Source organism: Neopsephotus bourkii, unplaced genomic scaffold (assembly GCF_033783945.1).
Source record: "Neopsephotus bourkii isolate Nb327-2 ecotype Australia unplaced genomic scaffold, CSIRO-AGI_Nbou_v1 NB_272, whole genome shotgun sequence".
Lineage (NCBI taxonomy): Eukaryota > Metazoa > Chordata > Aves > Psittaciformes > Psittacidae > Neopsephotus > Neopsephotus bourkii.
The window spans coordinates 10,171,234-10,311,839 of NW_026900781.1; the positions used below are offsets into that span (position 1 = coordinate 10,171,234).

Below are 140,606 nucleotides of genomic sequence, written 5' to 3' on the forward strand. Positions count from 1 at the left end.
ACAGCTGTTACACACAGATACATTATCTGGGGGGTTTGTTTGGGGTTTTGTTTGGTTTGCTGTTTTGTTTTTTCAAGTGAAAGCAAAACATGCAAACAAAACCATCAAATGAACATTCCTGAAATTTGCTTATGTTTAAAAGTAATAACTTTTGTTCATGTTTTCTGCTAGAATTTGCTCTACTCTGCCCGCAGCCTTGGTGAGGCAGGGCATCGTAGGAAGAAAAACATCGGTTTCTGGGAGACAAGCACTGATGCAGATAAAGACAGAAGACAGACTTGATCATCTGAAAAAGGGTTGCAAGTTCCTGAGTGAAGCTCTGGGAAGACAAGAGAGAGGTAATGTTATATTATTATGTATAGAAGATCAGAGTTGAAAGTATCTTGTGTGTGCTGGTTGAGGATGATGTCCTCACCAGAACAGTAGGGCATTTGCTGCTCTATAATGTCCCAGTGCATCTGAATATCCATTGACACTGCAAATGGCAAAAAAGTAATATTTAAAAAATATATAAATATTTTTAAAAAGGAAAAAATGAAGCCACCCTGTTGCAGAGCCCTACAATGCTCAGCTGGTGCTGAGCAGTGCTTGTAGCTACAACAGTGGTAGGCAAAATCTCTTTCACATCCAGCCATTGGCACACAGCACAGCAACCCATATATGTGAGCACCTGGTTGATCAGTTTGCTTGTGACAGTTCTTGGCACGCCCTCTCTTCTGGCTGTACAGCTTTACCGACGCTTGTGTTTTGTGGGATTTTTTATCTTTTCCCCCACAGGCTCTTGTCTGCCATGGGAAAACTTGGAACAGAGCAACACTGGTGCTGGCAACAACAGGAAACTGCATTTTGGATAACCCTTTACAGTGCAAGCTTTGCAGCTATTTAAGGGGTTTTCTGTGGGGATTGGGAGGAAGGGCTGTCCATCATCCAAAGTCCATTGCAAAGGGAAGTGTGCCCATGATTGCAAAGGTCTTTGACAAAGGCCAGGAGCATCTGAAGGCCACCTTTGAGAAATGGGCATGGGCTTAAGCTTTCCCACAGAGTGCAGTGCAGAAGCAGCTTGAAGAAGAAAGAGTGCTCCTTCACCGGTCATCCCAGTGCATCATTCATTAAATATAACGCCCTACAGGAAAACCAGGGCTTCGTGTTCTCTCTGCCCCCTCCTGCATCAGCCCTGACGTCAGTAGTTTCGAACCATGGAAGTTAAATTAAGGCCAGTGCAGCCTAATAGACAAGGAGAGCAAATGCTAAGAAGTCCAGGTAATGAGAAAATACCTGCCATCTGCAGCTGTCATAAGGATGAATTTACATCACTTCCCTCAAAATAAATAAGTTACAGCATGGGGAACATTACTTTCCTTGGATGCAGCGCCCCCCTACTGCCCAAAATGTTGGCCTCCCTGCCTTCTCTGTGATTGGTGGCTTCTGCAAAAGCCCCAGAGAGATGCGCAGGGCACTGGAGGCATCTGCAACCGCTGGCTGTTCAAGCGCAATGGCTGGAGTGGGATCTGTTCGGCTGCATCCGCTCGCTTCCTTCCTCGCTCTGATGGAAAGTTTTCCTCCCAGCTCTGACAGCACCGCAGCCACTTGGGGAAGCACATGACTTCCTCAGGAGCCAGCAATTCTTATTTGCGTTGCAGGCCTCCAGCAGGCATGGCACCGAGGCAATATTTATATCAGTTTTTGTAACATCGCCGCAGCAGCTGCAGTTTTGGGAACTGAAGTGCTGGCTGGAAGTGGAGATAATGGCACAAAGCACACCACACCATGCAGGAATCAGGGTGGAAGGGGGAGAAAAAGAAGGAAAGGGAGAAAATTGTCAGTCAGCCTCCTCCCCTAGAAAGCTCGTTGTGTTCCCATGTGCCAGGTGTGCCACTTGCCCTCCAGATGGTTGCCACAGGGCCCATCTGTGTAAGACTGAGTCAATAGAAATCGCAGCTCAGGATGACAGCGAAGGGACCAGATCTTTCCCTGCAGGGTGCTTGTGTTCCTGCGGGCACAGGGCAGGGGAAGGGGAGTCCCCTGGCTGGGTGTTTTTCTGTGCTACATGCCTAACAGCTCACTGGGGTGGTGGGGGAGAGCTCCAGCCCTTTGGCTATGAGACAGCACAGTGTAACCCTCCTGTGCGGATAGCAAGGCTGCCTCTAAAATCAGGGCAGCCCAGTGCCATTTCTTGGCAATCAGCCTTACCAGGCTCACTAGCTGGGCTGCAATGCCATGCTGGTGCATTCATGCTGCTTTCAGCTCCCCAGCTGGCATCTTTGCCCCATGATATGCAGGTGTCCCAGCTTATGTGAGCTACCTCGCTGTGGCTGGGCAATCCCCAGGGAGCTAGGATGAGGGGCCTGTGTTCCAGATGATTTACTTGTTGCGTCCCATTACAGGAATGTGATTTGATTCTCTCCACTTCTGCCTCCTGGCTTGATTTCGATGATGTTAATTCAGCAGACGTTTGAGGCTTCACTATTGCTACGGGCCTGGAAGTCATAGCTGGCTGAAAGACAGTGGAGACCTCTTCACTGTGTCTCCACTTCTTCATCTATCCTGCAGCTGAAGCAAGTAAGTGCCTATGGCAGGTCCCATGTGTGTAAGAGGAGCTCTCATGCTCTCAGTAGGTGCCTTGTACCTCTGCTGCCAAACAACAGTGGCTGGCAGGAGAGTGGTCCTGAATTCTTCCCTGTACGCTGCTTGTTCTCTGTGCCTTTCCATTGGCCTGTGGAATTATGTCTGACAGAGAAGGTAGCACACAGCCCCCAGTTATCTTAGAGCTTAGTGGAACTGAACAAAGTTGACATGGAACTAAAATGTTTCCACCAGGCTGCTCCAGACTCCAGTTATTATGTGATGCACATTTTATCGTGGGCAAGAGCTGAAGGTCATTTGCCTTAAACATAGCTGTTTAGTGCAAAAGACCTTCACTCTCCTGAACTACACAGGGTCTCAAGAAAAAGGCCCTCATTGCTGGGCCACCAGCAGGTGCTCCATGTCCATATGCCCCACAGTCCTCTGAAAGGACTGCCATGGGCACCAGGCAAGGGAACCATCGCTGTCATCTGCCTGGGAGCGCAATGAAAACCAGCACTTGAAGTTGGACTGCAGGCAGCCTGAGGTAGAGACACCATTAAAAACTGGTAATATGGTGAGCATGGCTCCTTGGGCTGTGTCCCTCAGAAACCCCCCTCCAGACTTCCAGTTTCTAAGCCCTTGTGCCATGAGCAGTTTTACTCTATCCTACTAAGAACTGAAACCTCGGTGCCCAAGCTGTTTCCTTAGCTCAAGGTGTTTCCTTAGCACAAGCACTCTGAAATGCTCCTGGTGAGCAGGGCTGGGGTAAGACAGGCAGGGAGAGGGAGGGAGTAAGCAAAGACGTGCCAGCAACGGTGGCAGATCCTCAGAGGTGGTACGAAGGGGAGGGCTTGGCAGCCCTTTCGGCACTGTCCTATTGCAACAGGAGGGAGGAGGATATACAGAGGTTACTTAAAACCCCCCAACTTTTTCAGGCTTTTATTGCACTTCAGAAATTCTGCAAGGGAGAAGGGAAAAAAAAAAAAAAAGGCTATCTGAAAAGAAGGTACCCCTGCTAACTAAAAAACTGCCTTTAGGAGCTTACTGCTGTTAAATAATTGCCACATTTTGAATTGCTGTTTTCAGGAGCTTTGGGAAGAAGCTGAGCTCTCATCCATGAATATTTTCTTAGAAGGATGGCATGGCTTTTTCATTGCTACATGCTTACACTGAAATAGATGTGAAAGCAGTTTTGACTAGCTCAAAGAGAAGTCTCTGATCAGCCTACATCTGAGAATTCCCTTAAGGTTGTTAGTGGGAGAGAAATAAGTGGATAAGTGCTTTTTTCTTCCTCCCTCTCCCCCTTTCTCCCCTCTCTCTCTTTTTTTCTTTCCCACTTTCCCATTTTCTCCCTCTCTCTCTCAGAAGTGGACTCTCTAGACACAGGAGTTAGCCCTTTAGATGTTGTGTGTTTGTGTGCATAGGGACAAAAATATAGTTCTTCAGTAATCATCCACAGACTGTTGTAGGCTGTAGTATTTAGGATGATTGCAGTAGAACTTTGCATGTCATTTTTATTAGGGGAGATAGTATGTGATGCACTTTCTGGAAATATAACTTGCTATTTTGGATTCAATAATGCTGTTTTGGAAGGTAGGAAAGTGAATGATTTTCCAGTTCTGTCTCCTAAAACTCCCTGGTGTTTTTAATGCCTTGCTTCTTGGCAAATACTTCTGTTAGGCTTCCCTCTCCTTCTTGTGCCCCTCTTCTTTTCTAACTCATGTATTATCACAAACACAAAATGCCTTCCAATCCTTAGAGAGCTGTGCTCCATCAGTACACTGATGTTTTCTGCCTCTCAGTTTTTGTTTATGTGAGTTTAAAAATGAGTGGCTCATTGATACCCCACACTGTTTCTGCTTTCTCCATCTTAGATGTGTCATGCTGGTTCATGTTTGCTTTTTCCTTGCACTCTTTCTTTCTTTCATGGTGTTACATTTTTTAATACAGGATGTCTGAAACAACGAGCACCAGTGAGGAAAACAAGAAGCCTCCCCTGAATGGGAGACGAGCCGTCCCATCAAACAACTCCAATGAGGAAGAAAATGAGGTCCCTGAGATAGAGGCTTTTGGATTGATACCTAGAGGATTTAATCCAAAAGGTATGGTGTACAATTAACCCATGAGTCTATTTTTACATCTTCCAAACTCACCTCTGCCCAGCTCTGTGAATTAAAACTAAACCACTTTTTTCCTTACGTGTCTTGATCTCAGATAGTTTTTATTGAGAAAACTAGCTAAAAACACCCTCCCCTCTTGATGGCCCCTCTGGTTTGTGTGACCTTAAACTGACTGTGAAACTACTGCAAAATGCTGGCTGGTGGGGAAAACTTGTGCTACATGTTCAGCTCTCCCATAAAAATGAATGTGAAACTGAAAGGAATCTCCATATTTTTAATTTTTCTCCTGTGAAAAGTGTTTCAACCATTTGGCTGGGGAGATGAAACAATATCATTGGAGGGGATGGGTAAATCAAACCACATTCTCAGCGACGATTCTTTGGAGTGAAGCTGAATAAACGTAGGGAAGATTAGGTTTAAAAGAAATCAGGGTAATCTCCTGAGGGAGTCACCAACCAAACAACGTTAATTTTTTGGCCTGTTTGAAATGAACAGCAGAACTTGTTGAACATGGCAACTCAGGTCAGCCAGATGTAATAATGCTTAATACTCTTATGGGACTTTTCATCCAGGGTTGAAAGAGTGCTTAATAAATGTAGACAAGCATTAATTACTGCATTTTACACACTGGGAAACAGGCATTTTTAAGTGACAAGTTGAAATTTCTATTGCAAAACATTATTTCTGTAATCCTAATCATGTGCCTTAACCACACATCCCCCCCATTTTAATACACACTCCTTTCTTTTAAAAGCATTTATTTTAAAAAATGCCTGAGCAAACCAACTGGCATGTTAAGACTGTAGAAATTTCACTTGAACCTTTTCAAACAACCCTGTAGCTCTGGGGCAAGTATGTGTGTTTAAATTGTCAAATGTAATGCAGTACAGGTCCTGACTAGACATCATTTCAAACGCAATATGTTCCCAGAAGCTGGGGATGTGTAAGTGTGGGATACCTTAGAAGGAATGCAGCCTGTAGCTAAAGCCCACCAGTACCAGAAGAAAGATTCCTATTGCTTTTTGATGTGCTTCACATGATATTTGAATGAAGTGCAGTGCTGGTGGGTGGGAGCCTCTTGCTTTTCAGAAATGCCATGGAAACTTAAGAATGTCAGGTCAAGTGAGTCGAGGCAGGAGCCTAACACCAGCTTAAGGTGATGCTGCTGGTGAGAATAACAGCCCTTGTCCAAAGCCAGGGTTTGCGTGGCCATAGGCTAAACCTGGCTATGGGACTGGTATGACTGACAAATAAATTTGTGTATGACAGCAAAGCTCTTTTTGTAGAGCTAGATCAGCTCTGCTGTGCAGTTCAGCTCTGTAACGCTTGCAGCAACAACATGAAATGGGTGATCTGAAGGGAAAGGACAGCAGCAGTGTTGCTGTTTCAGTGCACATCAGCAGTGATCTAAGCCTTTGATACCAGCTGATGTAAGTGTGGTCCCTGGACACACTCTTTTGGGCAGGATGCTTCAGTCACCTGTCAGACCATATTAAAGGTTTATAGCCTAATGGAGCTCAGGCTGAGACTTACATTCAGGAGCTGAGACTGCCCAGAGCACTCGCAGTGTGGTGCTTGGGGGATAAAGTAAGTGCAGGCAGAGCAGGAGCAACAGAGTATGACAGGGCTCTAGTGCCACAAGCACATCCTTGCGGAGAACTGCTTGTGCCACCTCCTTCCCCTTCTGCACATCTCTACATTTCTGCATTGTCCAATTTTTTTGTAGTGGTTCCCATATGTCATTGCCATTACACACTGAACAAAGCATGCAAATGTTTTTATCCCTGCTGCTGCAATTAAGGAGTTTCCTAGCCTTTGGAGTAGGACAGGACACCTGCAGTAAACATCCAAACATCACTGTTTTCACATGTGCCAGATTGTAGTCAACACAGAGCTATTCAGTGAGTGGAGGTGAAGGCACAGGCTGTCTGGAGAGGCTGTGGGTGTCACTTCCAGCGTGATCTGTAGCCTTCTCTCAGCTTTGCTGGCTGCAACAACCAGCCACCAACTGACCATCATAACAGGTTACATACCAAGCTCACTTCATTTAGATGCCTAAACTTAACTGAATCCTTCCCTTGATCTACTCAGTGTAGGTGTCTACAGCTGAGCTAGTCACCCTCGTTTCCCTTGACAGCCAACAGAGAGAAACAGGCATTTTTAGGGTGTGATTCATTTGACCTATTTTAGCTACTACTCCACGATGAGGTAAAACCTTGTGCTTGACTAGCTCTCTGCTGACACCCACTTCTACTCAGCTGAATCACAGCCGGAGCAAGCAGGGGATGCTGCCAGGGATCACTGCCTTCTCAGTCCGGTCAGTGGGCTGCCTGCTGCTGGAGCCCAACTTGCTTGCGGGAGGAGATACTCAGTGAGGAGGATGTGCAGCCCCTGAGTGCTTCTTCATCAAGAAGCCTGTATCTCCATGAGCACGCCTGTGCTGTGTCCTCCCCCTGGCTGTTCCTCACCAGCTCATCTCACTGCAATGTGTTATGAGTGGGCCTGGTGCTTACAGCCGCTTGGTGGGAGGACACAGCCCTGCGGCCCCACGGTCTGCAAGCTCCCCACGCACCCTCCTTTGCAAAGTTTGGCAACTCACCAAAGAATCGTGCTTCCCCTGTTAGCAGAGTGATGGGCACCTCCTTTGGAAACTCACGCTATTGGGTTTGTAATCCAGAACCCTTTCTCTCTGGACCTCCAAGAAAACATGATGTTTGAACACTATTCTTGATATTCAAACAAACGACTCAAACTTGTGGTCATTTGTTTTCATGCAAGCATAACATTGCAAAAGCTTTAAGGAAGTATCAGAGTGCTGCCTCCTGTGCAGCAAATCTGCTTGCACTAAACAGCAGACCAGGCTAAGGTAAACCATCATATGGACCTGCCTTCAAAGAGGGTCTTGATGATGATCCTCTGTGATGGACAGATGCCACATCTGTCCCTCACAAACAGATGAGCACAGGCTGGAGCCTTCATTTTGATTGCACCCTAGTGATGGTGCTAGCACATCACACTACCTGCAATTGCCATTAAAGTAACACAGGCTCGGTCACAGGTTATCTTCACCTGGCAATTTCAATATACATTCTAACACTGAGAGAAAGTGGAATATGCTGTCCACAGATGTGTGTGGTTGTGTTTTAACAGGAGCCATGTAAGTCCTGAGGTGAAATGCAGCAAATGATGAACTGAAGGCCCAGGGTGGCTCAGCTGTGCAGTTCCTTAAGGATTAATGTGAAGGAATGGCTAGGTCACTATTGCTTTTTATTTCAGAACATGAGATGAAAATACAGTAAACTCTCAAATTCATTCGTATGCTTCCTCAGAAGGAGGGAGAGGCTGAGCAAAACTTACTGATAGCTTCACCCCTCAGAGAGCCCCAAGACATGCAGCTTTTTCATGCAGTGCTGGGAGGTGTTGGGGCAGATGAGGGGAGAGCCTTTCCTTGCCCCTATTTTACTCACCTCCAGGAAATCCCCACCTCATGTAATTTGACTGTGGGCTTTGTGTGAGCGATCATCGATTTTTTGGAGGGAGAGAGGCCAAGCATGCCCCACTTCACAGAGGGGCAATGAGAATGACTTCTGAGCAAAATGTATCACACAAAAAATATCTCTGTAACTTCAGCCACTGCTAAAGCCAGCAAGGATCTACAAAAGTTACTCCAGAAGCCTGGTGAATTGAGCAGAGAATAACAATAACATTGCCTTGGGACTTTAAGCCTGGCTCAGGATTGATCAAGTATTCCAGCCTTTCCCCAGGTTAAGGTTAGCAGGATGGTTTGGGGTTCAGGTTTCCAGGACTTTTTCATGAAAGGATCTTTATCTTGCTGTGTCCTTGGGCATTTTCCTTTCCTTCTATTTCCCAAAGTGCAGGGAGAGGCAGCTGATGGTGACAATGCACAAGTGGGACCTGCTCCTGCTGCCCTTATTTTCCTCTCTCCTGTTATCTGTAACCCAGAGCCCAGGCTGGGTGGTTCGGTTGGAGCATGGGAAAGATCATGTTGGTGTCCAGGGGAGCTGCTGCCTGCAGGGCTCTGCTGATGTCTTGGATGCATCCCTGCAGAACGCCTGCTCCCCAGAAAGAGTTGCTTTGCTGCTTGTCCAGAGCTGGCAGCTATGCAGTGCTCCCTTGCCCTCAAGGAAAAAGAGTGTGCAAAGCTGTTTTCTGAGCTGCTGTGAAATGGGTTGTGTTCAGCCTTCAGTGACTTGAATATCCAATTCATTCTCTGAGCACATCGTTTCTGCTCACAGTGTGCTCAGTAACAGGCCAAATTAACCACCATCATGAGTACACACAGCTCCACCAGCTGCTGTAAATGTGCACCTTTTTTTGCCAGGCATGAGTTTGGCTCTGTTGCCATCAGTATAAGATGCAAACATTACACGGTTTCTAACTGTCAGCACCTGGAAAATGCAAGCTGAGAGCTGCAAATCAAGCTTTACTCTTCTGTCTCTCTCATGGTGGTGAGCAGTGATGGTCATCCTGGCATTGGTTTTGTGATTATCTGCCCAAGCATGTAGGCAAAAGAATGACGTCCGTTTTCATTTTCATATGGTTGCTTGTTGTGTGTGAAGACTCCCATTTTGGAGATTCCTGGTATGGTACAGTCATGTAGCTCATGGTGACTGCAAGTGCCTTTGGCTATCCCAGTGCCACCACTGGACATTAGCTGAGCAGACTGTCTTCCAGCAGTGGTAGGCTTTTGGACAACCCTAATTTGAACAGAGCGAAGATTTGCTCACGCATGTTACAGATACCTACTGCTGTTTGCCTATAACTCTATGCTGTAATTATATGCTGTAATGTTATATTTAGTTTTCATAAGAAGACACTAATAGCAGTGGAGGTGTACTAAGAAGCTGAGTCTAGACACATACAGTACACCAAAACCTTATTTAATACAGACAATCCAAGCTCTCAGCTGAATGAAAGTTCATTAACTGCCTCTGAGGCTCTTCAGCACTCGATAGTGGTAGTGCTTTGCAAACGTTAATATGTTTAAGTGCCACAAAACCCCTATGAATTTGCATTTTGCAAATGGAAGGCCACACGAAGTGAGACGTGAAGGCACAACTGTCAAGGCCCACAGATTGCTCTGGTAAACTTGTGAAAAGGAGGCCCAGACTTGCAGAAAGCTGATGCCAAAGGAATGTCCATCTTGAGGACATTCAGGTTTCCACCCACAGGAACCTGTTCATTCTTCAATTGCTTTCGTCATCCCCTAGAAGCCTTGCAACCTCTGTGAAAATGGCAGGTGGGCAAACAAGCGTCGGTCCCTAAGTCTCTTGCTCACCCAGGAAGATGTAAGTCCTAAATAGATCCAGTGTGCTCTGTCACACAGTGTTCCTTGATGAGCCAAGGCTTAGGAGGCAGAGGACAGGGCCTCTTAACAATGTTGATACCAATGTTGACACTCCAACATACCGACTCCTTCCTTCTCTGTTCATTTACGTGTCTCTGCAGATTACCTGCGTGTTGTGGACATTCATATGTTCAAGGAGCCCCACGAGATCAACAAGCAGCAGCACCACACTGACAAGTACTACAGCCCCAAGCTGATAGTGCGTCGGGGACAGATTTTCCAAATCCAGATTGACTTCAGCCGACCCTACAAGCCAGAGACAGACCAGTTCTGGCTGGAGTACTTGATAGGTAAGTGTCTGGCAAAGGCTGCGTTGTATCAGCAAAGTAGGGTTGAAGAGTCTCTCATAAACAGGAACACAGCAGTAATTAATGGCTGTCACAATTAATAAATCAAAAAAAAAAAAACAGGCTTAACTATAGGCAAGGAACCGCTTTTCTAGATAGGCTCTGAATCCTTACTCAAGAAAATCAGCAGAAATGCTTGCGAGAGAAGCAAGAACAGTGTTTGCAGCCTTCTGTTTAGCAAGAAACTGTACTTCATTGAGCTTTCAGACTTAGTCCGGTTGATGCTGTATGTCAATCCTGAAAGGTAGGTGGAACAGAAAACATATTTTATTAGTGTTAGGAAATGTACAAAGGAGGAGTCTGTTGTTTGAGGTGAGAGAGATGACTGTGTAAGAGTTGGGATAACAAAATGTTGAGCACACAAGGCAGGGAAATTACATGGAGTGGAAGAATAGGAAGCCCTGTGACTTTGCAGCGTGCGTTTGCAGCCAACTTGGTGACAAGGGAGAAAGTTCAGAGACTGTAGCTTTGGGCCAGAGACTTACTCAGGGCCACATCAGAGGCTTCCTTGATTTACTGCAAAAAGGGCAAGAAAGCTTTTTTCGTCTCACAGAGACATTTTTGACAGGACCTAATGTACCTGTTGGCTTATGAAGGTACTGGACTAGAGAAGGGGAAAAAAACAAGTGATGGGGTGGAGCTTCCAGCTGTGCTCCAAAGACAGCCACACCGAATGCCACTCCCTACATGACAGCTCTGGGAAAGCCCCAGCTACATCTAGAGTTATCTGGGAGTTTCTGTGTTAAGACATCAATGTTCTCCTTACAAAGTCTTAAAAGTAGGTTTGAATTGATGTTTTAATTTACTTTACTGAGAGATGCAGTTCCAAAATTTGTAACATTGATTTTTTTTCCCACTGCTGAATTATGATGATGTGGCCATTTATTAGATTTGTTGCCTTTTAAAGCTAGATGGGCGTTTATCTGTTAAACATATGTGCAGTGAAAAGGTTACTGTCTGCACATTTTATTTTCATGGATCTCTTATTTTGAATTTAAATTAGGGTTGGGAGGCATGTTATGACAGTCCAGTGAATGATTGGCTGAACAGCCACAAGTGCCTTTAAAACTTTAATATGCATAAATATCATTAGTTCTTTGGGGATTTAATTAAATTTAAGACTCTTCCCTTAATCTTTATATGTTTAAAACAAACAGCTGTATCAAGAAGAAGTGGAAAATGGGACATTTGTTTTTTATTGCATTGTGTGGAGCTTGCGTTTGTTTTACTCAGTTATTCTATATTGGAAGAAGAAATCTAACACTTGTTTTAACATTGCACAGTCCACTTAAAGAACTTATTCACTTATTTTCCTGTTGCTCTTTCCTAACATGTCTGTATGTAGTTTGTACCCTGAATCTCCAAATATGTATTAAAATCTCCTCATCCTCAGCCACAGTAGGAATGGGGTAAAACACAACCCAAGCCAGGGGAGACTGCAACAAACTCAGGTCTGAATGATTACTCTGGAGTCAGCTTTGAGCCTGTGGCTGATTTCCCCTTACCATTCTTCAGTGTTACTGTCCTTCCTGTGAAATGGGAATGGTAATGCTGGTGTCCCATGTGTGGTGGTTGGCAATCAGCTGAATGGAAGTGCTGCATATACAGGACACATGCACTACTATTGCCCTCCCCTGCTTTTCAAGCGTCTGCTTCTGTGAGCACCACTGCCCTCTTGCTGCGAAGAATTTAGCTCACAGACATTCAACTGGGAGATGTTCAAGCTCCTTTTCTAGGAACTGGTGAACTCTCAGTGCTTCATAAATGTTTTCTCTTCATGCACATGTGGTGAAAGCAATGTACATTTGTTCTCAGAGACTATCAACAGAAAGCAAAACAAAAAAATCCACAAAGGAGAACAAAATTATTTGGAGATGATCTACTTGACTCTTGCTATGTCTCCTTCTAGTGGACAGTCCAATATTTAATGGCCTGAAGAGGAGAAAGAGGGGACTTCTTATACTTAGGAAAGCGCACTGAGTGATCAAGGTTTCAGTGTTGGGCTGCCAAACCATTTATCATGGGGAGATGTGGCCATTTTCACCTAGGTTTTTTTCTGTTCATCTATCTGAAGAGCTGGTATGCATCTTTCATGATGCTAGCTGCCTGAGAGTCAAAGCCCAGTCCAAAAGCAGTTGCCCAGGCTGCCTCTGTAAGCAGAGGAGGGAGGCAGGTACCTCCAGGTGGCAGTTTAGCCTTGCTGTGTTAGCATGGGATGGTTGAACTGTCTTCTGGATATTTTTTTAGTTCCCCTCTTGACTCTCCCACACAGACAAGCCTCTGGATTTTAAGATCACCAAGACAGGGGAGGTGAATCCTACTCTTTGGTACTGTCAGGTAGAAGCATCATAGAATCATAGAATGGTTAGGGTTGGGAAGGACCTTAAGATCATCAACTTCCAACCCCCCTGCCATGGGCAGGGACACCTCACACTAAACCATCTCACCCAAGGCTCTGTCCAACCTGACCTTGAACACTGCCAGGGATGGAGCATTCACAGCTTCCCTGGGCAACCAATTCCAGTGCCTCAACACCCTCACAGGAAAGAATTTCTTCCTTATATCCAATCTAAACTTCCCCTGTTTAAGTTTTAACCCATTACCCCTTGTCCTGTCACTACAGTCCTTAATGAAGAGGCCCTCCCCAGCATCCCTATAGGCCCTCTTCAGATAATGGAAGGCTGCTATGAGGTCTCCATGCAGCCTTCTCCAGGCTGAACAGCCCCAACTTTCTCAGCCTATCTTCATATGGGGGTGCTCCAGTCCCCTGATCATCCTCGTGGCCCTCCTCTGGACTTGTTCCAACAGTTCCATGTCCTTTTTATGTTGAGGTCACCAGAACTGTACACAATACGCCAAGTGAGGTCTCACGAGAGCAGAGTAGAGGGGCAGGATCACCTCCTTCGACCTGCTGGTCATGCTTCCTTTGATGCAGCCCAGGATACGGTTGGCTTTCTGGGCTGCAAGATCACACTGAAGCTGGCTCATGTTCATTTTCTCATCGACCAGCACCCCCATGTCCTTCTCCACAGGGCTGCTCTGAATCTCTTCTCTGCCCAACCTGTAGCTGTGCCTGGGATTGCTCTGACCCAGGTGTAGGACCTTGCACTTGGCATGGTTAAACTTCATGAGGTTGGCATCAGCCCACCTCACAAGTGTGTCAAGGTCCCTCTGGATGGCATTCCTTTTCTCCAGCGCATTAACCGAACAAAGGCACTTGGTGGCTGACTCAGAAAACAGCCGTACAGCAGAGACACTTTGAGCTCAGAGAAGGTTTTTGCAGTGACATAAGGGGTATACCTCCCAGAAAAGTGCTGAGTTTGAGAGGTTAACATGATGGAATACACACAGAAATATTGGCACGTTGTTCTAAAATGACCTTTCCAAGGAGCTCTCTGTGTGCCTGAGCAGTGGATTTCAAACAGTGTAGTAGAACTGTAGAATAACCTACAGTTTTGGAGGGACCTTCAGGGGACTCATGTCCAAGTCCTTGTTCAAAGCAGGTCCAGGTTGCTCCAGGTGCTCCGGGTCTTGCCCTAAGGACAGGTTTTGAGTGTTTCCAGGGGTGAGGATGCTACCCCAAACAGAGCTGTAGACTATTTTGGATAGTGTGCTATTCTCATAAGGTACAGAGATACTTCTGGTGGGGATGGATGGCCTTAGCTCCTGGGAATTCAGTTAGAGCTGGGAAATCTCAACGTCTCTTTGCAGGGCAGTTCCTACGGTGAGGTCTGTTTATACAACAGCACCACGAAAAGCTGTTCAGAAATTATTAGTTCCCATCACTAGAAATTTCCCAGCACTGACGTTAATCCATCACAGAATTTTTATCTGTGAAAGACCAATTTTGCTCCTGAAAAATGTGACAATGGTAATGACTCGACCCTGTCTTTGTGCAGAACTATTCTATTTCATTTATGCCCTAAAATTTAGTTTTACTTCTCTCTTTTTGCTCCTATTTTTGCTTCTTTTGCATCATTAAAAAGATGATTAATGAAGCAAGTAAAGCAAGTAGAGACTGCTTAATCCTTCTAATTGATAATGAATCAAGGGTACCTGGGACAAATGCTTCTCTCATCATGCGGAACTAGGTCTAAGACACTCACAGAATAATCTTCAGTAACAATCTTTTTTAATCCATGGTCCATTTAAAGACCATTTACACAGAGCCTAGAATTCGCAGGCTAAATTGTATAAACAAATATATATACGTGTGTGTAAATATGTAAATATGTCACCTCAATCTCTTGAAAGCCACTTTTATTGATATTCTTCTGCGGTGGTTCCTTATGCCTAAAGCAGGTTTTGCTTTAACAGACTGTTTTCCATAGAGTCATTACCGGTGAAGCTGGCTGAAGTGCTAACATGTGAATTATTTTAATTCAGTTTTGCACATAATGCTTCATTAAATTAGGACCATACTTGTCTGCTAAAGTATGGAAAACAATAAATGTGCCAAAAAACCCACATGGAAAAATATCCATTTATAAAGAGTAATGGGATATTATTCCAGTTCTTGTGCTGGAGTGCAGCCGTGCATCAGTACCTGTGGTTTGGGAACTGTACCATCACCACATATTTCCTTTCTTGCAGCCCACTTCCTGGCTTTAATGAGAGGAAAGGTGAGCATCACCCCTTGGGAAATACTCATTTTATTGGCCTGGGGTTGAGATGAAAGAGCCAAAAAGAAGTGTAAATGCTGTGCTTACCATCCAATTCCCTACACTGGGAACAATTTCAGTTTGCTTGGAGTCCTGGGGACCCAGAGGAGCCAATGACCCCTTCACCCATCTTGATCTCTCCTGACTACTGCCTTTGTGGTCATGAGTATACTTTGTGCTGCTGTTAGCTTTCTCCTGTGTGGTGACTGGGGATCAGCCTGACTGAGCATGGCTCCCACATTTGGGTCAGTCAGTTTGGCAGGAGTGCTGCAAAGTTTCCACACTCACTGCTGCACTGGCAGTGATTTCTCTGAAAAGCAGATATATGATTAGATGGGCTTATATTGGCCTTCAATCTTGCTTTTAGTAGTAGTTTCCTGTACATGGCTGTAAATCCTGGAGTGGCTGATGAGTTTATATGGTGCATCCTTACTCTAATGATATATTTCCCCACGTCCTCATAAATTGTTGTCTATTTGTATTTTCCTTAAATGGCTTCATAAATCCATATATATTGGTCTAGTCCTAAACATTATTATGAATGTTTTATCCATTGTCACACTTCTGGAGCTGTCATAAATCCCAGTCCTCCAGGATACTATCACCTTTCTGCACATGTACATGCTTGGACACTCATGCACCCACGAATACGCACTTCTCAGGCTTCTACAAATCATTGGCTTTTGGCCTGAGATGAGAGCAGAGACTTACTGTTCCTTTTTCTACAGTCTTCCCAGGCCTCCTGCTCGACAGGAATAAACACATGAAAGCTGCTAAGAACACAAAGATGCTAGAGCTGATTCCATATGGCTTATTTAGGTGACACCAAATTCCCACTTATAGTCAGATGGGCATCCAAATACAACAAACAATAAGGTGTCCTATTCAAGACACCGATGCCAGAATCAATGGAGCTCCTCATACTGTTCTACAGTGTCTACAGCCTTTCCCTAATTTCACAGCAGTGCTGGCACATGGGTTATTATGGGAGGGTTGAGGTTTTGTTCCTTTTGTCAGGCAGTAAATCTGTCTTAGTGGAAAGTATTGCTGCCCCTGCTGTCACCTGTCCACCTCAGCAGCCCTGGAGCTGGGCAGCTGGTAGCTAATGGAGTAGCTGAGCCATGAGGCATTCCTCAGCACCTCAGATGGGATGTCAAGCTGAGTTCTGCCTCTGGGGCAAAATTGCTCATTGGAAAATTCTGGGTCTTGATATTTTGTTAGGAGCCTTCCTGGCATTATACAAGATCAACTGACTGGTGCTAGGGTCAAACTCTGTGGTACATAATACAACACTGAGAGTTTATTAAATCGCCCTCTAATCTAATTATTTATCACTGCTAAACTATTTACCATTTAGGCTTGGCACAATTTGAGGCTCTCTTTAACAAAGAACTGTAAAATTTGAACAAAGATACAGAAACACCTGATAATCTAAACAGGGTGTCCCATTTGGGAAGAGAAAGTGTAATTTCTTAGCAGTGAAACACATTTCTTACAGCTTGACTGCAGGCAGAGACCTGTTTGACAGCTCTTAGGTACAACAAACCTCCCCATTTTCTGAACAAATTCATCAGGGTATTTTTTCCTTCCCTCTGGAATTCTCAGCCAGACCCCAGAGGAGCAGAGAGGATGTTTTCCCTCAAAATATTCCATGAATGCAGTATTTCATGCAAAGAAATCTTTATCTTTATTATGTCCTCTTCTTGTACTGCTGCAGCAGCAGCAAGTGGCACATAAAATCTAGCTTTTTTTTAAATGGTTTTAATAGGCAAGGTGCGTGCATGACTCCAATGTGTGTTTTACAACTGTAAAATCCTATAAACATTCACTCCTGGAACTGAGTGGTCAAATGTTGAGGATTCCTAACTGGAGTCATAAGCAAAAAAATATTTCAAGACATTTGGGCTTCCTACATTTCCAAGTTTGTATGTAGCACTCTGAAGGCAATGGAACTTGAGGGTGGAGGAACACAGGTGTGATATTACAGCAATGGCTTGAAGACCCTAGTAGGCTCTTTTACAGAAATTTGTCTCTCCTTCTTGCTTGTTTTGTCTTTGTTTTACTTTTCCATGTTTTTTCTCTTCTCTCTTTCTTCCTTCTCTTACCCTCCTTTTTTATTGCTCCTTTTTCCTGTTTTGACATTTGTTGTTATTATTTACAGTGATTAATAAGGCATGGTCCCAGTATGCTAACACCCATTCTCAGGTTGCTTGCTACGAGTAAGGCTTATCTCTTGTTACACAGCTACTGTACTTGTGGCTTGCAGCTCAAATTTATTTATTAATCTTCACAATTGTTATACTTCCAGGGGTGGCATAGAAATAGATCCTTTACCCTTTGTATAAAAGAGTGTATCTAAGTAAACCAAATGAACCTATGAGAAAAATTGTTAGTCTTACTGTGTATAATGTCCCAAAGGGAGAGAGATTCCTCAGCTCCTTTAAGAAAACAGTCTTCTAAGGAGGGTTCCTAAAAAGACTATTGAGAAATAGCTTTGTTCACCTTCCTGTCTTCTGCAGTATCCTGCTTCCATCGGGGAGAAATGTCTCTAAACCTCACTGTATCTCTAATCTCAGTCCTACCAAATTTTCCCTCCTCCCTGTTGAAAGTAAAACACCTACACACTTGTGAGTAAATGGACCTATACAAGAGCACCCGTCGGTGCTTACACTGGCTAGCTAACAGCACAGCCCTAACACACACACACAGAGGGTATTGTATATGTCCAGTGGGGACCAAGGAAAAACCTAAACTAGGTGGATATATGGGCTTCCAGGTACTGGGCAGGGAAGGAGGATGATGAGTATCAACTGAGCAAGCCCTGGTCCCTGTTAGTCACTCGTAAAGAACAGCAGCAGAATTGAGGAGGAGCACTCGTGTTTTTTTGCTGAACTTGCTGTACTTACCTCTCCCTCTCCTTCTGTTGCTGTAAATCTCTGTGGTGTGGCAATTTAACCCAGAATTAAACACAGCTTGCCTCCATGCCTGACAGGCCCAGAGCTGACATGCTAAGGAGCTAAGGCATATATTAAAAATAACTCACTTTGCATGTGTGTGTGGCCACAGTTCTGTGTTTCAGATGGCTCATTCTTTTGCTGCTGCATAAATGGGCTTCTGCAAGCTTTAACAAACACTGCACTATGCTTTTTGCCCCTGTAAAGTGTGTGTGTGTGGCAGCATCCCGTACATGCCCACATCCATGCATGACTAATTCATGGTGTATTTTGCCATGTAGAACTTCACTCGGATTTGTTTGCTTTCAAGGCCTTGTGAGGCAACACTGAGGGAGACCTGAGCTCCTTTAATAATGACAGCAGCTGTATTAAAAGACAGCTCCTCTTTTCCTGGGTGCCTGGAAACCCCAGGAGTTGCTGAGCTGAGCTGCAACTGAACTGAGCAGGACTTTTAGCAGCCCAGCTTGGATAGCTACAGAAACCAAGGTGGGATAAAAAAGGATAAGAGAGAAGCATCAAAAGTTAACAGGCCTTTGCACTGTGCAGGAGTGGAAATAGATATGTTTGTGCCATTAAACTTCCCGTACAAGGGAGGTTTTTGTAAATACAGTGTCTTCTGGCAATAACAGCTCAGTATCTAGCATTGAAAAGCAGAGAGTGGGAGGCCCATAAAGAAAGAGGGTCACTGAATTTTCTCCTGTACCTTCCTGCCTTGAAGGCAGGGCAGGGCAGTCAGCAGTCCCCATTCAGTGCCTGATATCTTCTAATCTCCAAAGGGAGCCTCTAAAAAAATTCACTCTCTGCCTGGTGGTAACAGTGCAGCAACCTCCAGGCTTTCTGTGTTCTCAGGCTGGATTTTCCCATTTCCGTGTGCTGTTAGAGCAGACAGGAACATCCCAACAGCATGATGTCACATAGCAATTCTCTTTCACAGAGCAATTGGCTGGGAAATGTTCTCATCTGAGGGCCAGGGCCTCCTACACCCAAAGCACACGTGAACATCAGGCACTAAAGCAGCCACAAAGAACTGGCTGTGGAGTGTTTCAGGCTGCCAGCTCCTGGAGCAAATCAGAGTAGGAGAGATCCTGAGCCAACTGATGCTGCTGGCAGAAGCACCCTCCCATCAGCATAAAAAGGGTTTATCTTGTCTGCATGGCTCCTGGTCCTGACATGCACCCAAACATTCCTCCTGCCTCTCTATAGGTTGGGTTAGCACCAGAGACCCTGCAGAGAGTGCTCTGCCAGACATTTCCAAGCTCTTAGTAATAAGTCTTTGGATAACATTGAATATTCTTGCTTAGAAACTAACCCAGAGAATGAAATCACCACTGCATGCTATCCATTCTGAGGAAGGGCTGACATTACAGATATCCCAGCTATGAGCCAAAGTTGGACCTACTTCTCCACTGCAGCCAGAAACGTGTACTTAATATGTAGATAAAAGTCAAATGGAGTCGTAAGAGGACTTCCTTATGATGTTGATAAACATAGTACTGAACCTATGTAAGGATCCTTTTGCCAGCAGCCTTAGCATGTAATGCCAAAGTTACTCAGCTTTATAGCACTTTAGTATCAAGACAACAAATGTGTGTATATGATACAAGTGTGGCTGATGCTGTCAGGTGCCTAGATGTGTGATTTCGATTCAGCTCCACAAGCTCCTGTCAGAAGTAACAATTCCCTTGCTCTTCCATTTGCCATTCAGTTTTTGTTTCAGAAAATTAGGGAACCTGTCCTCTTTTCAAAGAAAACATTGGAAATTGCTCACTGTGCTCTTGAGGGCTCTGCCCATCTTTTCAGGCTTCCTTATGGGTTCAGGATTTATGAGAACATTAGGGAGCACCAAACCCTGCTCATCTGTCAGAAGCAAGCAATGTTCTCTTGTATTTACTGTTTATAACATCTGCAAATTATTCTGACTTCTTGGATATCCTTTGTCTGGCATCCCTGCTATATCTGCAGGGATGCAGGTAATACCCAGAGCACCTCCTTCTCACGAGTGAGCAAGACTGCAGTGGCCTCTCTCTTACGCTGTGTGGGGCATGCACAAGCTCTGGACTGAAAGGACCTTGCATACTCCTCAGCAGCAGCTACCTGTGCTCTCTTGTCGAGAAATAGATATATTAGGGTGTCTTGTGGCTTTGCATGCAACAGGGACCTTTGTCTGGAAGAGCAAATGGAGTTCTGCATGTTGAGGTTTCAGAAAACTGAGGCTTGGTACTTTGCCAAACCTGCTATGTGGTGTCAGTGACAGGGTTTCCATAAGAATGTTTTGCAAAGGCTTCATTGCCTCTTTCAGATCCTATCTTGTTCCTACAGACAGTTTTATTGGGGAGTGATTCTGCATCTTCCCCACGGGTACATGTGATGTACATGACATAGTGCTGCAAAGCCCCCGCCACAGCACCGCTCCTTCTGCCCCTGTAGGCTCCTACACAGACATGCAGCTTCCAGTGAAGATATCACTGCCTGTTCCTAACCATGTCAAAATAGACATCTCTGCCCCTTCCCACCATACTGAAGGAGATAAGGGAGGTATTCTTAAAAGTAGCACTTGTTAATGGTTTTCAAGCATGTCGGTTCAATTACTTGGTTTGCTCTGCTGCTTTGAGTGGACTGCTTTTTTAAGAAAACAATTATGTCAAAACTAGAAGGAAAGTATCAACTGTAGAGGCAAGCTGGGTCATACCCAGTTGCACTACAAAGAACAAGAATATGTTCAGCTCTTAGATCGGAATTGTTAGCAGCACAAGACTCTCATCTCTGCTACCTCTATAGGCTCTTCTCTCTAGGCTGCCTTTTCTTTGATGGCTTATATTTGAAGCATCCAGTGCTTTATCTTCTAGTGTTTTCTATTGATTTTGCTCCTATTCTACTCCTTTTTTTTCTGTAGTTCTTTGTCTTCTGTTGTATCCCTTGCTGATCTGAATGAGTTTCATGGGTTACAGCATCCCTGGCCAATAGAGCAAAGCAAGCTATTTATGTGAACTGAACATCTGTAAAAGGGAAATTCACATGCACTGAATAATCTCTCAGATGAAGCACAGTAGCCCCAGATTTCACAGATATTGTGGCAGCTCATAAGCTTCAGATTCAAAGCTGGAGTTGTCCTTTCCCAGAACGTATCAGTGTTCAGATTCGGAATTATCTTTAAATCAGTTGTATAAAAATAAGCAAGCAAGAATACCAACGCCTTTGTGAGTTTAATTTTGAAGTTCTTAAATAGTAGGAATGAAAAATATAGAAGTCTGTCTCTCTGCCATCGTTGTGTTTCATTACCCTATTTTTGAATGAGAGTCAGATTTTCAGCCGAAAATATGAAATGAAGAATAGATTTGAGAATGAGATAAGGAACTCAGCCTTCTCACAAGTGTCTTTTCTGTCTACACTGCTGGTTGGCTTCCAGATACAGTTTGGCTCTACCTCACGCTTAAACGGTGGAACCTCACACAACTTTGAATCCTGGCAGTGTACATATTCACATGTAGCCTGTCTGTCTAGATGTTTTTTATAGTTGGCAGAGTAAAATAGGCTTCTCTGGGGTGTGACTTGTCTTACTATGAGGTAGACTATCACGTGAAGTACTTTGGAGGTATGTCATACTTTGGGACACATTGCAGACAAAGTTTGACTATCCAGGCCAGATATCTTCATCTATACTACTGGTGTCCAGAGTTGGTTCCCTCTCTGTACATGAGAAATGGATGCTTGGGAGGGACTAGCATTGGGTATCTGTTGGTGGACTGACTTGGCTTTCCTCTAGCTATCTATGTGAACTTGTATGAAAGAGCACTTGGTCTCTGCTTCTTATCACAGTAATGCAGTGAGAACAAGGTTCGGCTCTGCTCAAGAGCCCCAGGGTTGATGTCTGTGCTTCAGTGGGCACTTGTGTGCTACTGAAGAGGGTGGTGGGTGCATCTAAACTGAGGACGGGTTCTTACCTAAGCTTACCAGCAGTGTAGCTGCACACCAAGGCAAGGAGCAAGCTGGAGTGCAACTTGCTGCAATAGGATAAACAGTGGTGAGTAAGGAAAGCCTGGGACAGCCCCTACTCATGCTGCCAGGACTACACTCCTGGCAGTGCCCGAGCCAGCAAGACTGAAGCTTGCTGGAGCAAGATGGGTGGGGGTGGCTGCATGAGCTACCTGCTGGGAGGTGTTGCATGTATTTGTGTGGCTGTACTGTGAAGTGACCAAGCACTGTGCAAAGTAATGAGGGAGGTGGGTGGTTTCCACCCACTAAAACTTGCCACCTCTGCTGAAAATAAGGCAGAGGGGCAGAGAGCTGCCAGGAAATTAAGAACCTCTTCACCTCTCTTTCCAGGTCGTTACCCACAGCAAAACAAAGGCACCTACATCCCGATCATAGTAGGTAATGTGCTGAAACCCGGTGAGTGGGGAGCCAAAATTACCCACAGAGAGAACAACTCCATTCGCCTCTCCATCATGTCTTCTGCCACCTGCATCGTTGGGAAGTTTCGCTTGTATGTTGCTGTCTGGACTCCCTTTGGCATCATTCGGACACAAAGAAACTCAGCAACCGACACTTACATCCTGTTCAATCCCTGGTGCCAGCGTAAGTACCTTATCAAAGTCAAAGGTTCACTCTTTCTGCTGCCATGCCCATGGGGTTTTGGGAGAGTGTGGTCCACTAAGGAGAGCTTAGTACCAAGGAGATTGGAGAAATGCCAGTTTGGGTCTGGAAGCTATATAGTAACTCTGCCAAGAGGGTTTGGTGTGGGACAGGATCTGTCAAATTACATCGCTGACCACCACATTTAGGATTGAACATATGCAGCCAAAAGCCTGCATGAATTCAACCTGCTGTGGCATCACTGGCGGTGGTGCCTTCCTGCCACTACATGACATTTGCCCTTTTAACATCCCCTTTACTGGTGAGTAATTAGTGGCAACTATGCCCTCTGTGAAGAACAAAACATTTGGCAAATTAGTCCTTTTTTATTACGCAGTGGGTTGAAGAAAAATTTGTATTTTTAAATCTGCACAGACCAGACCTTAGACTGACCGAATTGTATTTTACCCAATGAACTCCATGTGGCTTTAAGGAGAGGGCATGGAGGACCAGAGACTCGGCTCAGCTTTCTGACAGGCTGTAGCACTGTGTCTCAGCTTCTGACACTTGTAAGGCCCCAAGCCATACATATTACTGTATATTGAGGTCAGCAGCTAACTTTAATATTTTCCTGCCATCCTCCCTTCATCTTTAAATCTTTTAAAAGAGTATTTGCATCAAATAATCCCATACCAAACAAGGGTCATCCTACCTAGTGACAAGTAAGTTTAGCATTATTAATAGAGCCCATTATTCAGCTGCACTACTGTCAGTACATTGCATGATTTGTGCTGAATTCATTACTTGCCCTTAGTCCAAGGGAATATAAGCAATGATTAGCTTATGCATTATTTAAGAACATATATGTTAATGCTGTATAAAGCAGGGTCAGTCAAGTGGGAACAGAAGGGAAGGGCAGGGCCCAAGGCCCATGACACCATGAAACACTTCTGAAAGCAGTGCAGAGGTAGGTACCTTACAGCAGCATGCTAAGAGAGTTTGTTCTGCGAGAGGCAGGAGAGTGTGTAACAAAAAGAGAGGAAGCATTGCAAAGTTATGACCTACCATGAGCAGACAAAACTGAAGGTTTGTGAAGGCATTTCCAGTCTCTCACAGCTCCAGCTAGGGAAGTGTAATTCTCCACCCCAGGGCAGAGCATCCCTTGGTGTTAGTTCTGGGTGTCCTAACAGCCAGATTGTTAGCCAGCATGGTGACTCTGCAGTGGCACAGCTTCTACTTGTAAAGGGATAAACCCCAAAGAAAAAAGCTTCTTAAATTGCCTCATTACTAGCATCCAACAAGCTAGGGCCCCATGCAGCACAGAAAAAATGTGATGTGGGGGGCTTGGCTACCCCACTGTGGTGTGACTGGGACTACACAGGCTGATCAGAGGCACTAGTCAGGGGGTGTGAAGGGAAAAATTAGTCCCTTCTACACACCCTTTTTCCCACCAGCCCTGTGTGCTAACTGATCCGCTTCAGTTAGTGGCTGAGCACTATGCTCTCCTATGCCGTCCCTCCCTCCCTCCCTCCCACCAGAGCCAAATGGGGCCAAAAGTGAACAAGATTAAAACCATGGCATGAGCAACCCAGAAGGAGTAAGATATGCAGCAGTTTCCTCCACCAGCAGCAGCAATCCATTGCCCCAACCCAGGAGAGGCAACTCGATGTCACCCTTGGAGGACCACATTTTCATCACTTGCTTGCATATTCAGGTACCTTGATGGTTCCAGGTTCTGTCCCTTGTTGACTGTTACAAATTTAATTTGCTGCATGTTTCATTTGGATTTTTTCTCATTTTTTGCCCTTACTTTGACTCCTAGGTAGTTTGAGCTAATTGGCACCTGTATCTGCCTTTTCCCCTTCCCTTGTGTTAGAAAACCAGTGACTGCCTTTCCTTGCTTTATCCCCTGGCTGGAAAAGATTGTTCAGTGGAATGACAAAAGGGTATAAAAACTCAGGCAGCTAAAGTGCAGAGAAAACAATAGTCTGAAAATCTCTTAGACTTGTTTGCTGGGTTAATAGCTAAGCAGAAAAGTCTGAGTGAAAAGCCCCATTAAAAAGAGAGAAGGCTGATGCCAGGAATGAATGGGGATTGAGGATTGGGGATTGTTACAGCAAGCAGCAGAATATGGGCTCTGTCAGTGTCTAGCTGAGCTTTCCGACTCATCATTTTGGAGAAACATCGATGTGTCAGTATGAGCTTTTCTTTAAGACAGAGGCATTTGTGCCCTTTCTTATTGCTCCTTTTCTCACTGTAGTTCAGTGTTGACATAACTTCCCAGCCAGGGATGTGGGGGTTTTCCTGCTGTTTCAGAGCAAGTTTGAATACCAGTCAAGCTACAGAGTACTTCGCTTCCAAAATCATCAAATGCTTTCTTATATTTTAATCCCCTTAGCTACATTTAAGGCTGATCACCAAGAATACTTTAAAGATGCAGATGCAGGGCTTGATTCTGCCAAATGATGTGCACCAGCCCAAACGTGGGAATTCAGCAAGCTAATGGACTGAGATTTCACATACTCAGGTGGAATTTGTATTGCTTAGTGAGCAAAGTAAAGCCTGTGAGGAGAGGCAGCATCCTTTCTTCAGCCAGCTGACATATTTAGGAAAAATGGGTTTGCTTTTGGGCATGCAGAGCCCTCTTCAGTTCTGAAACACGATACAAATGGAAAGTAGTTAAGGATAACTTCCAGCAGTTTAACTTAACTCTTAGCAGTATCAGACCGCATGAAAGCAGAGAAAGGCTCCTTTGATCTGGATACTTGTAAGCTCTTTCCAAGGAGGCGCTAACTCCCAGCAACTTTCTGACAGGGAACGTTCAGTGCTTATCAGGACAAGACCTTGCATTGACTTGTGTGGCTCTCACCCTCCCACAGGTGGAAATTCATAGTGCATCTCAGCAAGCTACAGACTCTCAGAGCTGAGGTGTGCATTTCATTCACCCAAGCTTCCTGCAAAGTGCATTATATTTAAGCAATTGAGTATATTGCAACTTTATTGAGTCAGTTATACGTTTCTTCTGCTTAAATGTTCTAATACAGTTTGAGGATTAGTAACACGTGGTTAACCTTGGACCCTTCTTAAGTGTTACCAGTCATCCAAATTTGGCCCAAAAGCATTTTCTTGCACTTATAGCTAAATCCTAAATTTGGTCTCTTGTATCATAGATTCCCGGTGGGCAAAATGTGCACAGAACTTCCTCCTTCTGCTATATTAATACAGGCAAGCACTAGCAGCTGCAAGGCAGCAAACTGATCTTGGTCCTGGGGGTGGAGTAGGTTTTGTAGATAACCATATTTAGCTCTTGAAGCTTTGTGTTCACCGCAGTGCTGTCCTCTTCCAGTGAGGCCCACTCTTGTATGCCTGGATTCGCATTGGAGTGTGTTGAATGGAGGCTGGGTTCTCAGGGCAAGATTGCCATCTCCACCCATCTGTGGTGCTGCTGTGCTCGGTGGTCACTGTCTGCACTACAAGACAGAATTTCCAGCTCCAGGCAGTTGCTGTAGTGAGAATGGGGTCCCCCCACAGTGGCCAGAGTCCTCTCATGCTTATTCACTTTCCCAAATGGAAAGGGCTGTTCTGCATTCCTCAGCCTTGAGCCTGTGTTCAGTGGGATTCCTCGCCTGCAGTACTGCCTTTGCGTGAAGTGTATTTTCACCTTATCCATCTTCAAACAGAGAAGCATAGAGGCTAATTTGCTTCTTTGTAGCATTGCTAGTGTCTTAGTAATTTCCCAGGATGAAAGAAGTGGGTAAAAAAAAACCCTTAAACTGCTAGAGAAGAAGAACAAACAAACCGAGCCCATTTCCATGGAATTCTTCCGTTTGTCAGATGTGAGCCTCCACTTGCACAAAATAATTAGGAGTTGTACTATGTAAAGCACGCTTAGCATCAAAGTAGCCACAGATGCCTCGTATTTTCTTCTAAACAGTCTCAAGGGTAGTGAAAGCTGTCAAAAATCAAAGCAGCTGGCTTCTCTGGGAAACACAGAAGCACTTTCTGCTTTATCAAAAAACACAAATATTTTAAAATAATTGACAGAGAAGTTAATCAATTTTCATCTGATTTAGCAAAGATCAGGCAGTCTCAAAATAACATAAGCATCTCAGTTGATACCAACCAGATCAATATTGATATTTTTAATCCCTGAAAGAAAACAACAGCTGCCAAGAAGGCATATGCACACACTCCACTGAATGCAGAACTGTACAGAGGAAGGTGTGAGTTCTCTTTCTTTAAATGCATTCTCTGCGCCATTTGTGTGGATGTGCCTTAAGAAAATTCAAAGCTCACTGAGAGAATGCACATAATTGTTCAGTCAGCAAATCAGGCAGACCCAGCCTGATGAAATGGAGCCTAGATGATTTGTAACATCTGCAACATTTTTAGTGGGATGTTATGCAGAACTTGTGCACAGCTGGGAGCTAGCCCTTAAAAAAATACAGTTTCTTAAGTATTAGAGTCCTTGCTGGCATAAGTGACTGCAGCTTTTTGATTCACTGTCAAGTTTTAATGCTTTCTTTCACCTAATACCCTTTAAATATAATAAACCCATGACCTTCTACTTTGTCCTTGGGTAAAGGTTCACTAGGTCAGGGGTAATGACAAGCCTATATGGAAAATTCTTGATGTCCCAGCCCTTAGAAGCCTGGTGAATATCAACACTCCACCAAATGCAAAAGTGGGTCTCAGACATTCTCACCTTAGGGAAAACCCAACAAAACCTGATGCTTCTCTGTTTGCTTGGATTTGGAAGGGGTTGGCAGCAGTACAACAGCCCTGTCAAAAGCATAACAGGAAGCACTGATCTCCTCAAATGCAATAAAGGTGTCTTGTATCTAGCACCTGCTTCTGTATCATTTATTGCAGATTAATGTGGAGGTCATTATGTTACGTATATATTCATAATCCCTCCTGTATATATATCTTCAGAGAAAACAAAACTCCCAGCAGGATTAGGTGTTTAGACTGGCAAAATCTTTCATGTAGCCGAAGCCAGCGTAAGTTCTGCCATTGATTTTTTCAGAGGGCTCAGAGTTTACCTTTTTTTTTTCAGCCAAATTGCAGCTTTGTGGGCAAATGAAGAAGCTTGCGAGGGTGAGGTTCAAACAGAAGTACAAATCTGATTCACATTTCAGCAAAATACAACACATCAATAGGCCTTTAAAAGTTAAATGATTCTCTAGTAATTTGTAGTGGGATGCTGAAGAAATCTACAGTAGTGAGTGATAGCTTGCCTGTATCAAACTACCAGAGGTTATTGCTTCCCTTTAATTTCCTACCTGGTACCACATTACTGGTTTCCTCAAATTAATTAATTCTTAATTCCCATACTATTAATTGTTAAGCTGTATCTCTTAGTCTCAAAATACAACGATTGGTACAGTAACGAAATCCTCAACTATTCCAGCATCACAGAATCACAACCTGCTTCATACCTGTGAATGTCTGAATGTTTCATGTCATTTGGGGTTATTTATGAGTGCTAATAGTGTGTTATTTACTTCTGCAAGTCATGTTTGCAGGATGAGGGCCCATGCATATGTTCTTGACTCTTGATATGAGACCAATCTAGGATATACCCTTTGTATATGTTTTGGTAAAGATCTCTTCCAAGTACTTGCAGTTTTCATGTAGACACTTGAATTTCTCCCCATATTAGCTGGTCAGTCGAGCTACATGGGGGAGGGATACTCCAGTCAATAACTTACGTACAGAAAAAGTAATCAAGCCCTTCTGTTAATACATTATAAAAACTGTATTCCATTTTTTTTTAGCACACTACAGATTTTTCTTTAGATCTCTTGACTTGAGCTGTTTTCCATTAACATTAATAGGCTTGAAATTGTTCTTTGATCTGTTTGTGTGGATGCAGAATTGCGTCATGGTGCTCCAACTTTTAAATTAGTGGTACACAGTAATCATAACATTCCTGATAAGATGTGACATTTTAATCTTATTTTAAAGACCCGGAGAAAGCAGGCAGGAGTTGTCAGCATTTTTGCATTTTACATGCTTCCAAGTTGCGTATCATACTCCTGCCTAGGTCACTACCTCCTTATTCTTGTACTCTGTTGAAGCAAGTAATGCTTTGTTTGATGGAAGAGGGGTGCTTTTTGTCAAAGATGACTGTACTATATGCTAAGATGTTTTATTTGTCCTATATGAAAACTAAGCAACTGTATTAACATTTCTTTTCGGTGAACTGATGCAGAGGATGCCGTGTACCTGGATGATGAGAAGGAAAGGGAAGAATATGTCCTGAATGATGTTGGTATTGTTTTCCATGGAAACATCAACGACATAAGATTAAGAAGCTGGAGTTACGGTCAGGTGAGCTACTTAGACCTTCCCTGGCTGCTCCCAGTAGGACAGTAAGTGAGTTTAATTGTCTCCAGACTGTGGTCCTATCCGGTGGGCTCTGGAGTGCATTATTGGTCACTGCTTCAGAAAGGCAAGGGGCATAATTTAAAAACTGTATGAAGTGGGTGTATGCCTAATCCAGAAAAGCAGTATTATAAGAGCTAATATTTAAAGATCTTGGTTTAGGAGCATATTTCAGAGACTAAGAGACTGCCTGTTCAAAGTTATAATCATTAGGTGAGATTTCCACAATGCAGGAATATTTCTGCTGCTAAGTTATTCCTGCTTCAGGATCAAAATGATTTGGCAAAAGAGCAGAAAGATAGATTGATTGATTGATTATTGATTGATTTTTAGCAATAGGTTGTACTGCTTTTTGACCCTTAGCAGTTTGGCAGAAATAATTCTGGTCTTCTTGGGGGTCAGCTTGTTCATATGACAAACTGTGATTTAATTGCAGAGTTTTAAATTTCCTCACTACAATAACCAAGCAGGAAAACCTCTTCCTTTGCTGCCTGGACTTGACATCAGTCTCCAGTGACCTCTTACAGCCTAGGGAAACACTCCTTATCAGGCTGCTGTGCAGTATTGGTGTGCCTTCAATAACATCAGACTTACTGCTTCACTATTTTACCTCAATCTGTTTGAAAGTACTAACCAGCCTGAAAATCCCTACGGGATGAAAGAGTTAAGTTGTTGTATGAGAATGGCAAAAGGCATTAATGTGCAGAAGCAAAACAAGCAAAACTCACTCTAGCTGTCACTTGTATATGGTAAACTCTGCTCATCTCACCTCCTGGATTTTCACAGCAGCACAATGAAGAAAGTATTGAAGTATTTCCTTAATGCTTTGGTGACAAATCCATTCAGTTTTCATGGCACCTCCCTGGCACAGCCTTGCAGAAGGGTCCTTCTTGCTTTGCATTCTTTCCGTCAACTAAAGACAATCTCAGAGCTAGAAATAAGTGGATTGCCAGCGTGCTTGCCCTGGAGAGCTCTTTGAACTCACATCTCTCTTGTTTCCTTATTTAAGGGTACAATTTAATCTTTTCTTCCCGCAGCAGCACTGCCTTAGGGAGTTCCTGCCTTTGCACCATTTGTTTGGTTGGGTCAGTGCCGTTGTTTGTGGCGTCTGACTGTTATCCGGACTGAGATAAAAATAACCCTTAAATTAGGTGTTGATGGGGAGGAATTCCATAAGCTGATGGTGCCTCTGATATAAGAAATGGAAAGCTAGATCCTGAGGCCAAAGCTGGTGTGCATTTAAGTTGACCAAAAATGCCCCCTCCTGGCCCTTCCTTCCCCTTGCAAGTGCTTGTGCAGCCGTGGCGTGAATCAGACTGGAGATCTGATCTAGCTGAATAAGCATCTTCTTGATTTGTTTTGGGGTTTTTGTTTTGGTTTGGGTTTTTTGTTGTTGTGTTGTTTGTTTTTTCTTTCTTTTCCCTGGGTTATTTTTCGGGCTTGCTCTGTTCCTGGATTTGGGATTCACTCTATAACAGATGTAAGGGGAAAGGAGGGGAATGAGTGTCTGGAGGTGGAAAGTGCTGCTTAAACCAGCTGCTGGATTTATGTCCTGAGATGCTAAATTTACGGCCTATACTGGCTTGGCCTGAAGTGCTTATATTCTGAAAATGTGGCACCTTCCTGACACAAACACCAGCTTCCCTTGAGAAACTGCATTATTTATTTGGTTTTGCTAGGAGGTATTTCTCTCTGTGAGGTTAGGGCTGTTCCATAGCCCTCTGTCATGTACTTTCATTCCTATGTTGTCTGAAGTTGGAGGACCTGATTTCCACACTGTGCTGTGGTGCACTCTTAGCTGTCACTTGCCCATGTGAAAACTGTGGCAGATGCATCTAAGGGGGCCAAGCAAAGAGCTTTAATGGAATCAGTCATTTTGTATGGGTGTAACAGACATCCCAAACTGCAAAGCCATGCAGAAGTACAGTTCCCTCACTCTCAGTGAGATGGATGATGTGATATTCCTGATCTTACCCTGAAAACTTCCAAGCATTAAAACCAGGCATCTCCCTCATTTTCAGCAATCCTGGATGTTAAGAATAAGAGCATTACTGTGAGCAAGTAAAAATACCAGCAGAATGGCCTATATTATGGATATAGTACACAAGTACGCACTTTATGATATATAGCCCTTTATGATATATAGCCCTTTATGACAGTGTAGGTAAAAGCATAAGGCCACATACAGTCATGGAGAGGAAAGGTACTGGGTCATATACAAAATACAGATAGACTCGGGCATGGTATTCAATGTATTTAATGAGCAGCATCAACATGAGAGTAAGAAAGGCAAGAAATATGGACCAAGGAATAAAAACAACAAAGCAATTGAAACATGGCTCTAATGAATGAGGATGGAGGTGTTCCTTGTTACATGACTGTGATTCCTTTCTTCTAAGAAAGCATAGTCAGTCACTCAGAAAAGCCCACAGGGAATTCAGGGGAAATTTTGCTTTGGAAGAAATCTAGGCACATAGGAATTTTCTAGCTGTGAAATGTCAGAAACTGGGTGCTATATTGTTTATCTAATGTTGGGAGTTTGGGTGAGAAAAATAAAATTAGGCAGGTGGTCACAGAATTCTTGTTGCCATCATGAGTTGTCTCATGTCCACGTGTTGAGCTGCATTAGCTTTGCAGCCCACTGTGCAAATGTAATTCCATGACATGTGCATTTGGTCAGATCAGACCATAATCAGTAGGAGATCACATATGCCTGCAACTGACTGTGAGAAATACAGCCCTAACTCAACTAGTGCAAACTGCCCTTTTGACTTTGATTTCAATGGAATGTCGTCTATTAGAAACAGTTGAGCATGAAAGAGGATGCCCACTGAAGGCCAGCCCAACTAAACACATTGCTCTGTAATACAATGCATGTCCATGTGTAAACACAACCCCTTTGCCTATGTGCTCATGCCTTGTTTTTCATCTGCAGTCTCTCCCAGGTGTCTTTGACAAAGTTCCTTGGTCCTGAATTTGGTTTATTTCTATTTCAACTTGTGTTGAGCAGACAGTGCCTGCACCTGGCTCAAGTTCACTCACTTGTCCTGGCTACCTACTGCTGCTCTAGTTCCTCTGACATTTCAGAAGTGTTCAGCCCCACAAGTGCTCCCACTTCTCTCTAGACAACATTTTCAAGCCAAGAATGAGAGCAGGATTTAGTCTGATTTAATGTTTTCAGATCCCTGGATAGTGAAGAAGAGCGAAACTGGATTTAGAGTTAAGGCTACTCTGCATCCTACTGCAACAGTGTAAGGCAGCTAGACTTTACAGATGTTCCTATCTCTTCTGCTGTTAATCCAGTTATTTCACAAGCATTCATGTCATTTTGTAAATGCTACGGTGGAAGGCAACAGCCCTGATAGCAATTTCTTTTCTCTTTATTCTTTCTGTAAATGCTGACAAGATTGACAGTGTCTCATAAACTGTAGATGAGAAAGATTTAATTTGCAGGGTAAACTTCTTATTAATTTAACTGAGGTCTTAGGCACTGCTGATGACTTGAAGTGCAGAAAGCAGATTTTGATCCTAATGAAAGTGATAAATCATTGGGCCAGACCAGAAGAGAAGTGAACTCGAAGCAAGAAGGATTGCTGTGAGCATTCAGAGTTTACATTATCTGCTATGAGGATAATGGCAAGGAGCGTCTCCACAGCATCTCTCCACCCAAGATTATTTACATCACATAAGAAGACAGGACAGTCTACTGTGCAATTATACAGCTTCTCAGGGATGATACAATATTAGAAGTAGGTCCTTGGGAAACACTGATCTCTCTTTCCCTATTTGCCCAAACACCATTAGTACAGTTTTGCTCAGACTATAAGGTGTTACTCACTAGTGAACATCCACTCCAGAGAAAGTAATTCAGTGCATGTGTGGGTGATGATGAGAGAGGTGTGTTGCCTTTTTTGCTGAGAAGGTTCCATATGGAGGTGGTAACCTGAGCAATGAAAGCCAGGCAAGCTTGAGACAGAGGCACAAAAAGGGACTTTCCTTGTCCAGGAAATATCTGAGAGTGGTAAAACATTGTGGTGCCTCTGTTTTCTTGGTTTATGGTAGAACCCTGCTGCTGCCTGTGAAGTCACCCCCATCCTGTGCATCTTCTGTGCAGCATCAGCAGCAGTCTTGACTCTTTTGGGCTTCCTTTCCAGCACTTCAGCTATCTTCTCCCTTGCCTTTCCCAAGGCAGCCAAAGCAGCAGCTTGGTCTGGGCTTTTGCTCACTTTCTTCAGGAGGCAAACCTTAAGATCTCCCTTATCTGCCAAGGAACCCTAAGCCCATCTGGAGACATCTGCAAAATCAATGCAGCTCTAATTGCAACATGAGAGCAAATATCCTGTTAGAGGGAATCATATCTTTAAGGATGCAAGCATAGAACTTAAAACCTAGCACAGCAAGGGGACGCACTCTGTGGAGTTTCTGTCACTGTCTTGAATGCTAATACAAGGTTGTGTATCTAGGAGATACTTGTTTCATTAATGTGCATTTCCCTGTCTCCTACCATTTTCTAGGGGAGAGGTATTTTCCTTTGCTATGCAGTTTCCCCTCAGGAAAATGAAATACACTGCAGGGCAAGTTCTGTGACAAATGGTTTCTGGTCTATTTAGGCACCTCTGCCCTCAATTCATTCTTGTGCTTGTTCATGCTGGATCGAAGAAAATGTACCTTTTCATTCTATTTTTGAAGAAGACTACTTTAGGTTACTTGGGTTTTTTTATGTCTACATTTCATAGTCCAGGATTAATCTATATAATCAGTGTTTGGTCGTTAATTTTAAAGAGATTTAAAAATTAATTTAAAAATGTGTCTTTGAATTATCTTTGGCAAGCTACTTATTGTTCAGCTTCCCAGCATTGCATTGCCTGTATCTGAGAAGTCCTGAAATGAGCAGGTCTAGAATCTGTGAAGGACATGAAGTCCTTCATGAGCCGACCAGCTTCTTGTAGTTATTATTATAATATCTTCCTATTATATACTTGTTAGCACTTAAAATTTTATGTTCTGTCAGAAAGGCTGTGTTGTCATTTCAACCTTCTGGAAGCCGGACTGAGATTGAATTGAAAATTACACTCTCTTTTCCCTCACAGCCTCTCACCTTTTTTTCTGCCATACATGGGCGATTATTCTAGAAGAAAGCTTATATTTTTAACCACAGAACTTTGACTTGACTAAGCTGATGAGCTAGTATAACAACAGGAAAATATAACTTTGTCTTTGCTTTCCAGAATAAAAAGTGATTCAATTTCCCTGCTCTTTCCCTTTTTATTTTCTTTTATCTAGTTTGAAGAGAACATTCTGGATGCTTGCCTGTTCCTGATGGACAAGGCAGAACTAGAGCTCTCTGGGCGTGGAAACCCAATCAAAATCTGCCGTGTTGCTTCAGCAGTGGTATGTAATGGAAGCCTAATACGTGTCAGAAATTACTTGTAAATCACAGAATCATAGAATAGTTAGGGTTGGAAAAGACCTTAAGATCATTTAATTCCAAACCCCTTGCCACAGGCAGGGATGCTTCATAATAAGAATCAAAACCAGGCTGATTGAACTGGCTGGCCCTCATGCCCTGATGCACTTACTCCAACAGGTGCCAGATCAATTGTCCATTCTGACCTCTAGGGCCTGGCTTTTCATTTTACTCTACTAAAGGTGAAATACTTATGTTGGTTCATCTCATTTTCCTAATAATTGTACCTCATTGGCAGGAAAGCTACTTTTAGACATTGCACTCCAGGCATGATAACATTGACAATGTGCTCATTTTCCATTAGCTGAGATAATTGAGAAAACTCTGCCATTGACAGCAAGGAGTCATGCGTGGAATTTCAGATGGGGAGCTGAGATACTTTATGTGGACTCTATCACTAACCTCCATTAGTAACCAGGTCTTAAGACACTGCAACGATTACTGTATCTGATTTTTGAGCCCCAAATGGCTTAGTTAAGCTGAGAACTTTTATGTGTGCTACCTTGACCCCAGATGAAAACACTGTGAGTTGTCCTCTTAAACATGGGGTACACTAAACTTACAACACTTGGAATGGAAGTACCTAAAATAACCATAAACAAAGAGTAAGGAGAAGACTTTCCATATCTCCACTTCTTCCAGCTACTAGGCACCAGGAGTCATGTGGGTGCAAGAGCAGCCCCATCCCTTATGTTCAAGGTGGAAGACTCATCCTGCATGTGGAAGGAAGAGGCTGAGTTCTTGACTCTGCCTTCTAGAGGTCTAAACTGAGGACTTCCTCTGCCCATACTACTCTAATTATCAAGCCAGTGTCATTAGGTGTTCTCCCAAGGCAGCCACTAAACACCCACAGCTGTATGTGTGTCCACAAAACATGGCTGCCATCCTGGCTGAGATAGTGTTTTAACCCACTTGTTACAGCATGTGCCAGGCTTTAACAGAATGAGCTCTTTGTGTTAGATGACATTGAAATGGGATCTCCAGCCTTTCAGTGCCACATGCTGAATCTTGCATAGCAACATGTGAAACAGAATAGCTTCAGCAAGAAGTATTGCAAACACCCCCACTTCTCTTTCTCTTTTAACCTTTTGGTTAGCTCTTTCACCTCAGACATTAGAAATATGGCTTCAGACCTGCAGATAGAAGTAAGAATTTAATGTGGTTCCCTCATTCCTGGGCTAGTAGGTGTAAAGAGTCCCTCGTGCAGGGACCATGGAATCCCTAAGGGCAGAATAGCACAGAATATGTGAAGCCAAAGAAGGCTTCAATATTACTTAGGTTTTGAGCCACTCAAACATTTTAGGGAGGCAGAGTGTTCACCATTGGAAATACAGGATTCAATTCACCATTGGAAATACAGGATTCAATGGACTGCAGGTCTAATCTGTAGGATTAGGCCATAGCTGGGTGGGATTTTTGGCCACCCGGAATCTGGACCTCGGTAGGAAGTGGCCAAGAGGTGTTGAAGTCCCACCTGTTGTCCTTGCCCTCACTCTTGGTCAAGTAGAAATGTGCTGGTGCTGAGCTCATCTGAGGAGGTGCCCCCACACTGGAATCCTTCTGAGGCATTCTGACACTACAGAGTGGGTAGAGTCACCTCCTTCTTCCTCTCTTTACAGCCAGAGGAGAGCTGAAGATCAGTGCGCTGCCCTGCCCTTCAAGTGTCTCTTTTCTTGGCATGTTTCCCACAACAGTGAGATGGTCACCACCCCTTAATCCTTGGGTTATGACTCCAAATACTTATCTTTATTCAGTTCTAGGGTTCACAGGAAGTCGATTTTCTAATTATAAAACAGTAGTTAATCCAGCCAAAAGCTTTAAATGAGAATTGTGATTTATTTGGCTGGTGTGTAGCTGTTCCACATTAGCATAATTAAAAGGTACAGAGCGAATGAGATTTTTGCACAGCCTCAACTGGTTTAGTTCAGATTGCAGCTAGGAGATATATTGCTCGTTAATGCCTATCAGTATAGCCATTAGTCAGCAAAACTCTTTGCTCTGTATAATCTTACCAGGGGGAAACTTACACAGCAAATTCCTTCTTGTTTTCATATGTGCTGGACCAAATAAATTAGTTTCTGCTCTAAAAATAACCGTGGACTGATTCTCCTCTTGATCTGCTGTAAATCAGGAGTGATTTTATTAAAATCTCTGGGTTTATGTGGACAGAAAAACAGACAATGTTAGGAAAGCTTCCAGCTTAATATTTCTGAGGCTTGCTTATCCGTGTATAACTGATCATGTTTATTAAAAATGCATAGCTGTAAGCATGTTTAATGTTAATAAAACTTACTAAACCGGCAACACGAATACTCAGTGTGGTTGTTTAATTTCACCATTTTTTTAAGTGTCTGACCTTCTTTCAAAGTTGTTCAGTGATGGAGAATCCATGGCCCTTAGCAAGATTGCTTTATTCATCTCATACCTTCATAATTAAACATTTCTACCTTACTTTGAGCCTAAAATTGGCTATATTCAATCTCTCCCATTCTATCATTGTCTGTTGGGTTAAAGAGTTCTTTTATATTCAGTCTCTGACATCCTTAATGGTTGTTTCCTTTGTCCTTAGATCAACTCCAGGGATGATAACGGTGTGATTGCCGGCTCCTGGGACAATACATACACTTATGGTGTCGCACCTTCAGCCTGGACAGGAAGTGTGGATATTCTCTTGGAGTACTACAGTTCTAAGCAACCTGTGCGGTATGGCCAGTGCTGGGTCTTTGCTGGTGTCTTCAATACATGTAGGTATCAGTGAGAAAAACACACTGTTACGTGATTCTTGCATAACTGAGAGAGCTTTTTGGTTAAATTAACTAAAATACTTCCTGGCTCTGTGATGTTCAGGAGTCAATAGCAGAGATACTTAAAAAATATATGGCTAAAATAGATGGTTTTAAATAAACCTTTGGCATCTCCTTCAGTTTGGCTGCTCTTCCACACAAATCTGTTAACTATTGGTTCTGTAAAATGTGTTCAGTGACTCACAAGGGTAAGTTTGGGAGAGAAAGTTAGTTAGGAAATCTGAGGTGAACAGGGGGCTATTTATCTAGATCTGCAACATGAAAATATTACCCAATAAGGGATATAGTGTTTATGCTTCAAAATGGCCAAACATCACCTACTGATGATTGTTCCCAGCAAAACTCACATGCACTGTAGCAGCACCTGTCTACTGGCCACTGTTAACTTTTTCTATGGAGTTTGTGAGCCAGAACAATATGGAAAATGTTGGCCTGGTTTATGAATTGTCTAGCACTACAAGATCAAGTCTAACCACACTTGCTCAAACTAGAGTTCCAATGTTGGAGCAAAAGAGGTGTTGCAGGTTGTAATACCCAGTAGGGAAAGCAGTGTTGGATTGGTCCCATTTTTTACTGTCTAGCACTTTCTAACAGCATAATCTGCTAATACACTTGAACACCCTGAAAGCATATTAGCAGTCAAGAAAAACTCTGAGAGTGTAAAAAATGTGTGTTATACAGATAATAGGAACCAGACTTTGAAAGCAGTGTTTATGTCAAGTGCCAGTGTAGATCCAGTCAAGCAGTTCCTATGCTTACAGTGCTGGCCCACAGCTGAACAGATATTTAAAGTGTCTTTCTTATGCCCAGCTGATCTTTCTTATAAGCACCATCAACACATGCATTTAATTATCAACCTGGAAGGGACCAGATCAGCTTAGGACCAAGGGAAAACAATGTGTATTTCTGCAGGATTGGAGCCTACTTTACATTGAGTACTTTTCAGACACAACTGAAGGTCTAAGATTTGGTCCTTATATTTAAGCTGTGAAAAGGAAATTACAGAAAAACTCTCTGTGAACCCTTTCCCCTTTTCATCTCCCTCAATACTGTCACATTGCTGTCTCAAGGAATGACATTATACTTCTCTTTATATTATACTTCTATCAAAAGTGAAGGATATTAATCACTCACCTTCTGCAGCAAACATGGAAATAGAATAATTAATGACAAGTTACAAGACTGGTTCTTCACCCTCAGGCAACCCTGGACATCTCTGGATTTTCACTTTATCTTTGCTTGCTTGTTTCATTTTGCATATAATTTTCCTGCAGTTTGGATAATTGAATTTCATAGCTCATTTTGGTTACCTGAGGTAGTGCAAGAGCTATTCAAAACATCAAGGACTTCAGAAACAAAGCTGTCTTCTGTCCATCTAGCCTTCTGCTAGCACATGCTTCTCACAGCTGCTGTAGGGGATGTAGTTTCAGGTTTCTGTGTTTCTCGTAGAGTCATAGAATGGTTTGGGTTGGAAGGCGCCTTAAATATCATCTAGTTCCAACTCCCCTGCCATGGGCAGGGACACCTCACACTAAAACAGGTTGCTCAAACCCCCATCCAACCTGACCTTGAGCACTGCCAGGGATGGGGTAGTCACAGCTTCTCTGGGCAACCTGTGCCAGTGCCTCATCACCCTCATAGTGAAGAACTTCTTCCTTATATATGATCTAAACCTACCCTCTTTCAGTTTAAAGCCAATCCCTCTTGTCCTATCCCTACATGTCCTTGCAAAAAGTTCCTCTCCAGCTTTCTTATAGGCCCCCTTTAGGTACTGGAAGTCTGCTTTAAGGTCTCTACAGAGCCTTCTTTTCTCCAGGCTGAACAACCCCAACTCTCTCTGCATGTCTTCATAGGAAAGGTTGAGTTTGTCACCAACCAGTACCCCCAAGTCTTTCTCCTCAGGGTTGCTCTCAATCCATCCTCCATGCATCCTGTATTTGTGCTTGGGATTGTCTCAACCCAGGTGCAGGAACTTGCAATTGGCCTTGTTGAACTTCATTCAGTTGGCATTGGACCACCTCTCCAGCCTGCCAAGGTCCCTCTGGTTAGCATCCCTTCCCCACAGTGAGTTGGCCTGCCCACACAGCTTGGTGTCATTGCCAAACTTGCTGAAGGACACACTCAATCCCACTGCCCATGCCACTGACAATGTTAAACAGTGCCAGTTCCAGTACTGATCCCTGAGGAACACCATTTGTCAACAGGTCTCCACTTGGACACCAAGCTGTTGACTCCAACTCATTGCGACCATCCAGCCAATTTCACTAAGTTATCCATCTGTCAGTCCATGTCTCTTCAGTTTAGAGACAAGGACGTCATGTGGGACAGTGTCAAATGCTTTGCATATGTCCAGGTTCTCTTTCATATATCTGGAGAGGCTCCTGTTTTGATTAGGGGAGGTGCTGACAGGTGCTCCATCCTTTGGCACATGAAATGGTTCATTTTTTTCCAGATGCAGTGGGATAATGAGCAATCATCATCCAAAGAATCTGAGAGTTGTCTATTTCCTTCACTACCTGAGATTGCACAGTCTGTACATGATGCTTCTGAGCTTCTGCACAATGCAATGGGTTTGTGGCTCTTGCAAATATTTCTTATGCATACAGTTCCTTGCAATGGCTTTCACAGGCCTCTTTTGCTCTCTGCCCATTGCCTCATCAGGATTTTTCTAGATCACAGACATACACATGCACCAGTTCTCCTTCCTTCTGCACTGGCCCTGAATCACCACTACAGAGTATTTTGCCTGCAGGTCACTGTGAAACTGGAGCAATGCAGCAGAAACCTGGAGCCTACTGTGTTAAATGGAGGGACATATTTATGTGGGGAAAAACTAGATTCAGTTTGCTGACTAAGTTGGTCAAGTCAGAGAGATGGCACTTTGGACTGCTGCAATGATTGCTGAAATATAAAGTCTGTTGAGCATTATAAAATGAAAATGTTGTGGAGTGGTTGATCTGATAGGTAGCTATCGACGTGTCCAGCTGCTGACCGCTGCATAGAGAGGACAGTAAAGGTCCAAACAGCCATGTCCAACTCACAGGGCTGATTTGAGCTGATTTTGAGTCTTCCCTAGCTGCCAACATTTTATCATTGTGACCAGTCCAGCTTTCCAAGGTTACAATATTGTACACTCTGGATAGTCATCCATTAAAAATGCTAAAACATTCTGAAAAATGGTCATTAATCTTGAAATTGTCAGACAAATTATTTTCAATGAGCCCTGATGGCTTGTGTGCTGCAAGCCTGGGAGGGCACTTGAATTAAGTTTAATCAATAGGTACATATGGTATTGGATGCACCTAGGTAATTTGTCATCCAGGAACTTGAATGAATGTGTAGCGTTACACTTTATTGAGAGTCACAGTAGTGACACTAATGAATATACAAAACCCAGCAGTAGGAGCAAGGGCTGTTCAACTCTGCAGTATCAGAACTATTTTTAAATAGGATTTTCAGTAAAAATATTATCCTGTTCAAAAAAAGCCCCAAAACCCTCCTCTCTGTTTTATGCAGAACTATGTTGGCTCCTAAACTGGAAAACAAGAACTTTTTTTGGCAGAGAGACAAAATATTTCATCTGGATAAGCTGAGATGTTGTGTCATCCTGCAGCCTCAGTCCCCTGTGGGGCCATGCTCCATGCCTGTTTATCAGCCAGGGTGCACCACAAACACAGATGCCTAATGATGCAGTACTGCACTTCAGACATAGCCATAGCATTTCCATGTTTCCCAAATTTACCACTTGTCAAATGGGTGGAATTGTCACCAGTGCTGCACTGTGATGCTCTGAGATTCAGGAGGGGGGTTCTTTTTTGATCCTCCTTTTAAGATCATTTATGAGAAGGGACTATTGACTCCAAAATACTGTTACTTGGCAATCAATAGAATCTATTTTGTTCAAACTAACTCTGCCATTTCACTTGCAAATACTGCATATTTGTCCCTTATTAGAAATAATTTTCTGCTTTATTCTTTGTGTTCTCCAGACCCCTTCTGACAGCAGATGTGAAACTGGAAAACTCTAAACTAACCAAAATTATATGCTTTCTATTAGTTTTCTCTTTAGTGCAGTTTCATGATTCTTCTGGGTTACTGTTACTAGGAGACATAATACATTTTCCATTTCTTAAAAGCTCAAAATTATTTTTCTTTGTATCACATTTGGTCACACAGTTGTTCCATTGCACCTAGATCTGCCCTGGAAAGCTGAAGTGTAGTCACTATGCAAGACTGTTCTAAAACTACTGATAATCAGCTGCTTAGGTTATAAGCATTGCATCATTACGTATCTTGAATGCTCACAATTTTGGGACCAAATAAAATATTTAACATATTCTATATGAAGACAGATAGCAAGAAATATTTGGGTTGATCTGGTAAAGTTTTCCCATTTTATTATTGTTTTTAATAGTTTCTCTCCTCTCATCCTGTCATCCATGAGCACAATCTTCATATTGTCCTTCTCATCACACTTCTCTCTTTGCCACAGTTCTGAGGTGCCTGGGGATACCTGCAAGACTCATTACCAACTATAGTTCTGCCCACGATAACAATGCCAATTTACAGTTGGACTTCTTTCTGGATGAAGAAGGGAAACTGGACACCAAACTGACAAAAGACTCTGTCTGGTGAGTTCTCCTGACAAATGCCTTCAATGTGTCAACTGTATAAGCTGTAAAAATCATGACAGCAATGCCTGTGGTTGGTTTATTTCTCTGTGCGTTAAATAACATAGCTAGCTTCTGTAAAACGGAATGAAGGGATTAAGTAGACTAATACGAAGTGCTTGTCATGTAAAGATGAACTCTAGGGGATCCCACTACTAATGTTACCATACAGTTCACTTTTAAGCACACAGAAGAGCTGGAATGGGTTTGTGCTCCTTAGGGCCAGGCCATTTCTAACAATTGAAAGGAGTAGGATGCGCACTTCCATGGGTCTGGAGCAGGGTTGTAGTGATACCACAGTATCTGTGGGAAAATGCCCTTCTAGTTCCGCTTCTGCCCAGCTCCTGTATTTGTAGACTAGTTTTACACAGTGTACGTGCAGTCGCTCCTGCAAATAGGTACTTCCCAAAATAAATACAGTTCAGCTGAAAAAGAAACAAGCCAAAGTATCATACAAGTTACTGAAATGCTACTGCCAGATTTATAAAAAGAAAAATCTCTAGGGACAATAAATGGAGTCTATGTATTTATTTTTTTTTTTGGAGAAGACAGTCCTCTAACTTGCTCCTCAAATTCTTGCTGTCTCCTGTCTGACAGGAAAAGTGTAGCATATATTGATTACATGCTCTGTTCCATAGAAATTATGTGTGGGCTATTGGGCCTCAACCCTCTCCTCCTCAGAGTGCAGCAGTGAATGTGACCTCTATATTGCTATGTTCAGGAGATATTTGTTGTATTCAGTACTCATATAGCTGCTTTTTGTCAATGATGTCTTCGACTTATCAGCATAACTACTCATCAGCATGTTTCATTAATAACTTACTATCTGGAAGTCTTTATATTAAAATTGTAACCCATTCTGTGGTGGTGAAAATGACTCAGCCTGATGCTGTAACCTCTTTTATGTGATTTCCATAATCCATTACCAAAAGGGACTCTAAGGAAAATGGTTAGGTTTATTCACATCTGAAGCTCGTATCACAGCATCACAGAATAGTTGATACTGGAAGGTATCCCTGGAAGTCATGTTACTCCCCTGCTCAAAGCCAGGTCAGCTAAAGCTGGTTGCTCAGAGCTGTGTCCAGATGGGTTTTGAATATCTCAAAGGATGGACACTCCACAGCCTTTCTGGGAAACTTGTACTGGTGCTCAACCATTCTCACAGTAAAAAAGCATTTCCCGATGTTCAAACAGAATTTTCTGTCTTTCAGTTTGTGCCCATTGCTTATTGTCCTGTAAATGGGTGCCACTGAGAAGAGCCTGGCTCTGTCTTCTCCCTCCCCAACTTCCTAACCAAGCATTTAAACACATGGATAAAATCCTGTTCAGCCTTCCCATCTGCAGGCTGAACAGTCCCTGCTTTCTTAGCATCTCCTTGTGTACAGTCTCTGGTGTATCATCTACTCCTTCCAGTTTTCTATGTAGCAGACTTGTTAAGGGTGTAGTAAGTCTCACATCCAGGTCATTAATAGAGAAGTTAAACAGCATTAGACCCAGTATTGACTCCTGAGATACACAACTAGTGACTAGGTTCCAGCTAAGTTAACACCATTGATCACAACCCTCTGATCCCAGCAGTTCAGCCAGTGTTCAATATGCCTTACTATTCACTTAGTCAGTCTATAATTCAATGGTTTGTCTATGAGGACACTGTGGGAGATGGTGCTGAAGTCAAAAGAGAAACCAACCCCCATGCCTTGTCTCCCCTTGTCCTCTCAGTCATTCATTTCATCAAGAAAGGCTATCAGGCTGGTCAGGCACAGCTGGTCCCTTGTAAATTCATGCTGACTACTGCCAATCACCTTGCCCTTAATATGTTTGGAAATGTTTCACAGAGGAAATTGCTCTATAACCTTCCCAGGGATCAAGGTGAGGCTACTAAGTCTGTATTTTCCTGGACACTCTTTCTTCTCTTTCTTGAAGAAAGGAGTGATACTTGCTTTCTTCCAGTCCCCAGGAAACTGCCCCAGTCACCATAACCTTTCATAGATAGATATGAGCAGTCTTACAACGGCATTGGCCGGCTACCTCAGCACTTTTGGGACTATCTCATTGGACCTCTGTGTGTCCAAGTTTGCATAAGATGGCTCTAACTTGTTCCTCTGCTACAGGTGTTAATTTTTGATTTGGGGTTTGGCTTTCCTAAACCTGTCCCTCCATGCTCAGACAGTGTCCCTATATTCCTGCTGGTCACCTGTTGCTAGCTCCACCTCTTGTACACTCTTTCTTAATGTTTGAGTTTAATTGGGACCACCTTGTTCACCATGCAAGCTTTGTGCCACTTTTGTTTGATTTACTGCACATAGGAATGGACTATTCTTAAGCTTGGAGGAGGTGATCCTGGAAAAATAACTAGCTGTCCGGGACCCATCTTCTATCCAGAAGTGCCTCCCATGGGATTTCCAAGCAGGACCTTAAACAGGCCAAAGCCTACTGTCTTGAAGCCCAGGGTTGTAATGCCTTGTTTCCTTTTGTTAGGATCCTTGGGGATTCCCAGCTTGCTAAGCTGCATCTGATCTATGTGACAGCAGGACCTCAGAACCTCTCACGGTGCTGGTCCTTCTATGGGTCACAGAGCTGTAAAGGAGCAGTCACTCTTCAGAAACCTCTCTGCCTATAAATGATGTGAAACAAGACCCAGTGACTGGCATCTCACTGCTCAGCCCATATACACTCAGAAATGGACTATTGCCACGCTTCAGACATTTCACTATCTATCTCATCCCTTCTTTCCTTCTAACTTGATCTATGAAACATCTCTCACTCACTTTTGACATTTCCTTTTACTTCCATACCTCTTCTTTTACCAGCTGTTTTCCAAGACTTCTTAATTCAATCTGGTTTTTTTTTCCATTCTTTTGGGACAGGGGCAGATCATCCAAAATCATCCTTGCTCCACTGAAATCTATATGCAACTTCACACTAACATTTTCATCTCCCATCCTGCATTTGCTTTTACTTGGCTTGATTACTTTTTGAAATGCCTTGTTCATCCTTTTATCCTTCTGGTGCGTTTATTAGTACATGGTGCACATAACCCTTTGGGCATGACTTAATATATTAGACACCTCTTTTCATTTCTCCTCTGTGTCCTTTCTCTTCATTACTCTGTAACACTCCATGATAGCCTATATGCTAACTTTAAATGGCTTGTGTCTTAACCTTGATTTTATTTTTAATGTGTCTTTTATTTCTTTTCTGTTATTTTTTTAAGAGGACAAGCTCAAGGTGTTTATAATGATTTTTTAAATGTATTTCTCACTTTTATTTATAATCTCCTGAAAACTGGAAGCAGAGCTCTTTTTCTTTATTATATATCATTTTGATTGCCTTGTATTGCTTGAGCTGATCTGTCTTCAGGTTTTAAATACTCTCAGACTTCAGGGATACTTGGAGCCAGGATTTTTAGTCCAATCAATCTCTGAACGTGGGGCTCCCTCTGAATGTTATCTGACATTTATTTATTTTTATTAAAGATCATCTTTTCCCTCAGGATAGGAAACAACGACAGCAACAAAACATAATACAAAATTACACAGACTTTGTTATTTTTATAACAAAGAGTTATTTTTATAAAGCTCTCCGGATTTGAGCCCATCAGTACTGCCTCTTACTTTGTTCTCCTTGTCTTTCCTAATGATGATATAAAGACACTTAAAGAATATTTCTCTTGGATGGAAATCAAGTCTCACTCCTACTGTGAGGCCCAAGAAGACCAACATCAGTACCTCAGCAGAAACATACTCGAAGTCACCCAGCTCCATGGGGGTCCATCTATGTCCAGGCCTGTGGAGAAAGCCCTTCTGAGACCTCTGCTCTCCCATTCACCTTCAGTTCACTTTTCTCTGATTTCTCAATAATGTTATCAGTGCCTCTCTCAACCCCAATGCTTGAGTTTATTAGCTAATGAAAGGGCAGCAGCTGTTTCCAGCATGTGCTTGTCTCATAAGCAATACTAAGAACCCTTCTTAAAACTGTCTTCCAGGCATAAAACCCACCTGGTCATCTTTTATTAATTTCCCCATCTCTTTGTTTAGTCTATTCGTAACTATCTCTGTAAATATTTAATGGCCACCATATTGATCTGTGTAGCCATTCTTGTTTTCTTTAATGTCTCAGGCTTGCTGTAGAATACAAGAACTACAGAAGCAGTTTAACAAATTATAGCTGCAGAGCCAGCTCCTCAGCTGTGCTCACTTTTACCAGAGAAAAGTTTCTGCTACATTCTGGAGAGGGAAATGTTCCCTTCATCCTCCTTTCCTTAATACTCATGTGGTTTAGAAGCAACATCTCTCTGTCTGCATTCAGTACCCTTACATGTATTTGTTATTTGCATAAGAGCAGACCTAAAGAAATTGCTGTGCTCTTGTGCCCAGCGCTACATCAGTAGAAACCAGTAAGAAATGTTCTGTCCCTTAGGATGAATATAGAAAAATATAGAAAAAAAAAAAAAAAGAAGCATTACCTAATTACAGTATTTAAGCAGAGCTGCCATTTTCCACACTGTTATCCCCCCCTTGGTTTTATTGTCCTTCCCTCCTGCCTGCTCTTCAGGTTCTTCTTTCACAGAACACAAAGCCAGTAACACATCTGACTTTGAATCAAAGTGAACCAGTGAAGGATTCAGGCAGGGATTGTCTCTCTCACATGCTGGCATAACAGTTTTCAAAACCCCACCTACCACAAAGTGTGTCCCCATTCTCTGTTAGACCTCAGCAAAGCGCTGTGAGCATGATTCAGCATTGACTACTCCCAGCAGCATCAAAAATTCTCTGAGTGCGTCATTTTCCTTGAATAATTTCTTTTTCTGTAGTGCTGCTTCATTAACTCTCCTAAATGACAAGTTTTACTCTGATCCAAGCTTTCATTTCCACTTTGAAATGTCTTGTTAGACAAGCCTCAGATCCTTCCGACTCCGCTCCATGGCTGGTTTTTACCTATTATTAATGAAATGGTCGGAGTTTAACAATCCCAATTTTGGTTGCTAATATCATTGCATGTTTTAGGGGCTGTATCAGCAGCTATACAGATGTAATTTTATTCATATTTGCTGTGGGATATGTATAATTTGCAAGCAAAATTGCCCCTTTCTCTACTCCCTCCTTTTCATTTTTTGCAGTAGTGGCATTCAAGCACTGTTTTGTCTGTACTGCAAGACCCTCTTCTTAGTTTTACTTTTCTTCTTGTTTATGCTCTGACTTGAGCACCAGTAGCACTGCAGGAAGTCACAAGATCTTTTTTTCTACTCCTCTTTGAAACATTCTGGGCAGACTGATGGTGCTGTAGTGGATTTTTGGGGTCTTTAGCTTTTCTTTTCCTAAGCATGTTACCAAGTGAGGGCATTTCAACCCTGAGTGCCAAGATTAATGACTCTCAGAAATTTACCTTCCAGCATACTGTTCTGGGTCCTAAAGACAAAACTTGGCTCACAGAGATTGTGTGTTTTTGGAAAGCTGTATGATCTAGGAGATCTGACCTCCCTCATTGGCATGACATGCTGGAAAAACCTGATAAGGAATCCACAATGAGGACAGTCTTGTAAAGCCTTATCTTTTTCTCAGCCAAGATGGAAACCAGTTAAGCATGTTTGTCTTGAGCCATAAAAACAAATCTATACACTGTACGTTATGGATCTGATCCTGAAATCTCTTCAGAAGAGGCACCAAAGCTTCAGAATGGTTAGGAGGAAATTCAAAGCTTGCTTTTGCAGGCAGACTGAAGTGGAGGTGTCTGGTTGGAAAGAGATGGTAGTTTGTGGAGATCTTCATATACTCCAACAATCTCCAGGCACTGCAAAGTTTTCTGAGACATTAGTATTCAGAACACGTTAGAAGAATCAAAAGGCTTCTTCAACTTGCAGTAAAGAAACTACAGTGAAAGATTGTGGCCTTCAGGTTTTAACAGTCAAGTACCTAACTCTTTAACCTAAAAACTTGTTCTCTAAAAAGAGTCAGATTTTTCATCCCTAAATCAGCAAAGGTCATTACTGAAGCAGTGGCAGGACATACATAGACAGTTTTGGTTTGGTCTGTATGCTTTTTTCCAAGAATTTAATCTTCCGGTCCCATCTCTTGTCTAAGGAACTATCATTGCTGGAATGAAGCTTGGATGACCAGACCTGATCTTCCTGTTGGTTTTGGAGGATGGCAGGTTGTTGATGGGACACCCCAAGAAACCAGTGATGGTAATACTGCTTGAATTTCTCTTTAGCTGTCTTTCCAAAATTTGAGCTCTTTGTGGCAAACAATAAGCTGATGATAGCTGAACTGGTGGCACCATATCACCAGTGACAACTTCTTGCACCAGACAACCACATTCACCTGTACTCACGACCTTCTGATCTGATCTCTAAAATATTAGATTTGTTTCTATTATAACGTGGCTCATGATGCATATGCACAAAATCCTTCATGAGAAAGGCCCTGTTTGCTATAGAAGACATGTAGTTCTGTTGCCAAAGATGCCTTCTAAAATTTTAGAGAACCAGTACAAGAGACGGATCAAATTAATTCTCCTTCATTTTATGTCTGCAGTCCTTACTAAGCCTCCTGAGCAGGCAGGAGAGAAAAAGTGAAAAGCCACTGTTACTTCTTCTTAGTCCTTAATTTTCCAGTTCTTTAAAGACATTCTTAGCAAAATTGCACTGAGACCTTTCTCATTCTGTGGTATAACTGAGCCCTCCCAAAATTATCTGCTTAAATCAAAACCAGTTGTATCTGCATTTCAAGCACTTGAGACTTACCATGAACTTTACAGTGCCATTAAGGTATGGAACCATTGGGTCATTTCAGACTTGAGTCTGCGTTGTTTAGAGGGCTGGTAAAATAAACAAAACTTTTCACTCCTTGGTCAGCAGTTCCTGTAAACTATTAAAAGAGTTTACCAAGCCACAAGAATTCTTTTTCTTTGAGAAAATGTAACATTTTGACATGTTTTTAATTGATCTCTCACTTTATCTCTCTTCTCCCTGTAGGTATGTACAGGTGTGGCCCAGCCTCAGTTCAAGCCATTAAACATGGTCACGTTTGCTTCCAATTTGATGCTCCTTTTGTCTATGCTGAGGTACAGATTTGAAAATTTTCACTACATTGAGAGCTATTAGTGGGACCATAGGTGAGACAGCAGATAGGGCTCCACTGCAATATATATTTGAGAAGTTACTTCATGTATACTCCACGTCAAAGAAAAAATTCATCATTATATTTTGACATGCAGGCCAGCAGGTGTGGTACAGCTCTAATGAATGACAGAGATTTCTCTAATCTCTGCTCACCAATGTAATAAGCAGGAAAAGCTACTCTGGCTCTAATGAAACTTCAGGCTGTGGTCATTTATATTTCCCAGATTCCAGCTATGCTGGCAAATGAGTCACTAACTCTAGCTGCTCATCTTCATCCCTTGTTAGCCATCACCTCCTTCTCAGGCTTGCCAGCAAAGCTGCTTATGTTAAAGCTTCCTTGTTTTTTTCAGTCAAAATGGAGGCAACGATTTTAAAGAAGTCTGCTCACAACATTCTTTTTTGCTGCAATAGGTCAAGGAGAGCTCACATGGGTTGTTTGACTGACAGATTGGAGAGGGAAATATCTCCATAAGGAGCAAGATGGCCTGATCTGGAGTTTTAACCTCTTGCACCACCAGAGCTGGTGTTCTCAGAATTGTAGCAGTTGCAGAGCAAGTCTTTCTCTAATTGAATTGTATAGGTTAGGACAGAAAAGAATAAGATACTTTATCTATGAAGCATTCCCCTCTCTGCGGTCTCATGTAATCATGCTCCTCAAGCACAAAGGGTATCTCTGTACCCTACTCAAGTTTATACTGTCAGTTATTCTGGAGCTATGACTAGTAAAATGAATCGAGTCATTATTATAGCACCTAGTCATTACTATTATTATAAACCCAGGACAAGCGTATGACTAATTTTAAACATGGGACTTCAATACAAGTATTTAGTGGGACTTAAGTGAATGTGTCGTTATCTTGAGGGGATATAGACTGGCTTCCCTTCCTCTCTCTACTTCCACGTATCTCTGTCCTTTGTCATTTAATTTTATAGGTGAATAGTGATATTGTTTTCTCAAGAAGGGAGAAAAATGGAATCCAAGTGGTAGAAAAAATTGATACAACCCATGTTGGGCAGTTGATTGTGACTAAGGAAGTCGGGGGTGATGGAATGATGGAGATTACTGAGGAGTACAAGTTCCAAGAAGGTAACCTGAAATGGTGTGGGACCATACCAATGCAGATTTATCTCAATCACATCCTGGATGGTGTATTTACAAACCTCTGGCACTGAGGGAGCTTCATATAAAGCTCCCAAGGTGCCCTTGCAGCTCTTTATTTGTAGCTTCATCCCATAAACACTGCAGATGCCTTGAGAAAGCACAAACGTTGCTACTCAGAAATGCTTTGGACTGAGTAAGCTGTACTGAAAACAAAGGGTAGTCATGGAATAACTCAAAGCATTCAAAACAGTTCAAGGCTTTCTTTACAGCTGTTTAGACATTTCTTACTCAGGCCAGATGTTCGCACAGAGTAAATCAGTGTAGCCCCATTAATATCAGTTAAGCTACATCACTTTATTTGACATGGCTTGAATCTTTAACACAGCTCACTTGGAAGCTGTGAAGTTCTCCTATTATTAACTTTACCACAGGAAGGTTCACTGTCCTCATCCATTCATTTCAGCTACCACAAACTATGGAAGATGCACCCATGTGATAGGTAATTGGGCTAATGCAGTACCCCTGCTTCTTTCCTAAATTCGATTTTCATTCATTTCTAGGCTCAGAGGAGGAGAGACTGGCTCTTGAGACTGCTGTGATGTATGGCGTTAAAAAGCAAAGTACTCAAGATGCATATCAGCCACAAACAGATGTTGACATGGACTTCCAAGTGCAAAAGGCAGTCCTTGGCAGTGACTTTAAAGTCACTATAACTTTCAGGAACAGAAGTCGCAACTACTACACTGCTACTGCCTACCTTTCAGGCAACATAGTGTTTTATACAGGAGTCGCAAAAAGTGAATTCAAGAAACACTCTTTCAGTGCAAAACTGGAACCCTCTTCATGTAAGGCTTGCATAGATGTTTTCAAACCTTTGTTTTCTGTGATATTGCTAGCTTTGTTTCTCTGTGTCACTACCTGTCACCCATGGGTAGAGGGAATTCTAGTAGCTAGAGGAAGGATACTCTATTGGGCGTCAGGAAGCTCCACTCTCAGCTCTGGCCCTGCTACAAGTGTCATTTAAAGCTGAGTCTGTTTTCTTCAAGCTGTTGCTCCTTGCATAATGCTTTCTTACACCAAGATGCATGTTTGGGAGCTGTTGTTTTTTCTTGCTTAGTACAAAAGAAAACAAAGTTGTTCAGATATTAAGCTTCAAAGGATTGCTTTTCATACATTTAATCTTCTAGCAGTACCACAGCACGTGAAAGAAAAGTTCTGTTTTTTCAGGGTGTCATCTACAGGGAAAAAAGGTGAATACCTTGTCTTACTTGGTAGAAACTGACAAGTTCTGAGTGGACTATGGAGGACTGGGTGGTTCAGGATTTTGTATTTACAGTGATCTAAAAAGTTTCTGTGTAACTAGAATGTGCCACTATGAAGCAGGGGCATTTGTCAGTTGGGCAGGCACCCCAAAGGTGAGTTATTATTTTATAGATGTAGCATTTGCTTTTTCTAGTGCCCTCTGGATTGTGACAAGAAGAACCTGCCTCACTCTTGTCATGAGAAAAGCAGTTCCTAGCAGCCTAACTCACACTGCTGAGGGCAGAATTTTGCATTGCACGAAGTAATGAAGAAGGATGTTGTCCGTTTTTATTTTGGGCATAACTGAACTATTTCATGGCAGCCATGGCAGCCCCATTCAGAAAACAGTAAGCAATTGTTGAGAACCTGCTGTACCCCAAAGCGCTATGGAGCAGACTGGCTGTAGATCCCTGGCTTCTCCAGCAACAAGTGACTGCCAATCACTTGCTGTCCTGACAGGCCTCTTGATCTTGGGTCAGTGTCTCCAGCTCAGCAAAAGGGATGAGAATGTGCCCTTATGGAGGTTAAGTCATAGGGTCCTCCACTTGAGTTCCCTACTGAGAGAGTCAGGAGCAATGGTTTTGCCTTCCTGATGCTGTTACTGGTCAAAAGCAATCTCTAGTGAGCACAATGGGAATGGCAGGACTTTGGATGGCCAAAGGATGGGGCTCTTGATCTGGGCCTGGTGCTGGATCACAGCAACTCTGAGCTTTCTCATCCATCTTGTCTGTCTCATCCCAGCACAAGTGATACTGTGAGCCCTCTCTTCTCAAAGAGAACAAATTTTATATCAGTGACAAGCCCCCATGGAACCACAGTTCCCACCATGCCATGAAAAAAATCCTCTGCTTTCTTCCTCCCTTTGAACGTCATTTAAAACTGCATGTCTTTATCTGGAGCTGATTAATCTCCATAAAGCAGGACTCCACTTAGAGGGATCTATAGGTGAAGGTTAATAAAAATTCTACCTCTGCTCTATAACAAAGCCCTGACAACTGCCTGATGGTTCTTTCTAACTCCTTGTCTCATTTGTGGGGGGTCTGGAAAGGGGCATTGGGTTGTTCCAGCACAGCCTATCAATCAAAACACAGTGTGGGGTTTTATAGTGTCTTGCGTCAGTTACTAAGTATTAGATCTGAAACACTGCAAAACTTTTGGACACTTGGTTAGGTACAGTAAAAAAAAATCAATTTCAAATGCTCAAGTCTAAATTCTGTGCCTCTTCTTTGATGGGGGAAAATTCAGTCATCTTTGTAAGAAATGTGCAAATAACTGCTACACTTTTGGCTGTGAATTGTGCTTGGTTCCAAGACTGAATGTCTGCTATTGCATCAAAGGTCTGTGTAAGGTATTATTACCTAAAACACAGCTTCTGCAGGGCTTTGAGACTCATCTAGCTCCTCAATGCAAGAAATTAAATGAATAGATGTTTAAGCATCACTGAACCTCATAATCCATTTTTTCTAGGTTAAGTAAACAGTGTGTAAAAAGCTCGTTGAAACCAATGCTGCAAACTCTGTGAATACAGGTTAAGAGGGAGGTACCTGAGAGACTAGGACATGGATTTTATTGTATGTGTATCAAAATATGTCCCTATCACTGCTTCAGACCAAGGAGGCATGTTTTAAGGCATTACCACCATTCAAGGTGGAAATCAGCTTGTATCTGAGCTACTGTTATCAACTTGTGGAGCATTTTTTGTCCTGCAACAGGACAAAAAACCTTCACAAGTTGCGGCATCTCTGAAGGTGATATATAAAACTTGATCATGAATTCTTTCACCTTTGCTTTGGAAAGGAGTGCTATCAGAGTGTTTGAGCAAACAGGCAGTGTGAAGGGAGGCGGCATGATCATTTGCAACTGTGTGAGAGTACTCTGTCAGAGGTGTGATGGAAGGATACCTATTGAGGCACTGAAGCAGAATTTGCAGGCTTCATTCATGGTGGATAGTGTATATGTATATCTGGAGGTAACAAAAATTACAATACAGTAAACACATGTCAGAGGCATTCTTCCAGCCCATGCTGCTGAGAGAACGAAGCAGAGCAAGTTTTCAAACAGGAAGTAAAAGCATGATTTTCAGAATAATGATTAAAGGAATTGTGTGGGTTGAAAACATCTTTGAGGATCTGAATAGCTTAAACCTTCCAGTGCCTTCAAAGGTGCTCCCACATCCACTTGGCTATATTTAGTTTTCTCTGTTTTTTTGTAAAGGCTGTAAGGCAGCTCAGTGTTGTGTCTCCCTTGGCTTTCCCAGGTGCAGTAAATGATAGTGGCATCTTACTAGCAGAGGCAGTGCTTAGGAAATAGAAGCCCATTTTTCTTTTTTTCTTTTTTTCCTCTGGTGATTAAACAGCAAAGTTCATCTTTCCTTTCACTGTAAATTTCTCTTCTATTGTGAATCATTTATTTATTTGCTTATTTTACACAAACAATAAATACTTGCCCAATTTATAATTTACAGTTTAAAGCATTGTGAGAAACTCTTCTATAAGAGGCACAGAGTGAAAGGGAGGGAGAGAGGGAGGAGGGGTGAGCACATCAAGTAAATTTAAGGCTGGCCTGGTAAATCCAGGTCAGGTGATCACCAAGGGAATAGCTTTGAAACCAATCCAAGGAACTAGTTTTGATGTGAGTGGATCAAAAGAGTGAAAAGGGCTGAATGTCATTTACCCAACTGAGTTGAATTATCTCAGTGTGTACTGTGTATGTCACAAATACGATACATATAATGGATAACAGTAATAATTATAGTTAACAGATGAGTAATCTTGATATGTTTACTAGAGTTATAATGAATGTTTACAAAGGTAAGAGGACCAGATCTGTATGTTCTGCATGGTTACTTAGTGAGCAGGTCTGCTTCTCTGCGTCACATTCTCACACCATTGTTAGCCTGGGAATTGCAGGTCAATATGGTTGAAATTAATGATTCCCTGCATCTCAACCATCGAGCCTAGGGGGATGTGTTCCTTTCAATAATTATTGTCAGGGAACATGTGAAAGCTCTCTGGAGGGCATGATGGTGACAGGAGGACCTTCTTGCTAAATTCTGGGGGCAAGTCCAGTGTAGGACAAAGGCAGATATCCAGATATGTCCTGCAGAGCAGGTTGTCTCCCAAGTAGCCTGCATGGGCTCACATCCCATAGTGTAAGCCCCAGCGGCTGCTCTTGAGGCATCCCTGGTGGCATCTCTGCCAGGAAGAGAGGCAGAGAAAGCACATGAATAAAGTGGAAGAGGAAATATTTGCAGGTGTGACACTCAAAAGCTGGTTTTGACCTTCATGCCCAGTAGCTACTTATTGCCAGTCTTGGTTCTCACTTATTTTGTGGGAGTGCCTAGAAACCTTATTCTGTGGCCTGGGCCCATGTTGACCAGCACTGAGCAGAGATTGTGCACAAACACAGCTTTGACCCAGGGACCTAGGGACCCCTTTGGAAAGAGGGCAAGATAAGAAGGGGAGTGGTGAGGTGAAGAAATGGAGACAGTTTGGGAAAAAAAAAAATCAAACCCATGGAACACAAAAAAATTTGGCCGTGGAACACTTTTTTCCAAGGCACTTGTGTTAACTGGGACTGGCTATGATGGGAGGAGCAATCGGTCATTAGATTACTTCAGTACCTCTTTTTCTTTTGTGTTTCTCCTCTCAGCTAGTGCTTTTGATGTTGTGATCAAAGCAAGTGAGTACATGAGTGACCTGCTGGACCAAGCCTCCTTTCATTTCTTTGTGACGGCACAAATCAACGAAACAGGGAAGATTCTGGCCATGCAGAAGGCAACAGTCCTGGAAGTTCCTGCCCTGCGGATCAAGGTAGCTCAAGGCTGTGGTGAAGGGGATGGATCACTATGCTGCATGCAGGCTGTTCTGTACAAGGCTGTCTCATTGACTGTACATCTCTAATCGAGGGAAGTATGCGTATGTGCACGTTAGACCTTCAGTCTAACATGGACCTTATAAAGCAGTGGCTGGCTAGAGTGTATGAGGGTGTATAGATATGTTATATATTGTACTGGGTATCCCTACATTAAAGTCTGAGGCTGGCAGCATCACTGGTAGTAGACAGCTAAAGTGATCTTAGTGGAGGAAGGAGGGGAAAAGATCTGAAAAAGCTGGAGAAACTCAAAGGCTAAGAGAGATTACTCACTCCAGTCACTCAAGTCTTTGACGACTTCAGAAGTCTTATATTTAAAGCAGCACAGCACAGAGGCCTCCTGCTGAAGAATGAAGCTAGTGAGGTGAATTTTCTTGGAAAGCTCCTGCAAGTGTTGTGGAAAGTTTCTCTAAACTTGGACAGGCAGCATTGATTTTAGACAATGCTTTCAGGATTTCAGTGCTTTGCTACCATGCTGTGAATGTACTACCAGTGGAGTTCCCTCAAAGTTCAAGCATCTCTGCATGCAGCATGGTGCCTATGAAAATGTAGAAGTGTAATACTTATGATAGGACAAAGACCCTATGTTGTATGGCAAAGGCAGGGCTGAGATTTAGAGTTCTCAGTCATAACTGAGCATCCAAATAAATTGCCTCATTCTCAAAAGCACTGAGCCTTTGTCTATTCTGAATGACTCTATTTGGATCTGCTTTTTTTCCTAATACTCAAAAAACAAAATAATCAGAACACCTGTTCAGGAAGCTTTATATAAACATGAATGCAGCTTCCTAAAATTCAGGACCTTGAAAGAAATCTGTTTATAGACTTTTTTTCTCCTGTTCATTATTTGAATCAATGTTCAGGTTTCATATAATAATTTGTGTAGTAACCACAGCCTGCTGCAGAAAAAGTCAGGGTGTTTTTTTTAAATGTAGATCAAAACTGCAGTGAATCATAGAATCATCAAAAAACAGTTTGTGTCAGAAGGGATCTTAAAGTGAAGTTTACAAAAAACCCCACTCCATTTTGTGGTCTACAGACATGCCATAATGCTCTGATGTGACTTCTTTGTATTTGCAATAAAAGTCTTTTGGTTTACTGAGCATTCTAGAGGGGAGGTAAACAAGACAGATAAACTCTACTTCAAATACCTGTTTTCAGTAAACGAATTTTAAAAGTAGAAAGTTCTTCCAATTCAAGACTTAAACAGGACATCTCATACAGCATCTCCAATTTCAGCTTCAAAATTGTTTATCTCCTCTGCTGTTATAAAGAAAGGATCTTTAGTATATAGGATAGGTTGTTGTCCAATAACTATGCTTTCTAGTAAAACTGAGTTTGTGTCTTCAGTTCTTTGTGATGTGCGAAAGTATGCTGAAATTTTAATAGTTGGATCTTTGAAGTGTGTGTGCATACACATATGTATATACCTATATATTACTATTTATATAGGAAGCTTCACTTTATTGTTGTTGAAATCTGAGGAAGCTTATCCTGCTAGTTTTCTTGTCAGATTTCTTCAGTGAATGTGACTGACAGACTGGAGTTCTTAATTTGAGAGTAAAAAAGTAGTATGAAAAACTTATTTCTCCTCAGCTTCAGATCTTTCTCTATTGGTCGAAGATGGTTGTCAGAGTTAACAGTTCAGGGAATTATATCATATTCTAATTTAGCTTGAGACCAGGTTACAAAAATACACTCAGCAAATACATATCATGGTCTCAGTTGCATCTGTGGATGTTCAGGATGAAAATCTAACTGTGATCTTATCTGGACAATTGAAATATGAGGACATAAGACCTCTGACCGAATTAGACCTTCTGAAAATGTCACTGATGTCTTTGCAAATGCAGGTGGCTAAATGCTGTTGAGAGCTCAGCTGTGAGTAGTTCATCCTTAGCTCCAGTCAATATATTGGTATTCGGTGCAGTGATCCCTTAGACCAGAGTCTTTCCAGCCTTTTTGCAACTGTCATACCCCTCAAAAATTTGCAGTAGGGCTGCAGACCCCAACAGAGCAGTTTAAATTTATTGACAAGATACTTCTCAATGCCCTTTAAAGTACTTCATGGGCCAGCTGGGTTCTGCCAACAATAAGTTGAAAACCCTTGCCTGAGCCTTTTCTATTCTGTGAGAAATGTTGTGTTTCTAGGGAGAAAACAAAACAAAATTCCCATGCATGTAGTCTGTGATTAAAAACGTGGTCTTTTGGAGGTATTTTCCAGGCAACTGTACTACCTGTGCTGATCTGAAGGGACAGACAGATCCCTTCAGCTGTGTACAGTACACATGTATACATATGGAAGTCAATGTGATCACTGCTTATTAGTCCCTGAGCTTGATATTTTACAGTGCAAAATGTGTTGGGGTTTTGTTATGTAAGGGGTTTGGAGGACAATTGGCTCTCAGGTCTATGTAGAGCGCACAAACAGGGTTAGAAACATTTCAGAGCACAAGAGGCAGTTGGGGAAGACGGGCACGACACTTTTCGGAGCTGCAAGCAATGTGAGCCCATGTTTCTAACTTAGGGTAATAATTCCTGCCCTTCTCTTCTGGAGCTCATGTCCTGAGCAGAGCATGCACTTCAGTGCTGGTGAGGAACCTGGGGAGGGAAGCAGACTCTGGGGGGGAGGCTTCCTCAGCTGGACATGCCCTCAGTTGGACACTCAGCTCCAGGACTGTGCACGTAGACTTCTGTTTCTTCCTATGGAAATGAGGGCCTGCCCCCTGACCTACCATGTGTCTTGAGGGAAGATTGCAATGTGTAGAAATATCTGCAGTGGTACCTATGGGCCCATCCATCTTACTAGGCTTTCCCTGCCTCATGCTTTTGTGCTGTGTGCTTCATTCTCCTTCCTCCTCTTCCTTGACAGTTCTGTGCATTTAATTCTACAGATTTCACCATGGGACATTTAATTATTATTATCTTTTGGAGCATTGTCCTTTCTGTGTTTTGCAGACCCAAGGTGAGCTGGTAGCTGGTAAAGTAATGTCTGTGACTGTGGAATTCACTAATCCTCTGAAACAAACCCTGGAGAATGTCACTCTTCGCCTCGAGGGACCTGGCGTGCTGAGAACGATGAAAAAGGAGTTCAGGTAGGAAAGAAAGCACAACTAGCTGGGAGTTCATCTCCTACTTGCTCACAGGAGGAAGCTCACAAGAGGCACTTAACTAATGCTGCGCTGAGTAATTCAATTCAGACACTCTCTCCTTACTTCAAAATTCAATACACAGGGGAGCTGTAGGTCTCAACAGTCAGAAGTCAGGCTGTCCAGAGAGACCGTGCAGAGAGACTGAGAGCATTTCACCTGTTCAGCACCAGCGTTGGAGAAAGGGCTAGTGGTTGTAGGTAGTTGTTAATGCAGCCTGAGTTTACTTTTTCACTGTATTATGTTATTTTTAGCACTTGACAATAGCACCTATGAGCTTCTATCATGGAAAGAAAGACAGATTTATTCTACTCATGAAGTGTTTACTGCCACTCACTCAGAATGTGCAAATCAAGTCTTGTGCTGTCTTTCAAAAGGGCTTTTCTCCACTCATGTTAATCATGATTATACAAGACATTCAGATACCTCAGATGATCTTTGCAAGCTTATGTCAAGACACGAGACATGTCTCCGATGCAGCAGAACCCACAGGGACGGCTGCAGCGTGTGTGATAACACAGCTCCCCCCTGCCCCTGATAGCATCACTGCACAGGGCTGCCCTGGCACAGAGGTGTGCTCTCAACACAGGGTAATCCCAAGTCTGATGAAAAGGAAAGCCACCTTCATTATACTGTGTTGCACCTCATGCTGACACAGTGGTACACATACTCTGCACACGTTGTTTCCTAGACCCTCCTCCCATTTGAGTTCAGCGTTATGAGTCCAGTGTTAAAAGCTCAGCATTACCCAGTTCCAGGATAACTGGAAATTTTGCAGCCATTGCTTAGTCCTGGGCAGCCAAAGCAATACCATCTATCATTACCTGAGCTGAGGGTCCCTGGGTGTGTGCAGAAGGAGTTTGAAAAATTGCCTGTGTTTCAGCAGCTGCATAAATTGTCAGCATTATCTGCAGCCAGTAGGGGAGGTCTGAGTTTGACTGCACCTGGGCCAGGGATAAAAAAGATCAAAACCAGTCTCCAGAGTAGAGCTGGGTAGAAAAATGACTGTGAAAGGGCATCATACTGTGCTTGCTTTGTGCACAAGGCATGTCATAGACGCGGCTGAACATGACTCAGCACAGTCCACATGAGTTACACAAGTTGCAGCAGTAGCCCTCACTGCTGCCTAGCTGTGCCAGCCTCTCCCGCTGTTCTGCATCCTTCTCAAACCAAAAGCTGCCATGGGCTGCTCTCACCTTGAAAGATGCAGAAGTTGCCAGGTGTATCAGGAGATAGGGCATAAAAAGGACTGACAGAAAGATGTCATCTTCTTTCAAGTCAACATGTTTCCCCTTTTCAGTAGTGCCCTTGTCATCACTTAAAATGGAAATGGATCAGCTTAGTCATTTTAAGATTTAACTTATCTGAGATGAATGAAGGTGCAGGTTATACGCACAAAGGACAGAGCAGCAGGCAGTTGTAGTTTATTTAAATAATAATCAGAATTTGCCTCCATGCATTCAGAATGATGAATGGTTCCAGTGTGGTGATGACTCAGCATATTACTCAGAACCATTCATCACTGAATCCTCTCCCAGGAAAATCATATTAGGGTGACCTTACTCCATTTGCAAAGAGAATTAAACCTAGACTAGTCTTTCACCACTCTTCCACTGCTTCCCTGTCCATCAGGGACTGTCACATATGGGATGTGGCTTCTGCAGTTCTTTGTGGGGATGAGACTTTTGACCTCTCTGTATTTTTAAGTTAGCTTTTCTGTATCACTTGGGTGACTCCACAAAACAGGTATGTGGGATCCAGCTGATACAACATTATTCTGGCAATGTAGTGGCTTGGGGAATTCCGTCTTGACCATTCATAAAAAACAATACATATATATATATACACATAAATATATATATACGTATATATATATAAAATGATATTTAGCTGTTGGCCTCAGACAGATGAGGGGCATGACTTAGGGAAAAGCCTTTGGCAACAGCAGTTCCTACATGGATCATAGTATTTGTATGACAAATGAGAACTAACCAGTGATGAATAGTTTTAAATGAATTTTAGCCAAGCATGCTTTCACACTAGCAGGTAAATCATTTCGGGTGTTTCTACATGTGAAAGCTCAGCTAGTCTTAGCATTTGTAGAGAAAAGCAAGTTGGTTTAGGAGTAGTACAGTAAAGAAACAGGAAAAGGTGTGTTTGGTTTCCCAGGGGAGATGTTGTCTTCCTGGACACACACACTTTTATATAAATATTTATATACACATATAGGCAGATATAATAGCACTAAAAATCAGAGATGGTAGTGCTACCCTGTCTCACTAGGGCACTGTGAAAATGTGGTCTGGAAGCTTCATCCAGAGAGTGCCTCCCAAGTGCTCAAGAAAGTAGAGTGAAACTTGCTGCACAGCAGATTTGTGTAATATCTTTTTCACTTTCCATACAGATAGTCCCTTGCAGATCATTCCCATAAACTCTTACTTTAAAAACGTATTTAACCTTGTGCAGCAATTAAAGTCATTGCTTTGTCATGCTACCATTTTAGTGGGCATTTGGTGGAGCAAGCAGGCCAGCTGAGGGAAACAGAATATCTCTTATTAAGAACAAAGGCAAAAAGAGGGAAAACACTTGCTGGAAGCAGTCTGCACATAATCGCATAAAAAAAATATGATCTTCCTCTGCTTTCTCTTATCTAAAACTGGGTACATGCCCCAGGTTACCTATGACTGTATATGCAAAATGCAATGCAGTGCCATGTGGACGTACTTAAGCTAACCTCTAAGGAACTAGAATACCTCTCATTTTAGAAGGCACAGACATGCACTGAAAAAAATATTCAGGTTAGGTAGCTCATTTAGAGCTAATTAAAGCTTCTTGCCTTATGGCAACTGTGCTAAGCCTGGGCTGTCATTGTTGTCCTGGTCCTGTCACAGGACATGGAACCTGAGAGCCAAATCCTACCAGATGAGAATTTGAAAGTGTGACTGAAGTTTAGGCTTACTTTATTCTGACTTTAATCAGTTCTTTGTGGAATACCATAGCTATGTGAGTTGAAGGCAGTGGCTGAATTCATAATCTTCTTAACACTGAAGAAAGCAACATTTATTTTTATAAATAGCTGCCTGCCATGCTACCTTCCCTGTTGGTTCCTTTGGAGCAGCGGCATCCTGACATCCCCCAAACATAATCAATCAGTATCAGCCTTTAAAATCTGCACACAGAACATAGTGAAAGCACTGAGAAAACACAGAAACCCAATACTTAAGGCTGTCTGTGCACACCTTAGTTGTAGCACAAATGGAAAATCAAGAGGAGTGCAGAATATGGGTGCTTTATAGTATGAGTTATTAAGAGTCATACATAATGTAAAAGGGTAACTGCAAACAGCAGGACTCTCACAAACACTTTGACCTGTTTGTGTGGACGTGAAGTCATCTGAAGTGGCCAGTGAGATCTGCTGATCTTACAATTATGGGCCAGTGAGATCTGCTGACCTTACAATTATGGGAGGGTGTTTGAAGGTAGGGGCTGGCAGAGGAGCTCATCAGTGCTGCACTGAGTTTGCACAGGAATGTCATGGACACTTCATAACAAGGACTTATTTAGCTATTTAAAGAATCACTCACAGGCTATAACAGGTAAAATGGAATTATAAAGTAGAAAAAAATGTGTTAGCTGTAAAGATCATTTTAAAAGTGATTGTGAGAGGAAGTAAGAGGAGGCAGAAGAAAATGGATTCATTTTGGAAATTTAAAATTATCCTGGAGGAAAGGCTAGAAAAGACTTTGACAGAGTCAGTTCTGAGAGGAATAGAAGATGGAGGGGATAATTTATAGGACATTTATGGGAATGAATGAAACATAAAAAATTGAGACATGTTATACTGCCCACCTTCAGTTTCTCCAGTGGGCCAGGCTGAGAGCACTGGCTGGCTGATCACAATATTGTTACTTTCCTCTTCTTCTACAGGCAAATCCCACCAAACTCTACCTTGATCTGGGAAGTAAAAACCGTCCCAAGACAACCAGGTTTACGAAAGCTGATTGCAAGCCTGGATTCTAATGCTTTGAGGCATGTGTATGGTGAGCTGAACATCCAGGTTCAGAAACCATGAACAAGGATGCTGCCTTCATCTCTCATTTAGCTATATTTCAAAATATCATGGTGGGGGGAGGGAAGGGGAAGAGGTGGAAATTTGCTTATTGTTATTTTTTTTTGGTCATCCTTGTGCTGACCAAAAATTTCATAAAGAAACCTAACTTGGTAAGACTGGGGAGAGCATGAAAAAGCACCTGAATGATTTAAAATTAGATACATGTAATTAAAGGCAATTCTAGGCCATATTATTCCTATAGTTCACTTGTATTTATGGTCTTTTGCATTAGCGCTTCAAGGGAATCTAAAAAGCTCCATTCACCAAAGTAGTCTGAACTTTAGTTTTAATTAAGGCCTGATATTTCACTGAAAAAGAACCCAGAGTTATAAATTTTTAGATTGAATTACACAACCCTATGGTAGATCATTCAGGCTGCAATAAAAACAGGTATTTCTAGCTAAAGGGACTGCTTTATCTTACTACGTTATAATTTTCCAGTTCATGGAGACCTCACTTGCTGGAAGCATCTCTCAGGATATGTTAGCTCCAGAATATTCCCAGCTCCTTGTTTCCTCTTGCTGCTTCCCTCTGCCTTTCTCCTAGTCTTTCATGTGTGCAAACACCCACACATACTCACTTATGTATTTCATGCCCTCACCCCACCCCCTATGCTGTTGATATGCTGTTCCTCTCTTTTGCTTGATGAAAATCCAGAGTTTTTCATGCTCCTGCTCAGAGGTCTTCACACCAAACTTGCATTTCCTGATCACGTCTCTTGTATATGATGTATTATTTCTTCGTGCTTTCCTGCCTTTTCTTCTTCCCTGAACCCATCCTGGAGCCCCATTTCCCACATGCGTGTGTGTTGCTCAAAGCAGTCCAGGCTCTGCCAGCTGTTAAATGGGGTGAAGGAGAGAGTAGTGATGGGGGCAGCCTGAGGGTCTTCTCCTACCAGCCCCACAAGACTAGCAAATATCCTGGACTGGAGCTGGGGGTGAGTTTAGGTGAAACACTTGGGGATGAGTTTAAATTAAACCATGCCTGAAAGTTTCTGGAAATCACTGCTACTGCAGAATGAAGTGCTGTTATATGAGCAACCTCAGGAATACCCAGGGGCAGAAGCTTAGCTGAAAGAGGAATAAAGATGTATCCTGAGTCAGAAACTTCACAAGCTGGATCTATTTTATGTCTTTCTTGTAGCATATTCCTCTGTGAGGTGCAGTAGGGCCTCCCAAGGCATTGCTCCTCCACTGACGACCTTCTGGTTTCCATTAGTCTTCCATGCAGGGTACCACTCCATCCTAAGCCATGTACCCCATTGTGCTAGGTCAGCAGGGGTATGTGTGTGTGTTCATTTCTCATCTCCCATGAAATCCTTGAGATCTCTTCCCATGAGACAAAGATGAACATGCCACAAGCTGTGGCAACTCTTCTCCACCGGACAGTGTATAAGAGTATGTCCTGTACTAGCAGCACAGGTGAGGTAACTGAGCTTCCAAAGTAGTTAAAAGGAGCCTCATGTTCATTAAATGGTGGGGCTTTATTGTACTGTGGTTGGCTGTGTCATTTTGTGGTCTCATTAGTAAGAAAGCAAGGGAGATGAGTTGCCGCCTTCTCCTCTTCTTGCCACACATGGCCTAGTGCAAAACCTGTGATCAGCTGTTAAAAATAAGCAAGTCCTGGGAGGATAGAAATGCAGGCTGCTTTTTTGATAAAGAATGTGGAATAAAGCAAAGATTCATACCACCTGATATGCTCAGTGAGTACCCATGGCTCCAGGAACACCAGACCTTTAGGCGCTTTCACTTAAGGCATCTGCACACACTCATTTTGTACGGCTTATGTGACTACCTTAGAAACTGCAGTGTCAAAGTCTCCATATAAGTCCTCTGGGGCTCAAGGAACTGAATAGTGTGTTGTAAATGCAAGGTGACAATCTCTTTTAAGTAATTAAGCAGTCCTACCAGAGTCTACATCTTCTTAATAAAATTATCTTCTTGTTTTGCTCTTACATATAAGCCTGCTTTCCATTCCAGACTTTTTATAACTACAGTGTAATAAGATTTTAAAATAAAGCATGTGTGCACTTGTGTGTTATGTTCTGTATTTTGATCACTTCTTCTACGTAGTAGCACTATAGGCACCACTTGCTGCATCTCAATTGTGAAAGTTAAAAAATTCATTTCTAAGCCATGCTAATGGAGGTGCCTTTTTTTTTCCTTTTTGGTTCTAAGGAGAAACGTAAAAAAAATTACAGGCTCACTTAAACTATTTGCCTTTGGTTTTCTTTCTGTTTGAACAACTGACTGCCTAATGCATTGGAGAAGGTGACAATTTCCAGGAGCACATCACAGTGCCAGCACAGCGAATCCCCAGATTCCCTTGGAAATTGCTTTAACATGTGAGAGCCCATTAAGTGGCCAGTGTGCTCCTAATGAAACCTTATCTACTACATCCCACTTTTAAAGTGTGCTTCTCTCAGCCAAATATTTCAAGGAATTTTACTAACAGTTGTTACGCTGAATAATGTCCACCAGGAGACAGGAAGTACTTTTATTGATAGTTTATAGAGAGGTATATTGCAGCAAAGAGAAGTGATGACTAGGAGCAGAGGCCAGGGATCACAACAACCCTTGGCATTCACAGCCTGCTTGCTATGTACAGAGTTGCTCACAAAAAAACTAAAGACAAAACAAGGATGGCCTCTAGGGTTTCAGTCACTCATCACCCTGTGCCTGGGCTGTCCCATTAACCATGGGTGAAACCTGACTGAAGAAGCAGTAAGTACTGTGTTAGCGCTGTAGGTACACACAGGAAATAATCAACCAATAATAAGGTCAGATTGACAACCGCAGATCTAGAAGATCTCTGAACCTGAAAATAACTGGACTTCAAACTCTTCAGCCAAGGGTCTCTTTTGGGTGGTGTGAGCTTGTGTCCTCAACCCAATCATCACATCTCAGAGATGGAATGGGGAGGAAGAAGTCCAAAACCAAACCTGTACCTCCACAAATCCCACTGTCCAGCAGCTCAGAGAAGCCAAGTACAAACCAAAGTCTGTGCACTCCTGAAAGCACACTTCAGTTGTTACCAGCTTGTTACATACAAAATAAAGAGCAGGCTGCTTCAATTCTCATAAATTTGTCACTTTCAAAATCTTGTTATGATCAAAAGGAAACACACCTTACATGCAGACCTAGAAAGAATGTATTGCTAGTCTTGTTAAAAATAATGTAATCAAATAATTACTATTAGCTGAGATAATTAGGATTAAATTATATTCTTGTATTTTCATTACAATGACACTAACACTTATAGTCCAAATTATATCAGGTTAACTTGATACACATAAATTTTCTAGCATATTCCTCTTTCTCTTCTTCTATATGCAACATTACACTGCGCCTCCGATACCTTCAATCTGGGACAGAGGCATGTGTAACAACATCTGTCATCAGTGTCCCAGGTCCTCCACCAAGCAGAATCTGACAGTGGGAGAGTTTCTCTTCCTCTTTGCACAACTGAAAATTTCTTCTTTCTCTCTTTCATATCTCCCTATGATCCACCAGAGGTAATTTTTACAGCCATACTAATACACTCCACATCTTGCTCTTCCTCCATTGGTTCATAACTCTACAGTAGATCCAAATTTGCAATGCAATGCATTTTATATGTATTGGATACTCATATGTTTGTTCTCCTTTGTTACATTAAGATTTGTCTTACAACTGCTAAGGTTGTACCCTTTGATGACCAGTAATTAACTGCTGGTGAGCTGTCTGTAGCTTGAGGCCTCCAACATCATCCTGCACCTGTGCTGCCAGGGTCCCCTGTTATCCCATGCTAGTAAACCTTTACATTACATTTTACTTTGGGGTCATGAAAAGTTCATTTTACACAGAATAACTACCTGCTATTACTGTCTACTAGTTACAAAAAGTATATATAACAACAAACATTTAATTATGTACTTAAATAAAGCAAAGAAAAGGTTAAAACAAAGTCAGTAGGAGATATCAGGTCATTAGATAATTGCTCTTGCAGCTAAACAAAGCAGGGTGAAATCATAAGTCCTGAGGCCTCTGTTGCTAGATTATCAGCAAGCTGTGACCTTTCACAAGCAGCATCTTATTTGTGGGAAAAAATCAGAGAATGTGACTGAGCATTGACTTTTCTAGTGACTGGTACTACCGGTGATAATTGGTTTAAACGGAAACTAATCAATAAATACTCTGACAAACGGGTGACACCCCTGCCCCCCCCTTCCCCCCTTTTCTCTCCTGCTGGGGACTTATATACTGCCTTTCCACAGATTATTGCTTCCATGTTCATCCTTACCTTTTCTGAGGAGGAAGTAGAAGCTGCTGGTGGTAGCTTCTGAACCTGAGTGACAGTGCAATGGAGGATATCCAGATCAGAGGGGGTGGGAAAAGGGTCTGAGCTTCTTCAAGCTATAACTGATAGCCCCATTATGACAGAGGAGATTCAGAAGTACACTGTAAGTGTTGATGGAAGGAGAGGGATTGTCGTGTATATTGGTGCTTGCATGACAGCTGGTAGTGAGTAAAAATGTAATATGTGCATTAATGTACAATGGACCAGCAACTGTAATGGAAGACAGTGCCTGAGAGAAGCCAAGAGGTTTTGGTGTGCAGGTGAGAGGGATTTACTTAGTGCTTAAAGGCACAGTTTAAAAAGCTGAGTTGAATAATGAGGAAAATGATGCAAAGAGAAGATTCCTGGTGGGGTGATGTGAGGGAAAAGAAAACTGTAAGAGAGGAAGGCCAGAGGACCATGTTGCCTGATGCAGGGAATCAACAGGAGAGACTGTCAGTGGTGGCAGAAGGAAGACCTTGTGACTATCACTGGAGCTGGATGTGGACTGGTAGCACAGGGATTCACCTTCTCCACAGGCAGGTTAGTAAGCCTGTGCTGAGGACCACGGCAAGGCTCAGAAGCAGCCTTTCTCTGCAAGGCTGGCAGATCATGGGGAGGGGAAAGTCAGAAAGTGGGTTGGGTGATGAAAACCTGGGCACTGCAAGGCAGTCAGCAGTTGCAAATCGACTGCGTGGCTGAGTGTGCACTACAAGGGGATTCAGGCTGAGCTCAGCATTTTCCTTAAGTCACCTGCAGCCCAACCAAAACATGGTTGTGTTTATCTGGCCTTTGCAGTATTGCTCTGCGAATAAAAGGGCCCCCTCATAACTCCTTGCTCAATTCCTGCTCAGGTTTTGACTAACACAGTGGTCGGTCATGCTAGGACCTGATGTATGCTGGGACCTGCACCATTAGGTCAAAGCCAGAGCAACTTATAGGCAGGGTGTGATGGACAGGAATGGGCAGAGGTCATTTTAAGCTGTTATCACCTGCAGCTTGCTGTCTCCTGCAGCCATAATTCCTGTGTATTGATTGTGTAACAGTTTCTTCAGAACCCACTTACTTCTGGAAATGTTGCTGATCAAACGTCCAAGCTGGAGGCTTACCCAAAAATCTTTTGAAGTGAATCCAACAGCAGCCTTTGCTGAGACTTTGTGAATGCAGGTGTGACAGAGGGGATACCCACAAGGTGATGGAGAAAAGAATGAGCACTCACTGTGGATTAGATTAGGTAACTGTTTTACTCACTGCTGCATGAGTTATGTATTAGAGAACTTGAGTTAGAAACATTAAGTGGTGCATCGGTGTATTTGCATGTTAAGAGTAGCCTGTACAAAGGGGATTTAGACCTTGTTTGATGCGTTTGTTTTCTTTCATAGTGTGTTCATAAAATAAAGTTCATAAAATTTACAGAGTACATTGTCCTATAAATCCAAGTGACTTGAATGCATGAAGCCACCCTTGATTGTGAGAAATAGGAAACATCTCATCTAGCAAAACCTGTAGTAGCAATGAGTAGCACTGCAGATGCAGGTATTTTGCTTATGCTACAGGAATCTCCTTATTGGGCACACCTGCAATGCAGTCTCTCTGGTAGCTTTGGTGGCTTTTTCTTTTGTGAGCTTTTGTAGCTTTATTAGCTTTTGGCGTCTATGACACACTTGGGCAAGGAGTTCCCCAGGTGTGCTACTAACAGATATGAAGAAACATTTGGACATCATTTTCCTACTGGCCTCCTTTGACACTATGCATCTCTCTGGTACTGGAATAATCAGGGAAAACTTCCCTCTCCAACATGTGCCCTATAATTTCATAGACTTCTGTACTGTATTTCCCCCAAATCACATTTGTCTTTTTCAGTCCTACCTCAGTCACTTTGTACATAGAAACTGTTCCACAGTTGTCATCAGTCTCATTTCTCTCCTCTGAACTTCTCCCATTAGTATGTCACTTTAAGCACCATTTAAATCTCATGGAGCTGTTTTAAGTGTCTGTATTCTGAAAGGATACTGCAAATGAGAGAATGGCCTACCTGAGTAGGGAGAACATGGGTCTCTTGGACTCTAGATTCATCAGGTTAAACCTGGACACAGCTGTGGCTCAAATGGAGCCAAAATCTGCCTTGGTTACAAGCTTTATACAATTGAAGATGAACATATTTTATTCCTGTACATGTGTTGTTTCTTGAAATCCTCACTCTATCATACAACCACCAGTGTGACTGCCTTTGAAAAGACCATGGACACATGTCTCCTTTTAACCAAATGCAATTCCATCATTAGTGATGTACACTGGCTCCAAATCCCATTTGCAGATGTAAAAGTTTGCCCTGTTGTTTGCTTTAAAGTTTGTTAGGTTTGATGTCCTCTACAAAGGAAACAACTTGAGCTAATTTAGGGACTGTTATAAAGATGGTGTTCCAAAGCCTCTGCTACCTAAACAGTTTAGTTCATTGGAAGTCATTTTCCTGCACTAAGAAGCTTGCAAAGGGCCATTACAAACCCCACTGCAACATGCTAGTGAATTATTTTCTGCTTTTCAGCTGGTTAAGTAAAGTAGCCACAGTTTTTACATTATAAAGCAATACTTTGTGTTCCAATCAGCTAGCTCCGGAAAAGCTTATCACTACTAAAGCCTATTCCAAAAGCTCTGTTTGCCTCATCAGTGTTACTGGTGCCCAGGAGAAAAATACCTTTGTGTTCAGAGGCACTTAGCATTGGGGAAATGTCATAATCAAACTGCAAATTAGCTAACATCCAACTGTGTTTACAACTGAAGGTGTGAGGTTAGGTAAATGGGAAAAGCCACCATTTTGAGGGGGAAGTGCAGGGGTAGGGAATATAAGAAAGCAAAATAAACATTGTCTTACTGCTATCTTTCTAGTGAAGCTGTGTAACATCAGCATGCTTTCAAGAAGACCAGTTGTAAGGTCTTTATGCCAGATACCATTATCAATAGCTTGAGTATTTCAGTGTGTTAGAGCAGTGCAAATTTGTTCTATCACATCTTCTGTATTGAACACAGAATGGGTATTACATGGCCTCTAAACAAAAACTGCCAAGAGAGGCCACGCTGGGTTTTAGATCAAGTGCAGCACTACGCAATTAATCAGAAGCACACAACAGTTCCTACAGTATAGCATCTCAGTAGACCAATCTGGATTGAAAATAGCATCTCAGTAGACCAATCTGGATTGAAAAGCAAGTGAGGTTTATTTTTTCTTCTTTTGTCTACATGAATGTCTTTTCTTGACAACAATATTTTTACATAGCTCTTCTTTAGCTACTTTTCATTCTTCAAAGCACCATGTGTTTGGGAACTCCTGTAACAGACTGTATAATTTCTGCTTCTGTTTAGTTTTCTGGATTTTCTACTTCTGATCTGGTTTTGCCAGTGATGGCAGCCCAACTTGTACCTGAACAATGTACTCAGTGGTTTGATTTGCTGATTGATCAGATCCTGAACAATTATGCAACTATGAAAAGCTACATTTAACGGTATTTGAAGAAAGAACAAGCTAAGATTTCATAGAAAGAAGTGAGTAGGGGGAGGGAAAGTGTTGAATTTCACTTATCTGCTTTGGTGGAACTGCTCTCTGCAATGTTGCTCACATCTGTACATCTCCTACTGTCCCAAAGGGCCTGAGTCTAGGAACACTCAACAGGAGCACAGTGTTTTTCTAACCTGGACTGCAAGCCTTGGGAACAGTGTTCTCCCCGAACATACACACAGCAACCAGAGCAGTTGTGGCCAAGATGGGAAGGTGACACATATCCTTGCAGTGCCAGAGGAGGGATAAGTACAAGGTGTCCCAAAAACCTTCTGTCCTCTCCACTGCCTCAGAGGTACTTCACATGAGCTTAGTACCTGAACTGAAAGGCCTTGAAAAAGGTAATACTTGAAGAGACCTTCAGCCACTACAATTTGTTCAGCCTGTATGTCTCTTTTGCATAAAACTTTTTCCTGGAAGAGAGGCACTTAGGAACAAACTGCGGAGTAAAATAACACTGCTGGCAGGCCACATGCTGCCCATTCAGCTGCAGGCTAAAACTGCAGGTTTTCCAAGATTTTAGCAGCTGTGTTAACCCTCATTCTGTCTGGTTTGTGCACAGTGAGAAGCTCTGACCTGGCAGGTCCACGTATGTAAAGATAGTCTGGGTACTAGGTACTCACCTTAACTTACTCTTGCTGCATCTATGTAGAAGATGTTAACCGATCACAAAGTCATGTGCTACAGGAATGAATGATGGATGCTAAGTCAGTCCCTTTGCAGGGCAATGATCATTGTTGTATAAACCAATTACACAGTTTTTTCCACAGGAATAGTCCCTCCCTTGGTGGATGGATGGTGCAGGAAGGAGGCTTGTGAAGTAAGCACAACCCCCTGTCTGCTGGATCCCAGTCTCATCTCCTGCAGAAGTGGGGGAAAACATGGTGGATAAGGGAGAGGATTGGCAGAAGAACAAGATGAGGGCCATGGTTGTTTAAGCTGTGCATGCCCTCACTGGCACTGCACTCTTCTGGCAGTGGGCTGGTAGGTCCATCTGGGATGAGTGATTAGATGTTTGCAGCTCTGGATGATGGATAACAGGCAAAGGGCTCCTGCAGGCAGAGGTAGAGTGTTCATTGCTGTGGGAGAAGTTAATGAGGGTCACATGCTGAATCCATAAAATGCAGCAGGAAGTCTTACTCCTCTCAAAAATCAGATGTTAACTGAGCTTTCCCAATTTTTTGAGGCAAATTTTGGCTTCTTACTACTCTGTGCATTACAGGGCTTATTGGGAAAATGCAGTCATGGAGTACAAAAGAAAGGCTACGAAAAAGAGTAACTCTGCTTGGAGTAGGTTGCCTGTACTAGCAGTTTAAGAGTGGGAGTACCTCCTGCTGCTTTCGGTTAGCAGTGGCTGAAACTGCAACAGCTAACTTCACAAAGACTTCATTGTCCAGTTCTAATAATCTTTTACTTTAATGACTCATTACAGCAATTGAAGTTACGTATCAGGACAGTTGAATGTTTTAGTCTTCCAGGAGGATCAGAGCTTTCAGGCAAATCCCAGCCTGGTGTGTTTCCTTAGGGAAAGTCACCACCAAGGCTCCTGGACTTGCATGGTCTAGATGTGCATGCGTAACATAGTCCAGAGGCTGTCAGCCCTTCAGTTCCTGAGCCTACTACCTCAGTGTGATGGAGCTGAAGCCTGGACTTAAAGGTTGATGTGGCTGGGAGGTAGCTGAGATTAGTTTGGCAAGTGTCTGTAGCAGTAGAGATCAGAAATCCTTTCCTCTCCCCTTTCTTGGCCATGAAGATTCATCACACTGATCGGTGAGGGGGGAAAGAGAGATTTGACTTTGTGCTTCTGCCTCTGTCCCTTGAAAATTAAATAAGAAACATGTGAAACACCAAATAATTGAAAGAAAACAGTGGGTTTCCTCTTTTATTTCTTGTGCTGCATGAATTTTGAGGCATATTGCTGTCTGGCTGGGTTGAAGTAGATCCATTTACTATTGCAATCCACCCTAATAAACGACAATGAAGTCATGAAGTCAGCTTCAGAAGCAGCATTAGTGCACACCAGAAAAGATGAACAATGACAGAAAGAATAGTTGGTAAATCTTCTTCTTCAGAAGCCTGAGTGTTGCTTCCCTTGTTGTCAGATATTTTAGGGGATTTAAAAAAAAAAAATACAAGAAAATCAAAGGAAATAATGGGAATAAAATCAGAGAACCTGAACAGGAACCATAGCTCCATATGATAGGAAAAAACTGAACCCACTGCTGAAGCTAGAGAAAGAGGGAAACGTTTGGCAATGAGTCAATCACCTGCAGATGCTCTGCAGATGATTTTGGGATATTCCTGTGAAAGCCAGTTCTCTGTTTTTATGTCCTGGTTTTACAGGTAGGAAGGGATCACACTGCTTGCAAGCATTGCCTGAAGTCAAGGACCAGTGCTGAGCCACAGACTCCAGAAAGTGATGCCCAGAACAACCACTGCTGTTTTTTACAGCAACTTCACACTTGTAGGGAAACAATAAATGGGGAGAAACAATAAGAATAAACAAACTTTCAAAGCATGGCTAATTCTCTCTTGGTTTTGAATGAAAAACTGTACAATGGTCAGAAAGTTGATATTTTTTCCAAAGTTTTGTATGGGCTGTGGATTTTAAAAAGTCTCACAAACACAGTATCACAGCACTAGATTATTATAAATCCTCTATGTAATGTAGAAGTAGGTAGAGGAGTTAAAGTATCCTGTGTGTAACATCTCCAGCAACAAATGGCCCAGATGGTTGCTTTTGCTAAGGGTTGATTTGCAGGGAAAGTACAGAGCTGTTTTTTAAAGCTACTGAGTAAAAGTGCTTAGCTCCCACTGACTTCAATGAAGGTACATGGCCCCTATCTCTGCCAGCTTTTAAAAGAATCAATATTAATTATGGGGTTTTGTGTTGTAAAGACAGGTAAATGTAACACTAAATGTAGCTGTTGTGTCAGAGTTGGACTAGCTTACATCATTTCTTGGTTTGGCTTTGTGATCTTTATTGACTAAGAAGTAGTATATGATTTAAACAGAGAGAGAACTACTTTTAATTAGCCCATGTTTGATGCTTGTATCCTGAGTCTTTGATAAATTTGATACTGGTGCAAACACCAAATTTGACACTGCTGAGTCATCTTTGACTCAGAAATTTCTCTTGAGAAGTACATCAATTGAGCATTGCCATGTGACAAGCACAGTGGAACAACATCTCCACACTCCAGCCAGGTTTTCTTTTTTCATCAGTGACCAAACTTCTTCCTACTGTGTCAGCCTTGGAAACACTTTTCACCTGTTTCATCTCCCAATGCATTTGTAATCTTAAGTGTCTCACTACACTGAAGGCTGGTCCAGGGTGGTTCAGAGTGGTATCAAGCAACACAGTGATACAATTTTTTGGCACCCTAGTAGAACATTCAGTGATGTTTTGATGCCTTTCATTCAAAATTAGCCAGAATTGCATCTCTGTAAAAGTTTGTTTCATTCTGCTGCTATAGCAGTGATAGTTTTCTACTGCCTTTGAGTCAGTCACTTCAGATGATACTGAGTCTAAAGCACTACCAGTTGTTTTCACTTTCCCTTGACCCACTGATTTTTGAAATATTAACACATATACAGGCTGTTGACATGGAAATGAATCAACTTCATTGTAAAGTACTTTATATATCCTGTAGCTTGAATGTTAGCCTGGTCCCCTGGAGGTTTGACAGGAAGATTTGTAATACCTTTGAGCTCTAAGCTTGGTTCTGTTTGAATCAGTAGCCTTGAGAACATTATTGAGTTCCCCAGCAACTGAAATCAGGCAGGGAGAAGTGAGAGCAAGGGCACCCGAAGCCCAAGGGTCAGTGTTTCTCACTTGCCATCTCCATTGCCAAAACTGTTTACCTTCATTCATTTTATCTTAGGCAGTCCTTCAAGTCACTGTTTGGACATTATCTACCAAAATGCCCTCAAGGTCTCCACACAGCACACATTACACACACACACCTACATGTTCCTCTTCAGGAACCTCCAAAGCACTCAGATGTCCAGTGATGTTGATCCCTGGCCCTTTAGGATGTCTCAAGTTGGTAAGAAAGCACCTTACATATTTTTATGTCACTTCAGGTAAAGGGATATTCAAGAGCTACTGCTAAGAAATGATCTAATTTAACACATGGCAATAATCAGGCTAACTGTTCATAGAAGCAATACCAGGACCTGACAAGTTACTGCAGGGTTAAATTTATTCTGTTAACTCCAGCTCATACCACGGTCTGTGCTGATCATTCTTCCACTTTCCCTGCAGTGCAGTTGTCACAGAGGTCCCTGTCCAATATCTCCATGCAGCCCCAGGGGTGTGCTTAAATACCCCTTGCATAAGAATTATCATGTGGGATGGAGTCCTTTGGGTTTGATGCTCATTTGCTGGATTCCCTGTGCTAGTAAATGTAGTATGCAGAATGCTTGCCTGTGTTTTAAAGACCTGTTTACCTCAGAAAAACAACTTCTTTTAGAAAACAATTCTCCTTCAGCTTCTCCCCTAAGCCAGACAATTCACTCATGTCCTGAGTTATATATATCTATTTTCTTCATGCTTTTCTAATAATGGCAATGGTATTTTTCTGGGAAAAGCTCCTTGTTTATTAACCATTCCTCTTCTCCTGCAGCTTATTTCCTCATTGGGATCATAATTCTCTTCAATATCATCATCGATTTCTTATGGAAACCCTAATAAAACTTAGTTTTTTATCGATAGTGATCTGTAATTGTAAGATGTCAGGGGTTTTGAAAGTTTCTAGAGTTTTTTGCAAGTTCAAACTGAGATGCTGTGGGAAAGCTTGTTTTTTCAGAGAATGCTCCTCTGCCCCTATAAAGAAGTTTTGCTGCTCTGAAGTGGTTCAGGTTGGATACCCAAACTGAAGAAACCCAACCCCAAGAAAATGGGTGTCTGCTACCAGGTAACTACCACTAACTGGCCTATGGTCCTGAGTGTGGAGTCTTGTGCCCAACTCAGTATACTGGAAATACCCACAGTAATCTCTACCAAGGCTGTGTTCACTCTACTTCTGGTACAGTTGCTGCATGGGTCTTTGTCAGGCCACCACACACACAGATACACCTTCTCATCCTCCCATATAAAGCCTTTAACACTTAACTTTCAGTTGGTGAACCTGCTAGCAAGGTTCTCAAGCAGATGGCAAGTCTCTCACATAAAAAGAATTTCTATTTCTAGACCCATTTTGTAGAACACAAGAGCTCTGTAAGAGCTGCTTGTGGCCTTGCAATGAAATCACAGAACTGTGTTGAGCAGCCAGGTGCTCAGACCCCCAAGCACCTTCCTCTTGCTTCAAGGCCAGGATGAGATCTGCATTCTTGCCAAGCGCCCTGCTGCTCTTTCAGCTGCTGTTAGCTGGCCATCTCAGGAGCACAGGGCTTTGGACAAGCCAATGGTCATGTCTTAAAAAACTGAGTGGCCACAGCATGAGATGTCTTTTCAGGCTGTGTCTGACCTTCAGCCCTGGGTTTCTTACCCCTGCATTAGACTACAGACATACAGCATAAAGGAATGAAGAGTGACCAGGAAGTACAACTGAGTATGCATTGTCTGAAGTGCTCAGATTTTCAGGCTTTTTGTTTGTTTTACTTTGGCTCTCTGTCACACTTAGAGGGTCTTCTTGTCAGGAGCAGAAGAGTCCTTCCCTCTTGGAAATGGAAAGGCTGTGGGCACTGCACAGCACAGGAACAGCTTCATGCTGTCTCCATTGTCTGCAAAGTCATTTTGTGTGTGGAGCTGAACAGGTAATGGTCAACTTTGACAGCCAGGCTGGAAACCAGTGAGAGAAAGTCCTTGGTCCAAGGTGTCACTGAGACCCTCAAAAAGAAAGGTGGATGTCCTTAGCCTCTCTGTACAGCCTTAGTGAGGTGAGAGAAAGGGAAATGCCACACCAGACCTGGGAGAGACTGTTCTACAGACCAACTGGGACATCTTCCATTCTTCAGGTAGAGAACACAGCAGTGCAGATCCGGAAAGGAGGGTGGATTTAGAGTTGCAGGCGCCAGAAGCTGCTGAGAGAGCCAAGAACTGAGCAGTTGAAGATCGCCTGGGTAGGCAAAACACACACTGTTGATTACTTTGGCCGCCACAGGTGAATGGGTCTCCTGGTTTGATAATCTAAGCATGGGAACTTTCCCATGTGTGCCAAGCAGCACACCTATATCGCAGTGGTTTTGAAGCAGGTGTCTTGTGGGAGTGGATCCTTCACAAACAAGTTTTTCCTAGGCTGTTTTAATAAATCAGGAAAGAAAGCATATTCTGACCAGCAATTCCTTGTTATTATTTCAGCTAACTGCAAACTCTGCTACTATTTTGGCTCAGCCACCTGCTCACAAAGCTTAGTTTGTTGCTAAGTGTCAAAATACCCTAAATCAGAACTGGTGTCTCAGCTAGCAACCAAGCAGCAGTAACACTAATGAGTCTGCAACATGATTTACATACAGGATCCCAGCGCTTGCTACTATAAGGAGAACAACTCTAAAGACTACTGGGTCTGCATGAGCATAGATATAAAAATCGATCACAATTATGGTCACTTTAAAAAAAAACACCACCACATATTCAGGGGAGTTAGAACATGTTAGCATTATGTATCCCTTCCTGAATTACTGAGACATTATATTCATGCTACGTAGGAAGTCCTAACTCAAGTCAGTATTTTTCAATCATATTGCAGAAATATTTTAGACTTTGTGGGCTTTTTGTTTTCCTGTTCTTGACTAGAAATGAGTATTTGGATACAGGACACAGCAAAAATACAGGTAATTTTGCATTATTTGACTCTAGAATTGCTATGATCAGCAGATCAGAATTAGGCTATCAGGGTGTTTGGATTATGGCGGAGTTCTACTTTGCTCCCACTTGGCTTGCTCTGCTCGGCTCTGGATGTGCTCTAGTCGACAATGACTTCTTGTGAAGCTCATTAGCGTTGCTGGAAAATGTTCATGTGTGCAAGGGGATGAGGCTCCAAACATCCAAATACTCATCAGCAGTGACTCAGAGACTAGAAGACATTAACTCATATTAGCACAAACCGTGAGGCTGATGCTCCCAAATGCGATTTGAAACCTGGGGTGGCTGGGGGAATTAATTACATAAACTAGTCACAGTGGGCCAGCACCACTGAGAGTTGAATAGTAGGACTCGCAGGGTGCATGGGACATCCATAGACTCTCACCTGGATTTCCTTTCATTGGTGACGCTTGATAACATGCACAGGAAACCCCAGCATTCAGATTTGACCTTCACTACTTGAAAGCATAGAGGGAGAAGTAGGGAGGGACAGGGGAAGGATAATGATCTCTTCCTGTTTATTTTCCTTTTTAAGCCAACAGGCTTGACCCAGCAGGCTGCCAAACAGTACAGGCCTGCTTGTCCTCTCCTCTCTCTGCCCCAGCGGGAACCATCAATACCTCAAACTGTGCTGTGCTGGGAGCCCTGTCTGGCAAGACAGCTGCTCAGCATCTGGGAAGTTGCAGGCATTCACTACTAATGGGCCTGATCCAGAGGAGCTGTAAGAGCTGGTGGAAACTGGAAGGATCAGGGCAGAAGGGGCAGAGGGTTTCAGTCTTTGAAGGAGGGGTAACACATCAAAGCAAGGGAGAGTAATTTGCAACACCCAGAATCAGCTTGCTGACACTCTAGCAGAGGGGAAACTACATCTCATAGGGATACTTCATGCTTTGGGTGTGAAACTACATCTGGTTCTGATACAAAGCAAAGCATGAGAGCATTTGATGATGTCTACATATGAAGCAATCACACTCATGTCAACAGGGTGAAAACATATTCATCACGGCAGGTGTATATTGAAAACTTGACATCTCCAACAATGACTGCTATTTGCCTGCTGCGAAGGGAAGGGAAGGACAAGGCATCTTTTGGGGTTGAAAAGCAATTTCAAGACCTGGAAACAGTGTGACTTTCATCTGAGAAAGGCGTTTGTGGAGGTTCTCCCAGTCTGAGATCATTCCCCATGAAAGTATGAAAATAAGGCCAACACATTGTTTAAATCCATTAAAGGTGGTGGAAGTAAGGCACACATTAATATTGTACTTACCCTCTACACAGGCAAAGACGGATGCATAACCAGGCAAATTAAAGCCTAGATTCAGTTTCTTTTCAAGTTTAGGCAAGCAGAAACCCCAAAACAATTAAACAAAAAACACAAACAAATCATAAAACTGAGAAGGAGGAAAAGAAGGAAGGAGGAGAGAAATCCATAGTCACTCTTAGGAAAAATGCATAGAGAGCTTCTTGAAACTGTACTGATCAACATAAGGAGATACTCAAGAACAAATCCTGCTCCTGATGAAGTCAACTTCACTGCTGCTTTGTACTTCAATGATGCCCCAATTTCATGTGTTCTGTTGCAAATGAAGTGCATGAAAATTCAGTGTATAAAGCCTACCACAAAAGAATGGACCAAAAGTATAGAGGGCCTATTCTTCATCCTGTTTTAAAACTGAGCACTGCACTACAGCAACACAGATAAGTACACTTTTGGCATGGTGCTCAAAAGATAGCTTCAGCTATATCCATCAATGAAAGAAAGAATATTAACAATGCCAACTGTCTTACCCGTAAAGAGCATTACTGTAAGAACAGGAAGCTAAATAAGATACATCTGCTAGCTCCTTTCTCCAGCACCACAGTACAATGGTATTTAAAACAGCTATAATTGGGTATAGTGCAGTTTGAAAAAGTCCTGAAAGGGCATAATTACAATAAGCAATGCAATAATGTGGGATGAGACCTCGTATTATAACTAGACCTGAATCTTGGTTAAAAATATTTTCTCTCTAAAGCCGAGCCCTAAAATCCAGGTTATTTTGCTTTCTGAAGCTACAGCTGATAATCATGTGTAGCGGCAGTTCCTGCATCACTGCTCCATTTCAGATGTTGAAGTTTGGATCCCTGTCAGACTTCTGCTCCGTATGCAGCCTCACTTGTTCAGGTGAGGAACTGGAGACAGTGAATGGACTAACTCAACAGAGCACTGTTTGTTCATAACAAAGTCATCTGTACAACCCACATCCATTAAATAGAGTTTGTAACACTGGGCAGAAAAGCAAATGCCTAAAATTTTTGTGAGCTGAGATATTGGTTCTTGAGACATGAATGGAAAGAGAACCAGAAATGAGCTTGTGATGATGAGTCATCATTTTAAAGGGTTCCAGGTAAGTACTTCTTTTCAGCCTTTCTAGTTCTATTACCAGCGCAACAGTTTGTCTTGCTATATCTGTGAAAATTTGCAGGGCTCGATCCTTGCCTGGCAAATGCCAGCAGAGTGCCCCAAGCCATCATTCCCTGTTTCACTGTTTTAAACATACAGGAGACCCTCCCTGTTGCTCTCAGTGAGGCCCTGGTCCAGCCACGATGGTCAGCCATAGCAGGTCACAAGTCACCTGCACAAGACAGTCTTCAAGCTATGAGGGAACAAGGGAGGTTAGGCATTCACTAGTACAAAGCTTAAATGATCACACCAGCATCGAGACCACAGGATTGCCTTTAATGAAAGAATACTTCACCACTTAGTCAAGTGATGTTTAATTCTACTGGCTGGGCATGCCATACGCCCTATTCAAGTGGTGGCTGAAGGCACCCATTAATCAGCTACTGAAATACTGGAGAGCATGTAGACATCATGGCCCATGAGGGGTCCATCTTAAGAAGGGAGTTCTACACCAAAGCGTGGGGTGGTCTTGCAACACTCCTCTCATGGCACAAACTTGTAGCAAAGCAAGGAATGTTTCAACAAAGTTCCAAGAGAGCAAATTACAGGTACAGCTACCTAGATTTCCAGAATATCTGTATTAAGAACTATACAGAAATTCATGCAACCATCTAATCAGCTACCCACCACTGATGGAGCCTATAGGAAGGAGACAAATTGCACAGTTTCCTACTTATCCTTATACTAGAGTATCTATGAGAACAGGACCAATCTTACATTCGGAAGTATTGCTGGGAGAGAGATGGATGTCCCAGTCAGTCCACAGTAAGAACTTTTCCAAAGGTGAGGTGATGTGCGACCTTGGAGCAATGAGCCTGCCAACAAGAAAGCTGCAGATAACATTTCTTTTGTGGCCTGCAACTGCCCAAGGGACATCCTACACACAAGAAGTGCAGAGAAATCTCTCACCCCTTCCCTCATCCTGGTATCCATGCAGGCCTTCATAACAAACAAGTTTAATTATTTTAAAGTTCTGTGATAATTCAAGGGAAAGATTTTGTTATGTCCTTTGCACGAGGCCCAGAACACTGTATTCACTGTATTTATGCACAAAACATCGTGCATATCTTTGTGAATGTCCAGCTATGTCCAGTTCATCAAACCACCCATTGAAAAACATCATCTATGTGCTGGGCACCAACAATATTGTGTAGAATGAAGGCCAGTTCTCTACGTGTCACTGGACCCTGGCACAATCAAGGGAACCTAAGGCACTATACAGCTGTCAGGCTGTGGCTGACAAGAGATGATGCTATTTGAGTTAAGCTGTGAAGACTCTAGACTCTGCTACAATTAGCACCTGTCTCCAGATAATGTACAAAAGATTGTAGAAAGTAGAAAAGCACATTAACAAGGGCTGCAGAGACAATCTGGGAGGCACATGAGGCAAGAATATATTCTGCTATACTGGTGTTAGACTAATCCCTCACCACGCTCAGCTTTAACCAAGACCAAAGTTCAGCTGTGACCTGTTTTTACTAGCTTGAGGTAGAAGGTCAAATGACATTTGATTACTTTTGGATGATTCAAACAGATTCTGTCCCTCTTGACACACCTTTATGTGACAGGGAAACACATCCAGGTCATGGTAAACTGTCATGTGTGTTCCCCAGGATGTATACCATGGATTCTTTTTTGAAGGAACGTGAGGAACAGGAGGGCAGCTTGTAGCTACTTTTCTTGCTTCAGACAATGAAGAGTCTGAAAGAGAATTAGTTTTTGGTTTTTGTCATAGAGAAAGGATTTCACTGAGGGAAGCTGGTGAATGCAACCACAATGCGGGGGCAGGGAGAGGAGGGTCTGCCGTGTGAAAAGAGAGGGCAGAGAGGGAAAACTATTAGAAAGAATGGAGTTGGGAGTGATGGAAAGAAAGAGAAGCATCTCAGGTATAAGCAGTAGCTGTTTCTAGTCATGGTGTAGAGTGATATAGAAGGTTATGGAGAGAGAGGACTCTGATGGTGCATGCACAGATAGCAGCATGTGCTTCTTGTCCCTTGTGGAAATCATATTCATGAAGAGCAAGGGGCTTCTGGTTTCCTGCTGCTTGGGTTGTCAGGCTCCCTGCTACCTTGGCACAGGTTGGGTGAAGGACCTGCATGGCGACAGGAGTACTACTTGTCTCCTCCAAGCTAGAGACAAGCCCACCATCAAGGTAGGCAGCACTGAGATATACCACAGGTCCTCCTCAGCAGGTGCATCTTGTGATGTGCAGAGTGGATTCACGTGGGGCACCACATGCAAAGCAGTGTCAGTAGGCAGCCTTGTGTAGAGTAGTGCTTAGATGGTTATGTTGACCCCTGTAGTTACTTACTTCACTCTTCTCTGCCTGCTAATAGCCATGCGTTAGCTGTCATCCTCTATTGAGACATCAGGTTCCTGGGGTTGGGACCACCTTCATGAGCTGTGTTTTGTTCCAAATCCAGCACTGCCTGGTTGTGGTCCTTAACATCTTGCTGGGAGACAAATGGAGTTGTAGGGCTCCAACACTGAACAGTAACTCAGCACAGACTTAGGGGCAGTAGGAGGGGGAAATATTTGAAAATACCTATGTCTCAGTCATCCCTTCTTCCTAAGGTTCTGTTTTCACCCTAGCTCCCTAATAAAAACATTAATCCAAAAATAATATGATAAAGAAACCTTCCACAATGACATGAGAAACCACCTTTGCTTAAAAGCTGAAAGATGTCATCAGCTTGTGGAGCCTTTCAACAGATCAGCTCTGAGGCTGAAGTTTATCAACAGGGCTGACAAGGTTGTGCTGGTCTGTCTGTGCCAGCAGCAAATCACAAGGTTCCTAATTCAGAGTCTCTTATTAACAGCAGTCCCTGTTCCTTGTTTTTATTTGTAGGACTGATTGAGGGCACTGTAAATCTGTAAGTGAGCAGTCCAAGGACTTCAGTTAGAGTCTGGGGGTCAGTCTCAGAGGAAAACAGCTTTATAAGTATGTGCGCTGCCTGTAATTCCCTTGGTTTACTGAGATGGAACCTCTGATAAAAAGAGCATGCAACCTAATACACAAGAGAAGTAGGTTGCCCATGAGTTACAGGAATTCTTATGATCTCTTGCCTCTAGAAAGTGGTACTTTGGAAATATACAACTGTCACGCAGACCTCATCAGATCAAAGGCGGTTTGCCTAAAAAAAAAATCAACCAAACAAACGAGAAACAAATAAAAAAGCCCACAAAGAAAAAAAAAAAGAAAAAAGAAAAATTGCTTTATTTATTGAATTCTGATGCTTTGTACCGGATGACTCATTGTCACACTTCTTTTCCCTCTTCTTGCTGAACTAGAATCGTGTAACCGGTTGCTTTCATACATTGTGCCTTGTTGATAAGATGAAAGGACAAATTCTAAACTTTAAGATTTTTCATATCAGAAATCAGAAACATTAAATTTTCCTCTCTGGTCAGCTAGCTGGCATTTAGAGCTGAGGAGTGCTATTTAGTATTAGTGGCTGAGGACCTGAAATGTAAGTATTTATACAGAGTCCTTTGCACTGGTATTGGGACCCTCAGTGTGGGGGACTCAAGGTTGTCTGAAGTCACCAGCTCTGTTGGATTTTAGCCAAGGACATTTGCATAAATATCTTCCTTGGGTATGACATTAAAAAAAATCATACAAATTACAGTTTTATCCATTGTTTCCCAGAGTCTGATCTAACTTTTTAGGAAGCTGGCAAGTGTATTCTTTGATTTTAATGAGAATTAGATAGAGACTCAGAATACCATGAACCAGCTATTCATTTAGCATGAAGTCAACAAAGCACAACTGGCTTCAATAAAGATGTGCCAGTATACAGCATGTGAGGAGCTGGCAACATACTGTTCTTTAACAACTAAAAAGTACACTGACTTTACAAGCACCGGTTGATGTCAGGATTTTGGTGTCATAACGTTTGGGTTTGAGCCATACGTGGCAACAGGTGTAGTGCATAATGAAAACCAAGTGAATATTTATTCTTAATAAGTAGCTCCACCTCTGTTATTCTTTCATGTTGAGTGTTAAAATCCTAAATGTTTGCATATGAGACATTTGTGTGTATACTAACCTGAAGGGAGCATAATCTATCACAGACCTTCTAGTAGAGCATATCCCCAAGACCTTAGACCTCAAACAGTAGTCAAGTGTATTTGACAGATTATAAAAGCTAGGCAGACAAAAAGACCAAGCCCTTAGTTACCTGCCCTAGAGAATTTCTAGATCCTGTTAGGTTGTTTTCATAGAATCATAGAACAGTTAGGGTTGGAAAAGACCTTAAGATCATCAAGTTCCAACCCCCTGACACTGACAGGGACACCTCACTCTAAATCATATCACCCAAGGCTTTGTCCAATCTGGCCTTGAACACTGCCAGGGATGGAGCATTCACAACTTCCTTGGGCAACCTATTCCAGTGCCTCACCACCCTCACACTAAAGAACTTCCTCCTCATATCCCATCTAAACTTCCCCTGTTTAAGTTTGAGCCCATCACCCCTTGTCCTATTGCTACAGTCTCTAATGAGTCCCTCCCCAGCATCCCTATAGGCCTCCTTCAGATACTGGAAGGCTGCTATGAGGTCTCCATGCAGCCTTCTCTTCTCCAGGCAGGTTCTATTCTGTTTTTCACCAAATGAGAAAAATGTCCACTGGTTGCCCACCCCCCCTCCCAAAAAAAAAAAAGAAAAGAAAAAGTGGTAAATGCTCCATTCCTGGCAGTGTTCAAGGACAGGTTGGACAAAGCCTTGGGCAACATGGTCTAGCGGGATGTGTCCCTGCCCATGGCAGGGGGGTTGGAACTTGATGATCTTAAAGTCCTTTCCAACCCTAACTATTCCCTGATTCTATGCGGAAGGCTGAATTTGTGTAAAAACAAGATGGAAGATTGAGACAAGAACACTCCTTTGTTACATATAACTGTTTTCCTTATCAGAAAAAAAAAAGAAGTAATCTGTTAAATTAGTTATTTTAATTATACAGACCCATTATTGTAGCTTTTGATCTTATTAAATGATGGCAACAGTGCTTATCAGGTAAAATTCACCTAAGAAGTGTCAATACAGGTAGCCATTTGGGCTCAAAGGGGTGGCTCCAGTTAGCACACACAGGATTTTATGTAGACAGAATTCACATAAAGAAAATTGATCTTTAACCAACCATGAGGACCACAGAAAGAAATTACCACAGTCCTTGAGGGAACAGAAGTGCAGTCATGCCCATGGGAAGAGAACTAGACTTCATTTCTCTATGAGGCTGAATTTCACCAAGATTCAGTAATTAAACTGCTTTTTTTAACAGTCAGGATATTTGCAGCCAAATGAATATTTCTTCCTGCTTAATTGATAGGAAGGCACATTTGCTTTCTGTATTCACCAGGGTGAAATTACAACCACATCACAGTGTTGTCTACTTAGAGGCCAAAGACTGTGGAGATGAATCTGAGCGCCTGTTAGAAGCCACAAACCAAACCCCACCACCTCCACTTGTGTTGAACCTTAGTGCCTGTTCCTCCAACACCACCATTAGCTGCAGGAATCCCTACTTGACACTAGCTATTCTTGTCAGCCGAAGGGAAATTTTGGGTTAGAAATAATCAGCTCCTTCAAGGGTATGTGTTTGGCAGGCATCTTATCTGTATCAAGTTACACTGGTGTAAATTGAAGGAAACATTTGCCTTATGCTCCAAGCCAGTTTGAGCCCAGTTACTAGGGCCTGGGCAAGGTGTCACAGTGAATGGACCACTGACACAGAACAGCTGTGTGTCACAGGGGGACATCTGAGATTGCTTGGAGTTCACCCAGAATTCACAGCATTCTCCAGGTGATCCAAAGGCAATACCTGTGATGCTCCTTTCCTCCAGACCTTAGGAATTAAAAATAGAGCAGGGCATCTGCACTGGGCTCTGCCCCACCACCACCAAACCTCTGGTTTGTTGCCTGTTGGCTTCTTCATTGGCTGCAATGCTGAACACTGCCTAAGAATGTCTGGCATCCCCAGCTGCCCCCTGAAGCACCCCGAGCTCCCAGTGCAGAGCAGAGCCACTGTTTCAAACTTGCTTGCACCATACGACAGGCCTGGTCATCCCATCGCTGACTGCAAAGCACATACAACAAGCCTTAAGGGGAGAAGGGAGGAGGGGTGAAACAGTCTGGGAAAAGGGGTTAATCTGTGGCAAGAGAAAGGAAAAGGAAGGGAAGGGGTAAGAAAGGACATGAGCCAGTTGTTACAGCATTTCAGTGGATGGGTAAGGAGGAGAATAACTGTATCTGGGTAGAATTACATTTGCTTTAAATTAAGACTTGCAAACTAAAGTGAAGAAAATAATTGGGGAAAACAAGGTGCAGTTGCAAAGCAGGAGGCAAAGCAGGAATGATAATGAGGAACAGGATTTTCCTTTCTCACACAAAAGAAATGCCAGGGCAATGAGGGAAGAAGATGCTAGGTTTTTGGCAGCTTGAGTGAAAGGTAACATTAGGAAAGTCATGAGGGGACAAGACTTGCCACTTTTTATGGTTTTATAGTCCCTATAATGGCCTTTTTTATCAGATGACAAGATCATCTGAACTGGAGAAAAGAGTAAAAATGGATGTCTTGCTGCTTGTGCGTGGAGGACAACAGGGCAGCAGCCAAGCAGAGGAACTCTGATAGGTCCCATCTGAAAATAGAAACACTGGTGTGAAAAGAAATGCCAAATGCTCTCCCACAGCTTATGTACAAGCAAAATTACTCCTCACTTTCACAAGACCCCTTGAAATTTTGGAAGGTAGGAAAATTATTTTCTGTAAGATTAACAAGAAAGCTAGCTCCCAAATGGGAATCTTCATGGAAACAGACTTTAGACAGCTGCTTAAGAGAATGTTTCCTTCAAAACTTTAATTTATTGTAAGGTTATATGAAGGAATTTTAAGTTTTGTTATTCCTTCAGAAATGCCCTGAGCTGTGTGCGGGAACTTGCAGCTCCCCTAGGTCTTCCTGCTGCACGTTCACACCTAATAAAGCAGTGATTGACAGATGTTATGATGAAAAGTTTGGTTTGTAGCCCCTGAGGGAACAGGCAATTGGGTATTAACCAAGCTGCAGTTGCAAAGCACCACCATGACACCTACTGGACCCGTGGCTGGAATAGCCACCAATTGGTCTCATCGATGAGAGGTGAAGCAGCTAACTTGTGGCCGCAGATTCAGACTCTGATGTTTTTGTGTTGGTCCAGCTGCATGAGCTTCCACATAGACTCAAGGCAGTGTCATTTACAGAGGTAGCGATTACCTTTGCATGAAAGATGTCCAAAGCTTTTTTGTGGCAAAGCTTATATCGGAAAGTTTGCCATAGTGCTGCCTATGTGCCCCTTCTGGGTTGCTCATGAGATTGCTGTGTTCAAGAGAAAACTCACTAATCTCCCTATAGCCATAAACTACAAGGGAGGTGGCTGAAACCTCAGCTTTGGGAAATACTAACTTATTGGACACAAACTGGATGAATCCTCAGGTCACGGAGGACTGACATTACCTGCAGGCATCAAGGTTATCTGGAGAAAAGAAGAGCTTTATCACTGAATAAGGGATGCTGCAGAGGAATTGCTCATTTTGTAATGCTCCACCTTTGGTTTTAGTGTGGGCCTTAGTGTATGCCCCTGTCTACCATGCCTCAGTGGAGCTCTCTGTGTGTGGGTATATGTTTATGAAGAAGCCAGTTCAAAGTGATGAAAGTTAATTTCAGTCTGACACGTGACACTTAAACAAAAATAATCAGTGGAGTCAAAATGCACCCGTGTAAAGTGAATGTTTAAAGACACCACACAGTCAGACAATACCTGCCTGGGCTTGCCAATGTCAGGGCTTGCCTCGAGTCAGAAACTCTGAATGTATGGATTGATTACACTGATGCGATGAAACTGCACCACTTCTGGAGGAGCATTATTTACTTCAAGGTCACTGGAAGGTACAGTTTGGCCTTCTCCAAGCAAACTCACCACCTTAGCTGCATCTTCCAGCAGTCGTCAAGACATGGCTACATCAGGTTGGTAGCACCACCTGCAGCAGCCGCTAGAATATGGTGCAATGATTCCTGCAGCCACTGTCTGTCTCCCTCCTATGTCATTTTCAGTCACTGCCTTATTTCTCTTCTTTTATATATGTCTTCTTGTGTTCATTAGCTAATAACCAGCTAAGACAAAGTCATCTTTTATCATGTGTGATCTAAAAAAACATCCTAAAAGTAATACCTGAAACAGTGAAACATAGTAGCCTGTCAGATCCCAGAGCAGCAGTGATGAATCTGTGTTTTTCCAGACAAGTTGATAGGAAACAAACCCAGCAGTGCTGGAGACAGTATCCTTCATGTTGGGACTTACTCTGTTTATCTCACTTTGCATGTGGTTCGCATGATGTCTCTTTAAAAGAGCAATCAGAATGATGAACTACTTCCATAGGTCAGGAAGGATTTCCAATTCTTTTTTTCTTCAAAGCAGGACAGTGCAAGGACACCCCCAAAATCATCAGCAATATAAAAAAAAATATTAAAGTTTTCCTTCTAATTGGTAAGGGAGCAGGAAAAAAATGTATTGCTACGATAAAAATTACTGCCTTATATTTCAAGTGCTTTAACCACTTGCTCCTCCCTTCTTGTGTCTTCAGTAAGAAGCTGAAAAGGTATATAATGGTTTATAATGCTATAAAACCTTGAATCAAAGTTGATTGTTTAATCTTGTAGCAGTAAACCCAAGCTTTTACCTGAGATGTAAACCTGATTCCTTCTTTAGCCTAGGACACTCCTTTATTGTCAATACAAAAGTGCATCAAAAGGCAAATTTTAGCCTGGAGTAGCTCTTCTTTTATGATCTTCCCTGCAAATATTACTTTTCTATCCCCCAAGGCCATAGAGATATCCTGAAGAAATTAGAGACAAAGAGCAATTCTCAACTCAAGGGATTAAAACAGCTTGTTGGAAACCCAGGATCAAGGGAGAGCATTTCCTTCCTAACTCTCTGAGCTCCTGGTGGGCTCAGCTCTGGGGCTGGAATGAGCTACTACCCAAGTCCTTAATCACAGCTCCTGAGAGGTGGTGTATGTGTTGTCTGCTGCACTGTATAATGGTATAGCTCCCAGTTACAAAAGTCCAGACTAGTTTTCTCCTAAGTTTATCAGACTAATTTAGATTGTGCTAGTTTAGATCTCACTTTAAAAAAGAATACACCCCCTGTGTGCCATGACTTTACACAATTTTCTTCCCTTTAAGAAAAAACAGTATGCTAACAATTCAGCTGGTGCAAATTTCCCTTAGCATCTGAAACATACAGAATGTATTTCAAAATAAATTCTCTACTTCTGCCTAATTTTCCCCAGACCTGAAGAATAACGAACAGTTTTATATCCCCCACCAGCTCTGTGACTCCTCAGTGGAATTCTCTCCAGCTTTCCAAGTTCAGTCACTTTCTCAGGATGCAATTTCAAGCTAATAAGACTAATGGTGCCCAGCAGTCCTCTACAGTCAAGGACCTGGAACAGGATACACAGGAGAGGTGTTTGGTTTAGGTTTGTTGGAGGGTGTTTTTTTTGCCTCTTGTGGGAAGTGTCATCAGAAATTTCCTAAATTGGTGGAACTGTTTCTGGGGGCTGTTACACTGCTGTCTTCCAAATCTGTGCATCTACAGTATCTCCAGCCTTATACACTCCACTGAATTCATTACATTAATTGTTTGACCTTTCCTGTAATGAAGGGAATGTTTTGCTGCTTTCACTGCTGTCCTTTCTGTGTGACACTTACAGATCTATGGCAGGAAAACAGATCCTGTTGGAAAAGCTATTAGGGGAGCTTTTAATCAAATGGAGATTAGGATTGAGAGACATCCCACATGGATCCATGTGATGGTAGCAGATGCCTTGTCCTGATCCACATGTGAAAGGACATGAGTGACCCCTGATAGATAGGAGCTGCTGCCATTAGGAAGCGTAATACAGTGAGTGAAGCTGAAGATGGTTCCTTAAAACCTATAGGTGTTTAAAAAATCAGTAACTCATAAATACAGTCACAGTTTTCAACCTTACTAATGTAAAAAATATTGGTATGATTGATGTGAGTTTGGAATCTCTTGGCCTGAAAGTCACACTGGGTTTGTGAGAAAACTTGAAGCTCATTCTTAGAAACAGATGGCTTTAAATAACCAGGAACATCACCCAAAATACAGACTGCACTGTGGCCTGTGAAAAGCAACATGGTGTGGCTGTCAATGTTTTATAAAGAGCATTTTGATTAAGTGCCTGTCTGAACAGAAGCGGTAAGAGAACAGGAAGACAAAAGGAAGAAAATATCATATATTGGAAGAGAAGCACAGGAAAGAAAGGGTCATAAGTAAGTGAAAAAACATTACTCTAAGGTAATTTAAAAAAAAAAAAGTAAATTTTAAAGTAGAGGAAAAGTAAATACTCTAAAGTAAAAAAAAAGTGGTGGGCGAGGGCAACACATTATGACATAGAGCAGAAAAACAGAAGCATTATTTTCTGATGGGGGATTCTTACTGTTCAAAGGAAAACCGGGTGTATTCCCACAGTAGATATCTGTTGGATCACACGAGATAAACAGCCAGCTCCATCAACCATTCTTCTAAGAGGCTGAAATCTGGGGTGAAGCAGGCAACAGAAAGGGCCAGGGGTGATATTCAGCAATATCTGTTTTTTAAAGCCAAAGAGCAGCAAGGGCAAGAAATGCAAGGTTAAATGTAGGCCAGCTGCAGAGCCAGAGGAGTCCCCAGTGAGCAGAGTGCGGGTTAGGGTTTGAGAAATCTGATAGCACGTCAGATTTATCTTCCACTTCACTGTGCTGTGTTTTAGTCGCACCAATGTGAAATACAGCTCTTTCCTAGCTACCACAGTAAGCAGTGAGAAATAATTTAGCACTCTGGTGATAGTGGTGTGGTTTGCTGTGTATCAGTTGGTGGTGAGTTATCATGCAAGTGACAAACCTATAAAAAACTCTCTTTTTCCAAGATCCCGAAACAAAAATAAATAAATAAATGCAACCCCAGAAAACAGTCTGAAATAATCCTTGGTAGCCTTTGAAAGCTGCTGGTTAGAAAATAGCTGAACACCAAGAAGGAAAGAACAGCTAGTTTTCCATTTCATCTGGGACTTTTCTGCTTGGATAGCACCTGCAAACCTCCTACCACTTATAGCTCTTGATCTTGAATATACTTGTAATGGCAGACCTGGTTCACACCAGAGCTGTTAGGAGTGTGGTAACCTGGGCAGGCACTGAAATGAAACATGCCATAAGGTAATGCTGGTACTAATAGTGCCAAGCCATCTCCAGCCCATGCCTGCGTCAAAAGCAATCAATAACATCCCTAACTAAATTGTTTAGATAATATAAATAATAAATGAAGTGTTTTATTTATTATATAGATTGCATACTTAAATTTGTGAGCTAGGAACTCAGGCATGCACATGAATTCAATGGTCTAACATGTCCCAGAAGCACCAAAAAACAGCTTATGTTCTTCAAAAGTTTGAGGGGACAGAGAATTTCCTTAGTCATCCACAGAGAGGAGAAAAAGACATTTCCTCTGTGGTCACTTCATGTGGGGGGGGGGGGGCTGGCTGCATCTGACACAGGACAATCGAATGCTAAGTCCTTAACCAGGCACATACCACAAAGGCCCCCAAGCATCAGTGGCCATCTATGCCACCACATCTAGCAACAGCAGCCATACAAGCACATCTGGCAATTTGTTTAGCAATAAACTACAGAAAGCAGTAAGAGAAAGAAATAAATATGGATATTCTAGGTGGTTTTAAACCGCTTGCTCAACTTTCCCAAATTTGCCTAAGGTTTTCTTTTCATTCATAAAATTCTAGCATAGACAGAATAGGGTTTCCCACTCTATTTTGCTTGTAAAGCCACAGCAACCTAGCAGGCAGGTAGACTTTTTGTTTATACAAGAGCACCAGTTGTTGCTGACATGCAGGAGATTAAAAGCAGAAGAATGTGTTAAAGCTATTACTCTGTGGTTGTTAAAATATGTATAGGAGAATATTTTTTCAGGAAAGAAAGCTAAATAATCACATTAAAGGCTTCCACACCTTGAGTTTTGAAATAGGATGCTTTAAAATAAAATTAAAATAATAATAATAAAAAAAAAACCCTAAGTCTGAAAATCCTGTACCAACAGGAAACCCTAGAAGTTTTCAGGCTCATATCTCTAAAATGCCTTGTCAGATTAACCTCAGACTTTGCATACAAAAATATCCTCCTCAGGCTAGAAAAAAGGTATTGAAAAATTGCAAGAAGAAAGCAGCTTTCCACAGAAAGCCAGAAAAATGAGGCTTAGCATGTATAAAGCCAGGCATTCTTTATGGTGGAATCACTGGAGGATTCTTAATACATGAAATATTTTTGGTTTTAAGCTCTATACCTTATAGTCTCACTGCATTGTATTTATAGACTATCAGGCTGCCAGACTTCCTATTGTTTCTCCTGACACTTTTATTCTGTTTCAAGACCTTCTTGTGAAGAATGGCAGAATCCCAAACCAATACAGATGCAGTAGGTGAACAGCTGTCTCATTTTTGAGATGCACAGTGCAGCTCTATCCTCTAATGTGCTCAGTGCTGACTGATGCAAGGCATCCATTCCCCTAGGTGTTTGCATCCAACCTCTCAGCAGCTTCGTTGCTGAGGGACAAGGACATCAGCTGTGGGCCTGAAGGTCTTGCTGGCAAAAGGTACACCAAGTCACAACTGCTGCCATGGGATGTGGCAAATGGTTCTGCTTTGGTTTACACAGAATGAATCCCAGTCCCACTCAATTCTTGTTTGTTTGTGAGTACTGCCCTGGTGCTTCTGGTCTTGGCTGAATTCTCCAGCCTACTGAGCTGATTAAAGGCTTCACTTTATCAGAGGTACAGAAATACCGCCTGTTCCCTTCCATTGTCAAAGCAGCTTCTTGTTACTCTGGTGCAGGTTTGGCCAAGGTGACATCCATGGCCTTCCCTGCCGAGCTCAAAGATGAGTTTGTGAAGTGTGGGCAGTTCCCAGGAGAGGTGTGTCAAAGCTTTGCCCAAGCAGGTCACAGGCATGCTAACCCTAAATACTGCCATTTCCTTGAGGGTTTTTTCTTAGGGTACCCAGCTCAGCCCCTGCTTTCATTAACAGCAATTCTTGGATGCATTTTTCCCCATTAGACAGAGTGCTTGGACACCAGTAACCTGGTTATATGTATCATATTGCAACACAGCACACTGCTTTAATTCTTGTACAACGTTCAGCGCTTTCATGAGCTGAATTGATTCTAGAAAAGTCTAATCCTGCTCTTACAGAAGTCAGTGACAGGACTTCCATGAAACCCGATACATGCTCACTATCCATTTAATCGCTCCTCAGAAAGCAATGAAAATATCAAGTGGCAGGAGGCAGGAGAGGGAAGCGCTTTGCGCTGACTCTGCAGCCCCAGCATTAAAGCTGATCACAGCCCCAGAATGTTGTTTTGGCAGCCAGGATCAACAGCATAGTGGGGATGCAGTGGCTCCCCTGCCCTGAGGACCCCTGGCAACTCTCTGGGAGGGGTCATTCTTCCCACACCACCAGGGATTTCAGGAAGCCAGGAGGTCAGCTTTGCAGTACCCTCACTCCAAGACACAGCTCACAGCACACGCGCATCCAGCTTAGCATGTAGTAAGAAGTCACCACCAGTCACCGCTGAGCTACACGGGCCAACTCCATTCATCCTCCCCTCTCCTTTCCAACATAAGATCTAATTAATCTTGCGTCCAGTACCAGTCACCAGGGATACATATTTGTTAAGGGTAGAAGCTGATCTGGCTGTGATATATGCACTGCTCTCCCTAGTGCCATGCACCTGAATTTCCCTTAGCCATCCTTCCCTCCCCTGCTCAGCTAGGCAACATCAGCAGATGAAGAAATCCCGTCAAGAACAAAACAAGCTGTGCAGTGCAGGGAATCCAATTATGATACTGGAGCTGGGATCTGGGCACTGCCTAAGACTGCTAGCATGAATTTGCTAGAGAATTTCCCAGATACCTTTGTAATTTATTCTTTGACATTTTGGAGGAAGTAGGGGGAGAGACATTGGAAAAATATGCATGCTCCTTATACAGTTCTAAGTAAAAGTAAGCCCGGGTATGTTCACTGTTTAACAGGTTATATAGGAAATTGCTAGCTGCTCAAACATGTAATTATGTGTTAACATGCCAGCCAAAAAATAACAATGCCTCAATAATTAGAGAATGGAATGCTTTTCTTTCTTGTTTCCCTGCAGTCCGGTTGGAGTTTATGTACGTTTGTCCAAGTTTAAATAAATAAATACACACATACATACATAAATTGACCTTTTAGAAGCCCTTCAGAAGCTTGACAATTATGCCATTCTAATTCTTTCAACAATTAGATAAACCTGAGGACAATGCTATTTTCTGGCCAGAGGAGTATAAAGTGGGCTACAGTTTCTCACACAGCCTGCTTCCCTGTGCTCCTGAAACTCATGCTGCACAGGCAATGCTTTTCTCCAATGACAGTTCAAAGCCTAGAGAGCTTTGCTTTTTACACTGTATAAAAATAAATACATTGCTAATTATAGGACAAAAATAAAAAATCTCCATTCTATTGTGCTGTGCAATTCTGCTACTTGGCATGGCAGAGGGTTCAGTGCACTGTTGCTGTGAGCAATGGGGAGGGCTGAAAAGGAAAAATCAATGCCATTTCTTGTTCAATTAAGTTCATTGTGATTCAGAACCACCTCCTCACACTGCAGAGCCTGCAAGAGATCAGTGCTGCAATCACTACCTTTTAGCAGCTTGCTTTCTCCATCTGGACCTGCACAAGCCACTCACCGGCAGGGCATCACACTTTGCTTTGAGAAAAAGAAAGAGCAGGATTAAAAAAACCCCAGCATCCTTACAGGACCCTCTGAAATACATTGGCATAAATCATATCAGTTCAGGTGGGCATCTCATGGAGTGGAAGAGAGGGCATTTTTCTCAATGGGTCATTTTACTTACATATCAGAACTACTGCTGTCTTTTTGCCCTTCAGTAAAAAGTTCGCTCTCCTTGCTGCCTCACCGAGAAATATCTGCAATACATATCCTGCTGCTTGGTCTCACTGAGGCTAAGCAGTGCCACAGCCTGACTCAAAGTCTTTTGGAAGTCAATAGGAAGATGCTGGCAGACTCTGCTGGACTACAGATCAGATCAGACACCCATATTCCCAGGAATCAGGGATTAGCAGTCACAGCTATCAGGAGGTCATGACAAAGGGTTTTTAGGGTCCCTCCCACTCCCTTGCCCACTTTAACTGTTCTTTAGCAATTGTAGAGTAAATAAATGAACACATACATAAATAAATAAATTTATGTGTGGTTTTCAGTAGAATAAGGTAATATGGAGAGTTTCTGACCCTGAGGATCAGCCTGCTAAGGATGCCAAAGTCTACCATGTGCACGGTGCCCCCTCAGTGCCAGCACCAGCACCCCACAAGCCTGCTCAGCACCTCCCAAAATGAGCCCAGGATGCTTGTTGCCATGTCTCACTCTAGTGACAGGACAGACAAACTACAGCAGCCTGCCACTTTCCAGTCTGCCTTTAATGGCTGCTGCCTGCTCCCTGGGTGGAGGGGGCTTGTCCAAGGCACTTGGAGTTCAGCCCCAAATTACTAGGGAGTAGCACAGCAAGTAGTTCATTACAAAACCCAAAGGCAAGAGTGATCAGGGGTGTCACACACAAAGAACAACATGAGAAAGAGATGTAACTCCAAACTCCTTAGTGTTACTAGGCAAAGGCCTTTAATGCCCACAAAGGTAGTTTTAGATCCCAGATGTGTGTTAGCTAATGACAGTGGATAAGTGATACATGAAATATCTTAGTCCGCAGCTATCCACATCACTTTCCAGCTTCTATATTGCACTGCTAGATCATGCTGAGGAGCAAGACAAGTCCTCAAGGAGGCTGCCAGCTGTTTAGTTGCTCCGTGCACCTATGAACATGCTGTGGAACTGCTCTTGACTTTTCCAGCCACAATCACCTGCATGGCAGCTGACACACAACAGTGATATTTGAGTTAATTATGTCAATTGCGGCACACACAAATATGGCCCAAATGTGGGTTCTGAAAAAATATGAGGTTTAATGAATATATATTCTGCTCAGGTTGTGCCTTCATGAAACCAGTTCCCAGTTCACAACAAGAAGAAGTTTTCTACTTGATTCATGGACTTATCTCTGACCTTTCCCGGTTTGCATTGTCATAAATACGTTCCTAAAGCTAATAGTGTAAAAGGAGCGGTGTGAGGAAGTTTCATGTCCTCAGCATGTCTGCTGATTGCAGATGCATGTACAGATCCATCCTACTTTTCCTTGTTACAGAGCCCTTTTCACCTTTGTATACACCATTCCTCCCAGATTTCAACCTTCTTAGGAAAGTGAGGTCTCCCTTGAAGTCTTGCAATGAATGTGTGACTGGCAGAACATCTGTGCTGGCAATGTTCTCATCAGCTCACAACTAATTAACACATCATTTTCCTGCTCCCTAAATCCCAAAGTTTCCCTGAAACTTTCATTTTCGTAAGAACTGACGAGGAAAAATTTGAAATGTAGGAGCACTATCTACCCATGCAGATAGCTGGAAATTTGATGTGGCTGGCTCTTTAAGTATGTATTCAAGTTTTTTTTCTAGAACAAATCATATTGACTGCTATAAAGAAAACTCAGAGTGGTATTACAGTTATTGAAGTCCTACTGTAACTGAAGGTTAATAGCTGCTGTGGTGGTAGATACTCTATAAATCAATGGCAGAAACACGTGAATTGGAATATCACCCCACTGAGGAATGTCCCATCTCACTGTTGTCAATAAAAGTTGCGGTGTGAGATCCATGGAGGCAGGAAACGTTCACGTGCCAGCAACTTTTAAGAGTATTTATTGATACAAACAGAGGGTAAAGGTTTTGTGCAGCCAGTTTGTGTTTTGGCAATGGTGTTTTTACTCCAGACTCAGAGCTTGGTTCTGAGCCAAGATCCAGAACTTAGTTACTAGCAATTGCAACCAGAGAAAGTAAAATTGTCTTAATAATATGGGAGCAAATTCAAGGTTATTCTCATACATTCAGGATGACTGGTATCTGGACCAAGGTGTCTATTAAGGGTGTCAGCTCTGGCATGGTATGTAAAGCTCACCACAAACCTTTTCATTCCTTATGTGGTGTAGATTTCACCATAATGAAGTAATCACCAGAACAACCTCCCCAGGATGTGGTGGAATCTTCAGCACTGGAGGTTTTCAAGATACAGCTGCACGGGGTGCTAGATGATTTCATCTAGGTTCCCTTTTCCACAAATGGTTGGATCGGATGATCTCTGGAAGTCTCTTCCAGCCTGGGCTGTTCTATGGTTCTGTGTTCTATGACAATAATATTCATGCATGCCAGGAAATCCACCAATATCAGCATTTTCACAGCAGTTATACAGGTGTATATACTACCCTCTAGCCTGTAATGAGAAGTGTCCAGACTGGCTTTAGTTTTGTGTTTCTTGAAGGAAAATTTCAGTGGTGAAGATGCTAATGGTTGATACTGCTTTCTTCTGAAAATGCTTTACTGAAACCATCCTACTCTTTGAAACATCCACAGGCACCTTAAGCAAATCATGTGTTGCAAACATAATTGTAGTGGGTGTGAACTCCATCTGGCTAGAGCACTGCAGGCTTGAATGCCTCCCCTCAGTTTGCCGGGGCTCAGCCGCAATGCCAGTGCCACAATCCCATATAAAGGGGTCATGCTAATAAGATGCAGTATTTTGAGTGCACACACAGGCACTTTCCTAAAAATGTATCTCTGAGGAATGCAAACACTAATGTTTCTGTAATAAATAGTGCTTTCCTTACCAGATTGGCTGGCACAAGCTGATCATGGTCAAGTGACATCTTGTTTTTTTAAGACTGCTTTTTAAAAGAGAAAATGACTGAATAATGAACATAGAGGCTGAGCTTTTCAAATGAACCTAGTGAAGTCTGGCATTCTGGTTTTCCCCTTTGAAAACCCCTGAGGCTGAGGCTGAAGATTGCATTATTCTAATCACTTTACAAGTTTATATCAGGTCATCATTTTCTGTTTCAAATAGGTTACAAATACCTTATCTAGCATTTTCCATTTTTCAAAGCTTCAGTATTGAGCAATCACATCCCCTTTACATCCACTGAGTCATGTACTTTTTTTCTGTCCCAGTTTTATCTTTGGAACCACAGCAACAGTTTATGTTTTCGTAAATATATTTTCACAGACATTGAATGTCAATGATTTTCATGGTGCACAAGTACTATTTTAGTACTAATTTTTAGGCAGATGCAGGACAACTTTTAGTCTCGGGTGCATAACTTTATTTTTTTCTGCTTAGCTAAAGTCAGACACATCGAGCCAGTAATGAAGCCAGATGTCTCATGAACAAGGGCACCCAAAAAAGCTTTAGAAACCTGACCATTATCAGAAGACATTTCTTTAATCCTACTTGTCACATTTTCAGTGTGTTCTCATCATTTTTTGCTAAAATAAAATCTTGGAGGATCACACTGTGAGCAGCTATTCATTTATCAGGTAGGTTTGATAATTGCATGTATTTTTGTGGCTGGACACCTTCCTCTAGGGAAAGTAACAGCACAGGGCTGAGAGCCACAGCACAAGCAAGGACAGCCACCTCTGCATGGCAGGAAAGCTGTCAGTCTGTCCCTGCTTCTCAGGGGACCTGCGAGATGGGAGGATACAGAGACTCAAGCCACGGGCTCCTATTTCATCTTAGCTTCACTAGGGCCAGATCTCAGGCTGATCGTGAAGGAGAGTAAAAGCAAACCATCACCTTCTGGTAGAGGCAATGTTAGTGCAGGATGAGCTAAGAGGGAATGCATTTCTCACACACCCATAGGAGGGACTTTTAGATACCACCATGGTCACTGGACCTTCAGTCTCTGACTGATATCACCAAAGATTTACTTTTTATCCCTATTACTAGCCCATAAATGTGAACTGAGGAGAGCCACGTTATGAACTGCCTGAAGAGATATTTTGCATTAAAAATAGGAAAAAAAAAAAAAGAAAAAGAAAGAGGATGAAAGGAAACAGAAACACAGAGATACAACCAGCTTTGCCAGAGAAAGCAGTTATCTCTGCTGCCTTGAGCCAGCTGCCTCTTTTGAGGTTCAGCCATGACAGTCAGCTGAGAGCTCAATGAGAAGCGCATTCACTAAATGCGGTGGGTCCCCTTGTGGTAGATGATTTAGATGGAGCTGAGCTCGCTTGAAATCAGCTGCCCGGCACGCTGCTCTCCGCACGGCAGTGACAGTGCAGGGCTGCTCACCCAAATACTCCCCCAGGCACTCCGGCTCACGGTGCAGCCCACGCTGCGCTCGCCGCTCTTTCTGGCAGAGCTGTATCTGGCCAGCAGTCGTGGGCTCTGCCCGTCTGATTCCGCCACAGCAGCGATCACAAGGGATGACACTGCCACCAACCAACACCAACAAGCAGAGCATTAGGCTGCTGGCAGGATGGAGCCCTGTTTCTTAACAATAAGGGCAAAATCGTGCTGATGAGCTAGTTGTCCTGACAGGGACTGAGCAAGACACACACAGATGTCTCTTAGAGACAGGCTGATATTCAAGCACCCTCTAATACCATGGGGTGGAGGGAAGGGGATAAAAAGGATAGTTTGATAAACAACTATCCCCACTCCATCCTCCCCCCCATCTCCCAACAGAGCTGAGAGTGCTGCTATTTGAGATGGGCTGAAACGGCTGGCTTTGGTCCAGAATCTATAGCGCAACGGGCCCCTTCCTGAGGCAGGGAAGGTGGTAAGGCAGGAGCCAGGTTTGAATTTCAGACAGAGCTGGACTGCCCCAACAGTCAAGAACATTTAGAGGAATTTGGCCAAGACCTTTTTGCCCCTGTAATTGATGCCTCTAGCTGTTAGATCTTCTGTTGTTGTTGTTTGGCCAGAAATCCCTCAGAAATGCCTGTTCTTCTAAGATTTGTATCCAGATTTGCCAGAGGCCCTAGCCATTTCAGCACTGATGGGTATACCAAAAGCCAGATATTAAACTCTTCCTGATTGTGCATTGGAAACTGCCTTGAAGTTCATTCCAAAGCAGATTTACATAGTGTAATGTCAAAATCATGTTCAATGCAAACCTGCTGGAGCCAGCCCAACCTTTAACCTGCAGCTATAGCTTGTCTGCCCTCAGGAAAAAAGGAGCAGACAAAAACGTAGCAGATACGAATGTACAAATAAACCAGTACTGTTATCAATAGGGCAGAGGAGTGAAACAAGTTCCTCCTGTTGCAGCCCCCACAACCTGATGCACCTGTGAGGGTATCTTGTCCTTCTTAACAGCAAATGCAGCCACAAGTGACCGGGCTGCCAAGAGCTGGTAAGTTCAGTGTTTATATCGACTACCTCAGCCTACACTTCTTTCATCCTCTTACCTTTTTATGCTGATAATGCACTGACTGTGAGATATAAAAGATCTTCTGGGCTATCTAACCTAACCCTCCCAGGGAAAATGACAGGGCTCCACATTTTGATATCCACTTCAGTCTCTCTGTTGCATTACAAAAGCACCCATTACCACAGCAGCAAAGAGGAGAGTAAAACTGTTTTACCTTAGCTCCAGCTGAGGAGCCAAACCTTTCATGCCTTTGAAAGAGATTATGATGCGCAGTCCAAAGCTTAGCCTTCGCCACCTTGCTGCCACCAATGTCTTCAGGAGTGTGTAAAAGACTACTCTGGGTTGCAGCTTCATGGCTGAGTGAATGGAAGGGCAATCTGCCAGGGGACACAGCACCCACTGACTGTGCTTTGAACTGCCTTCACTACCATGTGTCCATACGCTGAGCTGGCTCTGGCAGCTGGCTGAAAATGAACCAACCTCTTTCATTTTTTTTAATTCCTCAGGTTAGTTTTCAGCCAGCTCTGGCCTCTTAATTTGTCTCACCATCCATAGTGGAGGTTTATAAATAGGAAGGAAAGGTGGAGCAAAAAGGAATAGTGGGAAGGTGCAGAGGAGACAGGCCAGTTTTTTAGATCTGCAAGCCCCAACTGCTGACACAGTTACCCAGTCTTATACCTGCTTTCCAATTGAAGAAACAGAGGTTGAGGTTTCATTATGGCTTTAAGAGGATGGGCATACAGGCTGCCTCTGTTCACATTAAGTAGACCTAAAGAGGCACTATCTTGTGAATGAAGCTCTCAGCAAGGAAGCTTTTCATCTTGCCTTCCAGTTCCCTTACTTGCAGTTGCATCCCTGGTGGACTTCAGGCAGTTGCTGCACATGGGGATCATGGGGACTCAGCCTATCAGCTGCTGTCCCCCTGTCACTGAGGTCCAAGGACTGTCATGGGTAGTTTGTAAAAGAGAGGCACCAACCAATAGCCCAGCTGGCCCAGGGCTTGGCAGCACTGCCAGCACAGCAGGATTGCAGAGGGGGGCACCTGGGGTCAGGAGGAGAGAAGGTCAACAGTAGTTCTCACTACAACTAGTCTCCCTGTGGCTCCTGGAGGTGCTAGATGGCTGGTGAAGGTCAGGGGTGAGATGGAAGGACTATTACTTTGCCGTGCAAGAGCACAGGGGAAGGCTGTAGGTTGGGGTTTTTGTCTGGTTGCTTTGCACTGAGAGAAGCCCATGTAGGCACCTATAGATTCCTCTCACGATGCTGGAAGGAATGGCCCTGAGGGAGAGCGTCCTGGGAGAATGTCAGGCTGCAGATACACCCCAGACCGAGCCCTGTCTGGGCCAGGGCTCCGTATAGCCTCGACAGGCACCATCCCCTCCATGCAGCCCTGTATCTCATTCCCAGAGGATGGGGTGCGGTGGCCCTCAGCCGCAGGTATCCTGCGGTCCCACCGAGTCCCCCCAGGGCTACCCCACTCGAGACCGCTTTCCTCACGCCACCCTCTGCAGTCCTGCAGCCAGGCTGCTGTCACCGGGATTGAGCACAGGCTGTAGGACCGGGAGAGACTTGCTCCCCCCCTTCTCCGCTCCCCCCAACCTCATCCTGGGGGATGACGTCATGGTGGGGGAGGGGCGGGCAGGGGGAGGGGACCCCCGCACCACTCTTTCCCTCCTCCCCGCTCCGCAGCGCGGGGGCCGGGCTGGCCCCAGCCCCGACGGGGCGGCCCGGGGGCGGCGGGGATGGAAGGGGGGTTTCTGCCGTGCTATCCCCACCTCCGGGGGGGCGGCTCCTCCGCCTGCGTGTCTGTGCGCGTGTGTTTGTGTGCGTGTGTGTCCCCATCCCTTCCCGCATCCCTCCCGCCCCGAGGGGACGGTCCCGGCTGCCCCCCCCTCCTTGCCGCCACACAGGGCAGGAGGAGCCCGGGGATGGGGGAGGAGAGGGGGGGGGAAGTTTCTCATCGATTAGTGGGGCGGGGGAACATGGGGAGAGCGGATAAATCCAGCCCGCGATGCCTATAAATGGCGTTTCTCTTCCAAGATGCACAATTTATAATAATAATTAAAAAAAAAAAAAAAAAGGAAAAAAGGGGGAAAAAGCCCCGGTCCGTGTCGTCCCCCCACGTCAGGGCCGGTGGTGGGCGTGAGGCTGTACTTCCTCCGCCCCCTCCTAATGGAGCGAACCATTCCCAGCTAGTCCTCCTCGCCCTCTCCCTCTGCCTCCCTCTTTCTCTCCTTCTCCTCTCGTCTCCCCCCCCCCCCACCCCCCCCTCCTCTTGTCTGCAAAGTCCTCCGCTGCTCGGAACTTGTTGGCAATGCCTATTTTTCAGCTTTCCCCCACGTTCTCCAAAGTAACTATTTAAAGATCTGCAGCCGCAAATGGTTTTACTAAATGTAGGATGGGACTTAAGTTGAACGGCAGATATATTTCTCTGATCCTTGCTGTGCAGATAGGTAAGTGGACTGCCAGATTCGGTACCAAGTTGTGTGCACCGGAGCCCGGCTCATGCATGCAGAAGCGGAATGTCGGAATAACCTGCGCTGACGGCCGCGTTTCGGGGCGGCGGAGGGACCCCCGCTCCTCTCCCGCTGCCTCTGCCTCCTTCCCAGTGGCAGCTTCGCGGTTCTTCACGGTGGCAAGGCAGGGGGGTTGGCAAGAAAAGGGAGCCGATTTCTTATTCCTCTTAAATCACTTTTATTGTTCGTTTTCTTAAATCAGTGCATGCTCACTCATACTTCGCTTTTTTTCCCTCCTCTTATTCTTTCCCTTTTTTTCCCCTCCTCTGCGTCCCCACGAACGGTTGCATTTGTATCTGCTTTTCGGATATCCCCTGCATTCCTTTCCACCGACAATTTGGGGACTCCAGTGCTAAGAAACCCCCCTCCCCTCCCCGCTCCCCGAGGGACAGGGAAATACGAACCTGCACAAAATGGCTTGCGAGAGATCTACCTGGAAAGTTTTTTTGCAGAAAATCAGGGGGACAAGCGAAGAGCTCCCTTTGGGAACTTGGAGGCTTTCCCATTTGCAGAGCAGCCTAAAAATAAACAAAACCCGTCACTAACTTAAAGAAATAAAAATCTACCTGAATGGGAGATGAAACAAATAAAAATTACTTAAAAATCTCCAAGTCCCACCGCCCCATCGTTAATTTTGTGGTCGGAGAACTGCTGTCAAAAAACGAGAGCGTAAAAAAAAAATTCTGTATATGCTAAGTTGCTTAAAATAGAACAGGTTTCCCTCCACACCGGTATGTGTTTTTGTGTGCTCGTTGCTGGTTTTGTTTAATATCTTTGGGGTTTCGCTCGTTGGTTTTGTTGGTTTGATCCCAGGTTCATTTTATTCCACTTTTTTTTTTTTTTTTGGCTGAATTTATTTATTCTTTTTAGTTGCAAATATTAAACAGTCTCCAAGTTAATGACCACTTTGGTCCGGTACAGGCAAATGTGAAATATTATTTATTAAACATATATATTCCCGAGCATGATCCAAAATTGGGCTTCAAGCAAAGGGCGATTAAAAGTGCGTCTTTTATTATCCAGATTGTCAAGTGTGAAGAGACCTTTGAAAACATTTGCCTGCAAAGGAATCCTGCTACAATTAAAAAAATAAATAAATTCTCGGCATTGCTATTTAGAGATCCTTTTGCTCGGTCACCCTCCTCTCCAGACAGTCTCTGCAGCATTCTGGGGGTACCAAAATAGAGAAAAGGGAAAAAGTAGGGGGAATAAAGAAGGGAGGAAGGAAGGAGGAAAAATGCCTTGAACATTTCATCATCGAGAAAAAAAAAATAAAAAAGAAATATTGAGATGAAATGTTGACCTCTGGAAAATGTGGGAAATACGATGCAACCCCCTCCATTCGTATTACCATTCCATTTTAAATGAGGCTGAGCTCACAAGGCCATTTTCTATACTGTCAGAGAAAGAATGGGGAAGGCATTATTTGGATATTATCCCTAATTTCAGTCCTTGCATTTATTTTTGTTTGTTTGTGCGTTTGGAGGAGGAGGATTTTCTCTCATTTGCGTTTATTTGGTTCAACCGAGGGAGGGTTTTGTTCACGGTGACATTTCAAAAGGTAGCTAGAGTGTCTGGGAATCGCCGTCCCCGGGCTGGCGGGAGCATGAGCAGTCATTTGGAAAGTTACCCCCAAATATTGCTGCACACCGCGGAGATGGTGGCGATGCGGGGGTTTGCGGTGCCCTGAGAGGGGATGGCTTTGAAGCTTGTGGAGGGCTCCTTTCTTCTCTGTTCCTCCTTCTGTATTTCGGGTAACCTTCTCCGCCCCCGAAATCAAGTTTGTGGTTGTCGGTGTGGGGTTTGCAAAGGGCAGCTTGCCTTTGCCCCGTCCTCGGCAGCGGCTGAAATGGATGTTCTGCTCGTTCCCAACATGTCTATGCATTGGGGCTTAAAAAGAAAATATTGTTTATTTACGTGCTTATGTATTTATTTGGGCAGAGGGACTTGGAACTGTCCGATATCCCTGACATTGTGTGGGGTGATGGGGGGGAGCAACGACCGGGTCCCGGCGGCGGGCGCTCAGGGACAGGTGCAATGGACCCAGCGCAGCCAAAGGGCAGGCGGACTGAGAAGAAGGGGAGTGGGTTTCGGGATGAGGCAAGGTCCCTTACGGATGGCTCCCGCGTTCCTGCTGCATTGCAAATTGCTGCACACTCCTGTCTTTGAAGGAGAGGGGCGGGGAAAAGTGGGGGCCACGGCAGAGCACAAGCGACCTAGTTCAAGAGAGATCCCGCTGCCGTTTTAACAGCGCAGGACCTGTGCTAGATTTGTCCCGCTGCCGTTTAACAGCTCGACTCAGCCTGTGCTAGATTTGTCTTTTACGTGTTTAATGGGTTTTTTTTTTTTTGGTACTGGTGTGGTTTGGGGCGGCTTTGGGCCGGAGTACCCCTTGCGGGGGGAGCGGCGCAGGCACGCATGGTCAGGCCGCCACGAGGGGAGGGATGCTTGGAGCCTCGCTGCTCCCGAACCCTACCCCCTACCCTGTTCAGGGTCCGACCCGGGGCAGGGCTCCACTTTGGCCCCGTATTTCCAGCACAGCCCGTCACGTTTTGGGAGAAATCCGAGGCTAATTTTCCTCCCCTTTCCCGCTGCAGCTGCCGGCGTCGGGTGGCGCGGGTTTTATAGGGCATGGTTTTACCCTCGGGATGGTCCTCGGTTCTTCTCTATTTGTTTGCCTGGCTGTTTTTTTTTTCTCCCATAGCCAATGTCTGTAGCCTGTAGGGATTTGATGTGACGGCTAGTGCCGGTGTGTGTGTGTGTGTAGAGGGGAGTGGCCACCAAGTCATGTTAGCCATGAATCAAACGGCAAGAGAGAGATCTGGGTTGAAAGAGTCGCTTTTGGAGTCAGCCATTTAGCTTGTAACTAGTGCCCGTTCAGGAAATACACTCGTACCATGCCACAGCCATGCCCCTGGGACACAGGCCGAGAGGGGACCTCAACCCCAACAACAGGGGGCTCCTCCGAGAGGAGGGGTGGGGAGGATCCCCCTTTACCTTTGCTGGCCGCAGTGCCATCGCGGCTGCACCGCCCAGCTTCGAGCCCAGGTTTTGGGGACACCACGGAGTCCCCAAGCCCCGTCCGTCCCATCCCCCGTGGGCCTGGCCCGGCAGCCGATGGCACCCGTGAGGAGTCATCATTTCCCGCACGCCGTCATTTTCCTGCCCCGTTTGCAGGAGGTTGGTTGTTCTTGGGGTTGCTACTACTGGGTTTACCCGAACACCGTTTACTGGCTAGATCCCGAAGGATGCCCGAGGCAGCAGGTTTGAAGGAGGAGGGTTCACCCCTGCCCCTTCACTCCCCGCTGCCCCTGGGAGGGGCACCCAGCTCAGTGCCTATCTTTGGGGTCGCTTCTTTTCCTGTCTTTATGGCAGCTCTTTCTAGTGATTTTGTTTCCATTATTGTTGTTATAATTTTTCTATTCCCTCTGTGTCTTGAGCGGTATTTCCCAAGCTGCCTGGGCGAAAACGAGCCGTGTGCGTGCGTGTGCGTGCGTCGGCGTTTGTGCGGAGAAAAGCGGCTGCTGCTTCGAGGCGCAATTTTCTAACAAAGGAGCAAGTCAGGGGAGAAGCAGGAAGAGCATCTTCCCCTATCCTCCCCTCTGCCTCGCCCCTAAAACGGGGAGGGGATGGAGGGGGGAGGGGTGGAAGAAACCCAAAATTTAAAAAGAAAGATAAGGGGGGGAGTGGGGAAGAAAAAAGGAAATAAAATAATAAAAAGACTGAATTCCACCTCGCGGGCACTGCCCGCCCACCCCCGCCCCTGTGCTAAAAGCCCCTGTCTCATGTCCTCGAATGCCCGCCCGATGGCCACCCTGACTTGGTCCTGAGGGGCTGGGGGGAGAAGGGCGGTCGGCGGGGTGGGGGCCAGGGGGGGCGGGAGCCGACGTCGTTGCTGACCTGTGCCCCTGCCCCCCCCAGCGTACCTGGTACAGGCGGTGAGAGCGGCGGGGCGGTGCGATGCGGTCTTTAGGGGCTTCTCGGACTGTTTGCTGCGGCTGGGCGATAACATGGCCAACTACCCGCAGGACCTGGACGACAAGAGAAATCTCCAAACGATCTGCGCGTAGGTCTTTCCTCTCTCCTTCGGGGCCGCGGGGGGAGAACGGGACGAGGGGTTCACTCGGGGCTGGCAAGTGGGGCAAAGCTGGATGGTGGCGGTGGGAAGGGAGGCCACAAAAATAACTCGGGGTTTGGCGCTTTTAGGGTTGGATTCTCTGCTTTGGGGTCCTTCCAAGTGCACTGCCATGAGGACAGGCCGGGCTTGGGGAAATGGTGCTGTCTGGAGGGAGTTTTTACAATGCCTTGTTTTAGGGTTTTTTTCCCTTTGTGAGCCTGTGCTGGGTTCGTTGTTTGGGGTTTTCTTCTCCTTTACTATTTTATTTTACTTTTATTTTATTCCCCCCCTCCTTAGTTCCCCGCTTGTATTTTCCCCCTCCTCTTGCTGACATTAACTGTATGGGGGCTATGGTCCCTTCCCTTTTTGCTGCCTTTGGGCCCTAAGCTCACTGGCATGCTCCGGTGCTCAGGACAGAGGCAGGCCCGGGAAAGGCATCATTCTCTGTTGTTGGGGAGGCCATTCCTCGCTAAAAGACATGTTATTAAAACGAAAAGAGACGAACCACAGTATTAATAGCCCAGTGGCAGAGGAGCTGCCGTCCCAACAGCAGCTCTCTTTAACCGCTTTGCGCTTCCGGGGAAAGCCCATTCTAACCCAGTTCTGTCCCGCTCCTGCCACAGAGGGGAGGAGAAGGAAAAGGAATGATAAAGGGGAATAGTAATACTTACTAATAAAAAGGAAAACAATAAGGGGGGGGGGGGAGAAGGGAGAAAAAAGCTAGACTTGCAAAATCGGCTCCTGCTCCTCTCCTTCCCAATTTCCCTTCGAAGCTGAAGAAACTGGGGCAGTTGGGTGAGACCTAAATTTGGGATACTCTTCCCCAGAGCTCAGGTTAGCGGATCTTACCCTGGAAGGGGAAACCTGGGGAAACTGCCAGGGGCCTGCAGCCTCCAGCTCCGGCCTTGCCTGCTCGATTCAGGGTCCAGCGTCCCGAGCAGGGAGTCAAAAATGGGCCTTTTCCATACGTAAAGGCGGAAAAATAAAATCAAAAAGGCTGCACTGGGTTATTCTTCTGTCTCCCCGCTGCTGTTTTCCGGCACAAACTCCCCACCGAAAAGAAAAACCAAAAATAAAAAATGCCAAAAAAAAACCACAAACACAAAACCCAACCAAAACCCCTAAGCAGACAAAAACAAACAAACAAAAAAAAAAAAAAAAAAAAAAGAGAATCAAATTTAGGAACGAGATACGGTCGTTAGACATAAATATGTTTGGAATAGTTTTTTTTTTATTATTTTGTTTCACGAAAATCAAAAAAGCAGACAAGAAAAGGAAAAGTGAGGTGAGACAAAAGGGGGAGTGAGAAAAAGAAGAAAAAGAATAATAAAAACGAAAGGAAAGGAAGAAAAGAGAGAAAAGGGGAAAATATAAAAGAGAAAAAGAAAAAAAAAGAAAAAGAAATAAAGAAGAAAAGGAGAAAAGGAGAAAAAAAAAAGGTAGAAGAGGCTCTGTAACCCTCTTCCTACCTAGAGATTTCTGAGTCAGGCACCTACTAAGGCCAGCACCGCTCTGTAAATGCTGGATTGTGGTTTACCTTTTATTGTGCATGAGAGGCAAATACTCAGGGGCAGTAGCACCCTAATATGATGTCCTTTAGCCCTGGAGTGCCGGACCAGGGGTCGCCTTGACCAGTAAAAGACCAAGCCCCTTTTCCCGACCACCTCCCACCACCCGCTTGCCTTCCCCCTGTTCCGGGGTATGTATTGAAGGAAGATGGGGAAAGATTTAATTTTCCTTTGGGAGATGCAATTACAGCAGAAATACTGCAGGAGAGGCACACTCTCAGACTCTGGCTTCTCAGTATCTCATTATTTATTACAAATGTAGCAAACATTGGGAGTCTACAACCAGCTTAGAGTGCTCATAAATTAGCGACTGTAGGACTACTTAAAAAAAAAAAGAGAGAGAGCAGGAGAGAGAAGAAGAAAATCAAGATCTAAATTTGCAGGCGCCTGCCTTAAGGCAAGGGAAAAATAGGAGGCAGAGAGTAGATTCGGGGTAGATTCGATAACCCAGACGTGGAGTGGAAAGGTGTTCCTGCCCTCCTAACCCCCACCCCCCCCCAAGAGGTGGGGCAGTGGGACGGGTCCTGCCCCGGCGGCAACTGCCAGTCCAGTCCACGTGAAAAAGGGAATTAAAAGAAAAAAGAAAAATACGTGTAGGAAGAGCTGGAAATTATCTTGGTGAAGGGGAAACCCTTCGCTGCCTTTAGACCCTTGGCCATGGATCAGGAGTCCCTCCCGCGGGCCGGTGTGGGACGGCGAGGAGGGACCCTTCTGGACCAGAAGGGGAAGATGCTCGTTGCTTTTCCTTTTCCTCTTCTCCTCCTCCTCCTGCCTATCCGTTCAGTCAGAGCCCCCTCCCGTCCCTGGGCATCCTTCCCAAGGGCTTCTAAGGGCACACTGGGACTCTCCAGGATACCCCTTCCCTCCTTGGGAAAAGAGATGCCTTTCCTACCCCCATCTGCTCGCTCCCATCGGTGACGAAAAACCCTCGGTACGAGCCTATGGGCTCCTGGGCTGGCGTCTGACATCTGAGGGTGCATCCCCCGCCCCAGTCAGGCAAAGATCCCCTCCAGAAGAGACCTAGCAAAGCAGCTCATGCACGCACACACACACACCCCCAGTCCGGGCTGGTGCCGAAGGCGGGGTTGGAGAGAGGGGACCCCTGAAAAAGCAGCCAGGGGCGGGGGGCCGGTGCCCAGCGCAAGGCATGCGCTCGGGGAGGACGGTGGGGCAGCCCCGGGGAGGTGGAACAGGGGCCGAGGTTCCCTCTTAGAAACCGGTGTCTCAGCAGGGAGAGGGGGAGCAGGGGCCGGGTTTTAGGGCGGGGGAGGCGGCGGCTCCTCCCCCCCGGGCGCCAGCCCCCCTTTCAGGCATGTCCCCGCTGTAGCATGTGGGTAGAAGGATGTGGAGGGACGGCGGGCCCGAGGGGGTGCGGGAAGGTGGTTGCGGGAAGGTGGTTACGTGCCTGTTTTGATGCCGGCTGCTCTCCCCAACTGCAGGTACTGGGATGATTTCCACGCGTGCACCCTCACAGCGCTCACGGATTGCCAGGAAGGAGCGACAGACCTCTGGGAGAAATTGAGACGGGAATCCAAAAACCTCGATTTCCAAGGCAGCTTATTTGAACTGTGCGGAGGAGGCAGCGGCGCGGCCCGGTCCCTGCTTCCGCCGCCCTTGCCCCTGCTCTTGGCGGCCCTGGGGGCCGCGCTAGTGACCTGGCTGCCTTTCTAAGGGGGGCGAGCACACTCACACCCACACCCCCCCGTGCTGGATCTATAGAGGAAGTGTCCATCCCTTGCTTTGGGGACGTTGTGCTTTTCTGTGGTTGATGCTGGTGATGGTGGTGGTGGTGGCTGATGGTGGTGAAACACCCGTGTAGGACTGTGGAAGCGTTCTCCCTTTATTTTTTTCCTTTTGTGTTTTATTTGCCAAATGTTACCAAACAGGCAGCGGCGCGCAGCCCGAATCGGACCTCAGCTTTACTATCGCTTCGAATCAAAAAAATAGAAAAAATAATATTAATAATAACAATAATAATAATAATAATAAACAACCAAACTCGAGCCCTCGTTGTGCAAAAGCAATCTCAGGAACGGCTCTGGGCCACCTAACGCTAAGGCGCTAAGGCTGTAAATCGGCCGGGCTATACCTCCCGGCCAGCCACGGTCCCCCTGAAAGCACGGCAGGGTGCGGGGCGAGAGCGAAACCGCAGCCAAACACAAAAATGGCACTGGCGATGAGTCCAAGGGAGATGTCCACGTGTGAAGCATATGGTGAATAATTCACAATCTCTCATCTTTCCTCCACAGTCGCTTGTTTTCTTGGTCATTCCACTGAAAAAAAAAAAAAAAAAGAAATAAAAAAAAAAAAAAGAGAGCATTTTTCCTCAAGGAGAAAAGAGCGAGCGAGAGGGAGAGAGAGAGGGGGGGAAGGAAACGAACAGTCAAGGAAGGAGGGGAAAAGCGACAGAAAGAGAGGTATCTAAATGCCCGGAGGAGTGAAGGAATGCTGCTAACAGATCTCTGAGAGTTTACCTTTACTTGCTTTTCGAAGGCATCTTTCCGAATTCACTGCCTTTATTTTTTTCCTCCTCTTTGTTTTAGATGTTACACATATCAGTAAAATACCTGAATATCCAACCGTAGAGATCACAAAAAGGGGGCTTAAATGTAAACATAAAGGCAAAAAAAAAACAAAAACAAGCAACAGCAAAATGATTTTGAAAAAAAGAGCCTTGATTTTAAAAGAGAAGAAAAATGTAATTTAAACAAAAGTTTATTATAAAGTCAATTCAGCAAAAAATAACAAAAAAAGATTTGCTACAAAGTATAGACAGAAGTATAAAATAAAACAATTATTGTTTGAAATGAGGGTGTCGTCCTTTCTATATGGCTAGATTATCTCGACAAGGACATGGCTTTTAAAGCAAGGAGGGCTAGATCCCGAGCCGATCCCTTGATGAAGGCGGCAATTTCAGTTCACACAAGGACAGGGCAGCTCAATCGGTTAGTGGGAGCCTTACTTCTTCTTCTTCTTTTTTTTTTTTTTTCTTTTTTTTCCCCTTTTCATTTCTTTCTTAGAAACCTGCTATAAATCATCCCACCCTGCTCCTTCTCCTCCTCCTGACTCCCCAAACTGCAGCCCCCACCCTCCAACCCCATTCCCAGCTGCCCGGAGCAGGCGAAGGGAACCCCGGCTGCGCGGCGGGGCGGGCCCACTGGCGCAGAGCGGTGCGGAAGGGCGCAGAGCCCCGGCGGAGGGAGGAAGGGCGAGCAGCAACCACCATTAAGGAGGAGGCTGCGGAGCCGGGGCGCAGAGGAGCCCTTTCATAATTAATAAGGCAGCTCCGCAGAAGGAGCAAGGGGAAGGGGGGACGGTGTATTGATTTCACAGCAGAAGCTGCTCTAACCTCGGCTATTTATAGGCGCCCGATGCCTTTATAGAGAAATACACACCAAAGAGTAAACACGTCCTTTTTACTTATAAGGTGAGAGCCCAGCTGGCGACAAGGGGCGGGTGGGTGAGTGAGTGGGCGATGGGAAGGTAGGGGCCACGAATTGGTTTGGGGTGATTTATTCCGGCGGGGAGCCGTTGCCCGTGCAGTAGCTCTCTTTTGCCAATGGGTAGTAGGGTGGCAGGGTCTCCCCCGCCTTTGCCCCCTCTCCCTGCTCCCCTCCCTTCCCAAGGTCCGCAATGTAATGTGTAAGCAATAGCAAATGTAACAGTTCATAAATCAAACAGTGGGTCGCAAGCCAATCTGCATTTCCCAAACGGATTGAATCCCAGCAACGAATGCGCTCAGGAACTGGAGACTGGCGCTTTTACCACTGGAAGCAATGTTGATTTTTTAATGATAAAATACATTATGCTAGTGTTGGGAGGGAAGGGGGTGTCTTTGCAGAGCTCAGCCTCTCTTCGGCAGGCACAGGTCTGCTTGCATTTCGTTTTCCTTTGCCCTCCCTCTAGACTCACTCCTCACCACCACCAAAGAAAAGGAAAACCCTGGAGAGCAGAGCTTTGTTTAAACGGTTTGGGTTATTTTCCCTCCCCATAGAGGATCTAGACCTAAATTGATTTTTCTGTGCACATCTCTGTATTCATGAGGTCAGGCGCGGTTGTTCCGATTTCCTGTAGCACCAAATGCCAGCTGCCGGAGAGAGACCGAGTCCTTGCTGGGGTGCAAGAGGCTCCGCAGCCCGCGGGTTCCGCCGCCTGGGCCCTGGGGACCTTTTCCCCTTTCCCCGACGGCAGCAGCAGCATCGCCCCGGGGAGACCTGGCGCCGGTCCCTCCGCTGCTGTCACCCCTCGGCTCGGCGCGGGTAGCGGGCCTCATCTTCTCTGCTGCTGGACTGTGCCCGTCCGTGGGAGGACGGTGGGACGCCCAGCTTCTCCTCAGGCTGAGGAGAAAGCTGAAACTCCGTAATAAGGGGACGATCTTGAGTTCGTTGATGGACTCGAGTTATCTTCGCGTGAGGTCGAATTATTACTCCGTAATTAGCACATCCCCCAGTTAGCCCTCCGCTGAGGCCAACAATAAAACCGTGGCAAACGCGAGAAAAGCGGCAGAGCAGGTCGAGAGGTGTCTGATGGCCGGAATCGGGCCCCTTCCCTCCCCACTCCGGGCATCTCCCGGGGAGCATCCAATTTCGGGCTCCCAATTGTCGGGCACCCATCCCCGATGCATTCCTGACGAGCAGGGGCGCAAGGAGGCATTTGCTGCTTAAAACCCTGCATTGCACTCCCGGGATTTCCCTCACAGCCGGCAGGGACGGCAGCAAACCCCACTCCCACAGGCTCAGCTCGGTATCTTTTTCTGGGAACACCAGCAACTAACAAACCCTACACCCCCCTTTTCCCTCTCTTCATTTTATAAGAGCCCCTCAATGCGCAAGGCATTGGTTCTTGACCCTTCTGCCCCTTTCAGGGGTTATTTCTGAAACCTGAGTGCAATGGTCGATTTATAGACATATATATTTAACCTAGGGATGGTTTTTCGTTCTTGCCTTGTTTTGTGGCCAAGGAAACAGGAGCTCTCCCCCAAGTGCCAGAAAGAGTCAGACTGTATCCAGTTTGCCGCATGTGATCCCGCATCTGCAGGTTTTGCACGGACTGGAGGGAGAGGGCTGCCGGGGGGGAGGCCGGGTGTCCCCTGTTGGTTTGGTCTCGTTGTCCCCGGCAAAAGCCGGTGAGGTTCAAGCCCCTGAACACCCCTTAACTCCTGGGCGAACGTGAGCTGGTGAACTGGGGAGGGGGAAAAATGCAACAGAAAAGCATTTAAATGTTGACAGCAACCACAGTAAAATTATCACCTACTTAAACAACAACAACAAAAAAATACACACAAACGGAGGGGGGGAAGAAAAAAAAAAAAAAAGACTAAATGCAGATCAACAGGAAAAAAAGACCCCCCAGCTAAACCAAAAGCCAAACCAGTGCTTTTCTAGCTGGCTGGATATGGATAACCGGGGACGGTTGCAGCCACTGCGGCTCTGTCTGCCCTAATTCCCATCCCCAGCACCGACTGAGCATCCGCAGTCCCGGGGGGCCGCTGGAGCCGGCTCCGTTCTCCCTCCCCGGGGCCGGCAGAACCCGCTTTTGGCAAGCTACTGCTCTTTGCCAGCCGCCACCTTTTAGCAGCCTGGCTCAGCCCTGGGCTGCTCAGCCAGCAAGGGCTGCCCTCTGACACAGTGAGAACGTGCCAGCACTGGGCTGAGGTGGTGGCAGTCGATCTTTCTTTTTTTTTCTTTTGCTTTAAAGGGGAAAAAGGTCCCTTTCCCATCTGCTCCCGTCAAAGGCTGTAACAGGAAGATGGAACTGGCCTGTGCTGGGAGTGAAAGCTTCAGCCAGGACACACAAATCTGAGAAAAAGCTGTCTGGATGGTAGAGAGGGCAAACAGGCTAGTCCTTAGGGAGAGAGCAGGGAGAGATGGTGGAAAAGTAAGGTGCGGTACCCATTTCTCACAGGACTTTTGGGTGTCTGTATCTACATCTCAGGAGAAGCAGGGAGATGCTGTTGGCCCGTGGATGCTTTGCACAATCTAGGGACAAATGTATCGGTGACTCTCCAAGCCCTCTTCTTTTCCAGAGGCCTGTTTAAATCTGTGCAGTTGCTTTCCTGCCCATTGAAATCCAGTAGGTCCAGTGAAGGGCTGACAACCCAAGGAGACAGAGGCCAGTTCAGCCTTTGCTATTCATCAGGGCTGATTCACTAAGGATTAGTGCCATTAGGTGCACTACAGTAGTGCCTGAGGGCCCCAATTAAAGGAAAGTGAACTTGTTAAAACCAGAGAGGCAGATTCTCTCTTACTCCCGCTTGATGCAGAGGTGGTGCCTGCAGGGTGGGCAGCAGCAGTAGCCCTGGCTTTCTAGGTATGCAGCAGCCTCTCTGCCTCCCCCTCCCTCCTCCTCCAGCTTTTCCTTTTCCTTGGCTGCAGATCCTTCTTATGGGCTGCTGCAGAGTGAGGCCGGTGCTGGAGGTGGCTAGCAGGATTTGTGGGAGGAGGTGGCAAATCAGGTTATTTTTCAGAGCCACTTTACCCTTCATCGCAGGGCAAAGGAGTGGGTTTGATGGTTGTGGTGTGCGTGGTTTATTTATTTTTTATTTCGGGGGGAGGAGAGCAGGCAAAGTGATGAGGACTGCAGAGGAGTCTGTTATGAAATCAGATGCAATTTTAGCTGTCCGAAAAAGTTGCTTTAGGCTAGAGGCAGCTGATGATCAATGGTGCTGTTGGCAAACACTCTTCCAGCTGGCTGCTGTCCCTGTCCTGAGGGATGGTTTCAACCCAAGGCCCATTGCCGTGGTGGTACAGCAAAGGGTTTTCATCTGTTCTGGGCTAAGGATCTTCTGCTGTTTAGTTCCACCAGGGAGAAGAAAAGATGGAGGTGGTGCAAGCGAGACACAGCACTGACACTAGTGAGTTACTGGCTGTTCCTTTCTCCCCAAATCCCCATGGTGGGTCTGTGTTAGAAGACCTTACTCAAAGCCCCACCGTACTGAGCTAAGGGTTTGTTAATGGGCAGGCAGGCTGTGCTGGCATAAGCTTTACCTTTCAGGAGATACTGCAGAAATAGATTTCAATGACTGGAAACCCAGAATATGGCCTCTGCCTCAGCTTTTTAATTTTTACTGCTTGCTTCATTTTTTTTGTTTATCTCTGAAGCTGATAAGCAGAAAAGGTGGAAGCAGCCTGCTGAAGGTCAAGGTGAGACTGACCATCAGTTCACCGGAATGCTGGAATTTTCCAGTGGAAGTCCATGTCCACAGGTGCTGGAAATTTCCTCAGCAAGAGAATCAGCATTGCTGCAGGGGACGAATAACTAGTCCTGACCTTCTTTACACAACTCTTCTCTGGGAAAATGTATCCCCTGAAGTCAATATGCATTCTGCCTAGGTAAGGATTTTGAATGCTCCCTTTTGCCTCTGACAGGGATGTTATCCAAATCTGAACTCCAGGTTCATGCTACCAAAATATGAAGTCTTTGTGTGTGCATTGTACATTGTGCCTCCAGGTTTCTTGCCTATGGTATCAATTTATTAAGGACTGAAAACCTTACTAAATCTCTCAAGCACCAAAGATCAGATCTGCAGGGCCCTTTTTTTTTTTTTTTTTTTTTTTTTTTGCTGGGAAGCAGCAGACTCAAGAATAAATGGGCAATTCAGCTTTTAATACCACCAATTTTTATAGCACTTTAGAAACTACTGGATATTCAAACCGATTCTTCCTAAGGCAGGGAACTAAAAACCAAACCCCAGCCAACCAAACTGGAAAAAAAAAAAAGGGCAGAGGAAAAAAGGAAGAAAACATAAGGCAAAAAATCATCATTGACATTATTAGGAGTTGTTTTCATCAGATTTATCCCTCCTTAAACCTCCTGTTTTGCTGCAGACACTCACTATCAGCAAGTTCACTTCAGGGCCAGCTAAGTACATGGGCTAATTCTGCCAAATGCACCTCTTCAAGAGTCAAACCATGTGTCTAGTATAGCATATCTCTATCAGAACTTCTAATAGCAGTATCTGAAGTACGAGAAGTTTTGCAGTAAATTGATAGTTTGGTATTTATGCTCCTTTTAATGATTTTATTTTGACTGAGTAGTGTATGAGGTCCTATCCATTCTTGTGCTCCCTTGGGACACTTGCAATTTTCCAGTCTTCTGGCACAAGCTGCCTTTAGAAAGAATGATTCCTGTAAAGCAACCGCTCCATTTCATTTACCACATTCCCAGAAAACTCTAAATTATGTTGTCAGATGAAAAATCTAGAACATATTCTGTTAGCATGGAGCATTGGTCACATTAGTTTTGCAATGCCTCATTTAAGGATCCAATATGTGAGAAAATTGTCCTAAGCTTTTCTTTTTATTGAGGCTTAATAGGCGTCCTTGTCCCTTTTACTAGACCTGTGATGCAAGGATTGGCTTTGTTCTGTTGCCAAGACATTTCATTTGATCTCCCTCACCCTTACTTCTCTTGTCTATTAAGTGGGAGTAGCACTTTGAGATTTTTGGTGGGTGAAAAATGCTACATGAGGTGGTAGGCATTATTAATTAGAGTGATCTTATTTTATCTCTTAGCTTTCATCGGAAGAAAAAAACATCTGGATTGAAATTATGACAACAAGTAATAGATAAAGGACACTTCCCTGTGGCTTCACAGATCTGCTGCATAACAGAAAATGTTCAGCCCTGGGTGCACAAGAGTTGTGGTTCATGTCTCCCTCCAAAGAAGCCTCATTTTAAAGAATGCTGTAGCATATCAACCTAATGCAGATGCTGTGCTGCAGGCATCTCAGGCTGTGAATTTCAGCCTGTGCCCTTGGCTAGGCAGTTGAGGACAAGTTGCAGTACCCGTCCTTTTTGCAGAGAACCCAGTCTGTCTTCAGCCATGACACTCACTGCTGCAAGCTCCCTGTTTTGCTGTGCATCAAAGTTTCATTTCATTCCATTCCCTCCTTTTTCTTTAGGTGTCAGTGATTTGCACTCTCTCCACCTAAATCAGAGATCTGGCACATCAATACTTACAAGGCTTAGGAGAAGCAGAAAACATCAATATTTCACTGAACACACAAAGTTGCACAGCTCCCCTGTCTACATTTTAATGTCGGTTGTGGTTAGCTTGTTTTTTCCCCTGTAAGCTGAGTGAATTCAGTTTCTCTTTGAATCCCACCAGTGCAAATAGCTTGGTTTACTCCATTGCTAGCATTAACAAGGAACTGTGATGAGTTTACTCAGGCTCACTAGGAAGCCAGTCCTGAGGTGGCTGACTTATAGGAAAAGCCACAACAGGAGTAAGCAAGATCCAGTCTATGCACCAGACACAGCTTCTCCTGGTCTTCAGCTTGTGTTACGACTCATGCTTATGTTAAATACATTGCCATTAGTAAATGTAATAGAGTCACATGCAAAGGAAAATGAGCTGGATGCTTAGTCATGGAGCTACACTTAGAAATGATGGCCCATTATAAGGCAGCTTCATGAACTGCAGGAGATCTGTGACAGCTCATGGCAATTTAGGACTTGCTCATCTCATGTTAGACCACAGTCTGAAGTTTCCTACCTCACCCTTTGTGTGAACTAGATCATGTAAATGGGGGTACTGGAGTTACGGGGAAGTTGAGCAGAGTCCTTCATGAGTACCAGCTTGAGAAAGAGCAGTAATTAGCTCTAAATTCACTCTGCCAGCCTGCGTTTCTGAGCTCTCCCCCTGCTGCTCCATAACTGGAAGCCTTGTGCACTAGAAGAAGGGGAGAAGAAGGTTTTCCTCATGCTGGTGTTAATCAAGCCTTCTTGCAAGCTGCCGAAGCTATGAAATTGTATCTCCTGTGGTGTTCAGTGGTAATGACTGTCTCCTATGTGTAGTCTCTGGTGTCTAGTAATACAGTTGTGTTTCTGCAGTGGATGTACTCCTGGGGTTCTTCTCCTCTGCCTGCCTACTTCCACAGCTCTTGTAGGCAGCTCAAACCTTGGAGATTTCCATCCCTGTCAAGTTTGATCAAACTCAGCTCACAGTCTCAAAAAATTATTGAAGAGGGACTGACTGGCACTTGCACAGTGTGATCTCATGAGTTTCCTTTCCTTGGAAAACTAGGCTGCCAAACTAGCAACAAGGGGAAAAAACCACCATCCTACTAGCAAAGAGGACCTAAGCACTGGGAAGAAAGAGGGAAGTGGGAGAGGAAAATGAAGCTGTTTTGAAGGGGGAAGGAGGGGATATCACTGCCTTGTGGTTGCAGAGCTCTCCCACTTAAAGGACCAACCTTAGAGACATGCCAGGATGTGGCAAGATCTCTTGTGAAAATTAGTAGGGGAGAGAAATCACCTGGATTCATCTCATCACCATGCATCCTAAATGGGTATTTATGTTGTAAGGACTGTCTCCGGTGGTTTGCATTTCTGTCTACTAGACAGACGCAACTACAGTACAACCCTTGTACCTGCAATATCTGACGTGAGGTGTGTCTTGCCCCAAAGGGAATGATCCTACCACCACTCTTCTTCAGACCAAACTTTTCCGTGGTGCTACTGCAGGGTTTGTCACTCCATGCGTGATGTTTGTATTTAGAAAAGGTGTTGTGTGTCTTAACAGGTGCAGAGGTATGCTTGGTTTTACTGGGTATTTATAAGCACTCACCCTGTGTGCACTCAAACCTTTCCTGTCCTTGTGTCTTATGGAATAAAATCCTTCAAGTGAGTTTTAACGATTCTTGTGCTACTTCTTTACAAATTAGGGAGCTGTCATCCTTTCTTTTATTTGATATCACGCAATGTTTGAGGCTGTCAGAAGTATTATAGTGCTTAGTCATATAAATTGATATTTGATTTCAGTAATTATAATGTCACTAATTGTATTTTTGCACCTGATGCAATTACTGACATTCAGCTCTTGAGTTCTGCTTTGTTCTTTCTAGATTTAGGCACTCGTTACTTTTAGTCTTCCTCACCTACAGTACACACAACAAAACTCATAAATAAAAGCTCAGACCTTCCCATCAATGACTATGTCCAAATGTGTGTGGTAGTTTGTAACTCTGGGTGTACACAGAGTGCAGGATATGCTCAAAACAACACTCCATATTACAATATCATTTTTAAGAGGCTTAGAGGAGGTTATGATGTCCAAATGATGCACGGTGCTTAATTGCTTGTAGTTGCTTATTGATGAAGACCTTCTGTTTGCAAGTTTTAGAGGGCATTTTTCCATATAGACTTTGGCTTGACATACCCTGGGGCTGCTGTGGCAGCACCTTGTGTCTGGTATATCTCAATGCTCTTCTCACGGCTTTGTACTGGTGCATTTGTTAAGTTGTATTGCATGAGAAAGGGCTTCCTTCCTACACCTCAGCCATCCTTTCTGTCTTCTCCTCTACCTTCTCATCACATTGCTGTTAAGTCATAATTTGCAGTCTACATTGAGGTTTCCACACCCTGTCCACTTGGTGCCTTCTAGGCTGACAATTCCATGTTAGAAGAAATATGACAGATGAGTAAATAATAGTCATTTTAACACAGTATAAATATTACATAATTACAGAAATGTATAAGGCCTAGCAGCCGATTAGTGTGCAACTTTTGTACCTAGTTAAGCATAATCCATTCAGTGCCAGTGTTGTCAACAGACAGAGATCACTAAAAGGCAGCTTGAGCAGGTCTTAATGAAGGGTATAATTTTTACCAGGGAAAAATTGTAGGGGATGATTGTTGACATGACTGCAATCTCCCTTGCACTGGAGCAAACACCCAGGAGAGGATGTTCACCTGAGGACTTCTGACTGCATCTCTTCTTGGCTGGCCATTTGGTACAACTTTTCTTTTAACCTTGACCTTGATGTATCCCACCAGCTACAAAACCGGTAAATAAAGCATGTGCTTTGTGCCTGTCAACCTGCCTCAACTTTCTCTGTGTTAAAGCACAAAGTGAAAAATCACCTGGGCCAAGGAATTCCTGTTCCATCTCAGCAGAGTTTAAAGTATCCCTTTACTAAAGATACCTAAGACCCATTGGCCTCTGGGTTATAGTCCACACAGAAACTTGTTACGGTTCAATTTCAGTAATAGAAAACCTTCTGTGAACAGTGCATCTTTATTATCATTGCCATATGTCAATGTTATTGCCATCTATTATTTCGCTTTAGGAGTGTTTTTTATTATTTTAGCTTGAAAATTGTTCCCAATTGTCTTAAATTAAACCAACATAAGTTTAGTTTAACCTGAAGGGAATGATGACCTCCTAGAAAATTGCTGTGCTTCTGTCTGCTCTTAGAAGTACATGGTACATCAAGGTTTTATGTCCTATGACAGAGCCATGGCTGCAATCTGGCTGGAGTGTCCATGTGGCAGTGAGCACTGACTTCACTCTTGGTCTTGGTCTAGCTCATCTGCAACAACAAGACCTTTGACCAAATTCACCACTTCATACACATGTATATACTCTATAGACCAGTTCATAACAGCAAGGTGCCTGGTGGGTGATGAGGTATCATGGTAGTGAAAAAGAAATATGCAAACTGCTGCTTGTGCAATTTTGCATAAACCCTTATGTTCTAAATTCTTTGGAGCAAAGACCAAGAGATCTGCAGAGATGCTACTTGGAATAAAAGAGAAAGAAAGAAAAGCTAATTTTCACTGAAGTGTCTGGAGAACTTAACCTCAACGACAAGGTGAGTAGCCTAGAAGAGGACCTACAGACCTTAGAACAAACACCTCTAAACAACAACAAAAGGTGACCTCCTTACATCAAGACACTCACCTCCCAAATTTCCCAAGCAGTATCTTCCTAACAGGCATGTGCTCAGCCATCACAAACATGGCTTATGTCTAGTGATTTAAAGATCACCAGTGCAGGTTATTCTGTATTTCCGCAGCCTCTGTCAGTGCTGCATTTTCTTCACTGTCAAAGTTATCTTTCTTCTAAGCTGAACCTGAATTTTCCAGCTTTTGAGGTGACTATGAATAGGTTGGGTGAACATCTATCAGGAGCTTCGTGGACCAAACACGTACATCAAGATCTCTGGCAGGCCTCTTCAACCCTCTTTTGTGGCTTTCAAAAGTTCCAGTATGATAAATGAACAGCTACAGGAAACAGGTGTTTGCAGAACATGCTCTTTTGAATAAATAGTGTTATTTGGTGATCAGTAATTACCACCACTGCATTTATGAAAATGTTTGCTGACTCATATGAAACCAGGAGGGGTCAGCTTTTCCGTGATCTTACTGGGACAGACTTTTAAACAAATACATGGAGTTGCTCCTGCAATTGAAAGTCGACATATGCTACTTTGGGATCAGAAAGGTGGAAGAAGTCTCAGGACATGAAGCTGTTCTGGACATCTGCACACAGCCTGCTAAGTATGTAAATCAATCAGCACTGAAATGGTTAGCGGTACTGTCATTTAAACTTGCCACCATTCTGTTTCAGAGTTAACCCAACCTTAGATACAGCTATGCAGGGGGTTGGGTTACAAGGAAGCCAGTGACTGATCTTGCTGACATTTGGACTAATGCCTGTTTAAACCTGTTTTTCCTTGAGGTACCTTATGCTAGTTGGGGACAAGTGAAAACCATTTTTCACACTTTGGGTTAGCATACCTAGGCTGATGTCCAGGCAGGAAAAGCAGGGAGCTGGCATGCTCAGAGATTTGCAATGTTGGTGCCTCCTCCAGAGACATGCCAGCTGCTGGCTGCTGCTGGCTTATGGCAGAAGATGATAGAGTAGCAGAGATATCCATCCTGCTGGGCAGTCTGACCTGTGCCAGGATCAACTGTGAAACATTTCTCTGCTGATAAGTGTTGAGAGCTTCCCTGTGTTTATGCAATGTTAGCAAATACTGCTAACTCTCGTGTGCCAAGGGGGGCTTGAAAAAAGCTGTTATAATATCACTTCAGGTATCAGTAAGCACAACCTCTCTCAGGCACTGGCTTCCTTCTTGCCTGGTGGCATTCATTCTCTACAAGGTCAGAGAAAGACCTGGTATCTGGCTCTCAGCTCCTGGCTTGGGCAGAAGGATAGTCCTCTCAGTCAGACCTACTGTGTCCTCAACAGGCCCCCCTTCTCTCCCACGGCTTTTTTTGCAGCACACCTTTCCCCAGCAGCAGTGTGTTCCCCTCACCAACCATGACTGTGGTTGACTGAGATTTCTAAATGTCAAACCCTATACTAGGGATAGTGTCTCCTGGCAGCACGTCGTGGAGAGTTGATGGACTTTCAGAAAAGGGAGCAGGTTATAAGGCAGCGGAGCTTTAGTATATTTACACTGTGACAGGCAAACTTTTGTATCTTGGGTTACTTACAGAAGCTGCTCCGGAAGATAAAGGTATAGGAGGAAACATAGCCAAGGGGAAAAGGCTTACCGTGAATATTTCCATTCAGCATACAGGAAAGTTGCTTAGTGACATGCAGAAATTTGCCATAATTTTCTTTGTAAACAGCACTTGGCTTTAGCATGTGAACTCAACACTTTGCTTGGAGGAGCTGGAGTCAAAATTGACCTTCATGCATCCTGCATTTGGCACTGAGAGAATAAAGTTCTTGGGGCTGTGGAGTCCTGAGATGGAGCTTTAAATATGTTTTTAAAGGTCAGACAGCAGCTTTCACAACTCATTTTAGCTCTTTTCCTCTGACATGTTCGTAAAGTGGGCTTAGTCTCTGAATGCACCTGTTAAAGAGTATAGTGTGAACAAAATCTTGCATGATCATAAAAGTAGAGTTCTAAGTCACATTATATCTTTGGAGAAATACAGCTCTGGAAGACAAATTTAGAGCAAAAGAATACAGTGACTTCAGCTGGGGGTATTGCATTTAGTGATTGAGATGACCATGTGGAAACCGTCTGAGGAATATACAGAATGTATATTCCATGTATTCTTTTCCAGGTCAGTGAAGCTCCAAATACATAATGCAACCATCAGGAAGTTTCCTTGGGTTTTTTGGCCAGTAATGGAAATTCTGAGTCACTCTGGGCTTGATTTTCTAAAGTAGCAGACCCTCTGTTTCCAGTGTTATCAACTGAACCTGTGGATACAAATGTTGGTGCAAAACCTGAGTTAGAGACTTTGGGACAGTAATGAAATATTTCGGTCTTAGCCTGCTGTGTAGACATGGGCCAAGCTGTGGCTTTTAGTCCCATGTCTTGACTGCCTCTGGGTTGGATTGATGGGATGTTACTTTTGGAAGAAAAAAATAATAATGCTCAGGTAAAAAACTGTGAAAGAGTCCTAGGGTATTTTGGGTGTGTTCTGGCTGGATCCCACCACTTTTATGTATCCTTCCTGAAATGCAGGCTTGGTTGTATGCACTTGTGTTTGTAGGAAGCTAGTTTTAATTGACAGACTTGGCCAGACTCCCTTAGGTAATTTTTTTTTTTCACTTTCATCACTAGCCAAATTCTGACACAGCTCTTCAGCAGGCAGAAGGGCTTGTTCTGAATCTCCCCTGAAATCAACTGATGGAGCAATGCTAGGTAATGCAAGCAAGTTTCAGATGCAGGGCTGCAAATTATTCCTCAAGAAGTTTATCTTCCTGTTCTCCCTGCACTTGTCACCCTACACCCCAAAACTGTTCTGCCATCCTGCCTCTGAAGCCCCACTTCTGTGCCTTCTCTTGGATGGCCTAAAAAGAGCAAAGTGGTCAGAGGTGGCCTGAAAATATGAATAATTAGAGACCAGAGACTCAATTCCTTTCACACCTTTCATTACCAGGCTGGCAATTATTTTTTTCCAACCATTTTGGGTTAGGCTAAGAGCATGGAAAACATAAGAGGAAAGCCAAATTCTGAGCTTTTTCTTGTTTGTTTGTTTAGTTTTTATTCCAGGGGTATCCTACTAAAGGACGCCTGAGGAATGCCTGATGTCCTCGGCTACATGAAGGGGGCAGGCACAAGTCAAAAGAGGTGAACTGCTTTGCCAGTCAAATATGAGGTTATGCAATGATAGATCCTCCCAGATGGCTTGTCCAGTACTTCTACTGAGCAGGGACTACTACAGAATAAGGCAGCATCGCTCAGTAAAATTCGCAAGTGAAAGACAAGAAGAGAGCATTTGCAACCTGCTAAATGTTCCTTCATAGCTTTGTTGCCTGACAACAACTTGGTCAAGCAGCAATACTGTCGCTAGTCACAGGCTCTTGTGGACAAGTCTTACCTAGCTCTGGGCTTTTATTTGCAGCTGGAACATTTTGTCAAATGCTTTTTAATCTGCTTGACTGCTCAACAGGCAAACACACCAGCTATTATTTTTAGCCGTCTTTTACCAGAGCAGATAGCTCAACTAATATTAATGGCTTAAGGTAACTGCTGCTTACCTATTGCAAACCATGGTACAGTCTTCAACATGTGCAGCATTAATTGAAATCGTCTATAGAAGCTTTGGCAATGCTTGCCTGAAACTCCTACTGATGGCAAGGGCAGCTGGAGATGTCTGGGAGAGGTTTGAACTAGTGCCTCTAATTCACTTACGTCATGCCTCTGTGTGGAGCTGTTTCCAATTATCTACTCTTGATTAACACCCTGTGTGGATGTTGTTATTGCAAAATCAGAGGAGTGCATTGTCCCTGACTAACTCAACCCTTGAGTTGTTCTTAAGAAACAGCAATGTCACTCTATATTTACGCCTTATCTTAATCAGTGATAACTTGCAAGAGCAGGCAAGTCCTGGGATACATGATTCATTATCTTGGAGGAGTGAGAACAATGTAATGAATATGCCGAGCATCCTAAGGAAGGATCTTCCAGCCAGCCAGCTCATGGAGGGGGTCTGAAATTAATTTTACCTTGGAGGTTTTGGAAAAAAGAAATGGGGTTGGTTTTTTTTCCTTGATTAGTAAAAACAAAGGAAGAAAACCCAAAGGGAACCAAACCAGCATTTTGATGTTATTTACTATTTGCATTGTTCTTATAGAACAAGTTGGGGAAAAAACCTTTTCACTCTCAAACAGATTGCCTCCCACAGATGTTGCTCACTGCAGAGTGCTTCCTGTTTTGGTGGCATCCATATCTATGACAGCAGCATGCCTGGAGAGTGGCCATCAGATCCACAAAAGAAGGAGGAAGATTGTCAAGTTACACAGGCTCTTATCGGTCAGACTGAAGGCGGACAGCTAGATACTCATGCATGAGAAATAAATTGTCCTGAACTAAATCGTATCTCCACTGAGGGACAAGCACCCAGAGGAAAGTGGCACTTCTGGGAAGAGAAAAATAGCCCAATGCAATAATGTTCCTTACCAAGGATGAGTGTGACTCGGCTCCCTGAGGAGGCTGACATGCATCAGGCTTACCTGCCCTTTCCACTCTACATAAGCCACATTGCTATTATCATTATAGCCATCGCACAGTATCATCTGGTGCTTGTCTCTCATTTTCTTCTCCACAGTGACAGGACAGATAAGCAAGTGCTGCTCCAGTGAGAGCTGCAGAGTGTTGCAGAAGACAGATTCTTTGTGCAGATAGACAAAAGCCATGGGCTGGGGAAATTCTGCTGCTTTTCATGCACCAGAGAAGGGTGAAGAGTACAAGATCACTGGCATTTTGCAGAGGTTATTCTTTCTGTGCTTTGTTTTGTTCACAAAAGGAGCAAGGGTATCTTGTGGCAGCTGCGACTGTTTGCCAGTCTTGCTTTTTTGAGCCATGTGAGTGTTCATTTTTTATGGTTGGACTGGTTTCTGAGAGCTGACTTACCTCTGGACTACCTTTTGATCCATGTGGGTACTTCCCATGGCAAACTCCATGCTCCTACGCAGCTAATGTCCTGATTTCCCTCTGCTGTTGTGGCAGGGGGCCTCCCCCACTGGCCCAAAGAGACAGTGTCCTGCGGCAGATTTCTCCTTTTAATATCTCTGTATTGCTGACATAGCCTGAAAACTTGACTGGAGAGTTCTAGTCCTTTTGCTCAGACTGAGACTCAGTGCCCTAACTCATTCATCAGTCCACTAAAAATCAGTCGGTGGCCTGCAAGGTGAGTCTGGAAAGCCCTATGATGGAAAGGCCCTTGATTTGTGCTCAATATCTGCAAATCCCAAACACTGGTATGTGAAAGGAGTCTGGTCCCAAGGGCTTGGGAGCAAAGTAGGCTCAGTAAGATGGGTCAGGTCACAACAAATAAGTTGATTATTGACCTTGTCTTATTTTCTTGTTTGTGAATTACCCAAGAATGCATTTGCTGTTTGCAAAAGGTAGGTCAACCAGTTATAAGCAAAATCTGTGCTTCACAGCTTTCCTGGTTTTAATGCTTAGAAAGAAGAAACAGGACAGTGGGAATAATAAGGCAGTATGACCACAAACAGCATAAAAAGCTCTAGTGAGGAATCATGGTGAAAGACACAGATAAGGTCAAACTCCCCTGTGCTTTTTAAATCTAAAATAGAAGGTTTTTTGTGTGTTTTTAAATGACCTTTGTTCTTGTAATGAGCCCTCTTAGAAAAAAACTGAGTGCACAGCAGGGTCTGTCACTGTTCACTCTTGTATGCCAGAAAGTCAATGGAAATGGCTACTGCAAAACAGGGTGGGGTGGGTGGTGGGATGTGGGATGATGGGGCAGGCAGAGGTGATAACCCTAGCACTACACATTGTCAGGCCCTGCTGTCCATTCCCACTCCCTCATCTGTACTGAGGTGAGTGCACGAGAACTTTGGGCTGATGATATCCAACTTTGCAGGTGCAATGTCACTTGATTTACATTACAGCTCTAACAGTTTTTCAGCACAAACTAGGAGGTGGACATGCATAGCAAAGGGTTGGAAATAGGTTTGGTACTGTCTCCTGGGACAACATCTCACCAAGCACAGCTTTAACCACAGGGATTCTGCTCACAAATGAGCCCACATCTCCATTCACTAGATACTCTGTGATGGGATGTGCAATCTAGTTCCTTTTCCAAACACTACTCCCTCCCACACAGGCATACACAACATAGAAGTGTAGGCAGGACTTCTAGTTCATCTATGGCCACCTGCTTCAGACTGTACAGTTGGGATCAATAGTTCAGAGAGGGCACTGCAAACTGGAAATATTCCCTAGTAGAACAACAAGGTAATTTGTGATGTCAGAAACAGCTCACTAATCTTTTCCATAAAATATCCTGGATCTACATATGACAGCTTTAATCTAGCAGATGTCAGCTTTCTGCCACATGTTAAAATTTAGTTTGGCTGTGCTTAGCTATTTGGCTTAAGGTAAATTAATTCTTGTTATTTAATAGTATGATGATGAAATATGGGTTACTCCACACTTGACTCTGTGTCCTAGATAGTAATGCATGCATTTTTTAATAGGCTCCACTTTCCTTATATTCAAAATCAGTCATGAGAGAGATAAATGAGGCTAATAATAAACAAACCTTGCAAAGGCCTTTGGGATCTCACAGAAATGAGGTTCAGATGGCTGCACAGTGATGGAGATTCCCCACAGCTCACATAGAGGAATTACTGCCAAGTGTTAGCAGTCACAGAGCTGCAGCTCCCAGAGGGCACTTCTCCACAACGGTAGAACAGACTCAGCCAAGGGAAAGGTATGCAACATCCAGGTTAGGAAGTCCTACAGCTTCTCACTCTTCCATATTAAGGTAATCTTTCATGAGAAAAACTACATATGCCTGATTTTCATATTCTCTCTCCCCATGACACTATGATGGGCCATACTTGAAGACAGACTACTGGGACTATTAGCCAGATCAGCTAGTGCTGCTATAACTGTCAGATGGAAGAAAGGAGGCAGAATAGCAGTCTCCTCATTTTTAAGGTAATTAGTGATGGAGAAGATTTATGGCCATTGCATTTATTGACTGATTAATTTATTTGGCAAATAACCCTGTGATGGAAACAAATGTAAAATGAGTAGAAGGATTCCAGCGACAGGTCAGGCTGGAAAATGTCTTTCAAATAGTGACTTGAAAGTATTGCATGGAGATGCAATGCTTTGTCTTGCAAACATCTTGCTCACCACTTACTCCTGTAGTAGCTGATGGCATCCTCTATGTTGTATAAACCTGAGTCTGATCAGGCAACCATGGATTCCAGGAGAGTCTGTAGATAGGGTTTTAAGGCTAAACTTCCCCCTCAGAAGTCATCAGGCAGCTCAGAGGGCAGAACTATAGAACCCCAATCATTACAGATGTACAGAAAAGAAGGATCTAAAATTATTAGGGACCAATTATGATTCTATGATTATCAAGATCCCTTTAAAAATACAGACTCAAAGAAATCTTCTTCCCCAATCTACATTGCTGCAATGCAGCATTCATCCATCTCAGGTCCAGAGGAAGGCTAAGGGAAGGCCAGGACAATGGCTCCAGCCCCTTTGGGCTGTGGCCTGGCATGGTGTGATAGATGGAAGCAGAGCGCAGATGTCTCCTCCCATGGCATTTTAATTGTCCTTACTCACCAGCCCCTAGAGCTAAGATGGAGGGAGCATCACAGAAAGCTCTCTAAGCAGCTGGTGCATACATGGGAGGAAGAAATGACATTTTAGAGCCAGGCATTTGGCAGGCTAGGATTTAAAAACATGAAGGGGTTATTGCAGCAAGTTCACAAGCACATGTCATATACAATGTGGAAAAGATGTCACAAGATTATCGATGAGGCTAGGTCATTAGCCAAGGGTGACATGTATTTTGGTGGATGATTGCCAGCTGAAATGACCATCTGTGTCAAATCAGACGAAACTGGCCATCAGTACACTTGTCTGCTAAAAAAAGGAAGAAAGACTTTATTTGTTGACCTGTCAGTTCAGTCCTGCAACCCTGAAAACCTGTGCTCACCACCAAATAGATGACGAGCATGCACTTAGCTTGCAGCACTCAGGCCATATCTACAAGGTTAGGAGAGCTATCACGGTGCTAAAAATTCAGAATAAATCTAAAATGCTTTTGTTGGCAGTATGCTTGAGAGTTGACAGGATCAAAATCTCCCTGATTTTAATACCTGATTCATGTCTATGGATGAACCTAGTTAAAAGTCAGATTTGCAAGGAAGAGAAATTTTTTGTTCTATATTTTCTCATGAAAAATAGAATACCAATGCAAAGTACCCCACCCATTAAAAAAAAAAAAAAAAAGCTAATTATTATTTTAGGAAAAATAAAAAATTGTTTGCGGAAGGTTTCTAAATTTCTTTGATGAAAAGAGAGGACATAGTTTTATTATTTTCCTAATGGAGAAAAATATCTCTTACCTGCTCCTTCTTTGACTGAAATTATTTCATTTATGTCTACTTGAAAATGCCTTTTTCTGTGAGGAATGAAACTGGAGGGTGAGGTGTACTAGTCTATTCCCTGTGCCTGTGCCACTTAGTCCCTCAAGCTTTATGCAGCTGTTTATTGCTTTGGTTAAGCAGAGGTGCTGCAGAAAGCAAAGAGTGTATGGTTAATATTTCCATCTGAAAGACAGGACTTTCCTTGGTCTGAGGAGCTGTGCATGGTGTTCTCTCTTTTGTGCAATGCAGTGAGGAGTCGCCATCCTATTTCAGCCTGCTGAATTAAAGTAGCTTGATGACTTTGCATACATCAGCCAAACTTCCTTCAGTGGCATTTAAACTAATGTAATTTATTTCACAGTTGCTGTGGACTAATGAATAGGATCAACCCCTGTTGTTCGCCTTATGCCTGGTCATAGGCATTAAGTTGCTGCCATCGCATGCTGTGCCTGAGCCCTTGTCTTGGTTTGGGCTGGAATAGAGTTAATTTTCTTCCTAGTAGATGTGTTCTGGCTTTAGTCTGAGAATAATGCTGATACCACACAGATGTTTTAGTTGTTGCTAAGTAGTGCTTACCCTAAAGCAAGCACTTTTCAGTCACCTGTGCTGTGCCAGTAAGGAGGGGCACAAGAAGCTGGGAGGGAGCATCCCCAGGGCAGCTGACCTGAACAAGCCAAAGGGATATTCCATACCACAGAGCATCTTGCTCAGTATCTAAACTGGGGGAAGTTGGCTGGGAGCCACTGCTTGAGCATGGGCATCTGTCAACAGGTGGTAAGCATTTGTATTGTGCATCACTTGTGGGTTTTATTGTTATTATACTTAGTGTTATATTTCACTTTATTTCAATTGTCAAGCTGTTTTTATCTCAACCCATGGTGTTTAGCTTTTTCTGATTCTCCTCCCCATCTCACTGGGAATAGGGGGCTGGGTAGGGGTGAGCAAGCAACTGCATGATACTTAGCTGCTGACTGGGATTAAACCACAACAGCCCTCAAGCCCTGGGAAATCAGCCCCAGCTGCTGTGCTAAAACCAGTGTGTCTCCCATCTTGTCCAATACTACCTTGTCCAGAGTGGCCAGGTTGAACACCTCTGTAGAAAAAGAACCCGCCCAAGACCCTCAGGTACAACACAGACTGTCTGTTCTACAGGTCTCATTCTATTCTACTGATGTTTATGTCTTGAAATTTATATATATATATATATATATATGTAATTTTTTCAGTTTTCCTGTTCTATTTTCAGGATTAAATTTTCTCAGTCCAGGTATCCTTTTCCATCCTGGAACTATCTCCCTCATCAATATCTCCAACCAAAGGAGAATACTTACGTGACACACCTGAGAAATGCAAGCTGTCTGTCCCCAGCCACCGGCTAAGTCACTGTTTGGGCACTGTTGATTTTCCACAGGCTTTTTAGGGGTTTACTGAAGCCTCGTTAGAGCTTAGCCCAAAATTTTAAAACAGTGAACATCAGGAAGTATGAATGGAAACTCTGCCAGCCTAGGTCACACTGAAACCCCAGTGCTCTCCTGCCTATCTTGGTGAGGACGTTTACTGACCCCTTTGATCCTCCTGACTTTGGAGGCCTATTATTTTTGTGTCCTGTATAGAAAATTGATGTCCTGATAGCATAGATGCCATCAGTGAAATTTTGCTGGGGTTGCACTCCCTACAGAAAATCAAATTCTGATTAATAACCACCTCCCATCATCTGTAAGTATTTGCTCTCATGCTAAAGTATTTCACACTTGGTGCTAACCCACATGCAGTTAGGAAAGTATAGGCAGCATTCCCACAAATATCCAATGGCAGTGTTCATTTTCTGCCACCTCTGAGGATGAAAGCCTCTCTTCTGCAGAGGAGTAGTACAACAGCAGCATGCCTCTTAACCTAGGAGGACTCAGGGACTGTAAGAAGGATGAGATTCATTCTCTGAAAGTATTCAGAAATATACCAGAAGTATATATATCAGACAGTACAGTGAAACACATTTTTACATATTTTCCATGAATATTTGCTGAAATTGGATTTTGAATTGACTATCACAAAGAATCAACAAGACACCTAGCTGATCCAATCCAGTCAGACAACACAAGTGTATCATTCAACTAATGTAGGTCCATGCAGTGTGAAGTACAAATATACCTAAAGCAATTAAGAGAAAAATATTCCTGGGCTAGGTGGAGGAGATTATTAATTTTCAATTAACAATTTGTACAATAAACATTTCATTAAAAATTAGTCTACACCATGCAATCACAAAGTGTTTCCTTTTAGGAAGTCAAGAAAAGAAGTGGAATAATTCTCTTTACAATTCTGGCAAGAAGACTTTGAATGATGATGAACTGAAAAACTTCACATGTTTCTGTATGATAAAAATTAGTCTCACCTTTTCCCCTGCTCTTTCATAATTTAAAACTCACTTGCTTTTAAAAGTTCAAGCCTGTCATGTAGTTAATCCTTACTGAGAGGTAGTGTAGATGACATGTTTAAAACTAATTGGGTTTAGGCATAAGAACGTTATCAGTGCTGAAATTCCCTGTCTTCTTTCAGTGTTATCCAACTCCTGCAAAAGGATTTAGTAAAACACAGCTCAAAATAGTCACAACCTTTTAATTATTATTATTGCTTGCTCTTATTACCTACCATTATACAAACTTTGTACTATCTTAGTGGCACATCACCACTGATGAAAATCTGATTGACCATTCTTGCCGCCATCTCAGTATTGATACGGTGAAATACCTCTGTAAGGTATTTCTAAGAACCATAAGACTGAAAACTCAAGCACTCAAAAGTTAGAAGTCAGAAACTGTATCTTAAGTTAAAATACAGGCTTCAATTACATAGTGACACATTATTTTCAAGATCCAAAGACACCATTATTCAATATTTCTTTAATGAAAACAGAATATGCAGCATATGACAAAACACCAAACAAAAGAGCATTTAATTTTCTCCTGGATTTTTCTATCACACTCTTACCATAACACTTGAGCAGAGCTAAAGTAATGATACATTTATTTCCAAAGCACTTCTAAGGAAAAGTAGTAGAGGCAGTAAAGCCTTGCTTGTGAATTAAATGATTTGGAACACCCAAGACAAGATATCTACAATTTCAGTATTCACATATTGTGTTCAAATTGTAGTTCCCATCCTAGAAATGCAGCCCTGGAAGGGGCCTCCTAGATCATTCGTCAATTGCTCAAGTTTCATCTTAAGGCTAATTGGGTTATTTTGGCTTCACAGCATCCATAGAAGCCTGTGTGAGGACCTCGTCCCTTTGATAGTAGAAAGACCTCCTGATTTCCAGTCTAGACTGACTCCCAGACATCCTAAAACCGTTTGCTATCATGCTAAACTGACTTTTTAAAGAAACTCTTTTCCCTCTCTGAGGTATTTGCAGATAGAAATTCTAGCTTTTGTCAGCTTTTTCGTTGCTAGGCTAAACAAGACAGATTCAGACTTCTCTCAGAAGACAGCCAGTCAACTCACTGTTTCCACTGGTGTCCCTGCCTGGCTCCTTTTCCAGCTGAAATACATTGCTCCTAAAATGGGGAAAACAGGTCTGGACCTGTGAGCCCATCATGTGGTCATCTTCCAAAAAACCATACTGTGCTCAGGCTAAGTTATAAAGAAGTGAAAAACAAAGAGTTTAGCATGGAAAGGGTCAGGTAGCCTCAAGGTGTCAGGAACAATTTCACAGGTAGCAACAGCAGCTCTAGACCAAGGATGCAGCCCAAGTCTCTGCTTATGGTGAGGCTGGGTCACTGACCAGAGATTTACAGAGACAACCAGTAGCTCAAGGAGCCAATTGTGACCCCAGCTGAGGGGGAGGGATGAATTCTCCACTTTCGCTTCATGATCTTGATAAAGTCAATGGGTCTGTGGGTATGGGAGCTGCTGCAGTTTGGAGCCTTTTTCTATTGCCTGAATAGGTTTCCTGATAGAAGATGTGCAGGATGACATGTTGTATGATACAGAACATGAAAAACATCAGCTGGAGAGCAAAAAGCATTCCTGTGTTCCAGCTCTCTGGCCAGTCCTCTGTCTTTTTACCATCATCCATGCATTGAGTCAGTTCTCCAAGTAAATGCTTTACTCTCTCTGTATTTCTCTCCCTTTCTACACTGCTTCTGTAATGTTGTCAAAAAAGCAGTGAAGCTTTGGGGGTGTTGGGAAAGCAGGGTAACACAGGCGCAGATGCATCTGCTGCCACTATCTCTGTGAGGCCTCAGCAGCTTTTACAGCTCAGACAATTATCACAAGTTTGGCTGTTGCCAAAGCCTCTATTCATCATTTTCAGTATTTCAAATGAGAAATGCATCCAAGCAAACATAATATCTTCCAGGATATAGGTGTGTGACTATCAAAGATAAGTGACTTATAGGTAGCCAGGAAAGGAAACCTTTCTGGAGATGCTGCTATGCAGAGCAACACATAATCTCGGTTGAAATGTCTGACACGTATAAAAGTTTCCAGGAAAGAGTCCCAGGCACTGATAGAACTGCTACAGCCAAATCCCTTCTCTGAACATCTATTCATAAAAGTAGGTCCCAAGCTGCATGAATTGTTGCCCTAGGAAATGAAAGATGTATTGCAGAGATTTTGATCTAGATAGGCTGTTGCTCACTCCCCAGCATCATTCAGTGCTGTTAAAGATGCGCTGCTTCATTGTGGAGGTAGAAGATGAAAGAAAACCTATGTCTGTAATTTCCACATTAGCTGTTTATGAGTTTGAAACATATATAGAGGCTCCTCTGAGCGTACAAGTATGGGTGTAAGTGTGCATATACAGGTCTTTGTACACGTGTGTCAGTCATGCCAGTGATGACAGGTTGATGAAAATAAAGGTTTCGCAGTGACTCAACTAGATTTTCAAGTATCTACCTATGTTTGTAGCTGTCTATCCAGAAATGCACAATGACCCTAACAGCTTCAAAATGGAAAGCATACACCTGACAAATGCCTGATCAGGATACTTGCTGATGAAACTCATGTTCTGTAGTCAATTACTGAGAACACAGTGGATTGGAATAGAAAGTGTGTTACTTGCATTCTGTATATACGTATCAAATATAGGTATTCAACAAGGTGTGACTCACAGTGTTTGGGTTCTTCCTGCTTCACTGTTAGAACTCATTAGTATTTTTTTGACAGCAATATAGCACAGTTGAACAGTTTTGATGCTTGCTCCACTAACATCTATGATGGTGAGCTGAGTTTCTAGCCAATAGGTCAGAAGGAGAAGTAGATCTTGGAGGAAAAGCCAGACACAGCCCTGTTTCCTGCAGGTGGGTGTTCATAGGCCACTGCTCTAGCCCAGAAACTGGGGTTGTTCTGCTGATCTTTACCCCAGAGATGCAGGTTATGGAAATGGGGGAGAGGGGCAGAAGGATTTCACCTCCTGTTCTTCTTGTGAGTTTATTATCTCTGTTGCTCACTGAGTTTCCATACAGGATAGCAAAAGGAACAGGTAATCTTTACCTTCTGCAAATAATGCAACGTGTATATTGTGTCTCAAAATCCATTAGAATAGACTGTGTGCTTCAGACAACAGGTCTCCTACCATGACAACTCAGCCTCTCCAATTCCTCAAGATATTCTTCCTCTCTACCAGACCAGCCACAATATTTGTAGTCAGTAAAAGCCTGTGTAAGGGGCTACTGATACCTGCAGATGTCTACATAAGTTATGGCACAGAGCAAACTAACCAGAGATATATTCACAGCAGATTTTATTTTCCCATCTGTGAGACACATACTGGGCTTCACATCCCTGTAAAAGAACACATTAAAACCATCCACTATCTCTGGAAAACTGCTGAATGACAACATGGGGAAAAGGGTGTTTTCTGTTTACAGGGCTGTCTACTAAATAAGAATTAGCCTCAGTCAATGTTACCTGTGCTAAACAAGAGTAGAAGAGTTAATTATGTAGGTGTTTGCATCCCCTTGGTGAGGGGGATGCTCCCAGGCCCCAGTGCAAGGAATGAAACAGGATTCCCATATCCAGCTGTTCAGCAATATCCTTCCACCTTCATCCTGGTGCCTGAGCCTCCCATGTCCCAAGGCCACTGTACAACCAAGTATCTCACACCTGAGAGACATGCAGTTGTCGTGGACACATTAAGATAATCTGGTAAAATTTCTCTGAAGAAAACCAGACCAGATTGACTCAGATCCTAAAAAAAAAATTTCCTCTTTTGTGGAATCCATGATAACGTGGGTCATTTAATGAAGAGCGGCACCTACATGTAGAAGAACACACATGCATGTCAGCCATTCCTTGTACACATGCATTTGTAGACACAGCTAGTGCATATGTCTATACATTCATATGCTATAGCTAACTACAACATCTACATGTAGTCTCATAGTTAAATGAGCAGTTTTTAGTACACAGATGTAAGTGTGGATAGTATGCGTGTCTCCCTCCCATGGGTATTTGTAACTGTGTGCCTCTCTTTGCACACAGGCACAGCCTGTATCTGCATGAAAAGGCTAGAAGTCTGCACCAGCAGCATTCTGCTCTTCCTGAAGGAAGAGCTGATGTGTGTAATAGCTCCAGCAAGAGCAGGAGCGGGCAGCTTGTCCCAGCAGTACACTGCAGTTTCCTAGGTAACTGAACTTGAAATAAGGTGATGTCTGGAACTGGGTTTTATCAAATCAATTTGCTGTAGGTACATACATGGTGAAGAAAAACCCCCATGAAGGACCCTACTCACTGTAAGAGCCAACAATATACCACTTATTTATTTTTGGTAATTGAAGAGTTTGTTGTCTTTTAATAATCAGCAGTGACATTTCCCATTGAAGCCATCTGTGCGGGCAGGGATGTGTAGAAAATACGGCTGTGCATGTTATGCATTATTTACACAAGGCCACAGCTATGTGCTTTGCAGACAAATGAAGAAAACAAAGACCCCTGCCCTGAGGAGGCTGCAGGATGAGCCCAGGTCCCACCCTGTTTCTGATACCTTGCTTTACCCACATGAGCAGCCTGACTACAGCAGTCAGACTGATGCTTAGTTTCTCTGTCATAGACTTCCCAAATGATGGTAGGAAACATGGTTTGGGCAAGGTCTACAAAAATATATGTGTGCTTATCTAGTGTCTGGATGAATCTGAGATCAGTGGGAGGGAGAAAAATGTCTGTAGGGAGATGAAAAATAGCTTCTCTAGGTATACCTCTGCCCAGGAAACCTCCATGAGATTAGGGCATATGCCTAGGTTCCAGAGCACATATGCCTCTACTGTTGAATTACATCCATCGTCTTGGTTTGTGCCAGGTAGCATTTAATGAAGCAATTCCTAGGCACTGTCTGCGAGTGGCATGGGCCAGGTAACAGGAAGTGATACAGAGTGTGACACTTTGGTATGGCCTCCTGCACTGTCCTCCAGTAGAACTTCCATTCAAGTAACCTTTTTGCTCTCACACCAGTCCTCAAACCACTCTGAATTCAGCATCACCCTGTAAACAAGACCCCAAACCTCACTAGGAGGAGCTGCTTTTAGCCATTTATTTATTTTTTTTTACTACATGAGACAACTGCTCTTGGTCATATCAGGATCATGGGAGCAATCAACATGGCTATTGTTATTGTAACCTAAGAGGGACTGAGTTGAACAAGAATGATGGAATATCTCCCTACCTGATTTTATACTGCAGAAAAGGGAGGTGAGGCTTCCACAAACCTATTGGCCAGAACAGGGACAAAATAACCCTACTGAACATGGTTTACATGCAAGTGTTCAGCCAGATCCACCTATTCATCAGGAATCTGATACTAAACTGTTCCTGTTCTGTGAAGGAGGGACTGCCACCATCACCTTTAGCAAACCTGGCCCAAGACCAGAGATCCTGCCATCCAGGTTCATGTACCCCTCTTCATAACCCTTGTGAGGAGTGGAAGCCTTCTACATCATGGGTGTGGATGCAGAGGATGCTGGACACAGTCCACCATTTCCTCAGCTGATGGACTTCCATAGCAACTGCATCAGACTAAACAGCAGTAGTCTCAGACCACGTCTGCCCAACAACCCCTTGTCTCACCAAGCTGGGAACGGCCTCCTGCTTATGCCCAGCATGTGCATGGGGTAAATGGGATGTCTTTTTCCTGCCTAGGCACTGGGTAGAGTTTTCCCTTTTCCCCTCTCCTTTTTCTTTTTTTTTCCATTTCCCCTTTCTCTTTTTCCTCTTTCTCTTTTCCTCTTTTCCTTTTCCATTTCCTTTTCCCTTTTCTCTTTCCCTTTCCTTCTTTTTCCTTTTCCCTTCTTTCCCTTTCCCTTTTCTTTTCCTTTTCCTTCTGTTTTTATTTTCTCCAAAAGTAACTTTCATATGAGAACTTAAGTATCCCTGCAGCTATGGACCCTGCTAATACATCTTTGTGCACATTAATATCTCAGCATCCTTTGTTGAGATACTTTATGCTGATACTTTATCCTTCAGGCGATTACCTACCAACATGGGTAGCAAATAAAGAGCACAGTGACCTGTTCCAAGAAAGACAGCCTGACTCCATCCCAGCCACATCCTGAGACCAGTTAAGTCTCAGAGCCCAGAAAGCCTTGTAGAATGTCTGAGGTGACTGTGACCATGTAAGGAGAGGACCTATTTTATAAAGATGTTCCACAGATCAGTGGGGAGCAGTTTGTGTCTGACAGCCTCCAATCCCTATACCCCACTCCAACCCACCTGCTGACCTCATGCTGCTTATACCTCATCAGAAGCGGTCAGAGACTGTTAGTTTCTTGAGGTGCCATCTCTCCTCTCTGCTTGGATGAGACTGATCTGACACAATCAGCTGTGCCTCTACTGGCTCCAACCCAAAGGAGGTAGCTGTCCCCTTCCCCTGGGTCTGGAGAAATAGCAAAAGCAGCACATATACCAACTTTTACAGGCTGCAAAAGCAGACACAACACGCACTTAACCAGAAACTGCTATCCCGAGTGTGAAGCCTTCAAAGCCTGATTTCAAAGCCCTAGCATGTCATGGTGTCTCATGCATGTGACAGGGGAGAGAAGACTGAAGGATGTGCAAAGGGCCTGTCCCATGGACATAGTGCATGCTGCAACATTTGCCTATTAAATTCTGGTCCCATTCAGGGATGGCCCTGTTTGCCATCACAGCTCATATGGTTCTTCTGGCCTTGGGGCACCAGACAATTGGGAATGTTTGTTACTATTACTGACACAGATGTGGTGCCTATGTTGCTGTGCAGCACTTCCCTTACTTCACCAGGGTGTCGTGAGGACAAGTACCTTGAAAAGACAGAGTCAAATGGGACACCCGAGTAAGGGAGATCATAAGAGCATTGGTTATGACAGCAGATGATGACACACCAGTGTATACCTTTCCATCATGTTTTGTTTAGTCTGTTGTTTCTAATACCCGTGACAATCCTGCGTCTAGGACAAAGGCCCCCAAGAAGGCTGGTACAGCAGCACCAGGAATGTCTTGTGCTGTTACTGACACTGCATTGAAAGGGACATGTGCAGGCTTTCAGTAATCTGAACATTCCACTTGGCACGAACATGCTCTACATTTAGGCTCTGCCTTTTCTTAGCGTGCCTGGCAGTGGTTTGGTGTGCAGAGCAGTGCTGTGCTTCAGGCTTTTGCAGCTGCAGGACAAAGAAACCTCCAGAGCATCCCAGAGCATGGCCTACCTACACCTCATGCACTGTGTGGCCCATAACTGCCTGACAAAGCAGTTCCTACATATTGGCAGGCAAATAGCTGGCATGCTCTGGGGATATGTTGCTCTGGGGATATGTTGCTCTGGGGATATGTTGCTCTGGGGATATGTTGCTCTGGGAGCTTGCCCATCATGCCCACAGGTTCAGTGTCTCTACAACCCCTGAGTTCGGTATTAAGGACAGATAGCCTCAGGGCTTCCCTTAGGTTGCAGCATTCTCCAAAGCTACTCAACGCAACAGGGTATCAGAAGTCTTTAAAAGACAGGACACTGTCTGAATTTATCCTGTGGCAAAGCAGGCTGCAATCTGCAGTACCCATTAGCAGAGAGGCTATGCGATTTCCAAGGATGAATCCATGTTCCAACAGCTTCTTCCAAACTAAATTAGCTTTGTGATACATGATTGCAAAACCGCAGCAATTAGCAGATGGCTCAGCATCAAGTCTAGGACCTGATGTGACCGCAGTCAAATGTGGAGGACAGCTTCAGCTTCCAGTTCAGTACTATACCATCTTAATGCAAGTGGGGTTTTGATTTTGCTTTTAACTGATGTCTAAACCAAAATATGAGCGATCTATTTTTATTTAGCAAGATATGCAGAAGTGTTATCAGCAAAAACATTGCCTGCAGTGTAGAGTTGTTACATTTCATTTCAGGCAAATGCTGCTAGGGCTGCCTGGGATGTGACAAAACATCTGACTGATTGTTCTCCAAGTGCTGCTCTGTAGCCCTTGGAAAATCAACACATTAAGTTTTCACTATAGGCAAGCAATTAGGCATAGAACCATCCAAATGAAATCAAAACCAAATCTGGAGAGAAAACTGCAGAACATTTGCTTGTCATTTTACCTCAGGAAGTTTCATTACCACTGCACTCAGCAGCAGCATGACTGGCCTTGGGACAGTGCATCTGGAGTTGGGGTCTACACGGCAAGGCTGAAATCCCAGAGAGGGTTAAGAGATGAGCCTAAAAAACGTTCCCAGGTTGCTGAACATTTGTTAGGGTGGGATATTCTGTGCATTCACCCAGCTCACCTCGGGTACACATACTGCAGTACATTGTAGGTTCCTCGTCCCTTTCCCATCTCCCTAGGGGAGACATGTGAAGAGGCTTTCTGCCCAGTCTGTTCACCTGGGCTTTTCCAATACAGAAGCAGAACACAGAGTGGTGGCAGTGGCAGGCTGTGAGTACCTCCATGTGAATTCAGGTCACAGCCCAGACCCTTGCTCAGAAACAAGAGTTAGAGAGTACTCACAGGTCTCCTGTTCACCCATGGCTTTAGGGCTCAAAAGAGTGAGTTAGCTTAATAAATGAAAAATCTATGTAGTGCCTTTAGTGATGCTCAGAGTCCCACGCCCAGGGAAAAGAGTTAGGATAACAGTGTGCCCCTCTAGCCAGCGTACCAACATGAAAAAAGTCAGACTGTCAAGAGCCAAGCCAAGACAAATAAGAGCCAGAAACTTATATTTAATAGAAAAGGA

At 43.7% G+C, this 140,606-nt stretch overlaps 2 protein-coding genes across 4 annotated transcripts; both read left to right on the top strand.

Moving 5' to 3' along the window:
• Window positions 1-239: 239 nt before the first annotated feature.
• On the top strand, window positions 240-72,044 carry F13A1 (coagulation factor XIII A chain). Of its 3 annotated transcripts, none has more exons than XM_061346558.1 (15): window positions 240-338; window positions 4,516-4,667; window positions 10,155-10,343; window positions 22,339-22,590; window positions 28,805-28,923; window positions 34,261-34,368; window positions 37,014-37,188; window positions 41,741-41,879; window positions 47,999-48,102; window positions 48,892-48,980; window positions 49,972-50,125; window positions 50,701-50,985; window positions 55,094-55,254; window positions 58,274-58,410; window positions 62,392-64,615. In XM_061346558.1, the coding sequence occupies exons 2-15, from the start codon at window positions 4,517-4,519 to the stop codon at window positions 62,534-62,536; spliced, it is 2,208 nt and encodes a 735-aa protein (XP_061202542.1). In that variant the 5' UTR covers window positions 240-338; window position 4,516; the 3' UTR covers window positions 62,537-64,615. The 3 variants fall into 3 exon arrangements, with proteins under 3 accessions (XP_061202542.1, XP_061202544.1, XP_061202543.1); XM_061346560.1 differs by lacking the exon at window positions 240-338 and adding an exon at window positions 3,441-3,571; XM_061346559.1 differs by lacking the exons at window positions 240-338; window positions 62,392-64,615 and adding exons at window positions 3,445-3,571; window positions 71,942-72,044.
• Window positions 72,045-101,901: 29,857 nt separating this feature from the next.
• On the top strand, window positions 101,902-110,946 carry NRN1 (neuritin 1). Its single transcript, XM_061346561.1, has 3 exons — window positions 101,902-102,559; window positions 106,544-106,688; window positions 109,747-110,946. Exons 1-3 carry the CDS (start codon window positions 102,505-102,507, stop codon window positions 109,976-109,978), a joined length of 432 nt encoding a protein of 143 aa, XP_061202545.1. The 5' UTR covers window positions 101,902-102,504; the 3' UTR covers window positions 109,979-110,946.
• The last annotated feature ends 29,660 nt before the right edge of the window (window positions 110,947-140,606 follow it).

Excerpts from the sequence above, each read along its gene's own strand:
- F13A1 (XM_061346558.1), top strand. The coding sequence starts at position 4,517 with ATGTCTGAAACAACGAGCACCAGTGAGGAAAACAAGAAGCCTCCCCTG. Across the intron at positions 22,591-28,804 it reads GTTCAATCCCTGGTGCCAGC|AGGATGCCGTGTACCTGGAT; the intron begins GTAAGTACCTTA and ends GAACTGATGCAG. Across the intron at positions 48,981-49,971 it reads CTCCTTTTGTCTATGCTGAG|GTGAATAGTGATATTGTTTT; the intron begins GTACAGATTTGA and ends TTAATTTTATAG.
- NRN1 (XM_061346561.1), top strand. The coding sequence starts at position 102,505 with ATGGGACTTAAGTTGAACGGCAGATATATTTCTCTGATCCTTGCTGTG. Across the intron at positions 102,560-106,543 it reads GATCCTTGCTGTGCAGATAG|CGTACCTGGTACAGGCGGTG; the intron begins GTAAGTGGACTG and ends TGCCCCCCCCAG. Across the intron at positions 106,689-109,746 it reads AATCTCCAAACGATCTGCGC|GTACTGGGATGATTTCCACG; the intron begins GTAGGTCTTTCC and ends CCCCAACTGCAG.